At 40.3% G+C, this 121,825-nt stretch overlaps 8 protein-coding genes and 3 long non-coding RNA genes across 27 annotated transcripts; 7 read left to right on the top strand and 4 right to left on the bottom strand.

The window, feature by feature from the left end:
- Positions 1 to 5,481: 5,481 nt before the first annotated feature.
- On the bottom strand, positions 5,482 to 11,851 carry LOC124073689 (somatostatin receptor type 5-like). 2 transcript variants are annotated; one of them, XM_046416096.1, is made up of 4 exons: positions 11,509 to 11,851; positions 9,256 to 9,976; positions 8,729 to 9,133; positions 5,482 to 8,331 (listed from the first exon to the last, which is right to left on the bottom strand). In XM_046416096.1, the coding sequence occupies exons 2-4, from the start codon at positions 9,937 to 9,939 to the stop codon at positions 8,245 to 8,247; spliced, it is 1,176 nt and encodes a 391-aa protein (XP_046272052.1). In that variant the 5' UTR covers positions 9,940 to 9,976; positions 11,509 to 11,851; the 3' UTR covers positions 5,482 to 8,244. The 2 variants fall into 2 exon arrangements, with proteins under 2 accessions (XP_046272052.1, XP_046272053.1); XM_046416097.1 differs by having other exon boundaries at positions 5,482 to 8,328.
- Positions 11,852 to 11,960: 109 nt separating this feature from the next.
- LOC124073690 lies at positions 11,961 to 13,832 on the top strand. Its single transcript, XR_006845709.1, has 3 exons — positions 11,961 to 12,362; positions 12,459 to 12,574; positions 13,324 to 13,832. It is a non-coding gene; the product is annotated as an uncharacterized LOC124073690 (long non-coding RNA).
- Positions 13,833 to 17,857: 4,025 nt separating this feature from the next.
- Positions 17,858 to 19,804, bottom strand: LOC124073977 (myeloid-associated differentiation marker homolog). The gene has a single exon (XM_046416571.1). The coding sequence runs from the start codon at positions 19,442 to 19,444 to the stop codon at positions 18,593 to 18,595; it is 852 nt and encodes a 283-aa protein (XP_046272527.1). The 5' UTR covers positions 19,445 to 19,804; the 3' UTR covers positions 17,858 to 18,592.
- Positions 19,805 to 20,053: 249 nt separating this feature from the next.
- On the bottom strand, positions 20,054 to 23,274 carry LOC124073976 (myeloid-associated differentiation marker homolog). The gene is made up of 2 exons (XM_046416570.1): positions 22,263 to 23,274; positions 20,054 to 21,735 (listed from the first exon to the last, which is right to left on the bottom strand). Exons 1-2 carry the CDS (start codon positions 22,527 to 22,529, stop codon positions 21,151 to 21,153), a joined length of 852 nt encoding a protein of 283 aa, XP_046272526.1. The 5' UTR covers positions 22,530 to 23,274; the 3' UTR covers positions 20,054 to 21,150.
- Positions 23,275 to 28,004: 4,730 nt separating this feature from the next.
- Positions 28,005 to 59,319, top strand: LOC124072801 (lipopolysaccharide-induced tumor necrosis factor-alpha factor homolog). Of its 5 annotated transcripts, none has more exons than XM_046414496.1 (6): positions 28,005 to 29,396; positions 31,303 to 31,474; positions 31,800 to 31,841; positions 34,087 to 34,128; positions 34,731 to 34,893; positions 59,038 to 59,319. In XM_046414496.1, exons 2-6 carry the CDS (start codon positions 31,318 to 31,320, stop codon positions 59,141 to 59,143), a joined length of 510 nt encoding a protein of 169 aa, XP_046270452.1. In that variant the 5' UTR covers positions 28,005 to 29,396; positions 31,303 to 31,317; the 3' UTR covers positions 59,144 to 59,319. The 5 variants fall into 5 exon arrangements, with proteins under 5 accessions (XP_046270452.1, XP_046270453.1, XP_046270455.1 ...); XM_046414497.1 differs by lacking the exon at positions 59,038 to 59,319 and adding an exon at positions 43,294 to 43,608; XM_046414499.1 differs by lacking the exon at positions 59,038 to 59,319 and adding an exon at positions 35,059 to 35,347 and having other exon boundaries at positions 29,132 to 29,396; positions 31,308 to 31,474.
- Positions 37,246 to 41,810, top strand: LOC124072799 (interferon-induced protein 44-like). Of its 4 annotated transcripts, none has more exons than XM_046414491.1 (9): positions 37,246 to 37,300; positions 38,212 to 38,246; positions 38,447 to 38,546; positions 38,716 to 38,749; positions 38,931 to 39,126; positions 39,862 to 40,011; positions 40,624 to 40,789; positions 40,898 to 40,998; positions 41,082 to 41,810. In XM_046414491.1, exons 3-9 carry the CDS (start codon positions 38,537 to 38,539, stop codon positions 41,247 to 41,249), a joined length of 825 nt encoding a protein of 274 aa, XP_046270447.1. In that variant the 5' UTR covers positions 37,246 to 37,300; positions 38,212 to 38,246; positions 38,447 to 38,536; the 3' UTR covers positions 41,250 to 41,810. The 4 variants fall into 4 exon arrangements, with proteins under 4 accessions (XP_046270447.1, XP_046270445.1, XP_046270446.1 ...); XM_046414490.1 differs by having other exon boundaries at positions 37,285 to 37,300; positions 38,529 to 38,546; XM_046414487.1 differs by lacking the exon at positions 37,246 to 37,300 and adding an exon at positions 37,364 to 37,387.
- LOC124072800 (interferon-induced protein 44-like) lies at positions 44,576 to 49,853 on the top strand. 3 transcript variants are annotated; one of them, XM_046414494.1, is made up of 9 exons: positions 44,576 to 44,594; positions 45,104 to 45,138; positions 46,287 to 46,304; positions 46,470 to 46,497; positions 47,284 to 47,479; positions 48,021 to 48,170; positions 48,769 to 48,940; positions 49,049 to 49,149; positions 49,290 to 49,853. In XM_046414494.1, exons 3-9 carry the CDS (start codon positions 46,295 to 46,297, stop codon positions 49,398 to 49,400), a joined length of 768 nt encoding a protein of 255 aa, XP_046270450.1. In that variant the 5' UTR covers positions 44,576 to 44,594; positions 45,104 to 45,138; positions 46,287 to 46,294; the 3' UTR covers positions 49,401 to 49,853. The 3 variants fall into 3 exon arrangements, with proteins under 3 accessions (XP_046270450.1, XP_046270448.1, XP_046270449.1); XM_046414492.1 differs by having other exon boundaries at positions 49,233 to 49,853; XM_046414493.1 differs by lacking the exon at positions 44,576 to 44,594 and having other exon boundaries at positions 45,126 to 45,225; positions 49,233 to 49,853.
- On the bottom strand, positions 51,818 to 58,306 carry LOC124072802. The gene is made up of 2 exons (XR_006845600.1): positions 57,985 to 58,306; positions 51,818 to 52,052 (listed from the first exon to the last, which is right to left on the bottom strand). It is a non-coding gene; the product is annotated as an uncharacterized LOC124072802 (long non-coding RNA).
- Positions 59,320 to 61,573: 2,254 nt separating the features above from the next.
- On the top strand, positions 61,574 to 65,920 carry LOC124073105 (interferon-induced protein 44-like). Its single transcript, XM_046415076.1, has 7 exons — positions 61,574 to 62,066; positions 62,232 to 62,262; positions 63,346 to 63,541; positions 64,087 to 64,236; positions 64,835 to 65,006; positions 65,115 to 65,215; positions 65,299 to 65,920. Exons 1-7 carry the CDS (start codon positions 62,057 to 62,059, stop codon positions 65,464 to 65,466), a joined length of 828 nt encoding a protein of 275 aa, XP_046271032.1. The 5' UTR covers positions 61,574 to 62,056; the 3' UTR covers positions 65,467 to 65,920.
- Positions 65,921 to 66,332: 412 nt separating this feature from the next.
- Positions 66,333 to 91,464, top strand: spag9a (sperm associated antigen 9a). Of its 7 annotated transcripts, none has more exons than XM_046415070.1 (31): positions 66,333 to 67,803; positions 70,583 to 70,703; positions 73,062 to 73,132; positions 73,252 to 73,340; positions 73,542 to 73,692; positions 76,194 to 76,280; positions 77,295 to 77,430; positions 77,632 to 77,725; positions 77,814 to 77,935; positions 78,874 to 78,885; positions 79,634 to 79,691; positions 79,813 to 79,965; positions 80,047 to 80,098; positions 80,252 to 80,382; positions 80,937 to 80,993; positions 82,099 to 82,263; positions 82,571 to 82,700; positions 83,462 to 83,551; positions 83,640 to 83,756; positions 83,910 to 84,096; positions 84,216 to 84,431; positions 84,992 to 85,202; positions 85,761 to 85,877; positions 86,111 to 86,191; positions 86,605 to 86,672; positions 86,808 to 86,959; positions 87,133 to 87,304; positions 87,538 to 87,651; positions 88,270 to 88,446; positions 88,838 to 88,975; positions 89,145 to 91,464. In XM_046415070.1, the coding sequence occupies exons 1-31, from the start codon at positions 67,504 to 67,506 to the stop codon at positions 89,261 to 89,263; spliced, it is 3,888 nt and encodes a 1,295-aa protein (XP_046271026.1). In that variant the 5' UTR covers positions 66,333 to 67,503; the 3' UTR covers positions 89,264 to 91,464. The 7 variants fall into 7 exon arrangements, with proteins under 7 accessions (XP_046271026.1, XP_046271025.1, XP_046271024.1 ...); XM_046415069.1 differs by having other exon boundaries at positions 76,191 to 76,280; positions 86,811 to 86,959; XM_046415068.1 differs by having other exon boundaries at positions 76,191 to 76,280.
- Positions 91,465 to 110,548: 19,084 nt separating this feature from the next.
- LOC124073515 lies at positions 110,549 to 113,336 on the top strand. The gene is made up of 3 exons (XR_006845687.1): positions 110,549 to 110,587; positions 112,498 to 112,639; positions 112,808 to 113,336. It is a non-coding gene; the product is annotated as an uncharacterized LOC124073515 (long non-coding RNA).
- Positions 113,337 to 121,825: the final 8,489 nt, after the last annotated feature.

Raw genomic sequence — 121,825 nt, 5'->3', positions numbered from 1 at the left:
TCTGATGTGTCATTCACAAAACAGTCTTTAAGTGTTTGGGCTGGGCCTGTTTCATTCGTCTATCATTTGGTTAAACTGTGGAAAAAGCTACAGACATGCTCTCTGCCACATGCTTTCAAACAGGTTTAATTGCTACTGACGCACTGATGCACTTCCTACTGCGCCTCTCCTCTACTCGCCTCTCCTTTTACACAGAGTCACCAAAAATATCAGATGGGCGTAGCTGAGGAGGAAACCTGTGTGAGGAAAAGGCCACTTTGTCTCCTCAAAGCTCTGATGTGAACAAACATTGAGAATGACAGTTTATAGTCCTGAAACCGTCATCACCATCGTCACTGGATTAATCTGGTGAATAGAAAAAAGGTTGACATTGCTGTGACAGTATTGTATTTCTGCTATTATCTCAGGCTTATCAGCGCTGCATGTAATTTTATTGTGATGGTATATTTAAAACAACTTTAACTTCTGTCTTATTCCTTCAAAAACCAAAACAGAGAATGATAAAGTGGCACTGAATGACAAAGAAGGCACCGAGCGGCAGAATTAAATTATCCGGGGTTTGGTTTTCTGAAGCAATTTTGTCTCATGCATTATTGAAACAGACAGGCAGAGGGAGGAGAAGACACTGTGGGGTGGAGAAGGGCACAGCCCTCAGCTTTAATTAGCCACAGAGGGCAACCTGCTCCTCTGTCTCTTCCTTCTGATCCCCTCAATGCTTCCTGCTCCTCTACATGCACACAACTGCAGCTAAAATATACGGCAAACTGTAAAAAAAAAAAACTTCTTGACTTTTGTTTGAACTTAAAAAAATTATACACAATCTGCTGTGTCTCTGTTGAATTTACTTGAGAATTTGTTTGCCACATTCACTATCTTAGTTTGCACCGAGCACAAAGTACAGCTGAGACTGATGGGAAAGCCTTTTATTTTTCATTAATGTGGTCGCATAAACCAAAGCTTCGGTCAGACTCACGGTAACACGAGTCAAAAAGACAGATTGTCACCCAAGTTATTAGTAACCATGAGGGGACATGAATGTCTACATTAAATTCCCTGGCAATTCATCTGACAGTTGTTTCGATATTACACTACAAATGAGAAATGTTAACCTCGTGGTGTCGCTGGAGGAAAAGTCAGAGGATCACCAAAGTCATCCAGTGGGGATGCTGGCACACAATTTCACAGCAGCCTGAGTAGTTGTTAAGATATTTTATTGTGGACCAGAGTGTGGAACAGACTGACAGACAGATGGACAGACACTGCGATCCACAACAAAAGGGGCTTACAGGGTCTGTAGCTGCAGTACTGCTCACTGTGACACTTCCACTTTACGGAGAGTCATTGAACTGCAGCCATCGGCTTCTCTGCCCTCCCACATTCTCCTCGCTCTGCTGTATCATTCATGTCAGCTGGGTTTTGGTCTCAATTAAAACAATGAAAATGGTGGTGTTGATGGTCTTGCTTTCTTTAAAGTACACATTCCTTAGCGGGCAGTGCTAATGAAGAGCTGAGGGCTCAGTAACAAACTCTTTTCATTATTAATGTTCATAACGTTAATGTTGTAAAGTCGTTATAAAGTTTGTATAGAACGTATTTAAATGTAAATGTATATATTTAGCACAGCACACACACACAGGCAGTTCATTACAAATAGATTCTTGGAAGAAGCCAAAGCTGCTGTGCCTCCATTACGACTATTAAAGACCTAAGACACATTTCTTGGAAGGTTAGAGTGTGTGAGAAAGAGATGTGAGCATCGCCCCAGGCAGGGGGGTGGTGAGGAGAAACAGTATTAACTTTTCATCACTTGACACAAGTAAATGTTTAATGAATATGATGTGTTGCACCTGTAAATGAATAGGGGCTGCAAAACATCTACAAACTGTTTACAGGATTTTGTTTTTCTCGTCAAGTGACAGTGTCAGCGGGTAATGCCTTGTTTATTTTCATAGACATCTTAGGATGTCTTCGAAGGTTTCACGTGTGAGGACTTTGACAGCACAACATGAGCTTTTGCATCACTGCAAACAGTGGCATCAAACACCCGATGCTCACCAGACTCACTGCGCTCAGCACCAGCTTTGAGTTGAAAAGTTAAACATTAAAGATTGCAGCTTTGTGTGGATTTCAGGCTGTTCATTAGATTTTAAGCAAACATCATGAACGTCTCCCTTCATGGTTCTGGGTGGCTCAGAGACAAGTTGTCAGCTGTGGTATCAGTCCTGGCTCATCGTGGCTCTTATGGCACTAACAGCTGCAATGCAATTTCATTGTGTAAATGAGACACGAATAAAATATTTAACGGCCCCGTAATGGTACTTAAAACTAGGTAGCGTGGAAGAAAACTAGACTGTGGGGAACAAGGAAGTAATATACTGGAGATTCTAAGAAAACAAAACTATAATAAAAGTTTACAAAGTATTTTTGTAAATACAGGGTAACCATGGAGTATACGGTGAAGTCTGAAGAAAACTGTGTCGGCAACACAGTCATTTTGTGGAACCTATGAAGTAAATATGCTAAAACATATTTCACAGTTATAGCATGCCACAAATACAGTATGAAATTCAGACATAGGGGTTAATGAAGACATAAGATATAATATGGGATACATTCAAGAAGCAAGAATCTTGGAACAATGCAGAACTGTCAATCATTTATGTAGTACAGCAACATAATAAGAGTGGACTTTACAGGTTAAATACTGACCCACTTCACGGGTGATTTAGTCTACCAAGCTCGACTCATTACGTACTATGTGTTGTTCCTTATAGTAATGGAGGTGTATAATAAAAAGACTTTTGTCCTTTTTTCATGACAATATTAATCAGTTTTTCATCTGACAAACACTGCCATAGCCTCAAATGCTTAATGTTGTGTAGAACCCTGATCAGATTTAATGTCAGGCCACAAAGCAACAATAACAATTTGTGCTTAAACTTAACCAAGCCTTAACTAAACCTCATGTAATGTGTCAGAGGCTTCCCCCAAACTTCAGTTGTCTTTCCCAGTGCGGTACCCAGTTCTTACAAGAAGCCTTTCTGTGCTCTTTTGATTAACATAATCAGCTTTCACAATTCACTTTTTGGTGTTTTTCCAGATGCCAGCGTCTTGTTCACCTCCACTGCATAAATGCTTAAATTCCTGTCTTAGGTGCCACTACACAGACTGACGTACAGTTCGTTTAGTGAGGCAAAATCCTCACCCTCCTCCTCTTCCTCTCAATGTGTCAATAAACATCTTGTGTGCCCATAAAGCGGTGGTCACTTTTCTGCTGTCTGATTTATGTCTTCCCAGCAGCACTAGTACATTGCTGATAGGGTGTGTTGTACTTAAAATGAATCTGATTAATTTCCTGGAAGTGATACTGTGCCCAGAGAATGAACTGGCCAATGCATGATGATGAAAATGTCATAGAAGATGCATTCACGAATGTGATTTATCTAAAGTGACATAAGTGAGGTGTTGGGAATAAATGGTGTCCTCATGCTGCCTTTTTTTCAATCCCTCTTTGACTGGTTTGTTTATTTACTGCCACCACTCTTTAAAGATTTATGTACTGCTTTCCCAGTACAGAAGAATAAAAAGATAAACTCTTAGCAAAACCAAACACCCCTCACTGAGTTAACTACAAGAACATAGACTGTCGCTTTCATGAGCACTGTACCATTATTCACTATATGTTTAGAGATTTAGTTTTAAATCTTATGGTGTTAAATGAAAGCGACCAAAAATCAGGGTGTGTGTGTGTCTGTGTGTTCTAACTGATCAGAGTAAGCTGATAGGGCAGAACATGATGGACCACATGTGGCTTGTGCTGTGATTAACTCACAGTGTTCAGTTTGCCTCACAAAGTTAATTACGGGTGCATTATGAGTTAAAATTAACTGCATCACAAAAAATGGAGAGGAAATTTTAGAAGTCAGGTCACGCAGGACCAGGATGACACTTGCATGTTTTTTGATGCTGCAGTGATAAATACGTTTGTGATCCTCAGTGCTGAAGACACTGACTTGCTGATTAGATGAAAAACAAATCATGAAGGCAGAGAATCTGTAGAGCACTTTGATTATTCTGTTGCCTTGTCCTGCAGATGTGATGGTCTTTGGAGAGTCTCCCTCAGAGCCATGCTGCTGATATGGATACAGAGGACTGGAGTCGCTCATTCTTTGGGGATTATGTGAGATGAAATATGCCCATTGTGTTTTCTTTAAACTGCATGAGCTTCAGACCTTCTAAAACCAAAGTCAGAAACTGCCCAGGGCGTTAGCAGGCATGTACAGTACCTAGAACTTACAAACTAATGGGAGGAATAAATCAGTGCCATTTCTGCCCAGATATAAAAAACACCTCTGAGGGTTATTTGTTAATTAAGCCAATTTCTTACATAGTCAGAACTGGAGTCAACAAAGGAACTGTAGAACACATGTGTGTGCATGTACCACATCCATTATTTTGAGAGTAAAGCGAAGCGTCCTTTCCTCAGAAAATCCTTAGCTTTTCTTGAATTTTTTTTCTTAGAATCACCCTCGAGTCAAAAACTCTTCTATGGTAATGCGTTCTTTTCTTTGTTTGATAATAACACTGGTTATCTTGCTTGACATTGAGGCTGATGGAACAAAAGCAGTGTGACCACAAACACCAAGGTAAGCAATAGCTACAGAAAGCAAAGTGTGTGTTTCTGTACCCACATGCAGCTGCAAAAACAGGTTTCCAGTAAACACTCGTGCAATAAGGGCAAAGAAAAAAAGTATGTCAAGAAATTAGGGAAGGCATAAAGGCAGGTTTGAGAAGCAGTGGCAAAGAGAGAAAGTCGTAAAAAAGGAAAATGTTCAGGGGGAGTCACTGATTTGTGGAATTCTGGACCTCATTTTAGAAATAAATTGCACAATATGCCTCAGAAATGTGTAGCTGGCCAAAGGCACATAGAGCATTTACTACAGCTGCTTACAAGGCAGACAAAATACATTTTCTTCCAACCCCTCCTGAGTATTACATGTCATTCTAGAGATATGCTATTTTGGAGAAGATGGAAGGTGGAATGGAGCAACACAGAGCTTGCATGGATCAGTCTTCTTGTTGTTTTTCTTCTTCTTCATCTTCTCCAGACAGCTGTATGAATGTTTTACCAGCAGCTTTTTGTCTCTTTTTGTCTAATTACTTGTAGTTTTCAGCTTGATGATTTTTGTAGCTTGTTTACTGTGTCTACTCAGTCTGAGAGCACAGCTACATTAAAGTTTAGCACTCAAAGCAGCTCATGTGCATTACGTATTCAAAGCAGTTATTGCCAGATTACAGTATTATGTTGTTTTTTTTAAAAATTTTACTTCATGTATCCTCATTGAAAGAGCCACTGGTTGTTGTAATCCTGCACTCTATGCTCACAACCAGTATGGTGATATTGAATGTGAAAATGACACTGGCCAGAAACTATTTCAATGTGCATATGACAAAGTATCAAGACAAAACTGCACTCCAAACTGTCCTTTGATATAGTTGCATTTATTAAGGTAACAGTGGAACGGCTGCAAGATCATAAAACTAAGAAAAAAACCAACAAACCCCCACCACCATTAACAACACTTAGAAAGTCAGCTCACGGGGGCAACTTTGAGCTGCCTCCCTTCATTTTGCTGACAGCTTTTCATATTTATATGTAAATGGTTGTTTATGCCGCAAGCCATTGTTCTAAAATCGTACTGCATAATGCAGCCAAATCTGTGTGAATGGCCTGCCCTGAGGAAAACAAAACACCTGTTGTTGTTTTCTCTGCTTTTGCAATAAAACCACTCTAACTTTCTGTAAAGAAAAATCTCAATTGGTTTATGTGGAGAGGCATTAAGATTCGAACGTAAAGCTGCCACTATTCTTCTTCGACTGGAAATACAAACGCAGTGCTTCAGTCTGAAACACAAACCTGCCTTAATATTGAGAAATCACAGTGACAACAAATAGCAGCTGTCAGTTAGTGGGACAGATGTAACATAACAGCATAGGTTCATGCAGCCACATATCAGCTCCGTGGGATTAATACAGGATGAACATGTAAAACAGACTTGATCGTTTATTAATATTTATGATGGCTTCTTTAATAGAGCAACTAAGATAGCGTTTTTCTTATATATACTCACTCCATATTTAAAATGATGCAAGTTCACAGTGTTTCTAACACAAATAAATCCATCGTCTCCTGTAAGATGTCCATGTATTTTACTGGGCAGTATTTCAAAGAAGCTCACCATAAACATTATTAACAGCTCGGGTTACAACTATGGAGATGCTCCAGCGTCGTGCAGCAACCTCCAAATGATGCTGGCATCAAATGTCAAAGTTCATAGTCCAGCAGCTGAACGATGAGTGAGGATATGATCTGGTGTAGCTGAGGTTTTGACAGTGATATGCTCCTTCAGTTCATCATGGCGTCCATTCCAACAGAGAGAAAAGAGATAAATCCAGTGGAGCACAAGACCTGGCCGGGCTAATTCAAAGCATCTTTCACAGCTTTGTAACATTGAAGTGAAAAAAAAAAAAAAAAGTCACAAAAACCACATTAACAGTAACATGGGCAAAAGAAAAGTGTTTGTCATGACCATCAAAAATATTTCAACTAGCTCTACTCTAGCCTTGGGGATATGAATTATAGCTGTAGGAAAGAACAATAGCTGAGTGTTAAATAAATCTTGGGTCACAGGTAGAGTAGTCTAAATGTAAGCCTGGTGCCCAATGAATGCCTGTTAAAACAAATCACTGACAGAGTGAAATTACCTGTACTATAATGGCTCACACGATGAATTCAGCAAATGCACATTTTCACAGCACTAAGTCCGTCACTCTGTTGCTCCAAATTTCTCTTCATGAAGAAAGAGTTTCACTTTTTGGGAAATACACGTATTTGCTTTCTGGTTGAGTATTAGAATAGAAAATCAATAGCTAGAGCTTTGGTAATGTGATGTATGTGATTAGTTAAATTTATGTTAGCTGCCCCTGAGTTCAACGTGAGTTCGGAATTTCGCAGCATCTCAAAAACTCTCTGACTTGAATTAAACAGTAGTAAACAATTTGTCACGTAGCGAGCCGCGTGCAATCTCTGCAGGTGTGTGCACACCGTCCACAATAATTGATGTGTACATATATAACATTGCTGCCTGAGGAAAAGCTGAATGATCCTTTGGTAAAACTATTCTGAGAGCTGTATACGTCACCACCGTGCTGCATGTTCCTGCCCTCTCCGTGCTCTCTCGTCCCTCTGGTCTTTATAAATATGTTGGTTATCTGATCACCGGTGTGTTTTGGAAAGGTGGTGGAAAATAATTTGCATTGGGGTTACTGCAGTCCAACAAACCATGAACAAGGAAGTGGATGCCGTCGTCGTCAGATTCACACATCTGTGGCATGGGCAGAAGGCTTTTTACACTTTGACTTTTGTATGGATTAAACAAACAAAATGTGTGCTAATTAGTGAGCTTTAGATGTGCTGGTGGGTAGCTTTGTTATCTTTGATCAGAACCAGGGAAGCAGTTTCCCCCTCTTTCCAGTCTTTATGCTATTCCTGTAGCCTTACAGCCTATTCAGGACAGATATGAGATTGGTATCAATCCTCTAATGCAATTTTCTGACAGAGTGTTTTAAACATAATTCCAAAAATCTCAAACCATTAGTTTAATGGAAATATTGTTGCAACCTTTGATTAATTCCAGTTATTTGAAGAGAAGCTAGTTTATACTGTCAACTCAACTCTTCACGCACAGATGCCTCTTACTGCTGTGAAATGTGCACGATCCTGAATTTATCAAAATAACAGGTAAACATAGAGGAAGCATTAAGTGTGTAATGGGCAAGGGCATCAGCAGCAAATTAAACAAAACAGATTGGAAAGCAAGGAGTCTTACAAAAATATGATCACGTATAAAACTGAAATGCATGTTTCTGGTATAGGCCTGTTTCAAAATAAAAGTCTAAATAAAGTTAGTTGAGAATTTACAGCATTTCACATCTCACGACTGCATTCAGCACTGAATTGAGACATCACATCATCTCTCAGACTGTGTAAATGTTTAAATAAAAGCTCAGTGACAAATGCTGTGTGTAGTATTTTCTCAATACTTTACCCCTCTGGTCCTCTCCACAAAAGTCCCAGTCAGAAAGGGAGGATCAGCAATAAAGACAAGAAATATCAATCAAAACAAAGTCCATGACCAAAAGTCCCATGTTTTAACACGCTGTATGGTGGGTCAGCTTGAGAACTCATAGTACTGACTGGCCATTCACCACCCCTTTTGAAGTTAAGGGCTCACTGTCAAGGTCCCCAATAACCTCCACCTGGACAGCCTGCTGAAACAATACAGCAGACACAGAGATTAAGGATACAAGAAAGACACGATGGCAAGCAGTATCACTTATGAGCTTATCATCAAAAAACTTTGTTGTTAAAGATGACGGTTGTACTGTGGGGCTAAAATCTTTGTTGGCTTAAACTCTACAATGACACACTTATTTAAAACATGTGCCCCCCTGTTTCCATTCTTGTTTCAAATTTTAACATAAAAACATGAAAGACCGTCTTGGGTTGAAACAGCTTCTTCCGTGTCAGATTCAATTCAAAATTTTGAAATACAAACTATTGAAAACACGAGAAGCTGGAATTTGAACAGACTGATACAAACTAAAACTGTATGTACATCTTTATTCAGAAATTACATGGATAGCATGAATACTGTTTGTGCAATACCTGAATGGTCTGCATTTTTCCATTCTCTGTGTGATTTCCAGGTGTGAAAATAGGATTCTGGTTTTCCTTGGGTGCGCTCTGTCTGCCTCCCATATGGTCTGTGGTGCCAATGCCATTTGGTTTGTGGAGGCAGAGAACCTTCTGGAAGCTTTGCTTGAAATTGTCGGAGAGGAAGCCATAGAGGAATGGGTTGGCACAGGAGTTGACATAAGTGAGGATGACCAAGGAAAAGTAGAGGGTGGTATTGTCCTCTGGGATGATATGAATCAGGTTGACAATGTTGGTAGTGAAGAAGGGCAGCCAACAAAGTACAAACACCAACACGATGATCACCACCATGCGTGTCACCTTACGCTCCGACTTACGTCGCTTCTTCAGGCCTGCACGTACACCTGCTGACCTCACCTGAAAGTGAGATGGTTGATTGAAAAGATTTTTTGAGATAATGAGAAGAGAATCTCACGTGAAATTTTAGTAAGTCAGACACCAATGAAAAGTCAGACGCCATGTTTTATCTGTCTAATTACCTTGATGACAATGAGCAGGTAGCAGAGGGAGATGACAAACAGAGGACCAAAGAAGCCTAGGATGCATGTGTACAGAATGAAGACAATGGACCACAGATCTTGCGGCTCAGGCCAAGATATATTGCAGGTGTTGAACTCCTCCTGTACATGTGAGTAGATTGTGACCGGTGGCACAATCAGAAAGGCCACAATCCATACCACAGCATTGAAAATCTTGGCCACCTGTGGCTTCCTCCATTTGGCACTGCGAATAGGATGAACCACAGCCAGGTAGCGGTCGATGCTCATCAACGTCAGGCAAAAGGTGGAGGCAAACTGACTTACGGAATCAGCAGTCATGCACACCTTGCAAAAGAAATCCCCATATGGCCAGTAGGAAAGCACGCTGTTAGTGCCCAAGAAGGGGATTCCTAGGATGTAGAGTTCATCAGCCAAAGCTAAATTGAGGATATACATGTTGGTTACTGTCTTCATCTTGACGTAACGGACCACCACGTAGATGACCAGTGTGTTGCCCAGAAGACCCACAATGAAGACGATGGTGTAGATGACTGCGGTGACTACATTGAAGGGCATTGGCGCAGCCATGTCTGAGAAATTGTTGGAGGTGGGGTGACTGGGGTTGTCCTGGAAGGAAGGCATGCTGATGTTCTCAGACACTGACGTCCAATTGTAGCCATCCATGTTGACGGAGGGAGTACTGGATTGCAATGGGAAATAGCTCCAGAGAGAAAAAAATGACACAAACTTACAATTATTTTATGGGGAATAAATATATTATGTCTGCCTTTTGTACCATATACACTCACAACAATAAATGATCACTCTTTGAGCAAGTTGCCCACATTCACCAGGAGAGAATTGGACCTTTCCACTGAATTATCTGGGCATAGAGCCAACGTGCCATTTCTCCTAATGGGAAGTGCACTTTAGAAGAAGATCACATTAGTTAAGCAGGTTTCAATGCTATCACTACTGTTAGATTAGATGTCCATAAGGGAGGGGAGGGGGCATGGAAACAAAGACCTGCAGCCAAGTGGAAAGTAGCCTGCCCCACACCCTTAATAACTGTGTTACAGTGAAGTATAAGTGAGTTTTTGGACCACATAAATATAGTGAACGATGATATTCTGCTGGACTACATCTCACAACAGAAAAGCATGACATGAACTGAAAAAATGAACAACAAGAAGGTTAACTGAGGGTCATCAAGAGGTGAAGACTGATAGACTGAAAGGATGACTTTACTGATTGACAGTCTGGCATTTATGCAATCATGCAGCTTTTGATAACAGCAGGTTTTAGCAGAAGGAGAAAAAAAAGGTTAATTTCCAGTTGGTGCCCCTCTGTCTAAACTGCCTCTGGATTCTGCATCTTTACATTTGCAACATTTTTGCATTGTTTTCATTGCATTCAAATAATTTGTCACTTTGCCTCATATTACAATGCAACAAAACAGTCAGCATTTGCTTTGGTGGACTCAAATCAAAAAGTCTGGAGAATGCTGGTAAATTTAACTTAAACCGCCATGTAAAAAATGCATTTTATGACTGAATAATGAATTGTATACAAATCACTCTAGAGCAAACGAAAATAATAACGATATCATGAGATGATCCTGTATCATGTCATATATGGAATGTAAAGGTTGCGAATGTTTTCCTAAATGTATGATACAATGCATCCATAGAACCACGCGAATAATTTGGTGAGAGCGGCCGGTAGCTACCTGCATGTCCTTACCTGGTGCCTCATGGGTGACTTACAATAATAATCATCTTTTAACTGTCAGCCGTCAGACGTTGCAACCCGAGGCTGTGAAAATGTGTTGCACAAATAAATGGACTGACGTGGAGATTCACTGAACCGCGCTTCAAAACACGGGAGTGACGCGCAGCCCGCAGCATGTTGGGGAGAACACAAACATTTGCAGCCCACGTCCCCTTCAGGCTGCACGGGGCTTGACATTTTTGTTTATCAGACTTATAATAAGGTATAGCCCACAGTCATGTGAGTTCACACGCATGGCTCATTAAATCTGAGCGCAATAAATTAAACTTTAAAATTCATCACGTTTTTTTTTTTTCGAAAACAACCTAAAATAAACTTCATCTGCTGGGAGTCAAATGACCAGTACAAGACATGATTTTTTTTTCTAGAAAGAGATGTATAGTCTATTCATATCTTAATAACAGCAAGAAGGTGATTTTCATTTCATTTAACAGTGACATTAGTAGATGGGATTCATCCTACCTGTGCGCTCCCGTGCGCGCCTTCCTCTCCACTATCCGGTGGCGTGGTGCGCCTCTCCTGCGGTATTTACGTGGTTTGGGAAACAAGGGCTTTCTCTGAGGTCAAAATCAACTCTCCCTCTTTTCACTGGTCGCTTGAAAGAGAAACCCCCTCACACCTGACTTTTCATCTAGAGTCATTTTCTTGATGTCAGCACGTTCAGGTTTCCAGAATCAGACGCTCAAAAACATTGTGTTTCATTTTCCAGGATTTTCTGTTCTGGACGAAACCCTTTGCATCGAGAATTACGTTCCTCGGATGAAGAGGAGTCACTTCTTAGGGTCGCATGTGTATAGTGCCTCGACGCACTGCCACTATTTATGTGGAAAGCGTCACCCCGCCTTTTAATGTGAAAGTCCCACCCATGGGTGGTTGTAATCCCTTCACAGCCGATTGAAGGTGTAAAAGCTCACATTGCATCGGGCTAACTTTTCCTTTCTTTTCGTTTTCTATACAGGGCAGGCTTTCTCGTAGCTGGACTTTCAGTCAGTTATAAAGTGATACAAACTTGTGAGACAGAGAGAGACGCAGAGAGGAATGGAGCAATGGCCACATGTCCCCTGGAGAATAAATCACCTTGATGTGGGCCAGGGGCACCTGAGAGGGAGGGAGGGAGAGAAACTTGGCTGAAATGGAAAAGCTTTGATGGTTATTGTCTGGGAAAGCTGCCTACTTTTAAGTCATTAACTTCATGTTGTAGTCATCCAGGTCAGTGCAGCATTACCAACAAGCTGCCACACGAACAAAAGAAACACCATGTCCGCTTTTGACCAGTCCAAAGCAGACCAGCATTGACCAGGGACGATGTGACATGAGTGCGTATGTGTGTGTGTGTGTGTGATCCATGCACCAACATGTGAGAGTGCGTGCATGTTTACAGTATGTACTCCTTTCCTGCTTTTTCCATACAGCATCAAAGACGGTTAAGAAAGGACAGTAGGAAGTTGCTGACATTTCAGTCTTTATGGGTCCCGTTTGACTGGTCCTCAGCAAACCAGACGGGAAGATTTATGAGACTTGCGACTACGTAAGTAAACACTGTCTCACATCAGTGTGTAAAGGGGTGGGACAGTGGTGTGCACTGGCACTCAGGGTGCCATGCCAGGATAATGATATGGCTCATTTACTCCTAGTGCCAGCTCTTATTTTCAAGGTTACAGTGGCTGTTAGGAATCCATGATATACATCAGGCTGATAAAAGATCTGGTAATGGGAAATGGGAAAATTATGAGTAATGGGAAGTTTAAACTAGCAGATACAAAGAAATGTGCATGGACTACAGATTATGAACTTCTTTTTCGAAAAAACAAAATGTGGAGTTACCGGTTATCTTATTGGTGTTAAACAAAAACCCACATTGTGCATCCTATCTATCAACATAAATGTTATGTTGTGTTATAATAACTTATGCACAAGAATACTCGTTTAAGCCCACTTGGCTACAGCTGATACAGTCTACAGTCTGCAGCGCTGCCATGAATGCTATTTTCAGTCACTGATATAAGCTCATTGATATAAATGGGGCACACACCCACAATGCTGTGTTGCACTATTGTGCCAGCAGTGCATCCCCAGTACTTTCTTCACAGTTTTAATTGTAAAATTTGGAAAAAAGAAACATGTTTGCATATTGCATTTATTTTACACTGACATGATTTTGTTATTGTTTTAATTTTAGTTGTCGGACCCTATAGGATTACACTTTAAATAAGAGATTAACTTTTTTTCCCTAAAATTCTCCTCTTTCGCCTCCATCTGTGTCTTCCTCTTGTTTAGATGAGTCACTCTGGCTTCAAACAGTTTGCATGCACCTCCTGTCTCCCTATATCAGTCTTCCTCTCTGTGGGGATGTGTGCCGAGATCGTATCAGAGGGACGTCAGTCACCGACTTCGTCTGGCTGACTACGAGGGCAGGGATCGATGGGAGAACTCTCTCAAGGTAGCAGGAGGGTGACTTATGTGTGTGGTGTTTTTGGCCAAAAGGAACTTCTGAACCAAGCTAAATCAATTTTCCATTTTTGATCATCAAGAGGAGACAGAGAGGTGTGTGTGTGTGTGTGTGTGTGGAGAGAGGAGGGCTAACTGCAGCAGAAAGAAAGATGTTGGGCTCAGAAGATAAAATAATCATCTCTGTGTCTGTGTGTTCCACTCAAACCCCCCCTTCACAGTCACCTGCACACATCACTTCTGTCTATCTGATTGGGCGAATCAGCATTGAAAGCCTTCCTGAGTTTGTATGATGATACGTCCAAAAATGTATGCACAACACTGGAGCATCTTATAAAGCACAAATATTTCAGAATGTGAAAACAAAAGAGTGATCAACAAAAGACTGTGGAATGAATGTAACACGAGTAATACCTGAAAACATTGCTCTGTCTGAGAACATTTCTGTCAGGTCATGTAAATAGACTTTCAAAGGTGGCAAAGACGGCTGTCTAAGACTCAACAACTGCCACGATCACCAAGACCACAAGCCACTAATGATTTTTGTTTTGTTTTGATTGAGAGACCCCTGGTGGCAGGATTTATGTACATTTAAAGAAATGCAGTGATTGAAGTAAGTGTTTGAACGGAGGAATAATACATTAATTTTGAATCCGCAAAGTTTTATTAACTGTCAACATCGCAATACTTAATGGCTCAGGGTGTGTTGACTGAACACTGACTTGTTTTTTGTTCCAGCTAATGGTTCTTTCCTGTAAATCAGGCCAATAATTAAATGTATTTTGTTTCTGCTTTCAGTCATTAAATCCGACAGGATAAATTGAATCGACAGAGCAGTTTGAACAACTATTTCAAACCTTCAAGACAATAGGGAAAAAAATTAAAAAATTCTCCCTGAAACGCATTCCCTAATTTGGAGATGGATGGAACAACACCAAAACCTCAAAGCTGTATTTTTACTGGCTTTAAAAATCTTAACTGATTTTCACAGTTTGAAAGCATTTGAGTTCACATTGATGGTCCTTTGTACTTTTCCCCGAGGGGAAAATCAAAAGATTTAATTAGGAAAGGCCGAAAAGGATATATTTTGGTACCAAAGCAAGCCAATTTGACAGTTACAATTACAACTTGTCAGCACAGTAGTTTTTAAAATAGTTCTTGGGTGGAAAGGAATTTCTAAATAAATTATTAAATAAAGTCAGACTGTACGCAGAAGGGAGGAAGAAGGGAGTTGAAAATCAACAAAATAAACTCAAGACAGCTAAGTGCATGTGAGAAAAAAAATGTTAAAAAAGTGAGTGTAATGGAAGTTGTGTATCAATATGCAGCAGTCCTTGACTCCAAAGGTGAGCAAACATTTTAGCTGGAGGAAAATAAAAAATCAAAAAACCCTGACTGTCCCCAAACACTAAACCAGGGGGATACAAGAATAAGCTGCCTAACATCACAACCGCTGTTATGTCACATCTAATTGGTGACATGGTCTTTACAGTCGTCATGAAGAAACACCCCCCTCTCCACACACACACACACACACATACACACACACACACACACACAAACTATTAGCATCATTAGATCCACCAGCTGAGCCATGGTCTTTGTACATGGATAACTGGGTTAGCTTGATTTGATTGTCGATGGTTTGACATGACATGGGGCTGGATTTTCAGCTCTGCGCATCTGGCTTGAAATTTATGTGAGGCTGCTGAAGAATACGCTTAAACTCCAGCCTGCAAAAGTATAAAGTTATTCACTCTTAGCTGGAATATGATCATGTTCATGATCTAGTTTTCACATAAACAGTATATAGCTGCTTCTCTCCTACAGTTGTTTTAAGTTTTTTTTTTTAAATAAAGATGGCAAACAGTTGTTCACCATAGGAGAGATGTAGCCAATCTCCAATAGAGTAGTCAAGAAAAACAACACCACATTCACATGTGAGCACACCTTAAGGCAGCAGTTTAGAAAACTTGAACTCATTATTTGGAAATGAAACTATAATAATACTTCATCTGAACTTGCACATTGCACAGTCAAATCAAGTTTTATTTTACATAACCCAATTTCACAAATCACAAAGTTGACACTCTTTGTCCTAAACGCATACACTTTTAAAATATAAGATAGCTGGTATTCTTATTTCCCCCCCCCCGGACACCCTTGAAGTAGTGCCAACTAATTTGCGATGATTCATTTTCACAGCTCCTTCTTCTGATTGCTGCACGGTCGAATCAAAGGCCACTAATCAGATGGGAAGTACAATAGAAGGTAATGATCACAAAAAAGGAAACAGAGTAGGTGGGAGCCCGAGTGACTCATATGTCATTACGCTTATAACTATGGTCATTTGTGCTCATCCCAGTGAAACACAGCCTGTGGTCTGACAAGAATGTAGAAAGGCTCCTCAGATTTCAGAGCCATGTGTGTCATTAAACTGTGGTGTTCCTGTGCCAGTTTGTGATATTATGTACAGGAGGGTTTCCCACATACTAATTACATGCAGTGTACATGTAGATCTGTATCCACCAAATTATTACAACACTTGCTTCTAGCTACTTTTACAATTTCTCTGACACAGCCAACGTTGACAAAAATAGATTTGCATTTATGATTTGTGTACTAATCTCTGGTTTGCCTGATTAGCCTGATGCGTTGCTATAACCAAAGGTCACATGTTGTAACTTTAAAAGACCGTAAATACCTCACCCCATGGTCAACTTTGCCATAACTTGAGAGTTGATGCATCTTGTCAGTGATTATCCCAAAGGGCGTCTGCTTTATTTTTAGAAGGTGAGGATGAAATGCTTGTTTTTTTTAATAATGAAACCTGGGGTAACTTCTAATATGTGTCAAAAGCTCTCTGGAGAATTAAAACAACATTATGTAAATATTTTACCTTAAAATAACATCTAATCTAATTACTCAATCTAATTATTGTGATGGTACACTGGGTTGTGATAAGGTGAATGGTCCCTCTTTCATTTTCTCTACGTAAACCCCTGTTTCTTGCACCATGTAGCTTGGGTTGCTGAGTACGGTCTCCTGTTAGAAGTGCGTAGTGCTTTACGGTAACAGATCACAAACCACCGTCATTATGTCACATGAATTTGCATTCATTGATAATCCAGTTGCTCTGCCTATTTGCCACAGTGGTGTGTAAGTGAACTGCAATCTGAAACTGTAAGGAATGTCAAATCACATACACACACACAAAAACAATTCTTGAATAATGTTGCTTTAAATTTCTGTTTGTTACTGATAACATGTTAAATTATTTATTCAGATTTCTTTCTTGCATGCAAATTGATTATAAATAGAAAAATGGACCAAATGAACTGAGGACAGACGATTATTTTATTGTTTATTTTATTTCCATTGTGTTGGAAAAGGCTATATCTATCAATGCTTTCATCGCAGTAAGCACACCTAATTGCAGAACTAAGGATGCTAAAATATATGGTATTTTAGAAACCTTTGACAGACAGAGTATTTTTAGGCAGCAATGGGTCAAACAAGAACAATGTAGGGTGATGACAGCGCTTTAACATTTATAAGCAGTCTATAAACATTTAATAAATGTTTTACAACACCTCATAATGTGGTAATAAGCAAGTGTAAGAGTTTATTTAAGTAGCCTACTTGTCAATAGCTCCTCCTGCTGGCATCAATAAGTGAAAGTTGCTGTATAGAAACAGGTAATGAATGACCTGAATCACTTGAAGAGGATGATAATGTGAAATACATCTACTGTTTCACGCATTTGTGTCCCTTGTGTCCCTGCTGTCTGTAATTTGCTGGCCTGTCTGATAGACTATGTCTTTATGACAGACTGACATGGGAAGAAAAACTTAATTTCCTAGCTTCAGTCGCTCCATTTGACCCAGGTTCACTCACACAGATTGGTGTGCCAGGTAGCACAATAGCTGTGGGATTACAAGTGAGATTTGGTTGACGCTTCCAATTGGTTGAAAAAGAAAATAATTAATTGACGTCATACTTTCGAGCTTTCCACCACTGCCCACCACATTGCTGAGGAAGAAAAGAAACTAAATTAGAAAATAGAAACGTAACACCTCGAACAAATCTGACTCCAGATGCTGCAGCTGCCTGCTGATTAAAGGATTTTCTTTTTTCACTTTTCCCACACATAGGCCAGACAGTCAAGCAATATCTCACTGTCTCTCTCCTCCCTCTCTTGTTCCTTCTCTTACCATATTTTTCTGTTTGCCTGTCAGTGTCCTGCATCCAGTTTACATTTATCTGTAGTCTTACGTGCAATTTATCACTACAGCATTGGCAGTTTTTATGCCACTAACATTGAATAGTTTTTGGAAATTTTACTTTGTATCATTTGCTTTTCTGCGGAGATTTAGATGTTAAGATGGATAGCACTTTTATGTCTATACGATAAACACAAAGTGACTACCAGTAGCTGGTTATCTTAGCTTAACTTAGCATAAAGACTGTAAAAAGGGTGAAACAGTTAGCCTGGATCTGTATGAAGATACAATCCATTAAAAAGTCTAAAAACAACATGTGATTTTACCGGGCTGCACAACTTCTTAGCCAGGTGCAGTAACTTCCTGACATATTCACTGTACAAATACTGCATGAGCCTGGTATCAATCTTCTCATCTAGCCTAATTCTCTGCAAGAAACTGAGTAAGCATATTACCCCAAATGTCATACGTTTCCTTTAATCAGCAAGCTGCAGGACCCACAGATAAACAGATGATAGACATCAGCATGAAAACAAAGACAGATTCACATGTGGAATAATTAATCTCTAACCCACTCTTATAAAGTCAGAAGTCAGGATCATTACCTGTACTGGTTTATAACTCTTTATATCAGTATCCAAAGTTTTACCATGCTATTTTTCATCTTTATGACAGTGATACAACAGATTTAATCTGTTAAACAAAATTAACTTTACCTTTTCACAATATACCAGACACTCAACATTTCATTACTATATTCAGTCATCTTTGAGTGGAATATATTACAAAGCGTGGTCTCTCTATTCAAATCATTTCACATTAGTTCAAATTCAGACCTTGTTGTGTTCTCAGTTTGTTTTCGTTAAGCAGCAGCTTCACTGGTTCCTGACAAAAAACACAAGGTGTATAGAGTAGACAGCGTCCAGGGTGTAAACAATGAAATTGATGATTGTCATGAAGGTGACTACCACCAGTTTGTCCCAGGGACAAAGGGCACCACAGTTACTCGGTCTGGAATTGTTGCGGAAACTGTACAATGGCCAGATCACCATAGCTGTTATATACATCACTGCTGCCAAAATATTGTAGACGATCACTAACTTGTCAAAGGAGAACGGAAAAAAAGAGATCAGCTGGCCAAGGGTGACCAGGATTATGATGATGGCAAAGATGAAGCACAATGAGTACACAGCCACACACCACTTCAGTCCTGGGGAGTTGAACTGGCCTTTCTCCAGGGACGTGAAGATGAGACAGGCGAGGAAGGTCTCCAGCATCTTCATTATACCAGGCAATGTGGAGAGGAACCCAATGGTCTGCCCACTCGGACGTAGGCGAGTTAAGGCCACTTCACCTGCATACACTCCGAAACAAACCCATGACACCACAGAAGCACCAATCTGCCGATGACAGGTCTTGCAGGTGAAAAAGGTGGGGTAGATGATGCAGGCAGCAAGGCACATGAGGCTCGCCAGCATAGCAAAGGCAGCTGTGAAGTCATCCCAGGCGAAGGGTAATTTGGTGTTAACAGTGGTGAACTCCAGGATGAGAATGAGAAAGGTGAAGAAGAAGCAGAAGCACCAGGTAAACATGCACCATATCCAGTAAGACGATGAGATATGTCCCACTGTTGCCACCAGGATAAAACACATACAGGTGAGGATGGCAGCAAATGTTCGCATGATGCCCACAGGCTGGGTGACTGCCTGCAAATTCACACTAATCATGTCTAGACGGGATGAGTACGATAGACCAAAAAAAAAAAGAAAAAAAAAGAAAAAGAAAGTGCTCTTTTGTTTCCAACTCCAAACAACTCCTTTGTTTCGACTCCAAAGTCAGTTCTACTTCGTACATCCCTCAGCAAAAATCCTGTTGGAGAAATCCATGTGGACTCAAGCCCGAGCAGGTCTGTTCTTTGAAAATGAAACGAAGTGTGGTAATGTGTGTTAAGTCAGTGCATCCTGGGCTTATCTGTGCAGTTTATGGCCCCTGTGTCATATCTGATTGGATACTGGCCGGGTGTTACCATGTCCGCCTCACAACAAACACATTGGACTCTGGTCCTCAGCACAAGCCTTGTGCACCAAACACCAAACAGTGATGGGGTGTAGGTCACATCCTGAAGCAAATTGCCTTCATCTTGTGCTTGACCTAACTTGACTTATTGCTCCTGAGAAGAACAAATGAGAGTTTGAAGGAGGGATTGCTGTTTTTGGATCTTGTGGAATAAAGATTATTATTTTGAGGAGCTGCAAAAGCTGAATGTTGTGCTTATAGATTGTTGATAGAGCTCCCTGTAAAATCTGCCTTCACCCAAACTACACTGCAATGTTTACTGTAAATCATATTTTTATTTCAGGCAAGCAAAAGGAAAATTTATGTATCATGAAAACACCCTTTTTGTACATCTCATTTTAAAAGATCATGATAAAAGACAAAAATATTCGTTCCAGACTTCTTTGTTCTTTCCATTTTGACTTTGTGGAGAGCAGTAAGGCCTGGACTGGTCAAAGGTTATGTAACTCACTGATATCACTGAGATAAGTAAACCACGCTTTGATTCCAGACCAATAACGTATTTGCTTTTAAAGCTAAACATAAAATATGGCTAAACATACACAAATGCAAACCATCGTTACTCTGATTTTTTTTTTTACTTTCATCATTAAATTCAACAACACATAAATAAGGTTTGCTGAAACATTAAACTTTTTAAAATAGTACTGGGTAGTTGTGGAATCTATAAAATATACAAAAATGGAAGAAGTCCAAGGAAATGTCTTCAGATGTCTTGTTTCGTTTGACCAAAGTTCACTCAATTGAAAGTGCTAAAGAAGTGGAGTAGTGAAAACTATAGCTGCTGTATCATTCACAGTATGCACACAATGACACACCTTTACAAACAGGATGGGCTCCACTGTACCTCTTAAACAATTTAACACATTTTTTTAATCATTAACCCTATTAAGCTTCTACTATTCATTCAGTCATTCGTGACTGTAATTTGTGGTGCAAGAGTAACCAAAAAATAGTGAGACCATGTTATTGTAAGCACTTGCAATAACTCCACACTTTTGTCACATTTTATTCATAATTTACATGCTGAGGTCAAACAAGATTATGCGCTACATAAGCTTACAACTGAAACATGAAAACACATATCAATGTCATATCAAAATAAAGAAGGGGAAGTACATCGGAAAAGATTGGGATTACATCTGCCTGAAGTTAAAACTTAGGCTGTTGTTTCATGTCCTCAGGGAATCTATCATCATCTTGACAGATAAAAGTTCAAAGAAAAAAAGACCCCACAACAAATCAGAGTGCTTAACAATGCCTTACCAATGTTGTACAAAGGACACATTACAGTACATAGCATTATTCCAGTTCAAGTGAGGTCAAGATTTCCTGGAATTTGAGACACATTCACAAGCTACGTTCTGCTGACAAAGAAGACCAGCCTAAAGGAATAAACAGTGTCCACAATGTAAGCAACAAGATTGAAACAGGTCATGAAAGAGATCACCACTAAGTTGTCCCATACACACCCTTGGGGGCAGTTACTGGGCCTCGGGTTGTTCTGGAAGCTGTAAAACGGCCAGATGACCACAGCTGTGATGTACATCAACACTGCCAACACATTGCAGACCGTCAGGACTTTATCAAACGGTGTGGGGAAGAGAGCTAGAAGCCGACAGATGGTAAAAATGATGACAATGAGAGCAAAAATGAAGCAAATGGAGTAGACAGCGACACACCACTGGAGCCCTGGAAAGTTATGGTAGTGGATGCCTTCCAAGCAGATGAAGATGATGCAGGCCACGAAGGCCTCCAGAACTTTGAGGAGGCCTGGGACTGTGGACAGAAAACCGCTGATCTCGCCAGGTTTAGCCCGGGTCAGCACAACCTCAGCGGCATACGAGGCGAAGGCCAGAATGGAAATAACAGTGGCAATAATCTCTTTGCTGCAGGTACGGCAACTGTAGAAGATGGGATAGATGACGAATGTTGCCAGCACCTGTAAGAGAAAAATACCGTCTTCTTCAAGATACTTTTTCACATTTACTTTTACCATTTTCTCATTCAGTACAATGTGGATTTTGAGAACATGTGAGATCCATACTGTACTGATCTTTTATCACCAGCAAATAGTAGGCTAAACATGCATATTGTGCAGATTAAACATGTGATTACCATCACCAACATGCATAATTAAAGCTCCAGTATGGGGATGTCTAAGATTATGAATTTCAGATGCTATTTAAGTCTTTACTGAAGAAAGCATTGCTTTTGTTTCTCTGATTGTATGGAGACTAAAAGCAGCATGAATATAATGAAACTTCTTACAGTTTCAACAATATAGACATACAACATGTGATTTTTTTTTTAACAATTACATCTATATATTTTTGAGCAAAGTTCATTAAACTGCCTTTGGTAAGCCCCTGTTTAGATTTGCATTATTGATCAGGACTAAAATGATATTATGTAATGTGAATGTAGGACAAATAATAAAAAAAAGGTGGCAGTGAAGATAGTACCCACCATTAAAGTAGCTAACATGGCAAAAGCAGTAGTGAAGTCATTCCAGGAGATGGGCAGCTTAGCGCTGAGGCTGATGAATTCCAGGAGGAGAATGAGTATTGTGACGCAGAAGCAAAAACACCATGTGAACATACACCATGTCCAGAAGGATTCACTTCTGTGGCCTGCAGCTGCCCCTAGGCTGAAGGAGACACAAGTGAAGATCACCTCCAGTATCCGGACAATGCCCACGGGCGTCGTCAGCGTCCTGAAGTCCAGTGTAACCATGATGGTCGTGATCCTGCAGTCAGTTCTCTGTGGGTGTGGGTAGACATTTACTTCTTCACCAGCACTTCATGCTGTTAGTGCTGCCCCAGTGTCTTTGGCAAACAGAAAGTCAGTTGAATGTAGAACCTCTAGCCACTTCCTTGTTGCTGCCACCACACCTTTTTCCTCAAATGACCAATAGTCAAATCTTTAATATGCAGCTATGTGACTTATATGGACTTAGGGCATGGGGGGCAGGCAGCTGTCTATTGTTCACTTCCATGTGCTTATCAGGTGTGTGCCTAAGGCTTGGTCAATAAAGAACAGTTATATATCTCGACTTTATGAGACAGGATTCAAAGTTCTCAAACACACACACCCTCTTGCTCATCCGCTATATTTAACTTCCTCGCATTGGTAGGTCAAATCAGTAAATGTGTTACAAATGGACTACAGTACTACTGTAGAGAACATAGGTGTGAAATAAGGTAACAAATTTTTTTTTATTTTTGTTTTTTTTTTTTAATCTTCATGTTCCTTAAAATGTCTGACCTGGACTATGATGATTTGCATCTATCCAGAGTTTGTAATTAGAGAAGTGTTTTTACATCCTCCCCTGAAGGGGAAGATGACTATGCAAAAATGTACACCAAACAAACTAGATTTATACGCCACAAATTCAAAAACCAATCACACAGGAACACACAGCGAAACTTGGTTCACGATGTGAACACACTGACATTGTAACAGATAATATGTATGTTTCACAACCACTGATGCTGTGTCAGCCACTGCCAGTCACAAGCTAAAAAACTAACAACATAAATAAAAGATACTATTAAGAGACTCACCATTAGCTTTATCAGATAAGATGCTTACTGCTCTGATAGCTGCTGGGTCCCTGCCGGGTCTTACTGAGGCTCAAACATTCAAGGTTATGACTTGAATGTCAACTATCTTGATTTTTGCTCTTTTACAGATCAAATTAGTACAGGCAGCAGTGGTGGGATCCATGGATCCATGGATCTGAACAGATCTGAAAAGATGATGAAAAAAAGAACAGATGTTCTTTCAGCCTCTTTTCACAGTTTCTTTTTCTTTTTAACTTTCTAGTGGGAAACCATACCAAATAAAATACTGGTCAAGGCAGAGTATTTTTCCATACTTGAAAACATGTTCAAAGGGAAACTTTTAGTATTGGTTTTGAAGAGCTACTAGATGCTAGATAGAAGAAATAGCACCTACTAAGGGCTATAAATATATATGACTATAGGTCACCATTCCATCTTAAAACCTGTCTATTGGTTTAAAATGCAGGCCGCTAAAGCACGCACACACACAGAAATGGACTTTTAACAATTTGAGCTTTCCTCTTGTTAAAATTAGACTTAGCTTTTTTTTTTTTTAATATATAAACTACTTTTAAATGTGCAATAAATCCAATAAGGGAAGTCTGAATCAGGTTCTTATTTCAGGTAGAGTAACTGCCTTGGTCTGTGAATGTATACAATGAAGACATGCAAAATTAAACAAAGTCTCATTTACAAAACCAATTTAACTGCTGACAAAATACTGAGAGACAAAAACCTGGAAGAAGGAGAGCATGACGTAACTAACTGACTTGAATTACTGTGTTCTGTATGTACGTGGGACAATTATGACCGGAGTATGACTGATGCTTTCTCCAATTTTTATTTCTCCAAAAGTTTTAGCAGTTTCAGCTGATGGGGTTAACTTAAAATGGCAGATCATCTCAGTTTGATTCATGTAAACCTCATGAGGGCACTTGAGGAGAAGTCAAGGAATCAGAGTGGGATTCATCCTCTGGGAAATGTGAATGTTTGTACAAAGTTTGTGTGTTAAGTTTAGCATTGGACCAACACTGACTCAGTCTGTAACACGTATGCATTTGGCCTACACAGAACAAGCCATGATCACCCATCCATCCATTTTCTGTACCGCTTATCCATCAGGGTCGTGGGCCATGATTACCCATCAGCACAAATAACCACAAATAGGTCAATGCTCCTATATGGTCAGTTACAATAGCACCACAGAAATCAGCTCCAGACATTATAACAGCACGACAATAAATCATATTTTAAACTCAACTATTTTCTGACTGTGGGCAGATGATTACTGAGGGTAACCTCAAAACCTCTTCCCCAGCTTAGTTTAGAGATCATTATGAAGGACAGATCTGCATGAACAAGAGTTATCACTGGTCATTTAAGTTCACAATATTCCCACAGTGAAGAAGCCGTGCCTAAATCATTGGGGAACTCCAAATACAGAACATCTGTCCCAGCTGACACTTACAAATAGATCAAAATGTTTTTTTAATTTGGGATTTTGAGAAGTAACCCTATAGCAAGTTTTTATTTCTAAGTTACTGAATAGCAGCTAGTCATTACATAGACTACGCTCAACAAAACTTCAGGCTTGGGTCAGGAGAAATAAGTGTACACTCTATACACTTACTGGATCATTAGAGGGCAGCAGAGCTTTCATGGTTAAAGTGTGTTCATCGTGTTTAGGTCCATTAGATTGTTTTTGCAGGCCATGTTTCATGTCTATTTGCTTAATACCAGCTGGTGATGTTGGTGTACACCTATGCAGTAATCTGTCCACATTTCCCATAAAGGTTGATAACAGCTGTTGGCCTTTCAATTTTTTTATTGGGAGCAGATGTGAAATTGTGAAAACAGCAAAACAGATTCAGCAATGGTGATTACAAATCGGAAAACAATGAGATTACATAACAAGTGTAATCTTGATCAAAAGTTATTACAAAAAATCAATCAATACTGTAACAAAGGAACTAGATACACAAAGTAGGCTGTAGATAAGCTGTCACACCACTTACATCCATTAATAAAAATCAACATTAACTTCTCGTAGGAAGTTAAACAGTAATTTGTCTTGTAAACATACAAGTTGAGTCCACAAGTCCACAAGAGTTCAGAATGGTCCTCTGAAACCTGAAACTGGAAGGGTCTTTCTTCCTCCCACAACCAGTTTACATTCATATTACTTTCACACACATGGTAACACTGCCAAAAAGGACATGACATCACAGTTTCCACTGATAGCAAGTTCTCATGGCCTTAAAACCACTAATGCATGCAGCTCCCAATAATTGTTGCACTTGAGTCACACTGCTATTGACTGTTGTGTTTGAGATCGCATAACTGAGGAGCCATGCAGCAACTTTTGCTCAGAATAATAGAATGATGCTTCTCACACACACTGAAACACTCAGCCTATTATGTTGCCTCTTGTCCATGTTTGGCTATGCACATAGTTAAGTGAACTTTTTGTGTCTTAAATGAGAGTTACAGCAGCTTGTAGTAGTAGTTTGAGTTTGGTACTATTTTCTCTGATCTCGAGCTCCCCCTGCAGATCACAGCGTAGAACCTCAGCAGTGTGGAGGGCAATGATGATAAAACCTCAGGGTGTTACTCTGTCAACCATCATTTAGATTGATAGATTCTATTGGTTTTTGGAAGAAAATGCTGAAAAAGTCAGTGATTTTATGTGAACCAGTTTCTTTACAAACATCATGTGATTTGTATGGCCTATTAAAAAGAAGTCTTTCAAATTGAAAAAATACCCTCACATTTTTGTCATTTGTGTTTGATGGATGATCCTGCTTTTCAGCCATCACCCCCACCTCTGCACCTCCTTCATGTTTACTTCATAGTCAAACCCTTCTTCACACTCAGGACAGCATTTATTTAACCAACGCTCCTTTTGAAGGTACACTGTGAAAAGAAACTGGAGTGAAAGACTGAAGGCACAAAGTTACAAATAATAAGGTGGGGAAAGGCAGAGCGGCCACCAGGGTGTGTGGAGAGCAGAAGAAGACAGGAGGTGATGATGGTGCAAAGAGATTATTTATGTGGTTTGCAAAAGAAAGCTCACTAGAGAGACTGACAGAAGGGATCTAAGACAATCTCTGTTTTTGGGTGTGACTGTCTTGAAGACACATTTCACATAAAAAAAAAGCACTGAGATATGCAAGGGTGTCTGTAGCGTCCAGCTCTTTCTGAAAAGTCATTCTAAACCTCAGTGTCATGACCACTGTCGCCATCTTGACAGCACATGCCGAATTCCTGGCAAAGAGGTGAAGCACAGATTTCTCAGAAACTCTGATAGTACAGTTAACCACACTGCAAGCCACATAGTTTTTGTCTGATACTTGCATGAAAACAATGAAAACAGTAGTCACCAATGGGGAAATTAGCTATAGAGATCAAAACCATCGTCTTTAATAATATTTATTTGTGTTGTAAAGTTTGGCATTTCAGTATGAGGATCTGTGAGGAGTTTGTTGGAACTTTGTTTTGGGTTCATTTTTCTGCCCCTGAGGTTGATGCTTGGTCCTCGTGACACTGACAAAAGATTTCCAGGTAAAGGAGTGCTGTGTTTTCTAACTTTTTCTTGTGAACTGATTATGCATTTTCTGTTTTTTTTAATGGGTTCTTGTGTAAAATTTAAAGTATTGGCAGATGTTTTCTCTCATGTTGATTTATTTTGAAAGTCTGTCTGAACTGAAGTCTAAAAGCACATTGTGTAATCATTTGCCTTTGGTTGTTTAGTCAAATGTTTCTTGCTTCTGCCTGTTCAAGAAGGCCACTTCTTTCCAGGAAGGGTTTGAAGAGTTAAGATGCATCAAGAAACCATTCCTATTGGTCAAACAGGCTTGTCTCCTTCAGGATTTAAATACTGTGTATATTTCTCTCTCTATATATATGTCCTCTCCATGCACTTGGCTCACATCCTAATAAGCATCCAGAAACAAGGACTGCCACAGCATCGCTGGCTACACTGGGGATTAGGCTGTGGATCACTGGAACAAATGACACACCCTCTGGCATGTTCTTACAATCCTTGAGTTTATCCCACGCTGTAGTGCTGCATGGAGCTTACTACTGATTGGTGCAGGTACATATGATATCCAGGCTGTTGTTTTATGATATTCATACATGTCACACGAACAACATTATTGAAAGATATTTTCTGTCTAGGTCCACTCAGTATACATCTGTTATTCTCCTCTAGTATTATGTTTTTGATCACTTATGATGAGTGTTTTTATTTTTGATGTTTTTTTCCCCTTCCATGGCCTCAAATAAACCTTAGTTTAATATAGGCTGTGTCTCTTCTGTCTTCCTGTGACAGATCATTTCCTGTTTTACTGCATCCAATCATAAAGCAAGAGTCTTATCAATGACATTTATTGTCTTTCTGGTCCAATGTATGAGTATGAAATCCCCAGTATAATTAAGAGCTTTCTTTGCTGCTGCATGATAACTGTGAGTCAAATCACTATTTTATAGCAGCTGAAAGAATTTAGAAAGACATCTGCTTCTAACACTTCTGAAACTAGGCATTCTTCTCAGGCTGTTCTTCTAAGACATTCAGAAAAATAAATGAAAATGATCCAGAAGAAAATATTGCATCTGCATGTCTGGATGCTTGGCTGCACAAGCTCTGTGTGTGCTCTGGTATTATTCATGCTGAAGTGTCCTGAAAGTGAACCCACATCCTGCTCTCCCCGCCCTGGAAGAAAGAGCCACCAGTGTGAGAAATTATAATGTTGGAATTATGCTGACCTCTGGTGGCCATATATGGACAAAAGAAAAGAATCTGGAGACAGAGCAACGCCTTCCCATGTCCGCACGCTTCAGTCATGTGTTTAGAACTGGATCATTCACACTCAGTGTGTGGGAGAAAATGGATAAGCGTGATTGTAGCCTACGCACCCTGCCAAATGTTTAGTTTGCGAAAGAGTGCGATGCGCTTCCTTGAAACACGTCAGTCCTGTTTGTTTTTTAGGTTTCGTTTTGAGGAGTTCCTCTACTTCCTATTTCGACTTCCCTCGTGGCGGAGCGTGATGCGATGTCCAAACATCGTGGCTCTCATTTTTCAGAAGCGCAGCGTTTTGCCATTTTGCTGCTGTTTTGTTTATATGATCATGGAGGGTCTTTTCCCCTGAGACGCCGCTGAGGGGCCATCAGAAGCGCCTTGTCATCCAGTGGCATGCGGAATCAAGAAGCGATACACTACTAAATTATTATACGATTATACGTCAATATTTGGCTGTTTCACGATTGATTAGATTAGATGTCTTCCTAAGCAAGGATTCTCCATCTTCATAAAGGTTAAACTGTTGTTTGTAACGGTTAAAAACAAAGTTGTGGAAAGGGTTTTTTTGTTTTTAAACCACAGATGCTTCTCATTAAATGAGTCAGACTGAGTAAACTTCAGACCACAAAAACGTAGAGGAGCATGCTGACGTAAATAAAAATGTGAATATTGATGTTGTGACAGGTCGATTTAAGTATTGAGTGGTCAGTCACGTTGTTTATTAATACCGAAGCAGATAAACTTTAAGAAAATGCGCATCCTTAAACGGGATCTTTGCCGGCGTGCTGAGTGCGTTTTGTTAGGGCGACAAACAACACTTTGTCATCTGCAAACACGCGTCACTGTCCCTTTTCTCTGTATTAACCTCCATATTAGTGACTCTCATTTCCATACTGCTCAGTATTTGAACAACACTGTAATGGTATTGTGTTTATTATTCTCCAGACCCAACCCATCACATGAAAATGGGAGGAGAAAAGGAGGGGAGGGGGGGCATAAGAAGTTGAGTAGTTACAGACAATCCAGCACACAGCGCTCAGGGCAATAACAGAAAAACTTTCGTTTTCAACTTTACATTCTTCTCTGGTGGTCTTTTTTTGTCACTTGTGACCCGTGTCGTGTTGTTTGCTGTCTGCGTTTCTTTTGTTTTACGGTGTTTCATCCGACATCGCACAGGACCATTTCCAGGAAATAGAGAGCCCACCCCCCCTCCTTTTCTCTGAGGGAAAGACGCAAGTAGGTGAACATTATTTTACGTATTTGTGGCCATCTGATGATAAGCTGCTGCCACTGAGCTCTAATCATCAGTTTTGTGTTTGTGTAAGATGTGACTCTCGATAAACATCGTTTGGCTGATATTATTATTCGACCACAGAGAAGAACAGAGTAAATATGAACTCCGTGATTTTTTTTTTGTCCGGAATTTGTATACAAATGTCTCATTACAAATATCGATTAAATATGACACAACTACGCCAATGCATGCTGCTTCTTAAAGACTTTAGTACCCCCCCACGCTCCCTTTAAAAAAAATGTTTGTCAGAGGAAATAGCTGCTTCCGGGTGGTAGTAATATTGCAGGTGTAACTTTCTAAAAAGTTGCACTCAGTTTTTCCCAGTTTAGTAATTTTCCGGTGATGTGCTTGGGTATTTCTATTTAATGCTCCTTTACATTTCTACTAAACTACATTTCTGTTGCAAACAGTGTACATTTTTACTGTACTATATTTATTTTACAACTTTATTAAGTTATTTTTCACATCAAAAGTTTGTTGTAGATCTACTGTTGTCTTTAAACTACTACTAACAGTAAATACAACTGAACTGGCTACCTCATGACCAACAAAGCAATAAAATAAGTCATAATAATATCATAATAGCTCAAAGGCCTTACATGAGCAGGACTTTTAGTATTTTTACAGTATGTTATTGTTACTTTACCTACAGTGGTTGAAATCTTTGCTTTTCTTTTAACAATGTGAAATCAGTTTCACAGTTAGAAAGGCTTCACGCATGGTGATGAACCTCCAGAGAATTAAAACCTGAATCTGTAGCACCCCTCAGGGCATTAGAGTGACTTTCAGCTCTGTTTGATCAGTGACTTTTGGTAATGTTTTAAATGAAAATGCTTTAAAAGCCCAATGCACACTACCGGCTCAGATGGGATGGCAAATAGACGCAGTTTGTGACTAGTTGGTCAACATAGAGGAGCAGATACAGAAACATATTCTCCTCAGGAGATGCTAGTGACCAAAAACAAAGCTAAAAAGAGTGAATAGCGGACTTACATTTGCCAGGTGGCCAGAAACATAACTCCAAGTGAATGTGAATCTTGCTTTGTGAACGCCTTAGCATATAAATGAGCAATTTAAAGATCAAGTTGAAAGAGTTTACCTTGTCAGTTGTCTTTATTGTGGGCTTAAAGAATCTGACTAGCTCTTGTATTACTAGTTTTCTCACAGACTGTTTAGGCCTATCTAAGAAAATTCTGACTGACATAGTAAAACAAATACGTTCTGACATGGTTGCACTCACAGAAATCTTGCCTTTTCACATGGGCTGCTTAATTTAGGGTCCATAATACTGTGTCACTGTCATGGCTGTCATTGTCAGATTGAGAGAGGATATTAAAAGTGGTTAAGTTGAAAAGTGAAGTTTGTTACATTGCAGCGGTCAAGTTATATAATTCTTCACTTCTGCCTGCTGCTGCTTCTGAGTTCAGTCATTAAATCTGAGCTGAGCTCAATAAACCAGTCTAATCTGATAACTGATTTCTTAAAATATTTTGTAGATGTTACTTGCTTTCTGCATTTCTTAGGTAATCCAGCCTATGAAAATATGCATCAACATGGTTACAGAACTAATTGTCGCTTCAGTTTGTCTTTTATAAAGCACATATTTTCACTAGCTTTTCCAAATAGCTTTCACTAATGTGAAACTAATGAAATAGCAGAAGTGTTTTCTTTCTTAAAAATGAGGAACCGATCTGTGCCGCTAACAAAATCAGTGTTAATCAAGTTCATGCAATATATTGCTTTCACAATCTGTCCAACATTGTTAATGATCTCAAAACAATGCTTTTTCCCCCGTGCTCAACTTTAACAACAACAGTAATAATAATGACAACACATTCTCATGTTTAGTAAAGATTTTTGAAGATGGATAAAGGATATCCACCACAGGAATCCGCTCCACCATACCCTGGGCCACCTATAAACTATGTGAGTGCACCTCCTCCTCCTCCGGGCATGTATCCTCAGCCTGGGATGTATCCTCAACCGGGCCCCTCAGCACCTCCACCTGCTGTATACCAAGGTTTGTGTCTGCCTGGGTTAGAAGATGATTGTGTTACTTCCTGTGAGGTCTGACAACACTATTTCACACTTTTTTCTGTAAAAACAAAAAAAAGTCATGCTTTGCAAAGGTGTGTAATCATGTACACATGACAACCCAATTAGACAAAGGATATTGAAAAGCAATAATAAATCAAACTCCACAAATTAAAAATAAATTAGATTACTACTACTTCTCTCATATGTATTTTGTATGAAGACATTGGTGTTATGGAGGGTGATTTATGTATACATCTGCTTTGAGCTGTCCTTTCCTGCTTTGGTTAACTGTGTGTTTCATCTTCCAGGTGCCCCTTATGCTCCAGTCCCGGCTGCACCTATCATGACAGGTAAGGGAATTCACCTGACCACAGACAGTGTGGTCCTTTGTATAACACAATAAAGATACGTGCAACGTTGTGCCATTTTGCAGAACACGCGCATGCGCACACATTTACAACACACAGTTGTGAAACGGATGGTAAATCTGTATCCATCGTAGTCTGTGAAATGAGAGGAAGTGCATCTGCACAGTGTCACAAAGTCAGTGGGTGAAGTGCTCTGTCTCCTACCAAAGTGATGTGAAGAATAGCCCATTTGTAGCCTCTGTGCATAACAAAAAGCTGTTGTTCATTGCTTGTTCTTGTAGTATACAGGCACATTGAGGATTGCTTGTAACAGGGTTGCTTTCACAGGTGTATCACTTTTTCATGTGGACTCCACACAGAGTACACCAAACTTATACAGCTCCTATAGGCTTCTCACATGAAGGTGTCTTATGATTCTCGCAGAAAACAGAAACACGGGACTCTGTCCTTATTAGATTACAGCTGTTGTACTGCTGGCAGCCTCTGCTGGTCTCGTTGAGTCACTGCAGTTGGTACATTTCAACTTTAGATCTGGCAACGGCAGCCCATAGTCAACAGTTCCAACAGTTCCATATATTATTAAAATATGTGTTTTCATGCATAGTTTCCAGTGCATGGTCAGAAATGAGAATACCTTAATACTGTCCACATTATGCATACACTAATCAGGTGAACCCTGAACATGTCTGTATCTGCATTTATTGTAACTTGTCTCATGTGTCTCCCAGAATTTAGCATTTATGTTTATCATGAAATTTGATGGTGCACAACTGTGTGACCATCTACAATGTGTCTCATCCCTCCAGTTACACTAGTTACAGGTAAATAACACGTTTAAAAAAGTGTTTAACTTCCAGTTATCAGTGTTAAATGCTGAGCAGATCAGCAACATGCTGCTGCATGGAGCTTTCTTCTGATTGGTGCAGGTACATATGATATCCAGGCTTTTGTGTTATGATATTCATGCATGTCATATGAACAACATTAGTGAAAGGTATTTGTCTAGGGCCACTCAGTATGCTCTCAAATAAACCTTAGTTTAATATAGGCTGTGTCTCCTCTGTCTTCCTGTGACAGATCATTTCCTGTTTTACTGCATCCAATCATAAAGCAAGAGTCTTATCAATGACATTTATTGTCTTTCTGGTCCAATGTATGAGTATGAAATCCCCAGTATAATTAAGAGCTTTCTTTGCTGCTGCATGATAACTGTGAGTCAAATCACTATTTTATAGTTGCAGCTGAAAGAATTTAGAAAGACATCTGCTTCTAACACTTCTGAAACTAGACATTCTTCTCAGGCTGTTCTTCTAAGACATTCACAAAAATAAATGAAAATGATCCAGAAGAAAATATTGCATCTGCATGTCTGAATGCTTGGCTGCACAAGCTCTGTGTGTGCTCTGGTATTATTCATGCTGAAGTGTCCTGAAAGTGAACCCACATCCTGCTCTCCCCGCCCTGGAAGAAAGAGCCACCAGTGTGAGAAATTATAATGTTGGAATTATGCTGACCTCTGGTGGCCATATATGGACAAAAGAAAAGATTCTGGAGACAGAGCAACGCCTTCCCATGTCCGCACGCATCAGTCATGTGTTTAGAACTGGATCATTCACACTCAGTGTGTGGGAGAAAATGGATAAGCGTGATTGTAGCCTACGCACCCTGCCAAATTTTTAGTTTGCGAAAGAGTGCGATGCGCTTCCTTGAAACACGTCAGTCCTGTTTGTTTTTTAGGTTTTGTTTTGAGGAGTTCCTCTACTTCCTACTTGTACTCCCCTTGTGGCGTGGCTTGATGCGATGTCAAGACGTCGTGGTTCTTTTAAAAAGTAAAGCAAAGAGCCAAACACTGACATCCTATTGACAGCCACTCCCAGGTGCGGCATGTCGTCGTCGTTTGTTCTGTCCTCCACATGCTTCATACCTTATTATTGGGAGCGTTTCAGAAGTGTAGCATTTTGCCAATTTGCTGCTGTATTGTTTATATGATCATGGAGGGTTTTTTTCCCCTGAGACGCCGTTGAGGGGGCGCGCCTGGTGCCGTGGCATGCCATCCAGCTGTAGCATGCGGAATCAAGAAGTGATACACTACTAAATAAACGTGATACTTGCTCAATTATACGTCAGTATTTGGTTAAGACGTTGATGTTATGGAGGGTGATTTATGTATGTATCTGCTTTGATCTGTCCTTTCCTGCTTTGGTTAACTGTGTGTTTCATCTTCAAGGTGTCTCTTATGCTCCGCCCCTGGCTGTACCTACCACAACAGGTAAGATAATTCACCTGACCACAGACAATGCGGTCCTTTGTATAACACAATGAAAATACGTGCAATGTTGTGCCAACTCGTGCATGCGCACACATTTACACACACACACAGACACATACACATACAATATACACGAACACACAGTTGTGAAACGGATGGTAAATCTGGCATAGCTCATTTGTAGCCTCTGTGCATAACAAAAAGCTGTTGTTCAGTGCTTGTTCTTGTAGTATACAGGCACATTGAGGATTGCTTGTAACAGGGTTCCTTTCACAGGTGTATTACTTTTTCATGCGGACTCCACACAGAGTACACCAAACTAATACAGCTCTTCTAGGCTTCTCACATGAAGGATGTCTTGTTAGATTACAGCCGTTGTACTGCTGGCAGCCTCTGCTGGTCTCGTTGAGTCACTGCAGTTGGTACATTTCAACTTAAGATCTGGTAACAGGGTGGCATGGTGGTGCAGTGGTTAGCACTGTTGCCTTGTTGTTTGTATCTGCATTTATTGTAACTTTGATGTATCTACATGTGTCTCCCAGAGTGTAGCATTTATGTTTATCATGAAATCTGATGGTGCACAAATGTGTGACCCTCTTCAGTGTGTCTTATCCCTCCAGTGACTCGCGTGGTGGTAACACCTGTACTACGTGACGTCCCAGGACAAACTGTGTGTCCCCACTGCCACCAGTCAGTGATCACCAAGACAGAGCACACAGCAGGTCTGTTGGCCTGGGGCATCTGTGCTGGACTCGCCTTCTTTGGGTAAGCACAAGGTTTTGGGCAGAACTTACAGCACATCTAGTGTCTAGTAGTTTCTATGTTGTGCTTTTTCCACAAGATACAGTTTTTTTTGAAATGTTAAAAATAAATCTTACCACTTTAGAACCAAAACTGGAAAGTTCTAAATCACCCTGTTTCCTCTTGCAGTTTTTTTCTTTGCTGTTGTATCCCATTCTGCATTGATTCCTGTCAGGACGTAGAGCATCGCTGTCCGTGCTGCCACAGACTCATCTACGTCTACAAGCGATTGTGAAACCGTCCTCACTGTGACTGGGGAAGAATAATGCTCATTTGTAGTCTATTAATAGCCTTACTTGCTTTATAACAATCTTTTGATACTGAACAATATAACGCAAATTGTGCTTATTCAAATGAGGCATTACACTATGGGCAGTTTTATTAAGCATCAGTGTAATATTTTTATTTGATTAAAGGGATATAAGCCAACAAACACACCAATAAAAAAAACCAAAACAATTATCATCTGTCTGTCATTTTTTCCCTTGTTTTTTTTCTCCTCCTTGTGTTTCATTGTTGGTCATTTTTGGATTATTTGACTGACAGAATTTATATCATTTCTTCTTTCATTTCATTGAAATGAGAGAACAGTTTTACTCTTCATTCTCCCTCAGCAGAAGACAAACAAGTGCAGCTGTTTGGTCATGAAATAAAACATAGCAACATTTGACCTGATGATGGCGCTAAATGAAAGCTCAAATGGATCAAAGTTATGGTTTATGATCTGTAGCCCTGAAATTGCAGAGATTTGCATTTATGGCTTAAACTTCATGGTGGTGCTGCAAGAAATGTGAAAAATTATTATGCACGTCTCTCAAGACATTTCACTGAATACAATAACTAAAATATGTCATAAACTCATCTTAAGGTAACCTTGCATACCTTCAGCAGATTTTGTGGCAGCCCATCAAATTGTCAATATTTTTCACTCTTCACCACCAATGTCCTCCTCATGGTGCTGGAGTAAAAGGTAGGAGGTTCATTTTCTGGGGACATTTGGACTCTACGTGTGATATTTAACTGCTCTGTATTATTTCACGGGGTGTAACCCAGTATGTTGTGATAAAAACTGGTTCTGTGGGTTTGTTTGCAGATGTGCTCACCCATGATAATGTGAGCACATAAAGGGAGAGCCTGCCCACAGTCAGTCTGCAGCAGGGACTAAATGCTAAAAAATGCTCACAGAGAAGCTGGAGAGCCTCTAAAGGTTTCTACAACAGAAAATAAGACAACTAAAATGAAAGTGCATGGATGATTCACCCCAGACAAACCCCATTTTACCTCACAACATGCGGGTCATGTGGTGTGAGCCTACAAGCTGTGAGTGACCTGTGGCTGGATTTGCCCTCTGTGTGAAAAGTTTCCTTTAATAAATTAAATTGACCCGAATGGTTTATTTCTGCATCTCGCCAAATTTCCATCAGTCTTTACGATTCACTGTTAGCAAATCTACTGTTTGTTTTTACATCTTCATCTTTTTCATCTCAGGTTTTGGCATATTTTAGTGAGTGCACATTCAAGTTGGCTGTAAACTGAAAGTGAAAAAATAAATATCACACTATCGCTCTGATCAGAACCATTTCAGTAATTTTAGATACTTTCCTTATCATTTATCTGTCCTTGGATATTACTGTAAAATATGCCAGCGTGTGTGAAGACAAAATGCAAAATTTATTGTGGGTATTGTTTCACTCACTGTATTTATTTTGTTTTATTTAAAGTCTGTCTTATTACAATATATACACAATACAAAAACATACTTTTGCAGTGTTTAGGTTTGGAGATGACGATGATCTCTTTGTATCTCCCAGAAGTTAGCCTTTGTGCTGATCATGGAATGCAGTTTAGTCTTAGATGTTTGTGATTACATTGGTTACAGGTTCAAAACAGGTTTAATCCTGCATATTGAATGACTACATGTTCTAGTTTGTTGTAAAATGAATTTGAAAAAGAGAGTGACTGAGAATACTGCTTTAACAGCAGTTCCACCACAGAGACATTTCCCCATCTAACATGGTTTGATATAATCAGTCTTGCAGAAAGGAAAGAAAACAGATTGTTGTGGCTGACTTGCAGCACCAAGTCAGCCACAGATGCATTTGCCAAAGTGAGTGTTGTGAGTGCAACAACATGCAACAACAACAACATGAATATTGTGTATTCATTAATAAAAGCAGTAATTTATGATGATCATTATGATATCTTTCTTCAAAAAACAGGAACAATGAAAACCTCCATTTTGTGAGCTCTTACCAACCTCAAAACAATGAAGTTGGTAAGAGTTTTAATAAAGAAAGTGAAAGTATGAGCTTTTAAATTGCCTCCCCTCCTCTCAGGTCTCCAGTGTCACTCTCTTCAAAGCCACCCAGAGGTAAGGACTTTCTACTGTGTCGACCCTCAGATATGGTTCTAACATATGCTGTGTGATTACGAAGCCAACATGACACTAGTTTCTTTGGTAATGGTTTACTTGTTTTATTTATTTGATTTGCCATCTATTTATGATGCTTACATTATTCAACATACTTTCAAGGAAGACATTTTTTGTCACTCACTGTATTTATTTTGTTTTATTTAAAGTCTGTCTTATTACAATATGTACACAATACAAAAACATACTTTTGCAGTGTTTAGGTTTGGAGATGACGATGATCTCTTTGTATCTCCCAGAAGTTAGTATTTGTGCTGATCATGGAATCTGAGGGTGCAGTTTAGTCTTGGATGTTTGTGATTACATTGGTTACAGGTTCAAAACAGGTTTAATCCTGCATATTGAATGACTACATGTTCTAGTTTGTTGTAAAATGAATTTGAAAAAGAGAACAGATGAAGAAGCCACAAAAACAAGGTTAGACCCTTTCTCTTATGTCTCTGCTCAAATATGACTTTAAAACGTACCATTGTGATTGTGAAGACAAGATACTGTGTAATTTTCGTGCTCTGTTGTCATAACTTAATACAATACATTTGCAGTACACTTTCTTGATTTTGTCCTGAGAAGTAATCTTGCTATATTTCAAGAATTTCAAGAATTTCCCTCCAGGGATTAATAAAGGAATTCTGATTCTGATTCTGATTTCTGATTTCACAACACTTTTTAACACACACTTTTGAGGAAAGTGTAACTGCCAATAAGATAAAGTCTTCAAGTGTTACTTGAGGACAAATCATCAGTGGAGGGAAAGTACCAGATACAGGAAAATGGCCTCAGGTCAGGATGTTTGTGAATTTTAATAAAGAAAGTGAAAGTATGACATATTAAAATGCCTCCCCTCCTCTCAGGTCTCCAGTGTCACTCTCTCCAAAGCCACCCAGAGGTAAGGACTTTCTACTGTGTTTTACTTGGTATATTAATTTGATTTGCCGTCTATTTGTGATTCTTACATTATTCAACATACTTTCAAGGAAGACATTTTTTGTCTATGTGGAAATAACTTTGTGGTATTTCACAATACTGCTTTAACAGCAGTTCCACCACAGAGACATTTCCCCATCTAACATGGTTTTATATAATCAGTCTTGCAGAAAGGAAAGAAAACAGATTGTTCTTTGTTTGTCTGAAGACGCCCCAAATTTATCTGGTGACTCATTCTTTGTAGCTGCAGCTATGGGAGGAGGTGAGTACTGACTTTCACTGTCACCTTCAGGTGTTCTGGGTATTACAAAAAATAAGTTCAATATCAAAAATGATAACTACAATAGAAAATAGTGCATAATGTTGGTGAAGTTGTTTTGAAACACAGCTTTTTTTTTATTGTAAATCATCTTATGTTATTTGACTTGCAGCACTTTTCAGTCAGCCGTGGAGGCCTTTGCCAAAGTGAGTATAGTGAGTGTGCTTGATATGTGGTCCTGCTCCTTAACACATTACTCTAATGGGGTGTTGTTGCTCTGGATGGTTGGTGTGTGACAACAGAACAATAACAACATGAATATTGTGTATTCATTAATAAAAGCAGTCATTTATGATGATCATTATGATATTTTTCTTCAATAAACAGGAACAATGAAAACCTCAATTTTGTGAACTCTTACCAACCTCAAAACAATGAAATCAGTTCTCTCAGAATTCTGCTTCATGGACCAGCCGGTGCTGGGAAGTCCAGTTTCATCAGCTCTGTTGACTCTGTCTTACAAGGCAGAATCAGTGGTCGAGCTTTGTCAGACACAATCGGTGGGAAGAGCTTTACCCAAATAGTAAGTAACAGCTGTTGATTGTAGTGATTCATGACTTCTAATAAGTAACAACATTACTAACATATGTAATATGTTAGTAGACATATGTACATAGTAATCCTAGATTACTAACCATATGAGTGTATGTCCTATGATGATTATCAATTATTGATTCAATTTTGTTGCACTTTGTTCCCAAACATGTTTTGAGTGAGAAAAATAATCGCTGGAATGAGGTGATGCAAATTGGAGAGAGAAATTATATTCAACACAACGCCAATTTAAAATCAATCATTAAATCCTAGTAAATGCATCTATTGAGCCTCTTGTGATTGAGTGATTTAGTCATGATTTATCTACTTTACCAATTTTGTCATCCAGTAAAAAATTTAGGTTAATGTGTGTACAGGAAGAATCTACAAAATTTATAATGCAATGATTAATAATTGACTTTGTGTACAGTCTTGGATGTGCTGTCATTCATCAATTAAACCTTAGTAATATGGACATGCACAAAGAAACAAACTAAGCACATCTGAAATTATGAAATTCCTATCAACTGTGTATTGTTTGAAACTGAAAGGAAGGAAGACTTTGGGAGGAAACAGTCTTGGAGTTGGAGTTTCTATCGTTTGGTTTTGGGGCCGGGATGAGCTTTGATTTTCTTAGTATTGGTATTGCTCATGTATGTAGGACTCATGTATTTATTGAGTAATTGATGAAATGTTTCAAATAATTTCACACTCTGTTTTGCAGTATAAAACCTTCCGTTTCCGCAAAAATGCAAACCACTTTCATCCTTTCATTATGACTGACATCATGGGCTTAGAGAAAAATGAGAGAAACGGAGTTCCTCTGGAGGACCTGAAATTGGCCCTGAAGGGACACGTGAAAGAAGGTTACAAGGTACAGTGTTATGAACTTTGACTTTACTCAAAGGAGCCTTGTGGAGTTTTATTGTAAATAAACAAAATTTACTTTTACATTCACTGTCATATCATTCAAGCCATGAATGTTGTAGTGGGTGAACAGGATCCAAAAGCATAACACAGAACCAGGACTTCTCACTTACTCAGAGCCTTTAATCTATCAAAAGCAGTTTGGTACACTTGTTTGCCAGTCCACACAGGTAAACAAATCAGCCAGGTGAGGCAAAGGCAAAAACCACAAAACGAGCAAGAACCCAAATAACTGAGTAGTTTAAACACACAAGAGGTGTGTGCTGGTAACGATCTGGAAATCAGGCACTCGGGGAGCGTAAATCAAAGCAATCCATCAGATCACAATATAACAATAACAAAGGATGCACAGTATTGTTAGACAGTCCTACTAATGTGTTTTGTGTCACACAAGGGAGGGACTCATTCATAGTAACACTTGTTCATAGCAGTAGTGAAGGTTGAAATCTGACCATTACGTTATCTGTTGGATTAAATCTGTTGGATTAAACAGATTATCAATTAAAATGACTGCACTGTTCATTAAAAACACCACGACTGTGTTTTATAATTATTCCAGTTCATTCCTGGGCAGCAGATCTCAGATCCCAGTTACAACTCGTCTCCCACTCTGGATGATCGCGTTCACGTCCTGGTTTGTGTCTTTCCTGCTGGTTCTGCGTCTTTGATAAGTGATGAAGTTGTGAAGAAGATGAGAGAAGTCAGACTAGCAGCCAGTGAGATGGGTAAGAACAGAGCCCACAGTTGGACTAATGGTGCCTTATGCTGTTTTATTAAATAAAATGCCAGTAAAACAAATGCTTAAAATACTGATTACATTTTTCAATCGTCAGGGATTCCTCAACTGGCGATTCTCACCAAGGTTGATGAAGCCTGTCCTAATGTTAAACAAAGTCTAAAGAATATCTACAAGAGCAAGTACCTGAAGGAACAGGTAAGTTTCTGTTTCTGAGTCTCTTAAACAATTGTTCAATATGTGCTGCTGATAAACTAAAATTCTGTAATTTTTAAACTTAGGCTGAAAAATTCAGCATGTTGCTGGGCCTTCCATTGAACTGCATCTTTCTTGTGAAGAACTATGAATCAGAACTCACCACGACTGAGGATGTTAATGCTCCAATACTGTATGCACTGAGACAGATGATCACGTTTGGAGAAGACTTCCTCAACGACCTGAACAGCTAAATACTGCTGAGGAAAATCTTTGACCTTTAAACAATATCAAGTTCTTTCTGCATCATGATTTTTGCTTTTGTGTAATTCACATACGCAAGTATACATAAAGTGGTGTGGTGGTTATGGTAGCAATAGTAGTAACAATAATAATGGCTGTAGCTGTAGAGAGTAGTAATAGAATTAAAACAGATTATGATTAAACAGTAGTAGTCGCAGTAGGTTTCAAGCAGGACCGCAGCAGGAGGTCCAACCACGATCCATGGGAACCGGCGGGACGAAAAACTGATATATTTCCTGGTTTCTCTGGTGTTGGTGATGTCACGCTGACATCACTGGGTTAAACCCAGCTGAGGGGTTTTCTCTTGAGTAGCAATGTTTTGTTTGGTTCATTTTAAGCGTTGCCTTAAGGATGTCTTGAGATTACTAATCTATACAAATTCATTGAATCAATTCTTTGATAAAATCATTTCTCATCTGAATGCATTTGCAAGTCAGAAAAAAGCTTCAGTGTGGTTAAAAATACCAAATGTAGTGTGATTTGTATTTAATAAAACATATATTTTCACGATATTCCCAGAGGGCCCGACTGAGGGCGCATGTCAATGATGGTGGATCGCTCAATATAAAGCTGTTTCAACTTTCAGAGTTAAGATGTCCCGTATGAGTCCGGGATGGTAAAATCAACCATTTCAACCATGGATCGAGTCGTTGATGTCTCTTGTTACTTCAGCTGCAAATTGCAGTACAACGCGCTCACGTTGTTAGCGTGGTATGACGTCATCACGCGATCCTGTCGACAACTCAGCTGTTGTGATGGTGCTTTCACGTTCCACAGGAAACATTGTGAGTACAAGGCAACCTGGAAAAAAAAGACCAAGAGGACCAAAAGCTCGTTCCTCGTTATCATCTCCCAGATGAGGGGATGTCATTCTGTGTAAAAGCATCAACATTCTCCTAAATATAGCAAAGCACATAACTGGTATTCCGTATTTCTGGAATAGCTTTTTTATTATGGAGGAGTAGGTGACAAAATCTATTTGGAGCGGGGAATTGCTCTTGATAGCTACTACACGCATTTTTGAAAACGAGACAAATAGCACAGAAAACTGTAAAGCACTCCCCAATGGATGATTTATGTGTTTAAAATGTGGATACTTGAATTTCACAAGACAATAATATGTTTGGGCACTTCGGGGTTTTCGGTCCTTCAGCTGGAGCTGCTGAAGGAGGACAACGAGCAGCTCATCACCCAGTATGAGCGGGAGAAAGCGCTGAGGAAACACGCAGAGGAGGTGAGTTGAATGGAGCCGGGAAAATAACACTGGGAGGGTCGCCTGCCTCCTTTTATGGAGGAACGGAGGCTGCCTCAGGTGTTTTGTCCTCCCAGCATCCCTGTGCGGAAGATAATAAATGTCAGAAAACATCCAGTCACAGCTTTACTTAGACTGTTCATTATGATGGAGTACTTTGTATATATGTTCCATGTGTACCTTCTGTCCCAGCTTGCTTGTTTGACTCAGGGCATTGAGACAGCAGGGACACTGGCCCAGTGCTATGTGGACATGTAGCTCCCTCAGTACATGCAGTGACACTGAAGCAGTGTGACAGCCAGGCACATCAACACTCATTCATGTGTACGCTGCCATTATGTGTATCCCTTATATTTAAAAGTTGTTTAAAAGCACATTGTGTATTCATTCATTGCGTGGTCTCCTTTGGTTGTTTAGTCAAATGTTTTTATTGCACTACAGGTTCGGTGTGTTTTTTGTTTTTCATCTTCAGTGACTGACGTGGTGGTAACACCTGTACTACGTGACGTCCCAGGACAAACTGTGTGTCCCCACTGCCACCAGACAGTGATCACCAGGACACAGCACATAGCAGGTCTGTTGGCCTGGGGCATCTGTGCTGGACTCGCCTTCTTTCTCTAGTTGGTAGTTTCTATGTTGTGCTTTTTCCACAAGATACATTTTTTTTTGAAATATTAAAAATGAATCTTATTACTTCAGAACCAAAACTGAAAAGTTCTAAATCACCTTGTTTCCTCTTGCAGGTTTTTTCTTTGTTGTTGTATCCCATTCTGCATTGATTCCTGTCAGGACGTAGAGCATCGCTGTCCGTGCTGCCGCAGACTCATCTACGTCTACAAGCGATTGTGAAACCGTCCTCACTGTGACTGGGGAAGAATAATGCTCATTTGTAGTCTATTAATAGCCTTACTTGCTCTACAACAATCTTTTGATACTGAACAATATAACGCAAATTGTGCTTATTCAAACGAGGCATTACACTCTGGGCAGTTTTATTAAGCATCAGTGTAACATTTTTATTTGATTAAAGGGATATAAGCCAACAAACACACCAATAAAAAAACCCCAAAACAATTATCATCTGTCTGTCATTTTTCCCTTGTTTTTTTTCTCCTCCTTGTGTTTCATTGTTGGTCATTTTTGGATTATTTGACTGACAAAATTTATATCATTTCTTCTTTCATTTCATTGAAATGAGAGAACAGTTTTACTCTTCATTCTCCCTCAGCAGAAGACAAACAAGTGCAGCTGTTTGGTCATGAAATAAAACATAGCAACATTTGACCTGTTGATGGCGCTAAATGAAAGCTCAAATGGATCAAAGTTATCATGGTTTATGTTGTGTAGCCCCGAAACTGCAGAGATTTGCATTTATGGCTTCGTGGTGCTGCAAGAAATGTGAAAAATTATTATGCACGTCTCTCAAGACATTTCACTGAATACAATAAGTAAAATATGTCATAAACTCATCTTAAGGTAACCTTGCATTTGTGGCATCTCATCAAATCAAATTTATTTCTACATCTTGCCAAATTTCCATCAGTCTTTATGATTCACTGTTAGAAAATCTACTGTTTGTTTTTACGTCTTCAGCTTTTTCATCTCAGGTTTTGGCATATTTTAGTGACTGCACATTCAAGTTGGCTGTAAACTGAAAGTGAAAAAATGATCATTGCACTATCGCTCTGATCAGAACCATTTCAGTAATTGTAGATACTTTCCTTATCCTTTATCTGTCCTTGGATATTACTGTAAAATATGCCAGCATGTGTGAAGACAAAATGTCGTTAATTTATTGTGGGTATTGTTTCACTCACTGTATTTATTTTGTTTTATTTAAAGTCTGTCTTGTTACAGTATATACACAATACAAAAACATACTTTTGCAGTGTTTAGGTTTGGAGATGGGTGAGAGGAAATGAAAAGAAGGCTGGACTGAAGCAAGATAAGGGAGTGAGTGGGAGTTTTGAACAGTAACTTGATGTACCTGTTTGTATCTCCTAGAAGTTAGCATTTGTGCTGATCATGGAATCTGAGGGTGCAGGTTAGTTTTGGATGTTTGTGATTACATTGGTTACAGGTTCAAAACAGGTTTAATCCTGCATATTGAATGACTACATGTTCTAGTTGTAAGTGTTGTAAAATGAATTTGAAAAAAGAGAGTGAAAGCAGATGAAGAAGCCACAAAAATAAGTCAGACATTTTCTCTCATGTCTCTGCTCAGATATGACTTTAAAACATACCATTGTGATTGTGAAGACAAAATGTTGTGTAATTTTCATGCTCTGTTATAACTTAATACAATACATTTGCAATATACTTTCTTGATCTTTCTTTTCTTGTCCTGAGAAGTAATCTTGTTATATTTCACAACACTTTTGAGGAAAAGTACAACTGCCAATAAGATAAAAGTCTTCAAGTGTTACTTGATGGTAAATCAGTGGTGGGGGGAAAGTACCAAAATGGCCTCTGGTCAGGATGACTGGCCAGAAATCAGAATCATTATAATGAAAGTGAAAGTATGAGCTTTTAAATTGCCTCCCCTCCTCTCAGGTCTCCAGTGTCACTCTCTTCAAAGCCACCCAGAGGTAAGGACTTTCTACTGTGTCGACGCTCAGATGTGGTTCTAACATATGCTGTGTGATTACAAAGCCAACATGACGCTAGTTTCTTTGGTAATGTTTTACTTGTTTTATTTATTTGATTTGCCATTTATTTATGATGCTTACATTATTCAACATACTTTCAGGGAAGACATTTTTTGTATATACTGCAGAGCCGAGACTTTTCTTTATATTTTTCTAGCTATTTACTGAACTTGAAACATTTATTTAAATGCAGTTATGTTTTGACATATTTCACCAATAATTTTTGTGTTTTGGTAAAACCTGGGATTAGTCTGATATATGTTGAAATACTAAAGCTTTTCTTTCAATCTTGTTGTGGTTTTGAAGAAATACGGAAAGGAAAAAAATAACTTTTAATTGTTGCATCATCAGTAATCACTGATAATACAGTAAAATATGTCGTTGCAATGGTTGGTTTATAATATAATATAATATAATTTAGTACAGCAAAATTGCAATTGTCCATGGAAATAACTTCATTGTAAGAATTTGAGGATGGGTTAGTTAGAATGACAATAAGATCACAGCCACAACAGAGCAACTGGACTGAAACAAGAAAACAGAGCAATAGGGCATGGCAGGCTGGAGAGAAAGCAGGTAGGAAACCAGATGGGATCGTATTGATCATCAGGCACAGGGAAAAAATAGTGAGTGTCATCACAAAATACAGAAACAACACATTTTCAAAAATCACAGGAGTTAAGTGGCCCAGGAATGTGAGTCTAACTGCTAGCTGAAACAGCAATGAAGGATGAGTGAAGACCTGTGGTGCAGTTATACTGCAGGCTGATGAGCTCAGCAGGGGTGCAGCAGGTGATCAGGGAGCCAGGAGCTGGGAAGGTGAGCAGGAGAAAGCCAAAGCCAAACTAACGCACAGACATAGACAGGGACAGACAGACAGACAGACAGAGGAGCACTGAGAGGGAGACTCAGGACACTCTAGGCAATATGCTGGGGGACACCCATGACGGTTAGCAGTTCCACCACAGAGACGTTTCCCCATCTAACATGGTTTTATATAATCAGTCTTGCAGAAAGGAAAGAAAACAGATTTGTCTGTTTGTTTGTCTGAAGACGCCCCAAATTAACTTGTGACTCATTCTTTATAGCTGCAACTATGGGAGGAGGTGAGTACTGACTTTCACTTTCACCTCCAGGTGTTCCGGGTATTACAAAATAATAAGTAGTTCAATATCAAAAATGATAACAATAATAGTGCATAATGTTGGTGAAGTTGTTTTGAAACACAGCTTTGTCTTACTGTAAATCACCTTATGTTATTTGCCCTGCAGCACCAAGTCAGTGGAGGCCTTTGCCAAAGTGAGTATAGTGAGTGCTCTTGATATGTGGTCCTGCTCCTTAACACATTACTCTAATGAGGTGTTGGTACTTTGGATGGTGTGGTATAATTACTAATTAAGTTGTGATGAGCTAAAGTTGTAGTATGCAATGCCATATGATAGCATGAAGTAGTCATGTTATGTTCTGATTTTGATTGAAAGAAAAGCAAGATACAGCTGTATTAAAAAGGTACAACTGTTTAAGGGCCTGTATGGAAGCTATGGAAGGTAAAAACTGTGTGCAAGATAAATAAAATAATGGCCTGGGGAAAGTACCCAGCTAACCCAGGGCGAGCTAACCTAATGGTGTAAAATGTCCCTAACTGACCCAGGACTGACCCAGGGCGAAAAGATGACTTAATGGTGTAAAAATAAAGATGGTAAAGGGATGGACAATAGGCGTGGAAAGGTCCAGACCTTAAGGTATATAAGGTGAAGCCTCAAGCCATTTTATTCAGAGCCCTTCATGTATACTCGGCGTGCATTGTGAACAAGCTCTCCTTTTTGTCGACATTAAAGTCTTTGCTGCTCAGAATCCTGTCTCCTGTTGATGATTCTACCGGACTTCGAGAGAAGATTTTTCCTAAACAATTAGACACGGCTAAAACTTAGTATTTAATGATTTGCGGCTTTGAGCCTCGGCTCTGAGTCCAGACTACAATGGTTGGTGTGTGACAACAGAACAACAACAACATGAATATTGTGTATTCATTAATTAAAGCAGTCATTTATGATGATCATTATGATATTTTTCTTCAATAAACAGGAGCAATGAAAACCTCAATTTTGTGAACTCTTACCAACCTCAAAACAAAGAAGCCCGTTCTCTCAGAATTCTGCTTCATGGACCAGTCGGTGCTGGGAAGTCCAGTTTCATCAGCTCTGTTGACTCTGTCTTACAAGACAGAATCAGTGTTCGAGCTTTGTCAGACACAATCGGTGGGAAGAGCTTTACCCAAACAGTAAGTAACAGCTGTTGATTGTAGTGATTCATGACTTCTAATAAGTAACAACATTACTAACATGAGTTAGTAATGTTGAATGTTGAATATGAGTGTATGTCCTATGATGATTATCAATCATTGATCAAATTTTGTTGCACTTTTTTCCCAAACATGTTTTGAGTGAGAAAAATAATCGCTGGAATGAGGTGATACAAATTGGAGAGAGAAATTATATTCAACACAAAGCTAATGTTAAGTCAATCATTAAATCCTAGTAGATGCATCTATTGAGCCTCTTAAACCTTAGTAATATGGACATGCACAAAGAAACAAACTAAGCACATCTGAAATGATGAAATTCCTATCAACTGTGTATTGTTTGAAATTGAAAGGAGGGAAGACTTTGGGAGGAAACAGTCTTGGAGTTTCTATCGTTTGGTTTTGGGGCCGAGATGAGCTTTGATTTTCTTAGTATTAGTATTGCTCATGTATGTAGGACTCATGTATTTAATGAGTATTTGATGAAATGATTCAAATAATTTCACATTCTGTTTTGCAGTATAAAACCTTCCATTTCCACAAAGATGCAAACCACTTTTATCCTTTCGTTATGACTGACATCATGGGCTTAGAGAAAAATGCGAGCAACGGAGTTTGTCTGGAGGACCTGAAATTGGCCCTGAAGGGACACGTGAAAGAAGGTTACAAGGTACAGTACTATGAACTTTGACTTTACTCAAAGGAGCCTTGTGGAGTTTTATTGTAAATAAACAAAATTTACTTTTGCATTCACTGTCATATCATTCAAACCATGAATGTTGTAGTGGGTGAACAGGATCCAAAAGCATAACACAGAACCAGGACTTCTCACATACTCAGAGCCTTTAATCTATCCAAAGCAGTTTGGTACATTTGTTCTCCAGTCCACACAGGTAAACAAATCAGCCAGGTGAGGCAAAGGCAAAAACCACAAAACGAGCAAGAACCCAAATAACTGAGTAGTTTAAACACACAAGAGGTGTGTGCTGGTAATGATCTGGAAATCAGGCACTCGGGGAGCGTAAATCAAAGCAATCCATCAGATCACAATATAACAATAACAAAGGATGCACAGTATTGTTAGACAGTCCTACTAATGTGTTTTGTGTCATCTTTGCGAGTTTGCACCCTTATGTGCATGAGACACACAAGGCAGGGACTCACTCATTGTAAAACTTTAAACAGATTAAAGGATTAAACAGATTATCAATTAAAATGACTGCATTGTTCATTAAAAACACCATGACTGTGTTTTATAATTGTTCCAGTTCATTCCTGGGCAGCAGATCTCAGAGGGTGATCCCAGTTACAACTCGTCTCCCACTCTGAATGATCGTGTTCATGTCCTGGTTTCTGTCTTTCCTGCTGGTTCTGCGTCTTTGATAAGTGATGAAGTTGTGAAGAAGATGAGAGAAGTCAGACTAGCAGCCAGTGAGATGGGTAAGAACAGAGCCCACAGTTGGACTAATGGTGCCTTTTGCTGTTTGATGAATTAAAATACCAGTAACACAAATACTTAAAGTACTGATTACAATTTTCAATCATCAGGGATTCCTCAACTGGTGATTCTCACCAAGGTTGATGAAGCCTGTCCTGAGGTTAAAAAATATCTAAAGAATATCTACAAGAGCAAGTACCTGAAGGAACAGGTAAGTTTCTGTTTCTGAGTCTCTTAAACAATTGTTCAATATGTGCTGCTGATAAACTAAAATTCTGTAATTTTTAAACTTAGGCTGAACAATTCAGCACATTGCTGGGCCTTCCATTGAACTGCATCTTTCTTGTGAAGAACTATGAATCAGAACTCACCACGACTGAGGATGTTGATGCTCCAATACTGTGTGCACTGAGACAGATGATCACGTTTGGAGAAGACTTCCTCAACGACCTGAACAGCTAAATACTGCTGAGGAAAATCTTTGACCTTTAAACAATATCAAGTTCTTTCTGCATCATGATTTACATAACATATACACAAGTATACAGAAGATACTGTGGTGACTATGATAACAATAGTAGTAACAATAATGGTAGTAGCTGTACAGAGTAGCCGTGGCCTAGAGGTTGAAGAAGTCAGTTCGATTCCCCCTGGACTGGCAGGAAAAAATTTGGGTGTTGTGGAGTGATTCATCAATCCTCTCCCCACTTCCATTAGTTGGCTGATGTGCCCTTGAGGAAGGCACTTAACCTCCAACTGCTCCCTGGGCACCTGACAGCAGCCTCCCACTCCTCCTGTGTGTTTCACTGCATGTTGCATGTGTGTTCAATCAGTGATGGATTAAATGCAGAAAAGAATTTCGGTGCATGCAAAAATATACAGACAAATAAAGTTTTAAGTTTAAGTTTAGTAATCTATTAAAATAGATTATGATTAAACAGTAGTTATCGCAGTAGGTTTCAAGCAGGAATGCAGCAGGAGGTCCAACCACGATCCATGGGAACCTGCGGGACGAGAAAGCACAAGGACTCCAGAGTAGAAGTTGAATTAGTAACAGGCATTAATGGGACATAAATGTGTGCAGAAGGAGAGGGAGAGGAAGAGAGAGCTCAGTGCATTGTGGGAGATCCCCTGGCAGTCTAAGCCTGGAGCAGCATGACTAGCCAGTCTAGACCAGCCTTTGAATTGTTGAAAATTGAAACATGTCCTGATCAAAAATAACTCACTCACTAAGAGTTTGGTCTAAACCTGCTGTAGTTGGAAAGTGACGTGTGATAACTTTTGATGTGAATTGATGGTATATAAATAAACTGAATTGAAACTGAACTGAAATATTTCCTGGTTTCTCTGGTGTTGGTGATGTCACGGTGACATCACTGGGTTAAACCCAGCTGAGGGGTTTTCTCTTGAGTTCCAATGTTTAGTTTGGTTTATTTTAAGCGTTGCCTTAAGGATGTCTTGAGATTACTAATCTATACAAATTCATTGAATCAATTCTTTGATAAAATCATTTCTCATCTGAATGCATTTGCAAGTCAGAAAAAAGCTTCAGTGTGGTTAAAAATACCAAATGTAGTGTGGTTTGTATTTAATAAACCATATATTTTCACGATATTCCCAGAGGGCCCGACTGAGGGCGCCTGTCAATGATGGTGGATCGCTCAATATAAAGCTGTTTCAACTTTCAGAGTTAAGATGTCCCGTATGAGTCCGGGATGGTAAAATCAACCATTTCAACCATGGATCGAGTCGTTGATGTCTCTTGTCATTTCAGCTGCAAATTGCAGTACAACGCGCTCACGTTGTTAGCGTGGTATGACGTCATCACGTGATCCTGTCGACAACTCAGCTGTTGTGATGGTGCTTTCACGTTCCACAGGAAACATTGTGAGTACAAGGCAACCTGGGAAAAAAAGACCAAGAGGACCAAAAGCTCGTTCCTCGTTATCATCTCCCAGATGAGGGGATGTCATTCTGTGTAAAAGCATCAACATTCTCCTAAATATAGCAAAGCACATAACTGGTATTCCGTATTTCTGGAATAGCTTTTTTATTATGGAGGAGTAGGTGACAAAATCTATTTGGAGCGGGGAATTGCTTTTGATAGCTACTACACGCATTTTTGAAAACGAGACAAATAGCACAGAAAACTGTAAAGCACTCCCCAATGGATGATTTATGTGTTTAAAATGTGGATACTTGAATTTCACAAGACAATAATATGTTTGGGCACTTCGGGGTTTTCGGTCCTTCAGTGAACAGAGAAGTACAAGCTTTGGAGGAGTATTTGAAAGCAGCACGGGACAAGTGAAGGTAAAAGAGGAAGAAATCCACGTAGCCTATCTTGCATCGTAACAGCCCAGCCGTGTAATGTCCTCAATGTGTACGTTTATTTAGGGAAACGCTGCTTTCAGCTGAGCGGATAACGGTGTTCATAGTGGCGGGGTAACGACAACCACAACCCACAGTGCTCCTGTTTGCTGAAAGGGAGAGGACTAAAATGGAGCTGGAAGACGGGGTTGTGTACCAGGACGACCCGGGGACATCAGCGATGATGTCTGAGCGGGTATCGGGCCTGGCCAACTCCATCTACCGCGAGTTCGAGAGGCTCATCGGCAAATACGACGAAGACGTGGTGAAGGAGCTGATGCCGCTGGTCGTGGCCGTCCTGGAAAACCTGGACTCGGTGTTCGCGGAGAACCAGGAGCACGAAGTGGAGCTGGAGCTGCTGAAGGAGGACAACGAGCAGCTCATCACCCAGTATGAGCGGGAGAAAGCGCTGAGGAAACACGCAGAGGAGGTGAGTTGAATGGAGCTGGGAAAATAACACTGGGAGGGTCGCTGTAGCATACCCTCCGAAAGATGGTGAGAGACTCGACTGATGGTTTTAAGGTTTATTGCCGATCCATAAACCAGCTCTATGAACCAACGTGAGAACTGACAAACAAACAAAAAACAAACAAAACGATCACATCTCCGTTTCCACCTCTGTCCACAATAAACGGTTAACATTCACAATACGTTTCAATCAAAGAGTTTACATATAAAGTGTATATACATGTATAACAAATAATTAGTTAATTCAGAAATAATTAAAAATCAACACACACCAACCTTGTGCCTCCTCGGGGGGTATCCCAACAGTTTTTTGGTTTCCCCGGCAACGCCACACAAGGAGTCAGTGCGATGTAGTGATTTTCAAAATAAAATCTCCCTATTTACAAAACAACCGTTAACTCAATAACGGGCGTAACATATAATTACATTTTTTACATACATACATACATTACACACACAAAACAAGAAACAACAAATACAGAACAAGAGAAATGGGTTTGCTACACTCCCACCAAAATTATGAATGTTCCATATTAAGTGAACTATGAATAATTTTCTCAATAAGAACAACATAGCTCTTCTGTAGCCAAAAGCTTAAGAAGCCTCAAACAACAGAACTAACTTCTGCACTGGGCGCTCTAATATGGAAAGTTTTGCAAGACGCTCACATTTCTTGTTCAGACTTTTATCTCCTACTGAGATTTTTACTCTTCTTACAAGTCCATCCTTACTACTAATAGTTTCTATGACTCTTGCGAGTCTCCATTCACTTCTGGGTGACAGTTCATCTTTGTCAATCACTATATCACCCACCTTTAGATTTCTCCTCGGTGTGTGCCACCGCTGTCTTGTAGTGATGTTGTGCAGATATTCTCGCTTCCACCTACTCCAGAACTGTTCCACTAGAAACTGTACACGACGCCATCTTTTTACTCCATACAAGTCCTCTCTAGAAAATGTGCCTGGAGGAGGGAGTGCTGTACTGGCTTTCATGTTGATCAGATGATTGGGAGTGAGTGGTTCAAGGCTGTCAGGGCAGTTTAAGTTATCCACAGTAAGGGGTCGACTGTTGACTATGGCCATAGCTTCGTAGAGGAGAGTCCGTAATGAAGCATCGCTGAGTCTGCCTTTGCTCAATATTTTGATGTCCTCTTCATATGCTTGCTTTTGCAGATCATGAATTATGACACGCTCAGCACTTTCTCTTTCGCTCACTGTAGAAAGAGCATGTGATGTGACTTTTTTAGCTCGCCGAAGCAGATGGGCTATGGCTCTGGTAGCTCGGGACCATGATGAGAACTTGGACAGAAGGTCACCAAGAGTCATTATTTCTGTGGTTTTCGTTTGTAGGGCTTGTGCCTTTTTGACTTCTGGATCCCCTATAGATAGGTCTGGCACTGCATCATTTACTATGGGTATTTCTTTTTCCCAGAGAAACATGGGGCCAGTGAACCAGTTGGAGGTAAGTAGTTCATTTACAGTTTTACCTCTGGATGCGCTATCTGCTGGATTCTCATCTGTGGAAACATAGCGCCATTGCTGGGGATCTGTGCAATGGCGGATCTTCTGGATCCGGTTGGCGACAAAGGTGTGAAATCGTCGCGCATCGTTATTTATGTAGCCCAACACTACCTTTGAGTCAGTCCAAAAGTATTCTTTCAAATCAACAATTCTCATTTCTTCTCTAAGCATATTGCTGATAGAGACTGAAACCACCGCTGCTGTTAATTCGAGTCGTGGTATTGTAGTCACCTTTGTGGGAGAAACACGGGCCTTTCCTATCATGAGGGAACAGTGAATCTCTCCTTTCTTGTTCTTGACTCTCAGATAAGAGCACTGCCCATATCCACTGGTGCTCGCATCTGAGAAATGGTGTAATTCAGTCTCCACAACTTCTCCGAAGTTAACAGGTAAGTAACAGCGAGGTATGTTTATCTTCTGTAAGTTGACGAAGTCATGTTGCCAACTCTCCCACCGTGGTTTTAGCCTTTCTGGCAGGACTTCATCCCAGCCAGTGCCTTGGTTGCACATTTCCTGGAGGATTCTCTTCCCATTGAGGACATATGGTGCTAGAAAACCAAGAGGGTCATAAATGGATGCGACAGTGGATAATATGCCTCTGCGTGTGGCTGGTTGGTTCTTTAAGATGCTGTTGAATCTGAAGCTGTCCTCCTTTATACTCCATTGAATTCCTAAGGCTCTCTCTAGTGAGTCATTAAAGGTTAGGTCCTTTGTCTTTGCTTCTGCTGCGCACTCTGAAGAAGGTAGGCTTTGTAATACAGCATGGTTGTTAGACACAAATTTGTGGAGACGGAGACCACCTTTGGCACAGATTTCTCTTCCTTCCTGTGCCAACTGAATGGCCTTTTCCACATTGTCAACACTTGTGACTCCGTCATCTACATAAAAGTCTTTTGCAACAAATTGGGCTCCTACTGGATGGGAGTGGCTGTGTTCCTTAGCTAGATATTTTAGTCCATAGTTCGCACACCCAGGGGATGACACTGCACCAAAAAGGTGTACTTTCATACGATATTCCTGAGGTTGTGTGGTTGTGTCTCCATCCTTCCACCAGAGGAACCGGAGGTAGTTGCGGTCTTCCTCCTGGACGTGAAATTGGTGAAACATTTTCTCTATATCACATAGAAGAGCAATGGGATGTTGTCTGAACCTTATTAGGATGCCTGTTAGGTTGTTAATCATATCTGGTCCTGGGAGCAGGTGTTCATTTAGGCTTGTGCCACAGTATTTTGCAGAGCAGTCAAACACAATGCGCAGTTTATCGGGCTTCTGAGGGTGATAAATGCCATGATGTGGAATATACCATCGCTCACCTTGAGCTGCATCTGCAGGTACCTCTTCCACATCACCCCTCTCTATGATTTCCTTCATATATATTGTGTAGTCTCTTTTGTATTTCTCATCCCTGCTGAACTTCCGCCGTAAATGACTAAGCCTGATTTCAGCAAGCCTTTTATTATCAGGTAAGGATGGCCGTTTTCTAAATGGTAGAGGCATCTCATAATGTCCCTGAGCATTTTTCTTTATTCCATCTTTGAGTTTGCTCAAGAACATGAGATCCTCTTGTGAGACAATTTTGTCATCTCCTTTGGTGTCCTTAAAGTCTGACTCCAGGACGTTTATCACATCTAGTGGTGTTACTGGAGGGAGTTCCTTTACTGTGACTCTGTGACAAAGGCTGGAGTGTCCTTCGTTAAGGCCAGGTGTAGAGCAGCCCACAATGCTCCACCCTAAGTCTGTAAGTACACCGTAGGGTTCACTGTCTTTTCCACTAATCATTTGTCTGGGTTTTATAGCTCTGGGACAGTTATACCCAATGAGAAGTCCTACCTCACAGCTTAGGAGAGGTGGCATCTGATCTGCGATTGCTGCTAGGTGGGGCCATTGTTTCGCTGTTTGATGGGTAGGTATGTGATCTCGGTTCATGGGGATGCAATCTTTTGTATATGAAGAAGGAAGGTCAATGTAAACACCTGAATTATAGCCTCTTACACGGAGTCCATCTACTCTTTCACTTTTCATTATCATGCTGTCTCCCATCATAGTAGTGAGTTTCAGTTGCACAGGGGAAGAGTTTGGTTGTAATTCATCACTTATCTCTCTCTCAATGAAGGTGCTGTCACTCTGGGTGTCTAACAATGCGTAGATGAGCTTCTCTTTGAATGGTTGTGTGTCAGAGGAGACCCACACAGGAACAATCATGGATGTGCTGCATGACCCACCCTCTTTAGTGACGCAGAGTGGGCTAGCTGTAACGATTTCATTTGCACATTTGTTTGAAGCTGCGTCTACATCACCTGTAGAATTTTCTCTCTCCATGACTACAGGTTTGTTTTTCACCTCATGCCTTTTATAATTTTCATCATGCAGACAGGTGGGATGCCTTCCTTTACATAGCTCACAAGTGTGACGGTGACGACATTCCTTGGCGCAGTGACCTGGTTTGACACATCCATAACACAGTTTATTGTCTTTTATGAATATTCGTCGTTCATCAAGGGATTTTTCTTTGAACTTTGTGCACTTGGACAGTTGACGCTTGTCGTCTTTGCACCACATGCAGACAGGCTTTTCTTTTCCATTGTTTGATCTGAAGTTTTCAATGTTTGCATTGGTTTGAGTGCTGAAGACGCTTACTTTACTTCCCTTTGTATCATTTGTGCTTCTTCTGTCATAGGATGAGCTCAATGAGTGCAGAGCATGCAGGGAAGTGATTGGGTTACATGCTATCTCAGCTTCTACTGACACAAATGTGGCAAAGTCTTCAAAGGTGGGGAAATCTAAACCTTCCATGAGGACCATTGAAACCCGACGGTTCCAACGGACTGCTAGCCAATCAGGAATTTTCAGTGTTAGCTTTTGGTTTTCTTCACAATCATTCAGTATTTCTAAACCTTTCACATGAGGCATGGCTTGGTGACAAGCATTTAGGAAATCAGAAAAGGCCCTTAATCCTTCAGCATCTTTAGCATGTACCTTTGGCCATTTTGATAGCTTGTCCCTGATGGCCCTTTGGATAACAAATGGCTGTCCGTAGCGTTGATTGAGCTTATTCCATGCATCTCTGTATGCTTCATCATCATTTCTATAAAAGGTGCCTTCAATACATTTGTGAGCAGGACCACTGACATGTTTCTTTAAATAATAAAGTTTGTCAGCTGATGAGATACCTTTTTTATCCATCAGTGACATGAATGAAGCTCTCCATTCAATGTAGTGGATAGGGTCTCCACTAAACACTGTGGGCATTGGCATGGGGAGTCTGTTGATGGTTATGCTGTCTTGTATCGCTTGGGCTAGAGAGGAGATATCAGTGGAGGGATTTGGTGGAACAATGGAAGGGTCTTGGGAATACACAAAGTGAGTGGCAGGGTTATGTCTGTTGTATATACTGTTTATTTGCTGTAAGGGCTGATTGTCAGTTTCCTGTCTGATTTCTCTGTCATAGCTTTCCAATCTGACACGTGCAACCACTATGTCCCTTTCTGCTTGTAAACGTTCTAATTCAGACTCCATCATTCTTATTTTTTCCTTTTGTTTTCTTTCTTCCTCCATTAGTTTACATTGAGCCTCCTTTGCAGCGAGCTCTGCGGCTGCTTCAGCCCTCTTTGCAGTCAGGATTGATGTTTCAGATAAGTGACTGCTAGCAGACTGAGAAGCAGTCCCATATACGGAGTGGGCATAGTCATGCTCGTGTAGTTTGCGCCTTTCACGTTCTGCATCAAAGTAATCATCTATTCCAGATATGCGTTCATTGATTATTTTCATAATGTCTCTGGTGACAGCCTCACAAGCATCTATTCTGCGTCTCAGATCAGTGGTTGGTATGACACCATGTCTTATTTCATTGTAAGCTTTCAGAATGTCATCTTTTCCATTTTCAATGGTGTCTGCCATGTTAGCCAGTTCCATATCTGAAGCGTTTTTCTTTAAGTCTTCTTTGGCAGATCTGATTTGAATTTTCCATTGTTCATAAAGACTAAGCAATCTCCTTTCCTTTTTACTCTGTTCCTCCTTTTGATAGCCAAGAAATTTCTCAGTGGGCACACTTTTGCGTTCTGAATGTCGTAATGACCTTAATTCTTCGGTGTAATCTATTTTGTGTTGAAGCTCAACTAGTTGTATTTTTTCCATTTCAGTTAGTTCCTTTAATTCCTGCTTTGACGAGCCTTCTTCATCCTTTTGATTTAGCAAGCCTTTACTTTCATCAATTTCTGTTTGTAATTTATTTATCTGTTCATTTAAAGCATCCATTCTGACTATAGTTGTGTTCCTCACCGTCCCTTAACCGTCACTTCACTACGCGTTGCTGCAGCGCTGCTCTGTGCCTTGCCTTGCCGTTAATCGTTGAGTTCACAGACGAATGCCGCAAGCGACAATGATGCCAACGGTCGATTGCTGGGTGAAGTTCTCACTGTAGCATACCCTCCGAAAGATGGTGAGAGACTCGACTGATGGTTTTAAGGTTTATTGCCGATCCATAAACCAGCTCTATGAACCAACGTGAGAACTGACAAACAAACAAAAAACAAACAAAACGATCACATCTCCGTTTCCACCTCTGTCCACAATAAACGGTTAACATTCACAATACGTTTCAATCAAAGAGTTTACATATAAAGTGTATATACATGTATAACAAATAATTAGTTAATTCAAAAATAATTAAAAATCAACACACACCAACCTTGTGCCTCCTCGGGGGGTTGCAATAATCAATTTAGATGTTGTGTCGTTTCTGTTTTGCTGTCTTAAAAAATTTTCTCCTGTAACTTACTTTTCTCGTTTGCCGTTAATTCCTTTCTATCCCAACAGTTTTTTGGTTTCCCCGGCAACGCCACACAAGGAGTCAGTGCGATGTAGTGATTTTCAAAATAAAATCTCCCTATTTACAAAACAACCGTTAACTCAATAACGGGCGTAACATATAATTACATTTTTTACATACATACATACATTACACACACAAAACAAGAAACAACAAATACAGAACAAGAGAAATGGGTTTGCTACAGTCGCCTGCCTCCTTTTATGGAGGAACGGAGGCTGCCTCAGGTGTTTTGTCCTCCCAGCATCCCTGTGCGGAAGATAATAAATTTCAGAAAACATCCAGTCACAGCTTTACTTAGACTGTTCATTATGATGGAGTACTTTGTATATATGTTCCATGTGTACCTTCTGTCCCAGCTTGCTTCTTTGACTCAGGGCATCGAGACAGCAGGGACACTGGCCCAGTGCTATGTGGACATGTAGCTCCCTCAGTACATGCAGTGACACTGAAGCAGTGTGACAGCCAGGCACATCAACACTCATTCATGTGCATGCTGCCATTATGTTTATCCCTTATATTTAAAAGTTGTTTAAAAGCACATTGTGTATTCATTCATTGCGTGGTCTCCTTTGGTTGTTTAGTCAAATGTTTTTATTGCACTACAGGTTCGGTGTGTTTTTTTTGTTTTTCATCTTCAGTGACTGACGTGGTGGTAACACCTGTACTACGTGACGTCCCAGGACAAACTGTGTGTCCCCACTGCCACCAGACAGTGATCACCAGGACACAGCACGCAGCAGGTCTGTTGACCTGGGCCATCTGTGCTGGACTCGCCTTCTTTCTCTAGTTGATAGTTTCTGTGTTGTGCTTTTTCCACAAGATACAATTTTTTTTGAAATATTAAAAATGAATCTTATTACTTTAGAACCAAAACTGAAAAGTTCTAAATCACCTTGTTTCCTCTTGCAGGTTTTTTCTTTGCTGTTGTATCCCATTCTGCATTGATTCCTGTCAGGACGTAGAGCATCGCTGTCCGTGCTGCCGCAGACTCATCTACGTCTACAAGCGATTGTGAAACCGTCCTCACTGTGACTGGGGAAGAATAATGCTTATTTGTAGTCTATTATTAGCCTTACTTGCTCTACAACAATCTTTTGATACTGAACAATATAACGCAAATTGTGCTTATTCAAATGAGGCATTACACTATGGACAGTTTTATTAAGCATCAGTGTAACATTTTTATTTAATTGAGGGGATATAAGCCAACAACCACACCAATAAATAAATAAATAAAAAAAACAATTATCATCTGTCTGTCATTTTTTTTCTTGTTTTTTATTCCTCCTTGTGTTTCATTGTTGGTCATTTTTGGATTATTTGTATGACAGAATTTATATAATTTCTTCTGTCATTTCATTGAGAGAACAGTTTTACTGTTCATTCTCCCTGCAGCTGTTTGGTCATGAAATAAAACATAGCAACATTTGAGCTGATGATGGCTCAAATGGATGCTCAAATGAAAGCTCAAATGGATCAAAGTTATCACGGTTTATGTTCTGTAGCCCCGAAATTGCAGAAATTTGTATTTATGGCTTAAACTTCATGGTGGTGCTGCAAGAAATGTGAAAAATTATTATGCACGTCTCTCAAGATATTTGTATATATGTCATCAATTCATCTTAAAGTGACCTTGCATTTGTGGCAGCTCATCAAATCAAATTTATTTCTACATCTTGCCAAATTTCCATCAGTCTTTATGATTCACTCTTAGCAAATCTACTGTTTTTTTTTATGTCTTCAGCTTTTTCATCTCAGGTTTTGGCATATTTTAATGACTGCACATTCAAGTTGGCTGTAAACTGAAAGTGAAAAAATGATCATTGCACTATCACTCTGAACAGAACCATTTTAGTAATTTTAGATACTTTCCTTATCCTTTATCTGTCCTTGGATATTACTGTAAAATATGCCAATGTGTGTGAAGACAAAATGTAGTTAATTTATTGTGGGTATTGTTTCACTCACTGTATTTATTTTGTTTTATTTGTTTATAAAGTCTGTCTTGTTACAGTATATACACAATACAAAAACATACTTTTGCAGTGTTTAGGTTTGGAGATGGGTGAGAGGAAATGAAAAGAAGGCTGGACTGAAGCAAGATAAGGGAGTGAGTGGGAGTTTTGAACAGTAACTTGATGTATCTGTTTGTATCTCCCAGAAGTTAGCATTTGTGCTGATCATGGAATCTGAGGGTGCAGGTTAGTTTTGGATGTTTGTGATTACATTGGTTACAGGTTCAAAACAGGTTTAATCCTGCATATTGAATGACTACATGTTCTAGTTTGCTGTAAAATGAATTTGAAAAAAGAGAGTGAAAGCAGATGAAGAAGCCACAAAAATAAGTCAGACATTTTCTCTCATGTCTCTGCTCAGATATGACTTTAAAACATACCATTGTGATTGTGAAGACAAAATGTTGTGTAATTTTCATGCTCTGTTATAACTTAATACAATACATTTGCAATATACTTTCTTGATCTTTCTTTTCTTGTCCTGAGAAGTAATCTTGTTATATTTCACATTACATATACATTTCAACACTTTTGAGGAAAAGTACAACTGCCAATAAGATAAAAGTCTTCAAGTGTTACTTGATGGTAAATCAGTGGTGGAGGGAAAGTACCAAAATGGCCTCTGGTCAGGATGACTGGCCAGAAATCAGAATCATTGTAATGAAAGTGAAAGTATGAGATCTTAAAATGCCTCCCCTCCTCTCAGGTCTCCAGTGTCACTCTCTCCAAAGCAACCCAGAGGTAAGGACTTTCTGCTGTGTCGATGCTCAGATATGGTTCTAACATATGCTGTGTGATTACGAAGCCAACATGACGCTAGTTTCTTTGGTCATGTTTTACTTGTTTTATTTATTTGATTTGCCATCTATTTATGATGCTTACATTATTCAACATACTTTCAGGGAAGACATTTTTTGTATATACTGCAGAGCCGAGACTTTTCTTTATATTTTTCTAGCTATTTACTGAACTTGAAATATTTATTTAAATGCAGTTATGTTTTGACATATTTCACCAATAATTTTTGTGTTTTGGTAAAACCTGGGATTAGTCTGATATATGTTGAAATACTAAAGCTTTTCTTTCAATCTTGTTGTGGTATTGAAGAAATACGGAAAGGAAAAAAAATAACTTTTAATTGTTGCATCATCAGTAATCACTGATAATACAGTAAAATATGTTGTTGCAATGGTTGGTTTATAATATGATATAATATAATATCATTTAATACAGCAAAATTGCAATTGTCCATGGAAATAACTTCATTGTAAAAATTTGAGGATGGGTTAGTTAGAATGATGATAAGATCACAGCCACAACAGAGCGACTGGACTGAAACAAGAAAACAGAGCAATAGGGCGTGGCAGGCTGGAAAGCAGGTAGGAAACCAGATGGGATCGTATTGATCATCAGGCACAGGGAAAAAATGAGTGAGTGTCATCACAAAATGCAGAAACAACACATTTTCAAAAATCACAGGAGTTAAGTGGCCCAGGAATGTGAGTCTAACTGGTAGCTGAAACAGCAATGAAGGAAGCAATGAAGGATGAGTGAAGACCTGTGGTGCAGTTATACTGCAGGCTGATGAGCTCAGCAGGGGTGCAGCAGGTGATCAGGGAGCCAGGAGCTGGGAAGGTTAGCAGGAGAAAGCCACAGCCACACTAACGCACAGACATAGACAGGGACAGACAGACAGACAGACAGAGGAGCACTGAGAGGGAGACTCAGGACACTCTAGGCAATATGCTGGGGGACACCCATGACGGTTAGCAGTTCCACCACAGAGACGTTTCCCCATCTAACATGGTTTTATATAATCAGTCTTGCAGAAAGGAAAGAAAACAGATTTGTTTGTTTGTTTGTCTGAAGACGCCCCAAATTTATCTTGTGACTCATTCTTTCTAGCTGCAGCTATGGGAGGAGGTGAGTACTGACTTTCACTGTCACCTTCAGGTGTTCTGGGTATTACAAAATAATAAGTAGTTCAATATCAAAAATGATAACAATAATAGTGCATAATGTTGGTGAAGTTGTTTTGAAACACAGTTTTGTCTTACTGTAAATCACCTTATGTTATTTGCCTTGCAGCACCAAGTCAGCCGTGGAGGCCTTTGCCAAAGTGAGTATAGTGAGTGCTCTTGATATGTGGTCCTGCTCTTTAACACATTACTCTAATGGGGTGTTGGTACTTTGGATGGTGTGATATAATTCCTAATTAAGTTGTGATGAGCTAAAGTTGTAGTATGCAATGCCATATGATAGCATGAAGTAGTCATGTTATGTTCTGATTTTGATTGAAAGAAAAGCAAGATACAGCTGTATTAAAAAGGTACAACTGTTTAAGGGCCTGTATGGAAGCTATGGAAGGTAAAAACTGTGTAGTTGTGAACTGTTTATGATAGTGAAATGCTGTCTATGGTAGTAAAACACTGTCTAAGTAACCCCATTCTAATCATCGTAAGCCTTAAAAGAACATCTTATTGTAATCTTGCATAAAACAATTCTTTTTAAAAAAATCTTATACAAAGAGTGTCTTAGGCCAGCTGTGACTTAGGCTAAAACTGGAAGCTGGCCAAGGGAAGAGAAACATTGGTGTAAACTGTGCTTCAGAAGTAATTAAAAAATAAAGAAATCAGTGGATGGACCCTGAAATAAGACAAGGTGGTGGATAGGTGCAAGATAAATAAAAAATAATGGCCTGGGGAAAGTACCCAGCTAACCCAGGGCAAGCTAACCTAATGGTGTAAAAATGTCCCCAACTGACCCAGGGCTGACCCAGGGCAAAAAGATGACTTAATGGTGTAAAAATAAAGATGGTAAACGGATGGACAATAGGCGTGGAAAGGTCCAGACCTTAAGGTAGATAAGGTGAAGCCTCAAGCCGTTTTATTCAGAGCCCTTCATGTATACTCGGCGTGCATTGTGAACAAGCTTTCCTTTTTGTCGACATTAAAGTCTTTGCTGCTCAGAATCCTGTCTCCTGTTGATGATTCTACCGGACTTTGAGAGAAGATTTTTCCTGAACAATTAGACACAGCTAAAACTTAGTATTTAATGATTTGCGGCTTTGAGCCTCGGCTCTGAGTCCAGACTACAATGGTTGGTGTGTGACAACAGAACAATAACAACATGAATATTGTGTATTCATTAATAAAAGCAGTCATTTATGATGATCATTATGATATTTTTCTTCAATAAACAGGAACAATGAAAACCTTAATTTTGTGAACTCTTACCAACCTCAAAACAAAGAAGTCCGTTCTCTCAGAATTCTGCTTCATGGACCAGTCGGTGCTAGGAAGTCCAGTTTCATCAACTCTGTTGACTCTGTCTTACAAGGAAGAATCAGTGGTCAAGCTTTGTCAGACACAATCAGTGGGAAGAGCTTTACCCAAATAGTAAGTAACAGCTGTTGATTGTAGTGATTCATGACTTGTAATAAGTAACAACATTACTAACATATGATTAGTAATCTAGGATTACTAACCATATGAGTGTATGTCCTATGATGATTATCAATCATTGATCCAATTTTGTTGCACTTTTTTCCCAAACATGTTTTGAGTGAGAAAAATAATCGCTGGAATGAGGTGATACAAATTGGAGAGAGAAATTATATTCAACACAGAGCTAATGTTAAGTCAATCATTAAATCCTAGTAAATGCATCTATTGAGCCTCTTAAACCTTAGTAATATGGACATGCACAAAGAAACAAACCAAGCACATCTGAAATGATGAAATTCCTATCAACTGTGTATTGTTTGAAATTGAAAGGAAGGAAGACTTTGGGAGGAAACAGTCTTGGAGTTTCTATCGTTTGGTTTTGGGGCCGAGATGAGCTTTGATTTTCTTAGTATTAGTATTTCTCGTGTATGTAGGACTCATGTATTTATTGAGTATTTGATGAAATGATTCAAATAATTTCACATTCTGTTTTGCAGTATAAAACCTTCCATTTCCACAAAGATGCAAACCACTTTTATCCTTTCGTTATGACTGACATCATGGGCTTAGAGAAAAATGAGAGCAACGGAGTTTGTCTGGAGGACCTGAAATTGGCCCTGAAGGGACACGTGAAAGAAGGTTACAAGGTACAGTACTATGAACTTTGACTTTACTCAAAGGAGCCTTGTGGAGTTTTATTGTAAATAAACAAAATTTACTTTTGCATTCACTGTCATATCATTCAAACCATGAATGTTGTAGTGGGTGAACAGGATCCAAAAGCATAACACAGAACCAGGACTTCTCACATACTCAGAGCCTTTAATCTATCCAAAGCAGTTTGGTACATTTGTTCTCCAGTCCACACAGGTAAACAAATCAGCCAGGTGAGGCAAAGGCAAAAACCACAAAACGAGCAAGAACCCAAATAACTGAGTAGTTTAAACACACAAGAGGTGTGTGCTGGTGACGAACTGGCAATCAGGTACTTGGAGAGTGTAAATCAAAGCAATCCATCAGATCACAATATAACAATAACAAAGGATGCACAGTATTGTTAGACGGTCCTACTAATGTGTTTTGTGTCATCTTTGCGCGTTTGCACCCTTATGTGCATGAGACACACAAGGCAGGGACTCACTCATTGTAAAACTTTAAACAGATTAAAGGATTAAACAGATTATCAATTAAAATGACTGCATTGTTCATTAAAAACACCACGACTGTGTTTTATAATTGTTCCAGTTCATTCCTGGGCAGCAGATCTCAGAGGGTGATCCCAGTTACAACTCGTCTCCCACTCTGAATGATCGTGTTCACGTCCTGGTTTCTGTCCTTCCTGCTGGTTTTGCATCTTTGATAAGTGATGAAGTTGTGAAGAAGATGAGAGAAGTCAGACTAGCAGCCAGTGAGATGGGTAAGAACAGAGCCCACAGTTGGACTAATGGCGCCTTATGCTGTTTTATGAATTAAAATACCAGTAACACAAATACTTAAAGTACTGATTACAATTTTCAATCGTCAGGGATTCCTCAACTGGTGATTCTCACCAAGGTTGATGAAGCCTGTCCTGAGGTTAAACAAGATCTAAAGAATATCTACAAGAGCAAGTACCTGAAGGAACAGGTAAGTTTCTGTTTCTGAGTCTCTTAAACAATTGTTCAATATGTGCTGCTGATAAACTAAAATGCTGTAATTTTTAAACTTAGGCTGAACAATTCAGCACGTTGCTGGGCCTTCCATTGAACTGCATCTTTCTTGTGAAGAACTATGAATCAGAAAGCACCACGACTGAGGATGTTGATGCTCCAATACTGTGTGCACTGAGACAGATGATCACGTTTGGAGAAGACTTCCTCAACGACCTGGACAGCTAAATACTGCTGAGGAAAATCTTTGACCTTTAAACAATATCAAGTTCTTTCTGCTTCATGATTTACGTTACATATACACAAGTATACAGAAGATACTGTGGTGACTATGATAACAATAGTAGTAACAATAATGGTAGTAGCTGTACAGAGTAGCCGTGGCCTAGAGGTTGAAGAAGTCAGTTCGATTCCCCCTGGACTGGCAGGAAAAAATTTGGGTGTTGTGGAGTGATTCATCAATCCTCTCCCCACTTCCATTAGTTGGCTGATGTGCCCTTGAGGAAGGCACTTAACCTCCAACTGCTCCCTGGGCACCTGACAGCAGCCACCCACTCCTCCTGTGTGTTTCACTGCATGTTGCATGTGTGTTCAATCAGTGATGGATTAAATGCAGAAAAGAATTTCGGTGCATGCAAAAATATACAGACAAATAAAGTTTTAAGTTTAAGTTTAGTAATCTATTAAAATAGATTATGATTAAACAGTAGTTATCGCAGTAGGTTTCAAGCAGGAATGCAGCAGGAGGTCCAACCACGATCCATGGGAACCTGCGGGACGAGAAAGCACAAGGACTCCAGAGTAGAAGTTGAATTAGTAACAGGCATTAATGGGACATAAATGTGTGCAGAAGGAGAGGGAGAGGAAGAGAGAGCTCAGTGCATTGTGGGAGATCCCCTGGCAGTCTTAGCCTGGAGCAGCATGACTAGCCAGTCTAGACCAGCCTTTGAATTGTTGAAAATTGAAACATGTCCTGATCAAAAATAACTCACTCACTAAGAGTTTGGTCTAAACCTGCTGTAGTTGGAAAGTGTTTTGCGATAACTTTTGATGTGAATTGATGCTATATAAATAAACTGAATTGAAACTGAACTGAAATATTTCCTGGTTTCTCTGGTGTTGGTGATGTCACGGTGACATCACTGGGTTAAACCCAGCTGAGGGGTTTTCTCTTGAGTTCCAATGTTTAGTTTGGTTTATTTTAAGCATTACCTTAAGGATGTCTTGAGATTACTAATCTATACAAATTCATTGAATCAATTCTTTGATAAAATCATTTCTCATCTGAATGCATTTGCAAGTCAGAAAAAAGCTTCAGTGTGGTTAAAAATACCAAATGTACTGTGATTTGTATTTAATAAAACATATATTTTCACGATATTCCCAGAGGGCCCGACTGAGGGCGCCTGTCAATGATGGTGGATCGCTCAATATAAAGCTGTTTCAACTTTCAGAGTTAAGATGTCCCGTATGAGTCTGGGATGGTAAAATCAACCATTTCAACCATGGATCGAGTCGTTGATGTCTCTTGTTATTTCAGCTGCAAATTGCAGTACAACGCGCTCACGTTGTTAGCGTGGTATGACGTCATCACGTGATCCTGTCGACAACTCAGCTGTTGTGATGGTGCTTTCACGTTCCACAGGAAACATTGTGAGTACAAGGCAACCTGGAAAAAAAGACCAAGAGGACCAAAAGCTCGTTCCTCGTTATCATGTCCCAGATGAGGGGATGTCATTCTGTGTAAAAGCATCAACATTCTCCTAAATATAGCAAAGCACATAACTGGTATTCCGTATTTCTGGAATAGCTTTTTTATTATGGAGGAGTAGGTGACAAAATCTATTTGGAGCGGGGAATTGCTTTTGATAGCTACTACACGCATTTTTGAAAACGAGACAAATAGCACAGAAAACTGTAAAGCACTCCCCAATGGATGATTTATGTGTTTAAAATGTGGATACTTGAATTTCACAAGATAATAATATGTTTGGGCACTTCGGGGTTTTCGGTCCTTCAATGAACAGAGAAGTACAAGCTTTGGAGGAGTATTTGAAAGCAGCACGGGACAAGTGAAGGAAAAAGAGGAAGAAATCCACGTAGCCTATCTTGCATCGTAACAGCCCAGCCGTGTAATGTCCTCAATGTGTACGTTTATTTAGGGAAACGCTGCTTTCAGCTGAGCGGATAACGGTGTTCATAGTGGCGGGGTAACGACAACCACAACCCACAGTGCTCCTGTTTGCTGAAAGGGAGAGGACTAAAATGGAGCTGGAAGACGGGGTTGTGTACCAGGACGACCCGGGGACATCAGCGATGATGTCTGAGCGGGTATCGGGCCTGGCCAACTCCATCTACCGCGAGTTCGAGAGGCTCATCGGCAAATACGACGAAGACGTGGTGAAAGAGCTGATGCCGCTGGTCGTGGCCGTCCTGGAAAACCTGGACTCGGTGTTCGCGGAGAACCAGGAGCACGAAGTGGAGCTGGAGCTGCTGAAGGAGGACAACGAGCAGCTCATCACCCAGTATGAGCGGGAGAAAGCGCTGAGGAAACACGCAGAGGAGGTGAGTTGAATGGAGCCGGAAAATAACACTGGGAGGGTCGCCTGCCTCCTTTTATGGAGGAACGGAGGCTGCCTCAGGTGTTTTGTCCTCCCAGCATCCCTGTGCGGTGAATTAGCCTACACACGTGGCCGGACAGCATCCCGCACGTCCTGCCACGGTGCTCGGGATGTAAACAAGGCAGTCTCAGGGCTAACGTCAGGCTGAGATGGCTCTCTCTTTGTATTAGCTGTGTGTCAGGTCAGTACAACACTGTATCGCTGATCCCAGGCTGTGAGTCCTTAGTCGGTGCCTCAACAACGGCATTTTTCTTCCAAGCAAAACACAACTCTTTATCAAACACACCTATAAGCCATTATCTCGCCTATTGCATCAGAAAGTGAAGTCCCGTCTGAGTCCCCGTGAGACCCTGACTGAAGAAACAGCAGGTGACGTGACTCAGCATTTTGGGACATCACTGTACCATAAAAAAACAAACACAGGGGAAGAAAGACGGGAGGCAGGCGTCAGAAGGATGGCACAGAAGATAATAAATGTCAGAAAACATCCAGTCACAGCTTTACTTAGACTATTCATTATGATGGAGTCCTTTGTACTGTACATATGTTCCACCACTAGTACCAGCAACACCCTGCACTGCCAGCACATCATCATTTTTACCCTTCAGCCAAGTTAAAAGCACTTGAAGCCATGTCATCACCCACCTAATCACTTCCATCTTTCAAACTCCATGCCTTCATTTCCTGTTATAAGACTGGGATTTATAAACCCAAACTCAGATAATTATAGGTTCAGACTTGACAAAATGCCTCTACAGATACCGAGGACAGAATGCCACTGTTTTAACAGGCTGGGTAAGTGCTGGTCCATATGACAAGTAAACTGACTTTGACTTGTGAAATAGTTGCAGTACCCCTTTAAAGACCTGTACTGTTGTCAAGTAAAACACTTCCTGTTACACAGTGTAGAAAGCAGAAAACAAATGAGTGCATTTACTAGAAGATACTCTCACTCGCTTGATCACTTGGTCTAACTTTTCTACCAAAAGTGAAATACCGACGTGTGTGTATGTGTGTGTGTAGGGGATATTGTGTTTTGGTTCGATGTGTAAATCTGCTGCCTCCCGGCATTGAGCTCTATCTATGAAGAGCATGTGATGTGACTCACACCTTCTGTCCCAGCTTGCTTCTTTGACTCAGGGAATTGAGACAGCAGGGACACTGGCCCAGTGCTATGTGGACATGTAGCTCCCTCAGTACATGCAGTGACACTGAAGCAGTGTGACAGCCAGGCACATCAACACTCATTCATGTGCACGCTGCCATTATGTTTATCCCATGTTTGTTACAATGACATATCGTGTCAAATATAACAACACACATGTTCACATTAAACTAGTGTTGACGGGGTCGTCCTGGGAAAGAGTCTTTGTCCACGCCCCTGAGGACGAGTAAGCAGGGGTACGCTGAGCTCGCTGGAGAGGCAAAATGTTACTTCCAGGTCATGTGATCCTTTGTCAGAAATGAGCAGAAAGGGAACGTCCCCAGCTGCCACTTTTTCTTTTTTTTTGGGTTTTAAGTGTCAATTCCTGGCATCACAGACGGTCCCCCTGCCTTTCCAGAGAAGTAAAGGGTGTCACATGTCTTTGTAGAAGAAGCTGCTTCTCCATGAGATGAACAGCTTGAGCTTGTATTGACGTTTTTTGTAGACCTTTTACTTGGCTGGATTCATCTCTCATTGCTTTTTAAGTCGTGATAGATTGCTCACAGTTATGAAACAGTTATGATAGTATCATCATCTTTCCTGCTCGGTCGTGATTGTAAGGGCAACCTTCCTTCTAATCTTTAATGCAATTTGACATTGACAAAAAAAAATTAAGCAAATTGCTTATGATATTGATGGCTGTGTGAAAATCATTGATTTAGAAGCATCTAATCAGCTGTTCAGATCATCAGAACTATGTCACAGCCCTTCTCCGGTTTCAAAGACCACTATGACCTCCCACAACACGTGTTTGGCCATAAATCAAGAATTCATATGCTGACTGTTTCAATTTCTTCTACCATTTCACACAAATGTCTAATAATAATGAACTAATGAATAAATAGTGAACCGCACGTTGTGACGCGTCTTTGTACATTGAAGTACAGCATGACTTGTGTGCCCAGAGGAAGAAAGGCAGCCAGACTATGGCCTTGGCTTGCTCATCTGGACAGGATGTGGACACACACACACACACACAGTCGCACAGACTTGCACTCAACGGTCCGCCCAGAAGGAAACAAGGAGGAACTTGGTATACCGGATGAACCATGAAGTCAAGATATCCTGTCCCTCTAATCCCAATTCAAAGACATTTTTCCACCCATCATCACAGAACAAATCTTGTTTAAAGTTTTGCTGTCAGAGTGGCACATGTGGTCTGTTGTTATGTAATACACCATGTATACAGGGCTGCAAATAATGATTCTTTTGAGTTTAGATTAATCTGAAAATAATTTAGGGGAAAACATCCATCCTGTCATCTGAGAAGCTGCAGCCAGAGACTGTTTTGCTGTTTTTCCAACTATTTTGAATTACTGGTAATTACTAATTAAAGATACTATTAATTGACTGGTTTATCTATATCATATATATTATACTACCACAGCTTGTGTTTTGCATACCAGTATAGAAAAAAATTCATTAATAGCTTCATGACCTTAGTAACATCAGTAGCACACTCATGTTTAGCTACAGCATCTTTGTAACATGGTGTGTGTGTATGTGTGTTCCTGAGCAGAAGTTCATTGAGTTTGAGGACACTCACGAGCAGGATAAGAAGGACCTGCAGAACCATGTGGACAGAATGGAGTCCCACTCCCGGCAACTCGAACTCAAGATCAAGAACTATGCAGACCAGAGTAAGCAGTCACACACATGCAAACATGCGTTGTTCATTTCATTCTCACATTCACTTTACTCTGTTGTGTTATGAAGAAACATTCATTCATTGAAATAAAAATTCAATTGAGTCCCAGTATGTACAAGGATTTTCTATTCTCCCTTCCAATTTTGCCATTTTTTTAAACTCTCCTCATATAATCTTCCCCACTTTGCTGTCACTCTCTTGGCTTGTTATGCCTGCTTTCTCTCACTGCACATACACACACACACACTCTGTTACACAACCATACACACTTTCTTTCTCCCTCTTTGCGGGTGTAACAGTAATGGGATTATAGGATTTCTGTTATTCGCATTCTCGTAATGCGGCAGTGCATTACCGCCCATCTTATTGGTGGATTAAGGAATGGAAAGTGATTGGCTGTTACACTCAGTCTTGTCGGAAATAGTGGATTCACGCAATCGCTGGGCCAGTGTCTACAACACAGCTGGTTAAAGTGATTCAATGTTTCACACAAAGCTGTGAGGGGGGAAGAAAACAGCAACAACATGAAATTTTTGTGCATATCTTACTTTCAGCAGAAGCGTTAACAAGGCAAACAGTATGAGTTTGGTAGATTCTGGAGAATTAAGATCATCTTGTAATTTTCTTCCATTATCGGTCATAATTAACTTTATCACCTGACTGGCAAAATTGATACATGTATGCAGCTAGTCAGTGGGCTTTAGTCAGCCCTCTGCCACGCCCAGTGAGCAGTAAATCATTCATTCATGACTGTATTTTGCCGAGCCTGAGCAGAGTCCACAGCTGCTGGAGAGTTAACAAGGCCACGATTAGTAGCAGGTGATGGGCAATGACAGTTTATGTGTTTGTGGTGTTGCGGTTTTATTTTCAGATTGATATTTCTTTATGGGAGTGATTTTGAGATGTGTAACAATCTTGTAAAAGAGAGATTATATCTCAGTGAGACCCTCTCCTGGTTAAAAGAGGTTACATATTATTGCGTAATATTTTTTATAGAGGGCCTGAAATGCAGGGACAGCACTGGTCAAGCAAAAGAAAAGGCATGCAACAATCTGGGGAAGAGTTATATGCAGACACACATTTCACCCTCTAAGCTCCCCAGCAGCTTTACACTTGGTATTAAACAGACTTTAACAGATGATTACGCAGCTCCCACACAGATCAGGGAAATGACTCTGTTGGCATTTTTATGGTCTTGTTTTGTGTTACATGTCCTGTTAGCTGAAGATATTAAAGAAAGCTAGCTATTGTTTTGCCAGTGATTGGTTAAACGTTCTCATCACTAATACGAACACAGACAGGAGGGATTACTTCAGGCTGAACCGTCCCCTCTGTATGAATCCTTTTCATTACATTTCATATCTCCACAACGTTGATGACACGTGATACTCGTAGATGAATGAAATCCTTCTGCAGTGTCACAACGCACACACAGACCAGACACTATCACACAACATGCAGAAGCTTTAGCTGCTGTAATTGATAGTATCCAGTCTTTATACTCTGTGTCTCTTTGTTGCAATAGCTCTCTGCATGGCTTAGGCTCGACCTGACACACTAATAGGGGATTAGATGTTTTTGTCACTTCATAAGTCGGCCCAGCATTGAAACCCATTTGAGTGAGATTACCCCCTCTCTTTGGTCCCAGTGCCTGCCTGGTTATGCAAGTGGGATATGCACACACATTTATGTACAGTCGAGCATTAAACTGAGGTACAATAAATGTCTAAAGGTTGTTCAGGAACAGTTTGATGTGTGGAAAGTCATTATTTGCTTTCTGGTGGAGAGTTTAGAGGATTGACACCATTCACATGTCTGTACGACAACAGCTGAAGTTAGAAACGGGGGAAACCAGCAACTATAAAGCTTATTGACATATAAATGTCTCATTTTTTTCAACCTCCACAAAAATCAAAGTGAAAATGATATTTTGCCATTTTATGGGACGTTTGTGCCAGGTTGTTTCTTTCCTTCTGAGCAGTTGCAGCTAGTGGACAGTCGAGGACGTGACTGATCTCAGGCGGGAAATAGTCTGGAACATAACGTCTAAAAAACAGCACATGTTGTCTTTGCATATTCTCACTTGTTTTTTGTACAGACATATATAATATAATGTATTAATTAAAGGGCATCAGATATGCTGGTGGATAGATCTTATTACCTTTGGGCAGAGTCAGACTAGCTGTTCAAATATAAGAATGATATAAATCTTCTCATCCGGCTCTTGGCAAGAAAGCAAAAAGGCGTATTTTACAGAATATCAAAGTAGTAGTAGTAGTAGTTTTAAACTATTTTTGTTTTGTAGTATGATTGACTGCCTTAAACTGAGGAGTGTTGTATTCTGTTTCAGTTGGCAGGTTAGAAGAACGCGAATTGGAGCTCAAGAAGGAGTACAACTCCCTCCATCAGCGACACACAGAGGTAAGGGGGAGAGGAAGGAGGGAGCAGCGCAGGAGGAGAAGGAGGAAATGCTTTTGGGTTGTAATAATGAACAAAATTCATGACTGCTGTCCTCTGTTTCTTTGGTTTGGCTTGTGCAGATGATCCATAATTATATGGAGCACGTAGAGAGGATCAAAATGCAGCAGATCAGTGAGACTTCTGAGTCAAGCGCGGTCGGCCGAGTCAGGTAAGACCCCGACTGATACGTTTGTGTTAAAGCAGCGTTCATGTCACATGGGGTGGATGATTGAGACAGGAAAGATTCCCGTATTAAAGACTTGGCAGCGTTCATGGTGGCAGGATGGCTGTGCGGCAGAACCCTGAAGAAGGACTCAGTCTAAGCCAAGACAGATTTATGAGTTGTTCTGTTATTCTCTCGTCCATTCAGGAGAGAGCGACCTCTTTCTTTGGGGATCTTCCCGTCATCTGGTGGGATGTCTCTGCTGACGCCAGACCCTCAGACCAGGGCAGAGACACTGAACACAGAGAGCTGGAGGTTCACAGACCCAGCACAACCACGGTCCAACGCTAGCCTCAAGGTACGTGTGTGGATGGCACAGTTGGTGAGACTAATGGCTAATTCCAGTGTTATTTCTCTTCAGAGAATAAACTCCTCTCTGGTTCAGACTACATAACATCAGCCTGATAACCGACGTGAGAAATTTAGGCTGAAAGCAAGAGTCACAAAGACATAAAGTGTAGAATAGCGAAAGTCCTGACTCAAAAACCTGACAAGACAGAATCTTTTTGGCTTTTTTTTAATTGTGTCAACCTTTCCTCATTATCATCCGTCCAGGGTGTCAGATAAGTTCTTATCAACTGTTCTGAATTATGATCTAAAATGATTTAAGAATATTTGGTTCAAATCATTTATTACCTGCATATGATTTACTGCCTGAATGCACTCATGGCTTTAGCTGCTTGATCAAAGTGAATGTTAACATTATTCAAATGTGAAAAAAAACAAACAAACATAAAATATGGAGAACGATGTTATCACTTTAATCCCACTTCCTGGCTGACTCTTTCCATCCCTCCTGCCAGTGCTAGAAGACTGAAGAGTTTTGGCTTTGGATCCATTTAAAAATAGAGAGCCTTTGATAAGTCTCAGGCGTGTAGGCAAATTTTAGTAGGCATCTGACAAGGCTGTCTCTGTTTTCAGACATCCTCCTCTTTAGCCACTGATGAATATGCAAACTTGTCTGTTCTCCTGGTGCAGCAGTCAGAGGAGATCATTAAATGTATCACATGAATATTCATAGTAGCAACAATTTTCTATTTGTTGCAGGCACAGATTATAATATTGAGATTTGTCATGTGACGTGTGTTTTCAATGATTTCAATTCACGTTAAGCTGCTTTAAATACTGCTGGGGACACAAGCCTGTCTTATACACTGACACAACTGGTTATGCTCTCTCAGCTAATATTAAGCTGTTTTATATGCAAATCAGTGACTGGTCCTCTTCAGAACGTTGTTGGTGTGTGGGTTTATGTTCGTATCAGTGGCAGTTAGGACCTGGAGGGTGACAGTGTTAACTCATCCCACTGCTGCTTTTTTGTTAAAACTGGGACATCAGCTCTGTGGCGCGACGCATCATGGGAGTGATGCCGCTGTATGGCTCGCAGCCAGTCACTGAGGGAGAAATAGGCTAGCTGGAATGTGATTGGTTCTTATGTAATCAGTGCTACAGGATGGTTATTGTTGAGCCGTGGCCTTTTGAACACGGTCGGCTTTGATATGCAGACAGGCTCTTGGATTTTAACAGCGATGTCATTTATTTATGGAAGCGAGTGGCGTTTCAAGTGAAAAAGAGCAGCGGGTTAATATACTGCATATGCCCGCATGCCGACCATGATCTAATCTCCATCCACAGTATGAGTCACGTAAAACATGCCATCCTATTGCCCTTAAAACTGGCAATCTTATACTTATCATTGCTTTTTTTTCATTCAAAAGTAATCTTTACAGTAAGTGTCAGCTAAACAGGAACTCCACCAATTTAACATCAAAGTGTTTACAGGTCAGGGAGCAGAACAATACTGTGTTTCCAAAAATGGCTTTACAAAGCCTGTGGTGACTCCACAGGGAGCAGCGCAAAATCTGATTAACATTGGCTGGAGCTGAAGACTACAAGTTTGGAAATTTAGAAAGAAGTGAGCTTACCAGGCCTCTGTAGCTTGCTCCTCATCTCCGCTTGCAGCTAATGGTTCAAGTATACCTTATCCACTACTACTACTTTTGGGGACTTTTGCTTGAAAATGACTGAAACTAGTAACTCCTTATCAAAATAGCTGCAGATTATTTGGCATTAGTCTAGACCAGTCTACAACCCTGAATTTATAGTAGTTGAGACACCGTAAATCATAAATAAAACAGAATGTGATAATTTGCTAATTCTTTTTGACATACACCTCAATGTAAAACAATACAAATACAATACATTTAATGCTTTACCTCATCAGCTTCATTGATTTTTCTAAACATTCGTTTATTCTGAATTTGATATCAACAACACAATTCAAACAGGTTGGAACAGAGGCAACCAAAAACTGGGAAAGTTTTTTTTAATGCTTGGAACACACCTGTTTGGAACATTCCTCAGGTGAACAGGTTCATTGATGAGAGGTGATACTATCATGACTGGGTATGAAATGGGCATCCTGGGAAGTCTCAGTCACTCACAAACAAGGATGGGCTGAGGTTCACCACTTTGTGGAACATGTGGTGTGTAAAGGATGTTACCGCATGGGCCCGGTAAAACAATGTTAGAAAACATTTGCAAGGGATTGCACTCTCTTTCTACTTCTGTTTTACTCAGCATCTCAACTGTTTTTGAATCAAGGTTGTATATTATGAACCTCGTGCACACACACACACACACAGAAACACACACACCCCTTTAGTTATACATTTTGTCATGCAAAACAGTACTTTTCCATTCACTGCACTGACATGCACACTTTGGGGTGTATGCATTTCTGCTGAACTGCTTCTGCACATGTGAGCTTCATTCTTGCTCTTCCCCCCTCCAAAGCAGTTGGACTTTGTCGACCCCCCGAAGGAAAGGGAGGGTAAGAGTGTGCAGGACTCTACATGGGGGAATTCACTGGCAGACGACTGCAAGGTAGTTGGATGAGTGGTGGCTGGTGTCTGCGTGTGTGCCAGCAGCAGCAGCAGCAGCAGCACGCCTGCATTGGACAGCACAGTGTTTGTGTTTGCGTGTGTGTGGGCTTCAGTAGTCTCCTCCGCTATGCTGTTTCATCTTTCAAAAGCATCAGCTCTCACTTTGTACATTCGTAAAGCCTCATATCACCAGACCACCTGCGCTACACCGTGCTACATGCAACCATGACCTGTGTGAGGGCTACACTGGGGTCTTTCGAAATTTAAGTGCGCACATCGACTAGCGTCATCTTTATGGAATTAATTATTAAACTTTATGAAACAGCTTGGTTGCATCTGGCCTCTAATTTATTTTTCTCTTTAGTTAAAAGGCATGCCTTTTATATTCCATTGTTTTTTTGTATTTCTGCTTCTTTCATGCATATATTCAACATAACCATAACATTTCCGGTCATTCATTGAACAGTAACACACATTTAATAGTATTCTGTTGTTTTATGCTGTGTGACATTAGATATAATATCCAGTGTATTTATAATTTCAGTCTCTGTTTAGTTTCTAAACCGTTTTCAGTTCTTTGAATCTTATGTGGGTTTGTGTTGTGTTGGGCAATAGCGGTAGAATGACATTGATTAGAATGGCCTTCCGTTTCAGTTGTGTGTGTGAAGCCCCCACCCCTATCTATGTAGCTGTGTGTAGACCTTGTTGTTTGTGTTTGTGTGCTAGCTTTGTGTGGCTCATGTACTATTTAGAGGTAGATATATACTTCATGTGTAGTGTATGTTAAAAAAAAACAGCAAAACTCAGCACTTTCAACCTGTACGACCATACTAGTCTGTTAGATTGTGTTGCTATGCTGCTGTTTTCTATGTGGTTCCCGTGTGTTCTGTATGTTTTCCTTTTTTCATTCTGGCAGCACTTCATTTGAGCACTACCTGTCATTCTGACCCCTAACTTTGAATGGCCATCTGGAAATACAGTAAATAAGCAGTAAATAAGCCCCTTTTCATTACAGGATGAACTATCGGATTTCACCGGCTCCAAATCGGCCACACCAATGTCCACCACAGCCTCAGATATGGAGAGGGAAGATGGGAACAGTAAGAGCACGGAGGTGCAGGCTGCACCGGGGACCAGATCCATATCAGTGGGTAGGGTCTAACATCATGCAATTATTATATGATGTTATATATATTATTATATGCAGTGTGTGACACAAATGTTGGGTGTCCTAGAAGAAACTGTTTTTTCTTCCTTCAATCGAAAAACCTGATTAATGCTAAAGCTTGTAGATTTACTCATGTGCAGTATCCTTCCATCTCTCTGGTATTCATGTGCTGTATCCTGCGCAGGCTTGCCTGAAAATGAAGACAGCTCAGATGTGCAGGACATCATTGAGTCCACCCCTGAGCTGGACATGGATCTCATTGGATTCAAGCCTTGCAGGTAGTACAGAGAGCATGCTGGGAGACCAGTTTTAACAGCTTTTCATCAGGTAGCATTACATCACCTAATGTTGTTATTATTCTTCTAGTACTCCTACTAAAGGCATTGAGAACATGGCATTTGACCGCAATACAGACTCTCTGTTTGAAGAGCTGTCATCTGCGGGCACTGGGCTCATAGGGGATGTGGACGAAGGGGCTGACCTTCTGGGTGAGTAGAAACTGCATTGTGTGGGAATAGTCTAAATGAAATGTCTTGATGCAGATATAAATTGACTGAATAATTGCTGAAGTGAAAAAAGAAAAATGCATGTTCTTCTTTGATACTTACGTATTTACAGTACATGATGGATTCTGCAGAAGCTTAGTTTCCAATGTTTTGCCGGTTGTGTGAATCATATAAATGTTGGTTGTGACAACTATACCATGGCCTTGGAAAATATTTGGCTGGCATCATAAATGTAGCGTTTATCAGGAGATTCCCTTCTATTCAGATTTATTGCACATGGTATATAAAAGTCAGAGATGAACTTTGATCAATGGACTTCATATCCTAAAAAAAAAATTAAGTAGTAATCCACCAAAAATAAAATCAAAAAAATCAAAAAATGCACCTGATGACTACCAACAATATCCACTCTATCCTCTGTTGTAGAAGCTGTTGTTAGCGTCTCCCTGGAGGGACCACAGATCACATTGTAAATAACTATAGCAATGTTATTTAAGATAATTAAACATTTAAAAGTAGATCACAGTATTTACGTAGCCTGTCTTTTGTATTTTGTAAATGGTCATGACATAATTTAAGGTAACCTGATAGAGAAAACATTAGACTCTGTGGACCAAATGTGACCATACTTCATGTTTTGGTGTTCTTTGCTAATGTCTGTTGAAATGTGATTGTTTATCTTGTTATATTCCATACAGATGAGTTCTCTTCTCTCATATTTTTAATCACTGCTTTTCTGGGTTTCTCCAAAGCTGTACTACTGTATTAATTCAGTGTTACTCGTAACACCTGCTGTTTGCTGCAGCGCTACACCACTTGCTTTGGTCCAGCTGTTAAATGCCGTATTAGCCATTTACCCATGTTAACATCACCTCTCTCTCTCCTGTGTCTCATCCTCTGGCTTTTGTCCATAATCCCAGTGGAGTACTCTGGTGTGTATGACCTCAAACCTTTCCTTAGTTAAACATCCTTCCATAATGTCCCTTTGACCTCTACTCATTGGTCACTTTCTGCCATACCCGCCATTGTTGCAGCTCACAGCTTCTTCATTATGTGTCATAACAGCTGACTTTGGACAAAGTTTGGTGCATGAATGATGGTGGTCAATGCTTCCTTTATTGACCTAACAGTTCTTTTTACTGCTTTTTTTTCTCCCCTTGTATTTTCCTGTCTTCCTTCTCAAAACTGCCTCGATTGTCAATATCTAAATAGCTTTAAAAATTGAAAACTTCTTTTGCTTGTGGAGCCAACAGCTACTTGTTTTGCTCTGGCTCTGTCATCATTCTGGTCATTTCACTGTTTCAAACTGTATCCGCATTTCTTTCTCTCTCTCTCTCTTTCTTCCTTATTCTTTTCGCCTGACTTGGATTGCATGGTTTTCTCAGACCTTAGTTTGATTGGTAAGACCCCGCCCACTCTATCCATCCTTCTCCTGTCAGTCATGTGACATGTGCTGTGGGTTTGTGTGTTGTGGTAGTTTCTCGTGATGTGAAACAAACTGTAACAAATATTTCTCTAGGAGATATTTTCCATCCTATTTAGTTCCTTGTTGTATTGTACATTAGTAAGAATAAGCTACAGTGATGCATCTTAATCCTAATGTAGGCACTGCTGCAGCTTGTTGTCAAATTATTTATTACGGAAAAAAAAAATATAATTTCTATCATCAATTCTTTTCAGGTATGGGCCGAGAGGTTGAAAATCTCATTCAGGAGAATTCACAGCTGCTTGAGACAAAGTAAGTGATAAGTTAATGCTTTTTTCCGTCATGACTTTGATATTTGATTACTTGACACTTCAAATGTGCCAGTACAATAGTTTAGAAGTTCATCAAAAAGTCTTTGTTTCCACCTCGCCAGGAATGCCCTGAACGTGGTGAACAAAGACTTGATATTGAAGGTGGACGAGCTGACCTGTGAGAAGGAGATGTTGCAGGGCGAGCTGGAGGCTGTGCTGCAGGCCAAAAGCAAGATGGAGGACAGAAACCGAGACCTGGAGGAGGAACTCAAAAAGTAAATGAGCAGCCATAGCAGGCAGCAAATTGTTGAATGCCAACAGAACAAAGCAACATGATAATAAACGGTCTTTTCCAGACTGCGACTTGAGGTGGAGGAAGTGAAGAACAAGAATAAAGATGAAGAAGATGTGAGTCACAACAATTTCTGCATACATATACCGTACATTATATACGTAAACAGCATATGTTTGTCCAGATTCTTTTGAGATGAAGATCATTCCCATCAATAATAAATGTGCTTCTGTGTGGTCATGTGTGGGTTCAATGGCGTGCTACCGCAGAGTGATGTACCTACAGCCCAGAGGAAGCGCTTCACCAGGGTGGAAATGGCCAGAGTGCTGATGGAAAGGAACCAGTACAAAGAAAGACTGATGGAGCTCCAGGAAGCTGTGCGGTGGACAGAGATGATCAGGTACAGAACAAACGGCTGCAGATTTACACGAGTGCATAGTATGCTTCTGTTTAGGTTAAGGTAATTACTGAATTATCATATTGGCTGTCACTAATTTTTTTTTTTAAATGTCTTACAAATTCATACTTAATATTCAGCACACATAAATGTAATCCCAGTGTTTAATAAGGCTCAACAATAATGATTTCCTGCTTGCCCACCTCGGGTCAGTCAGTCTAGTAATTTGTAAACAATTTGTACAGGGGCAAGTGGCAATTGACTTTTGAAAAGTAGTTTTCTTATTGTATAGCTCAAATCCTTAACTCTCTGATGTCAGAGAGTTCAGTGTTACAGTGCATGCAAAATACAATGAGCGTGTAACATGTATGTGATATTGTCTGAACTGATAAAGCCACATGCTATTGCAACTGTTAAACACTCAGGAACCACATGAGCATGAAGACCACCTCCATCTACATTAACTTCTTAGTGTTAGCACCAGCCAAACAGATTAGTAAAATAATGAGCTAACGAACTTTAAAACTAACATGGTATCATGTTGTGTTCTTCTTTAGGGCCTCAAGAGAAAATCCAACGCTCACAGAAAAAAAGAGATCCAGCATCTGGCAGTTGTAAGTCCTTTTAAAATGTACAGTTTCTATTTATATTTTTTAAAAGTGGGCTTTATTTTTGACGACCTGTTGAGGTCAATACTCATATTAACTTCTGTGACGTGTTCTTTCAAACATTCAAACTACATTTTTTTTCATCTTTTCTGGGATGTGCTATTTGAATTGGCAGCATTAGGTAAAGATGGTTTAATAAATATTCTCCCAAGCCAAACCTGTCTTTCCCTCCTTTGACACTTAACTGCTCCTCCATTACAAATGGATCCAACTTTGATGTGTCTTTATCCATGAGATTTCCTCTCTATGTGCAGTGCATCGCTTGTTGTTATCACAAATTTCTCTTACATGACTCTCCTTGTGCCCCCGGGCTTTTCCTGTCTCCCGCCTGCTATGTGCCTTTTTGATGTTTTCCCCCTCTGTCTGCTCATAGGGAGCTACACAGGGATGGAGCTTTAAATACATGTACATGATCTGTCAAAGTCAGGTTGTACTTGCAAATCAGTGTGCTTTTTTGTATTATAAGAAATCATTAACAAATTTAGTAGATGTGTTGTCTTTGTTTTTTCAGTCTTATTTGAGCAGATAAGAAATATTGATGAAAAAAGCAGTAAGCTATACTGAAGTTTTGGCACAAATAGTCTGTGGTGGGAAATGATAACACAAAAATCATCAGAGACATGTAGTTTTTTTACCATTTCTTTCAAGTTCTATCAGTCGTTATGGAAAGTACAAGTTGTACAGATTTGTATGAGTCATACTTTAGAAATAATGGTTTAGACATTAGACTTTTTCTTCATCTGTTTTTGTGATGTCTTTATTCAAAGTTTTATTTGCACATGCTAAATGATTTAATTTATAGAGATATATGCTTCATTTTAGATGAACTTTGCCTGAGACTTTGAAAGTATTAATGATGAGTCCCAGTTAAATATGACAGGAAGTCTCAGCTATTCCATGACTCCCAGCATGCTTTCTGTCACTGTACAGTAAATGTTGGTGTTGGTTCTTTGATTGTCCAGTTGGTTGGTGACCCCATGCCTTGCTTTTTCCCCCTGCACTCCTGTCTGCTCTGTTTCCCCTTGGCTTTCTGTAACTTCTCCACCTGCAGCTTCAGCAGACTATTTAGCTCCTCCTCCAGTACCGTCGCTGTGAAGAAGGTGGAGCCCCAGTCCAGTGCGAAATACAACCCCCCGGGTAGCCTGGTGAAGAGGAGTAGCACCTTCTCACAGTTTCCAACAGAGAAGTCCAAGACTTTTGACTTCCTCAATGAAGAGTGAGTGACATAGTTCGGTCGCTGTGAGTTTCGTGTATTTAATGAAGAGGAGCGTGTTGAGGGAAATTGTAAAAAGGACTGATGAGAATGAAAACGGATACAAATCCAGAAACCTTTAAAATAAATGAAAAATTTAAACATTGCATTTTGATAATGTCCTTTTTATTTATTTTTCTAAAATAAACATTGCAGTTTTGGGTTTGATGTCCTTTATGACATATTTCACCTAATGGCTAACAGTAATGTACACACATGTATAATGTATCTGTAAGCTGATCACATCTCTCTCTCTTTGCTCTTCCTGTAGAAAGGACCAGTGCAGTTCCCCGTCGCGTAAGGAGCAGAAGAGAGCCCAGTACAGACAGGTCAAGGCCCACATGCAGAAGGAGGATGGGCGAGTCACTGCACACGGCTGGAGTCTGCCCAGCAAATACAAGGTAGGGAATGAAGGTTTGAATAGGATTCAAGTAAGAGGAAATGTGGCCAGCGATAGATCAGCGATAATGTTCAAGACTGTCAAGTTCCATTAACTCTGCTGCACTCTTTTGAAGAAAACTGAAATTGTACAAAAGATGGAGTTCAGCCTCATGAGATTAGACATGCTGTATATCAAGGTAGCAGCACTGCCTCGGTGAACCCATGTTCACACAAGAAAATGTCACTCATTCACTACTGCATCCTCAGGTAAAATAGAGAAAATTGCAGCCCCTCCTCATATAAACACCTGTACATAACTCTTAGATGTAGAAATACAGCTCCATTGATGTTTCTTGGAATATAAGCAAGAAGTAAAGTGTTGCATGGATTCAGGGAGTTCCGCTGTGGGCTACAAATTGGGCCCTGCATATTTGTTTACATTTTGGTAAAGTAGTTCCTTTAGAAGTAGGCTGAATTAGCTCTTAGCAGTCCCTGTTTGCAGTGTGCCCATTCATATACTGCTTTTATATTGAAGAAACAAGAATTTATAAGTATCTATGCATTCCATGATGTTGAAGCAGATGGTATTTGGTATGATTTACATTTTTAAATTTACATTTTTATTCATTTACATGTGTATCAAGCCTGTGTTTACGGATTTGTCTGATTTACTACTTCAAGGAGTACAAATATTGACCAAGCGGAAGCTCAGGCTCTATTCTTGTTCTAGTCTATATTTGGTTTTTGAAAGCCAGCTTTTGTGCTGTTTATGCTTCGACAGGTGGCAAATGGTGGACAGGCGGAGAACAAAATTAACTTGCCTGTACCGGTATACCTGAGACCTCTGGATCAGACAGATGCTTCTATGAAGGTACAATAGTCATCAGCTCGATGAGACTTAGATAAAAGCAGCATACTATGTGCCTTTTTGTACATTTCTAATGTGTTCTCTTTCCCAGCTGTGGTGTGCTGCAGGGGTCAACCTGTCTGGGGGAAGGACGGTACCCACATCAGAGCTCATTAAGCACGCAAAGGGTTCTCGGAATAGCTTGGACCAGTTAGAGCAGGACGCTAAGGTAGGGGTAAACAATTTAAGACGTGGTTATTCTGTCACATTTTTTGTATTATTATAATGTTTAAGCTGTTATTGCGCTCTGTAGTTCAGAGCTCCTTCAAACTTTAGTTTAAATTCTCTGAATACTGTTGTCTGATACTGTGTGGTTTGTAAGGATCAGGAGAAAGGAGAGCAGGAGAAGGAGCTGGTCCTTCAGGACGAGATGTCCAGTAGGGTGTGGGTGTGCACCAGCACTCACTCCTCCACCAAAGTTATGGTGCTGGATGCCAGTCAGCCCTCTGACCTTCTTGACAGCTTCTACGCCTGCAACACGCACGTGGTGTGCATTGCCAGTGTGCCAGGTAGGTCACATGGTTTGTTGTCATGGGTTTGGGTTTCTCTGCCTTTGCCTTTCGTGACTGCATAATTTATTTTCTGTTTCTGCTGAATCTTGACTGTCTAGTTTGTGATGTTTTTCCAGGTGTGTTGGAGAGTGATTACCCGGCAGGTGAGGAGGTACCCCAAGACCTGGAGGCTAACCAAGGTGATGGCGTGTCACTGGCCGGCAGTGTCGCCAGTGTGGGCTCAACAGGCAGTGACGGTGCCATGGCAGCAGAGGGGACCACCGCCATCCCCCAGACGGCCAGCTCAGGTGTGACTGACCAGCCGGCTGAGCACAGTGGCATCTCTGGCTCAGGTAGTTGTCTACAGTGAAAATACTCCAATATAGTATGTCCCTCTTTGTATTACAGCCATATGGCCAGTATCAAACAAAAAGGGTTCCACAAGCCACGAGTGATCAGGTTTCCTCCACACTGAGTTTCAAACAGTGACTTCATAGCAGACCAAACTGACAGCCTGCATAATGGGGACTATAGCTGCGTTTTAAGTCCAACATTACTTTATTCCGGATAGGAATAAAAGAAGGTGACAAAAGAACACCAAATCTCACTATGGAGAATAAATATAGCCTTACTGTTAATATTTGGATGTTATTCATTCTGTTTCTGCAGCTGTTGTCCCTGGCTGTAAATCATGTTTTGCAGCTGTCCAAATATTATTTCCCTACAGATATCACAGTGTCATCTATCCCACAGTAATTACTTCACTCTTGGTTCTGAAGATGTTGCATGTTTTTTCTGCAATTAGGAACATTTTTCATGTGAACATGCTGTAGTTGGATTGAAAAAAAAAAACAGCTTTTTGATATCATTTATATAATTTGCACCCTTATCCCTTGACCCATGATGCACACAGTTGAGCTATCCAGGGAGACCAGTCCAGCAGAAGATGGTGTTCCTACTGCAGAAGAAGCTATGGAAGCGACAGAGGCTAACGCTGGTGTGGGCGAAGAAGGAGAGGAGGACCAGGGAGCAGATCAAAACCAGCCAGGAATCTACACAGAGCATGTGTTCACCGACCCACTGGGGGTGGGACCCACTGACTCCTCTCCTGCTGACGCACAGAGGTGCGTAAGATAAAATAATGCTTTACTGAAGATTGATTGATGAAGTTGAGGTGAGCCACAGTGTTTTGGATTATCACTTCAATATTGTTTGTTTTAGTAATTGGTAAAATGTAGGTTCCTTTTTTCTGACAAGGTTTTTAAAGTGCAAATTGCAGTGACTGTTTTTATAGGAGAAAATAAAAAGTAATGTAAAAGCCCAGCTAACATTCTGTGGCACAAACACACCCTCAAATACCAAAATTAGCTACAGTAGCTAAAATTTGAAAGTTGAAAGATCAGCTGGGCTTCAGTTCAGGCCTTTACAAGAATCACATTGTCTCTATCTTGTCAAAGCAAGTGTTTCAGAATTTTATTCTTTAAGTATTATTATCCAAAGTATTTCTTCCCCTGATAGATAACAAACAAAATAAAAAATTCTGGATATTTATGTTACAAAGCAATGTTTTATAAAAGCAACCCTAATAACATTGATAAATAAATGATATTCATGCATTCACCAAAACTGTTAACAATTTTTTTTTTTATGAAAAAGTGGTGAATCTTCTGTCTGTGATTCAGGGGCTCCGGGCAGGATGGTGTGACTTCTATGCCAGAAGACTCAGGCCCGTCTGAGGGGGAGGTCTTTAGGATGAGCAGCGCCCTCCCCACCATGTGGCTGGGGGCTCAGAATGGCTGGTGAGTAGGACAACAGCCACTAGGGGGAGCCATCAGTGCAGCAGCAAAATAGCAGTGGTGGCTCACACAACAAATAAATTAATGAAACAATAGATCATGGGAGCATTTTCTGTACTTTTTAATATGTAACTTATTATTATGTAACTTTATTTTTCTAATTTAATTTGAAATGCACTCCTCATAAGCCAGTATTGCACTCTGACCTGTCTTCATCTCTGTCTCTCCCTTTCAAGTCTGTATGTCCACTCGTCTGTGGCTCGATGGAGGAAGTGTCTCCATGCCATCAAGCTGAAAGACTCCATCCTCAGCATAGTGTGAGTAGAAATTCAGAATCAGGTTTATTCCCTAGTACATTTTCACATTTTGGTTCATTACAATAAGCACATTAAAAGAAAACAATAAAATAGAAAGCAAGTACTGCAAAAGTAAATAACAACAACAACAAAAAAATCACAGAAAAGTGTATGAAAAAATATCATAAAACATATACAGTGTGTCAGTTTATAAAATGATTGTTTGTGCAGGAATACACAAAAGTTCCCATTTATGAAGTAGAAAGAATATGTAGCATGCACAGAAATAGTCAATAGGGGAGGGCGAGAGTCTGTGTCAGGAAGAAGAGATGCTCTTATGGGCGTGAGGTTTTGGTTCTGATGGACACACACACACACACAAACACACACCCCGAAAAAACAAAACAAAATAAATAGTGTCTTATCTCTTGCAGGCATGTTAAAGGGAGAGTCCTTGTAGCATTGGCTGATGGGACAATAGCAATTTTCCACAGAGGCATTGGTAAGTGTGTGGGTTAGCACTTATCGATGAAGGAAGCTAAGAAATGATTTAGCATTTTTTGTAATATTTACAGTGCTGGAGATATTTTGTCATATTCTCTGATTCTGGTTCTCAAGTCTCTTTGTTTCTCCCAAGCAGACGGTCAGTGGGATTTAACCAACTACCATCTGTTGGATCTGGGCCGGCCCCACCACTCTATCCGCTGCATGACGGTAGTCCATGACAAAGTGTGGTGCGGCTACAGGAACAGGATCTACGTTATCCAGCCTAAGGCCATGAGGATAGAGGTACAGCTGTCACTGTATTCAATAACTGTTGTGTTTCTTTCTCAGTCAACCACGACTTATTAAACCACACTGTATTATCATACAACCTCACCTTTTAGCTTGACCATTTGAAAACCCTACAGTTAACATTCCCATCGCTTTCATCATGTCATTTCTATCTGTCATGTGAGCAGAAATCGTTTGACGCTCATCCTCGCAAGGAGAGTCAGGTGCGACAGCTGGCCTGGGTTGGAGACGGGATCTGGGTGTCCATCCGACTGGATTCAACTCTCCGCTTGTTTCACGCACACACCTACCAGCACCTCCAAGACGTGGACATCGAGCCCTATGTTAGCAAGATGTTGGGTAGGTATACTTTGTTTTTAATCTTTATTCTTTCTCTATCTTTTATCTGAACAGATTTTTTTTAACCAATCACTAGCTAGAGTTTTTTGTGAAAGCAGATTAAAAGATGTCTATGTTGATATAAAAAGTACATGTGCAATAATGTACAGCAGCAGCTGTATATCGAACTTTTTTCTTCAGCGCTTTCCCACATGGATCAAAACGGCAAGTGTGTGTTCTGTGTGTGTGTGCAGGTACGGGTAAACTGGGATTCTCGTTTGTTAGAATCACTGCTCTGACGGTGTCCTGCAGCCGACTATGGGTGGGGACAGGAAACGGCGTCATCATCTCTATTCCGCTGTCTGAAGGTATCACACACCTGAAACTCTTTGTTTTTCTGACAGCGTGTGTCTCAAAGAAATGTTTCAACATTTTGGGAAATACACTTATTTTCTTTCTTACACACCTACATGAGAAGATTGATACCATTCCCGTATGCTAGATATGAAACTTCCACTGTGCTAGTAATATTCATCATGTAACACTCTGCAACACCATAGTGTTTTGTATATTGGTTAACTAAAAAGTTAAAATATGTTAAAGGCTCAAATACACAAATTTTGTTATCTTTGGACACAGCTCAGTTTGCTGTTTCCCTTTTTTTCAGTTTTTCCAGTCTTTGTGCAAACAGAGTCCTCTGTTGTCAGACTGACATGAACCCACACACAGTTTTCTGGATGGGACAATCAGTTTCACACTCTGCTGTACATTTTGTGCTATCAGTCTGTTGTCAGAGAGTGAGATTTGAGTCTCACTCATGACCTTACCTTGTGTCCCCTTCCTGCACAGACTTGTCCTGAAGTCTCTGTCTTCCCTGCTTTATTATTGCAACATGGTAAAATGGACAAAGGAAACGAGACACTAAGATATAATGCACATCGTGATAAAAATAGCTTTTATTAATTTCTCTCTCTCTTACTTTGCAGCCAATAAGACTACGGGATCAGTGCTAAATCGGCCAGGAAGTGCCGTCCGAGTTTACGGTGATGACAGTTCAGACTGTGCCATGTCAGGCAATATCGTGCCATACTGCTCCATGGCCCACGCCCAGCTGTGTTTCCATGGACATCGTGATGCTGTCAAGTTTTTTGTGACCGTGCCAGGTAAGCCACAAGTGAGAACAAACTTGGCATCGAGTGCACCAACTGTGACATGTGCTGCAAAATAAACAACTATCAACTAATGAAAATTGCTAGCCACATGTACATGACATTTAAAGAAGGATTACCTTGGGTTCTGAAAAACTAGGATGGACATTTCTACTACTTTTTGACATTTGACAAAATAATTGAAAGAAAATAAACAGAAATTTGCTTGATAATGAAAATAATCTTTAGCTGCAGCCCAACATTAATACATCTTTATTATGGTTTTTCGAATGTCAATCATTTGAATAATAACTGACAGAGTAATTTCCTCTCTTACTCTCTCTTTCTCATTCCTATAAATAAAAAACATTTTTTTGACGCTTTGTGCTTTGACTTTATGTCACAGGTCAGGCGATGCCCCCTCCTGGCACTGCAGATTCAGGCTCAGATGACCCTGCATCTGAATCCTCCGACACAGTGACCACAGAGCCCAAAACATACCTGGTCATGAGTGGAGGCGAAGGCTACATCGACTTCAGAATGGGTGAGTCTGTCGCGGCATCGGCACTACTGAAGAAACACAGGGGCAGTGCAGAATGTATTCCCTCAGGTGGATGCAATCTAAGTAACAAACTGGTTAAACCTTAAACCTTATGTCTCTGCTGTGACCCACTTGATTAGCCCTTGGTTTCACTCGTCATCTTCCTCCTCAGGTGATGAAGGCAGCGAGTTGGACGGTTTATCAGAGCCAACAGCCAGCCAGCAGTCAGTACCTACCAAGGCCGAGCGGAGCCACCTCATCGTCTGGCAGGTCACAATGGCTCATGATTAAAAAAAAAAAAAACACCCAAAAAACAAAAATAAATGACTAAATCACAGACTGTTGTGTCAACGTCAGGGCCGCCCACCAACCCCTGCATGCCCTTCTTTAAGGTTTTAATTTGATATTACTGATTGTTCTTAATGCCTGAGTAGTTGACTACTTTGTAAAAGAAAAAAAAATATTCTTTTTAGTCCATGTTTTGTACAGTTTATTCTTTGTGAATTTTAAATGGGTAAGGTGAGGTTTATGTTAACTTAAAAGGATATGTCCAAGTGTCCCGCTCTGCTGAGTTGCATGTTGTAGCTGGTGCACACAGGAAAAAGGCCAAGTCGATGTGACTAAAGGTTGATCAGGTAACGTGTGGACGTTGTTTGTCTCCCGGATGTCAAAGAAGTGTTTAGATGTGAAAGATAAAAGGGAAAAAAATGTGTCAAGCAGTGAAAAGGGAGTTTTTGAGTTGAATTTTATATTATACACATTTACATGTTTAAAACACATGTCTGGACACGTGTGAGTTTCAGGTGTGTGTAGGCATTCACTAAGTTTAGTCTCTTCCTGCGTTAAGCATTTTCATCTTCTTTACCTTTAAGACCAGGTGTCAAAATATGATGCCCACAATTTCACATGTATTCGAAATTTCAAAAGGTTCAGTTTTTCGAATGTTTTTTCTGAGGCTGATTACTCAGCTGCAATATCTGATTATTAGAAAAGCAGCTTGCACGTAGCAGTGGTAAATTAAATGTGCTTTTACTCAGCAAAAGGCTGTAGGATGAAGAAGGTCATATTTATATTGAAGGACACCAAGCCCTGTTCGCAACAGGTTAATGTTTTTGTGATATAAATAATGACTGAGCAATTTGGGTTCCTAAAGGTTTCCTGTGACTAGAAGAACCACTTTACTGTACTGTAGGTTAGCATTAGCCTGCATGGGGAAATCCTGTATCCACGTCCAAGTGTGCTTGTGTGTGTGTGTGTGTGTGTGTGTGTGTATTCAGAAGTTTCAGACGCTCAGATGTTTTAAAGCTAAAGCGTCATCTGTTGCGTGGGGAAAATCTGCCCGTGCCATCAGCGTGGTACTTCCTGTTTGCTTCAGCTCATTGGCACTTTAAAATGTTTCATGTTAGTTGCTCGAGGTTTGGAAGAATACTCCTCTGTAATGTACACTACGATACTGTGCGCTAATTATGTGAAGGAAATAAAATGTACAAATTCCTAGCGAGATGTCACCTCAGTAACCAAAGCACGAAAGAAGAAGCACCATGAAACTGATTATTTCCAACTTTCAGCATCTTGTGTTTTATTAATTTGAGTCTTTTCAGGGTGTCATGTGGGAAATGAGCTTGAATATGGGAATTTGACTAAAAATAACATTATTTTATGTGGTACCTTTTAATGGATATGCACACAGCACTAAAGAGAGTTTCTTCTGAATGCTTCATCATTCCTTGTTTTGTTTTTACAAGTACATCTTATGTTGTCATTTTGGGCGTCATACACGTTTTGTATTCATGTGTGAGACACTTATATTAAGTAATGAGTATTTTGATGATGACTGTAAACCACAATAGCAGGATACCAATATTAAGCAGCTGTTTTAATTTGTTTTTATATCAGATTGGTCTTCAGTCCATTTCAAAAGAGTAACTTTATATTGTGTTTTTGCCATTCCAGTATTTATTTCCTTTGTAATTGAGCCTATATTGGTTCAGAATGTAACTTTCTACATGAACAAAATATAATGGAAGGCCATTATAGTCCAGTAAGTTTACATGATTGTTAATAATGGTTAAATAAAAGAAAGTAATGTAATCATGTCGGAAAATGTGCAAACAATAACTCGGTTTTTGAACAACACATTCATGTACTAAGCTATGCATGTTTTTTTAAGAGAACACACACGGCTATGTTGTCAGCTAAATCTCTGTTTATTGCCACCGTTTTGGGTGGGGTGGATGTCTAGGTGTGTGTGTGTTTGTGTGTACAGTACTTGTGTTTGAATGCAAGACACATTTGTCAGTGTGTGTTTGATTTTGCAAACATGCGATGTGCGTGTGCTCACTTGTGCGTCCATCTGTAATACCACAAACCACATTTTACCTGTTGTACCGGGTGTATCTGGATGCCATAACGGTGGTTCCTCCTGGTCGATGTTTGCTAAAACAGCATCATAGCCTTATTTTTAACAATCTATTAAACTCAGTTTCATGGAGTTATTGTGTCTCTTTTTTTCTTAAATATCTTCATGCAGGTTTTGTCTCAAAGATGTGACATTAAAAGTCCTGAAAACACATTTTCTCCATCAGCTTCTTGCTCTTAGTCTTGGGGTCCTACATGAATGCAATATGTTCTGTTAAGACCAACTTGGTTATTTCACGTGAGAGATTTTTGTATTTCTTTTTTTTTTCTGAGCTGTTCTCATTGGTTTGAAGTGAGCGGAGCTCCACTGACAGATGTGATGTCATATAAATATAAAGAAATACTTGATAACTTGAAACAAAAGTCCTGCAGTACACTGATAACCTCACGATTTTAAAAATACTGCATAAGAAACTAATTTTCAGCCAGTGTGCTTTTTCTTCTGTAACTGCATGCATAGGTATTTAACTGGATGTTCCACATGCTTGTCTGCAGAAATGTTTCCATGATTCAGTACCTTATAATCCATCCCATTACTGCTTATATCTTTTAACGAAGGTCAAATGACAAATACTCCTTTCGCAACCCAGGACATTCAAATTTATTATGCAGAGGCCACATTCAAAGCAATTGAGCCATTTTAGCACAAGATGGCACTGCGGGTTTGTTTTTTGTTTTTTTTAAATAGTCTGTGCATCCTCTCGGTTCCACAGCAGTCATATTCAAACATAGTTTTCATTTCTGTCATCTTTGTCTCTCAAAAGGCAAGACGCCTCTTGATTAATATTAGAAGCTTCATTGAAGATGAAGCTTTTATTAATCTCCATTCCGTCATCCTGCTCAGAAGTCACGTAACCTCTGAATGTGGTTTTTAGCTTGTAGAACTTCAAGGATTCAAAGATTCAAGGATTTTTATTTTTTGTTACAGCTATGTAATATAAAAATACAAAAATAAAACTACATAATAAAAAAATTATATATAAAAAGAAAAAAGATACACACAAGTATATAAACAGTTAAATGTATTCAAATTACTCAGGCTTCAGTGAGGCTTATATCAGTGTGGATGTCTGCATTTATTCAAAGAACAAAACATTGTTGATGCTGAAAATGAACTAACTGCTAGCTGCTAAATCGACTTCCCCAGTTAGATACACTCATTTCTATCATGTGGTCTTTTCCTCAGCCAGTAGGAGGCTGTGCTGTCCAGTGCTTCTGTAGCGTGCAGCATCACTCAAAACAGTTTCCATGAAATTACATCACAGCATAAAGCCCACCTCCTCCTCCTCTTGTCCCTCTGTCTCACCTCATACCCCCCCCCCAAGCAGTGCGGGGGCTAACAGCGACGTCTTCGCATACATACACACATGCATACTCAAAGAGCTTTCTGACGTCACAGAGTGTGTTGTTGCCCAAAGGGATCCTTGAGACGGTAACATGCCGAGCTTGTGCTGCAATAATAATCATAAACCTGTCAAAGATTTAAATATGGATGTATGGCATATTTTCTTTTTCTGAGTTAACATGACTATTTGAAGATTTAGTGGATGTGAATAGCTGCATTCAAGATTTACGCCTAGAATAAAATGTAACAAAGTACATTTTATCTGAAGTATGATGTCAAATATGCAAACTCATTACAGGACAGTAACACAACTGGTCAGTGTAGTTCATGAGGTTTTTTGTGAAACTGACATGAAATATAGCTCAAAAAAAAAAAAAAAATCTCAAAACCAACAGATAAAAGTGATGAAGTAAAACAAGAAAGATTTACTGTCACTGTAAACCCAACAAGGCCTTGACATGTGGAGGTAAGATGCAGCTCTGTCCTTTTCTGCTTCATGAAAGTCAATCTGCGGTTAAAGGTCAAATCTTTTGATGCATTTGTTCTTTAAGTTAGTGGTGCTCACAGAAAATCTTGACTCAAAGCTATGAGGTCCCATTGTATGTTCTTCCTTAGTTTGGTCGCGCTCGGTATCCTGAATCCAAAGAAACACTTCAGACAACATTTTCTGTAGAAAAGCAGAGAACAAGGACAATGTCACTGCTTTTGTCATACATTTTCTTATTTTTTCTCTTCTCTATAAGAGTGTCATTACACATTGTATCCTAACAAAGTGCATCCACAAGGTACAGTTCAAATATGTGGTTGGCTGTAATACCTTCAAGGATGTCTGTGATACACAATATAGACAAAAGTACTGGGACATACAGACTTCAGGTGCTGTTTTTCAGGGGTTGGGCTGTGACCCTTACTTCCAGTGAAGGGAAATCTTAATGCTTCAGCATACCAAGACATTTTGGACAAAGCTATGCTTCCAACTTTGTTGCAACGGTTTGTTGAAGGCCCTTTTCTATTCCACCATGACTGTGCCTCAGTACACAAAGCAAAGTCCATAAAGACATGGTTGGATGAGTTTGGTGTGGAAGAACTGGACTGTCCTGGACACACAGTCCTGACCTCAACCCCATCCAACACCTTTGGGATGAACTGGAACGGAGATGGGAAGCCAGACCTTTTTGTCAAACATCAGTGCCTGATCTCACAAATGCTGCATGAATGGGCAAAAATTCACACAGAAACAATGCAAAATCTTGTGCAAAGCCATCCTAGAAGAGTGGAAGCTGTTATAGCTACAAAGGGGGGCCCAACTCCATATTAATGTCTGTGTATTTAGAATGCGATGTCATTAAAGTCCCTGTTGGTGTAATGGTCCAGTGTCCCAATACTTTGGTCCATGTGGAGTATGTCAACATTGCGGCGGAGCAGTGTGTTGATTTATTCAGCAGACATTTTAAAATTAGAGTCTTTCTTGGCCAGTGTTGAAGGGGTACTGGATGAAAGCAAGAAGTGAGGAAGGTGAGAAAGCCAAGAAGTCTAGAAAAGCAGGGGAGGGAGGAGAGGGAAAGGGGGAGAGGAGGGAGGAAGTCAACAGAGAGAGAGAGAGAGAGGAAAGAGGAGAAGCTCACCAGATGACACAGGAGTGAAAAATATGGTGAGAGGGGAAGAGATGAATCTGCAACACATTATCAGGACTCTCCAGTGCAAGCAGTGCAGCTGAAAGGCTTGGTAAACAAGTGTACTGTGTGTCAGCACACTTCTTGTCTATATATATATACATATATATATACATTTCCATGGATCATTCCTAATTTCAACTACAGAATCTTCTTTCTTTCCAAATGATACCTGATGCTGCTGCCAGAATTGTGAAATCAATCACCTGCTCTTTGCCAGAGAATTTCTTCCCAACCAAAAAAAAAAAAAAAAAAACAAACAAAAAAACAACAACCAGATGGACCTGTTCTTGCAAAATTTAATGAGATGAGTGAAGGATTAAAAAACCACTAGATGCTACAACTAAGTACACAGACAGTTGCTTGTTGTATGAGAACACACACACACACACACAGTCAATCCAGCACAGTGTATGTCATGGTAATGGGGGCATTTTCTCCTGTGTGTGCATTCACAGGCAGCCTGCTGTTTGTTGTTGATACAGCAGGTTAAGTGTCACACTCTCCCTTCACTCTTCCACCGACTGTGTGAAGCTTTTTAATTAAGCACATGATTAATGTGTTGAAAGAAAAGCAGGGACAGTTTAAAATGACGAAGCCTGAAAGAAATGAACCTTCCTTATAAATATGTCTTAAGATGGCTCCTAACTCTTCATACATGTGTCCCTGAACTATGGTAGATTAGGTATCTTGTATTTTAGAAAATATGTGTTTCCTTATTTGCACAGCATTGTAACACAGAATGTTGGTCTGTCTTTTGCCTGTACCTGCACTGTCTCTTTGTGTGTGTGTATGTGCATGATCACACGTGATTTAAAAGCCTCCCTCGGTCCTGGTGAGAGTGCCTTTGGCCTCCTGTGGAGTTGTGCAGTATTTCATTGTGATGAGCTGGGCTAAGCATTTGCTGAGCCAATATAACAAAGTAACACTGCATTCTTACAGCACGCTGTGCATACCATAAGCATGACACAGGCCTGAAGGTTAGGCCTCATCACAGTTCAAATCTCTTAAAGCTAAAAAATGAGAATAGACACATTAAATGGGCTGTAGTGTACGTGTGTCTGTATATTTATAGCAGATGACTAAAGTGCTGTGGGGACAGAACTAGGGTTGAGAGCGGGGACACAGTTTAGCGTGACACCATGTGCTGGCTAGCAATGAGGTGGATGTTACATATGGGTGCAAGCCAGTCTGATCCTCGTCCTTTCTCTCCTACTTTCCTATATTTAGTGAGAGCTTTTGAAAGTGTGCCGTTTAACCTTGTTTTTGGAATATGAGGAAACCTGAAAAATGTACCCTGCTGCTTTGCTCTCTTTCTCTTTCTGTACGTGCTTGACTCCAAATGCTAGAAAAGCACTTGCCGGCTGCCATTGCATTGCCAGCGTGCTATGAATAATTGACTGGCTTGATATCAACAAGGAATCATGTGCGTTTGTGTGTGTATAAATATATGTGGTGTGTTTAATAATTCAGTATCTGCAGGATGTGTGTGTGTGTGTGCATTTCTGCACATACTCTTTGTGTGTTTGTGCATGTTGGGGTAGGACGAATGAGCGTCTCTGCTTTCTGAGTGACATCACTGCCCAGCAGAGCATGACAGGCGGCAGGGCCACAAGCAAAGGAGACAAGTGGGCAATATTACCCACACACCTCTCCTTTATTTCTCTCCTCCACCCCGAGGGTCCAGTTACTCTTTTATCGATGACGTAGACATACCGCTGTTATCACCCTCCTTCTCCCTCTTTCCCACTGTCATTTTCTTTTGCACTATTGTATTTTTGCATGGAGGCAGCAACTGGATGATTTCAGTCTTATGAGTCACTCTCTTTTTCCCTTTTGAATTTTGTGATTCATGGGCCTGGCAGTGGTTTTCTCTCTGAAGAGGCACTTAAAGCTTTCAGACACTGTGCACTCTTTCTGTCATTCTACTTCTGGCATTCAGCTTCATATCTTATGCACACATGTAAACAAGAGAGCCGAGCCTACTAGTAGTGAGAAAATCTTGGTTGATAAGGCTCCGTCTGCCTCATGAATCACAATTTAGAAAAGATTGCCTCATCATTTAGTAAATGTGAGTGAAACTTAGAAATTCACTTTGATTTGCTTGGGCATGGGATTTGGTTGGTTACCCTGGCCTTATTAAGAGTTTAGCAATGTACCACTGATGTACTGAGTTAGTGCAGCTAAGTGGGAGTAGATTCACTATCACACATGTCTGAGTTTTTGATAAAATACTTCTTTTAACAAATTACTTCTTGTGGCCGTTAGAAGAGCCTCAGTGAAGGTGTATCAGTGTTGTTAGTGTATGCAGTTTGCACTTGTCAACTCTGACTAAAATAATCAACACATGCTCTCAAATGGAAACAGCAGGTTATGATTTAACTTCACCGTATGTCAAAGGCAATTTCCCTTCAGAGGAGGTACTTGAAGGTTGTTACTTAGGAAACTAGGCCAGAATAATGAAGGTTTTGACTTACAGGTGACTCAGAGTGTGCCTACCGGTGTGAGGCTGCTGCTTCCTGCTCACGTCTATCGCATCTGCCCTCCCTCACATACCCATATCCTCCCCTTCTCTTTCAAAGTCCTCCTCCCGCTTTCCTCTTCTCCTTGTCATTTCTCCTCATCCTCCATCTTCTCCACCTCACCAGGATCTGTCCTCCTGAGTGCCCCACTGTGAGGTCTCAAGGGTGGGCTACATCCTCACTTATAATCCTTCAGTGTTGCATCTGATATCCCCACACTGGGACTCTGAGCTATGCTGACCTTTCTCAGGGGCCCTCCCATGTCACAGTCATCTGCAGACCCCTGGGGAGAGGCTCAGGAGAATATTGACATCTTCTATCATCAAAAAGCAGGTGACATCTTTCTGTGTGCAGCATGTGTGTGTGAATTTGATTGATGCATATTCATGCTTTCCCTCTTGTTTTGTAGCATTGTAAAGTGTTGTTTACATCTTTATTTATATACCTCCATTTTTTTTACTACTACCACAACTACATAAGAAAGTGCCATGGATGAAACAATAAGCAAGTTTATATCATGTTAATGTTAATGTAAATTAGATCAGTTGTAAGAATAACTAACACAATGTCTGTCCTTGAATGTGACCTCTATCATGAATCCTTCTTTGGCCATCACTTTCATGGTTTTACTTTAAAAATGTGCATAAGTAAAAAAAAAAAAAAGTAGTTTTAGAAGTAATAATTATAATGATGATGATAACAAAAACGTCCTCTGCCTAGTGCAGCCCACTAGGATATTTATTCAATCAAAAACTTAATGTTTATGTTTACGTAACAGGAGACAATGTACAATCATTTTGTGTTCAGACCTTGAAGTCTGCCCTGCAGGGAATTTGAGGGCTGATGTTACAAGGTTAGTTATTCCTATGCAGTCAGGGTAACTGAAGACATAATGAAGACAACCAAGTGCTTATAAAATGTGAAGAGAGTAGTTCCTGATATGCTTTATGTGACCTGTTTTCATAATAAAAGGTCTGTTGTCATTTTATTGTGATCGTGAAATTTCCAGGGCTCATCCTGTGCAGCCTAAAGGTTTTATTTTTGTAAGCATTTGTTTTGTTGCATTTTAGATTTACTACTATGAACTGATTTTTTTTTTTTATCAGAGTTTTTGTCTAAAGATACAACAGACCTTTATTAATTTATTGTTTCGCACATGCTTGTATAATGAGCTGAGTATAATGAGTTGGTCGGCAGCTAACCTAGCTTAGCATAAAGACTGAAAAAAAAGAGAGGAAACAGCTAGTCTAGCTTTTCTTCAAAACTAATAAAAATCTCTCTTTACTAGCACACACTTTATCTTGTTTGCTTAATTTATCTAAGAAATGACAATTTGCTTCATCATTTAGTATAAATTGTTTATATTTACCCCCCCATATATTCATATCACAGCTATAAGCACATGTAGCTACATCTGCTAGTGTGCATGAACTCAAGAAAACTTGATAATGTAGTTTGTCTTTAAGACGCCTTTTGATCAATGGAATAGAAAATGAGAACGAGAATGAAAATGAGAGAAACTCACACTTCAGTATAGTGAGAGAAACAATATCCTGTATAAAAATACTGTCTGAAATGCAGAACAATGCTGACATGGAAATGGACCAATGGGAAAAAGAAAGACAGAATCATATATCATCGAAAAAGCAATTCAGTATACTGTATGCACATAAAAAGGCGTTAAAAAAAAAAAAAGGTGATGAAGTGAGACTAGAAAAATAACTTGTCAAAGGTAGCTCCATTATACCTACTCCTGGTTTCTCAGGGAATTGAAAATGAAGGTGTACTTATCTTGTTGCATATTTAGATGTAGATGGAAATGCATATTTACATTGTTCACACACACACACATTAACACTAGACACATGCATAAGCAAATGTTCTGCAGTTGTGCACCGTGATGTGATTACAGAGCATTTTCGTGTGCACGGAAGGCTTGTGGTGAGACTGTCATAAATCTCTGACATGGACAGACAGAGACATAGACGACCCAACAGATGGGAGCAGAGTAGACTGAGTCTGCAATTCATTTACTGTAAGAGCACCACATGTCTTGGGCGCTGGGGCGATTTGTCATTTTCATTTAGCAGTGCAGTGCTGTTAGACAGGAGCTCTTTAAGTACTAACAACCTAGATACAAAAGATTTTTTTCAGCAAACAAATGAAACTATACAATTTCAGTTTGAACTTTTTGAGTCATTCTTAAGATTGAAATTTGGGAAATACGCTTATTTGCTTTGAGCTAGATGGGAAGATGGACTTCATGTCTGTATGGTAGTCAGCAGTTGGTTAGCTTAGCTTAGCACAAAGACTGGAAACAGGTTATGTCTGAAGTTAACAAAATTCATCTACCAGAATCTCGAAAGCTTATTAATTAACACATTACAGTATATCTTGTTTGTTCATAAAAATGGAAGACTAAAAACCACAATTTGTTGTTTTCTAAGGGGTTGAGTGCTGAGCCACAACTTGGCCAGCACCGGCAGGTCTCCAACTTCTCCCAGTTAAGAAACCTTTGGACAGAGCCAGGCCAGCTGTTTCCATAAGTGTCCACTCTTTGTGTTCATTTAATTCAGCCAGCTGCTGACTCCAGCTATTTATCCTACAGACATGAGAGTGGCATTTGAAGAGTGCGTATTAAAATGAAAATGAAATCTAGGTTGTTTTAATTAATGCAGATGTGAGGATCTGTTAAATCAGGTAAATGAAAATGCATTCAGCTGTCCATCACTCCTCCTGGTTCTGGTTGCCCCGTGTTGATTTGTGTTGCCTTTTTCCCGCTTCTAACGTCTGCACCTCCTCTGCCTCCTGAGTGAGTTTCTGTGGTTTTTTTTTCCTTTTTTTCTTTTTTTGCTACAAGCTACGAGTGAGCGAGAAAACTGTCAAAGATGTGTTCCCATGACAACCTCCATCCAGCATTAGAAACATGAAGTGTCAGGGAATATCCGTGTGTGTATGTGTGTGTGTGTGAAAGGGAGAGAGAGAAATAGACAGCTGATGTGGGTGGAAGCGATTTCAAATGAAGCATAGAAAAATTTAACGTAAATGTGAAGTACATGTGTGGGTAAAAGATGAGTGTTGGTATGTGTAGGGTTTTCTCAGCCAGTAGCAAACAGAATATACTTGCATACAAATAAGTACACCTTCATATTTAACTTTTTTCAGATCTTTCCTAGCACCATAGCAGGGTGTTTTTATTCATTCCACTCACGTGAATGGGAAATATCACAGGTGCATTTATATTTATGGAAACATGAAATGCAAACACACACTTGGCCTTACACACGTGCAACTCATCTGGGATAACCTGATGAATTTGTAGCTGGCTGAGACCTCAGCAAACAGACTGTGCAGGATTTGTTCATGTTGTTATTTGCATCACGTCCAACTCAGTGGTGAAGGACAAATGTTGTTATGCCAGAAGAATATCCTCTCTGAAAGCATTACAGTTTTTTTTTTTTTAAGTTTTCATAACCGTTCCTTAAGATTGTTAACTTAAAAATTAGGTCATAGTTAGTCATGTTGGCTCTTCTTGTGAAATAAATCATCTGTGATATGTTTCTGGCACCAGTCTGATCACAGCCTGGAGTTGTTACTCAACGTATACTCCTGCACCTCATGTCTATCCTCTCCCCTCCCTCTTTCTTTTACCTCTGATCCAACCTTCTCTCCCTGTTCCTGCTCATCTTCATATCTCAGATCCATATCTGATATTTAAATTCTTTGACATTTGGATTCCTCAAACAGTCGACAAAACACTTCAAAAGCATTCAAAGTTTTCGCACACAACTCTTGCAAGCCCAAACACATCCTCCCAGTAGCAATGTTGAGATACAATCTAACAGAAACTCCCAATTTATAAACCTTCCCTTCAGGGACGTGAACCTGTATTTCATACATGTCAAACTAAATTAATCTCTGCTCGCTCTTCCCTCTTTCCCTCTCTGACAGCTATGAAATAGAGCAGGAGGAACAACAGCTTCTCTGCTTTTTCTGGATGCTACACACAGGCACACAACTAGGAAGAGCAGAGGGGAATTAAATCTACTAATGTATCTGCCAAGGTTGGACTGTGGTGGTGCAACATGGCTGGTTGACCTCTGGGACACTTCGCAAGCCCATCAGTCTCTTTCATGACAGGTTGAGGTGAAGAACTGGTACATCTTAGCTGAAGGGGAGAAAAGCTTATCTGAGTGCACTGGGATCTATTTTTTTATATGACATAGTACCTTGGCCTTTACGAGGGTTACACATAATAGGATTGCAAGGAATAGACTGATGATGTATATGAAATCAGTGCATATGCTGTCAGATCTGGTGCTATGATGCTGTCTGAAACTTAGATAGATAGACAGATAGATGGATAGATAGATAGATAGATAGATAGATAGATAGATAGATATACTTTATTGATCCCAGGCTGCAAGCAGTACACACATAAGCTATACAAAAGTTAAAAATAACAATATAAAAGTGGCAATATGCAATATATATACAAGGAAATATAAAAAGTGTATATACAACAAATAAAAAGTGTATATATAACTTAAAGGGACAGTTCACCCCAAAATCAAAAATGCATATTTTTTCCCTCTTGCCTCTGGTACTATTTATCCATCTAGATATCTGAAATTGGAGGTTATCTCAGATTATATTTCTAGCATCTGTTGTGTCAGCTCAAGCCTGATTTTTCTAACCGTGATTGCACACCCAGCCCTGCGATTAACTGATGACCAGTCCAGGTTGTACCCCGCCTCTTGCACGTAGTCAGCTGGGATAGGCTCCAGCCCCACCACAACCCTGATGGATGGATGGAAAATGGATGCATGGATGGATAATTGCATACCAATAAACATGGTGGCCATCACATTCTCCTTGTTTTGTCTTGCGCTGGGAACATCCCAGTGGTTTGTCCGTCCTGTTTCTCTGTAGGAGTTTGGGCATTTGCCTGATCCTTCAGAGTCCTGCTTGCACCTTACGCAATGCCCTTAGTGAAGGAGAGCTGTTTAGGTGTGAAAATGACAGTGTTTGTGAAACTTCTTGCGCACTGAGGTGTTGGGAACACTTCCAACCCCGAGGGACATTGTGCTTTTATAGAACCATTCATTTACACATTTCTAACCTTGTTTGGGGGGAATGGTGAGCATCCAGTGTGACTGCTCCTCACAGTGCTCCACAGTGCTTCTAACACCTACCTTTCTACTGTATTTCACAAGAATGACTTCAGTTTAGTACTTGTCACAATGAATACCACCTTGATCATGCACCAGTGTGATGATATCAAGTCCAATATCACATTATTGATCAAAGGCTGGGGTGTGACCTTTATGTAGGCCACTGATGTGGTGTGACTTGACTATGTGTTTGTGTTTGCTTGTATGTCTCCAGGCAATCACAACAGGCTCATTGTGTCACTACGCTTGTCCACTCATTGCTGTAAGCCTTATCACTATCATCTGGTTATGTAAACTTGTTTTGTTATGGAGCAAAGCCTTCCCATGAACTCAGATAAAAAACAAACTGTGTGGCTACGAAGAATTTTACGCCCCGTTCCAAATGGTGGACAACTCTTTTCTCAAGCTCCCACAGTGGTGGAAAAAGTACTCAGATTCCCCACATGAGTAAAACTGCCTATTTAAGTCCCGCAATTCAAAATTCTACTTAAACAAAAGTACTGCCACCAAAATGTAACTGAAATATGAAAAGTCAAAGTACTTGCTCTGAAACTCTCCCCGTAATATATTATTATATACAACTTTATTAATATTAATGCAACAATGTGTAAACATTTTCACTGTAATAGCTGGTTGAGGTGTTTCTGGTTTACACTGTTAAGTTATTTAATATGTGGTTCTTGACCGAGAGGTTGCATCCCTTCAAAAAGCCACAAGATAAACATGAAGTGCCATGAGATCAATGGAGGAAGAGGAAAGAAAAAGCAGAGTTTTGCCGCAAAAATTTCTATTGATTTTTCAGACTTCTTGAAACATTTTTTTGTCAAAATGTTCACCACTTCATGCACTGAATGATTATTTAAATGAAGCACTTTGAAACACTTTTACTGGGGAAATCTCTCTTTAACATTTCACTCACTCAAAAATGGGCCAACACTGTTTTTACTGTAACAGGTCACAAGTCAAAAAGTTAGCAATCACTGCTTTCATCTTTGAGCATGTGTTGTATTCTAAATGCTTATCATATGGTTTTTAATGTAAATATGTTGTCTGTCAGAAAAATGTAGAAGGGTCTGAAATGTACCGGAGAAGAATTATAAAATAGTATCCCAAAGCCGTACTTAATTATTTATGCTTATACTTTCCACTGCTGGTCCCCATATTCAACATTGCCAAGTCTGCCTGTATACATAACAGAAAACATGCTGTGAACAGTTTGTCAAGGTGTCTTTTTCTGGATCTTTTACTGCGTGCTGATGATCAAGATGTTTAATTGGGCTAAATAATAGTAAAACATTAGATAAAAGTACCACAAAAATATTTCTTTTTGAACACCTGAAGAAATTTCTATTCTCTTCTACTGTTTTTGTCCCCTCTCCTTTTTTCTGTCTGACCCAATGTCCTTGCGTCTTTGTGCATCCTCACACTCTTGTCATCATCAATGCCTCTTTGCCGGTTTTTGTATGTATTCCGCGTTGTATGTTTTAAAGGACTCTAGATTTAGACAGTTTTAATTAATTCCCATGGTAAAAGATTGTTTTCAGCCGCTCAAACTCAGACATAGTTGCTGTAAAGTATAAGAGAGGAAGGTTCAACTATCTGAATTTTAAATGCCGGATCTGTGGGTGGCAGAAGCTGGAGTGGTTGTTGGAGAGATGGGGAGGAACACCTCACTCACATACACACACACACACACACACTCAGTCACACACAAACACTAACAGACTAGCAGACCCGTGCTAATCAGCTGCTTAACCAAGGTAGATTTGCTGTCCAGAGTCTCTGACCAGTCACATCCTTGAGGAGAGAGACTGAGGAGACAGAGAGCTCGAGAGAGTAGCTTTGTCGGGTATGAATAGCAAGTCTAATCGCCTCAGGCAATGAGAACCAGCTAGCTGCAGGGCTGAGAATATGCCGGATTGGTGGCTTCATGTGACAGCCAGAGAGCTGCTCTGCCGGGCAAGACGGTGACCCACACTGAGAGGGGATTGAGGTCAGCTTGACGCTTTCTGCCACCAAAGCTTGCGCAAGCTTATACAAGGGGAATGAGAAGCGCTGAGAGTTATTTTAGTGTATGTACAAGGAAGATATGGGTGAGAGAACGAGAGAGAGAATTGTTCAATTAGCCTATTGTGAGCTTATGGAGAGTGTAAAAGAGGACTTAGTACAGTGGCTTATTGCCTAAAGATACACTATAGGCTAGGAACAACACTGACCCACCATTTGTATGAACAAGATTGCTCTGTTGTAATTGTTTCCTGCAGTATGCCTCTGCAAACAGAAACACACAACAGTACGATCTACTAGTAATGTATATGCAGCGATGAGATATGCTAATTCTGCTCAGTGGGGTCACATTGTCTTTAACACCTTGTTTGTCGGAATTTGCAGACATGCATTTCTCCCACTTAAACAGAGCCACATCTGTCTTTTAACTCATTTAGTACAAATAGCTTTGCATTAGTGCTGACTATTTCCTGAAGGATATCGTGCTAAGCCATGTGAGCATCTACTTGCAGAAATTTTGCTTCATAATCCATCACAGTGAACATCATGCCCAGTTTTATCTTTCGCCAAGGTCAACAAGGATAATATGAATTCGGTTTTCTTTTTATTAAGTAGTTCAGTGCATTGAGTCTGCATTGAATATGATCCTTGAACATCTCCAAACTGAATAGTCTCTCACTTGATGAACTGGTACTGAATATCAATACCCACAGTAAGAAAATCATTACCCTGTGGTGCTCAGTTCGTTCAGGATCGAAGAAATCCTAACAGCATCTGACCTTCAATAATCACCTCTCAACTTGAGAAACATGTCAGTTCTAATTGAATCCTGTCATTCTGCACCTGATATGAGGGTATTGCATCTAAACCCTTCAACACAGTCGCCGTCCATGAATTTTTCAGTCAGTATTGACTCACCCCGTCAATATTTCTGATACGTAAAGGGGCTATTAAAATTCATGAAGGGTATGGATGTGTAGGTCATAGAGCAAGTGAAACGAGCGCCAGTCTCATTGACCCTGCAGAAATTCTTTGAAATCAGAAGTGCATACAATTTCTAGAGCAAAACAAACCAATCTCGCAATGTCAGGTGTCTTGAGCCTTATCATTTTATGTCCAGCAAGTTTTGTGAAATTTGAAAATGCTGTAAAGGTGTCAAGAGGCACCTTTGGCAGTACTCTTGTGAGGCTGTACATGGAGATACAGTAGATAATGGAAAAGGATAAAACTGGGAAAAGCCAAAAACCAAATTTACAGTCGTGGCAAGTTGATATCTCGCTATCTTTGCTCAGCTCTGGCTCTATCTCATTCACTGTTCACAGAAATTTGATCCAGTGCATATCGAGCAAAAAAAAAAGTAGAGTAAGTAAATAAATGAAAGAAAATAAAAATTTGATGCACCAAATTACAGGTCAGGCTTGTTTGCAGAACACTGAAATATCATTGCTCAACTAATAAGACCTCCCTGGTTAATTTGTAAAGACAGCGATGCTGTTTTGGACTGGTTGTCGGCCGACAGTTTGACCTGTGAATGTGCCGGTCACTACACACTGAGAGGCGTCAGCAGAGCTATTAACAACTGAGCTGAATCCGTCCTCAGATTAACAGTGTGCCAGGGTGCTTGAGAAATAATTAACAGCAGAGAGAGTGGTTGTTTTCTCTCTGACAGTTAAATCATCCTTATTTCTCTACCATTTCTACCTTTTTTTTTTTTTGGCTTCTTTCTTTCTACCTTCTGCCTAATCATTCCTGACTCGTTATTTTCTCTCTTCCATGTATGCATTTCTCTATTGCCCTCAGCCGTTCTCAATCCCCTTCCCTCTTTGTGACTTCTCATTTCCTTTATGGACTGTATAAACCTTTTAACAGCAATCTTCAGGCTGTATTGCTTTTCAGAAAAAAGCCAGTAGTCACACCATGGATGTAAACTTGAGGAATCCAGCCCGTCTTCAGGAGAATGATCATACAGGTAGTCCGTGCAAGCAGCTCAGGCATGTTTACATTTATGCAAAGGAAGAAGTCAGATGACATTGTATAAAAAGAAACAAACTCTGCCTCGGGACATGGATGGGATAGAAGGGTGTGTCACGCAAACAGAGGACTGTCACCCAGGAGGCTTCTGTTCATGTCCCACGTGAAACCAGATGTCAGCTGTGAATTATTTTAACTTCCTTAACATAATTAACTTACATCAAGTAAATAACATAACTAACATGCTTTTAATCCAAGCCACAATTTTTTTTTTACTAAGCCTAACTAAGTTGTTTTGGTGCCTAAACCTAACCAAACTGTGACTGTTTTACCATGTAATGACAAAGGGTTGGTATGATGAAGATCCATATGAGGATGTGTTGAGAGGGGATACTCTGTGACAGGAAGTCAAAGAGTGCCTGTCACTCCCTTACAGGAAAATAAGTAGGGATGTTCAGATCATTTTAACAGCAATGAACACGTGTAAAACACCGTAAATGTATAAGACAAATGCTGCAAATCTAATGGTGGAAAGTCATAATCTTCCATCCGAAAAAATACTGTACACATTTGACATTTTCAGTGAAATCACTGTTGATTAATGACCATAAAGACCATTTGCCTCTGCAGGCCCACTTATTTATTTTCTTTTTAGCAGACAGTCTGCAGTTGTGTGCTGTGTGTTGACAAGGCAAATACGAGGGGCAGGTTGGCCACCACATCAGTCAATGCCGTGACCAGGTTGAACTGTTATTTCTGTTCATAGTGGTTGTAATTATGCCTGTTTTTGGTGCTCAAGAAACGCAGCATTGATCCAAAATAAGCCGTAACCTTTCTGCTTGTGAGTAACTTCATGCCCTAAATAGCCAAGAGGAAATATCATGATGAAGGTGACAAACATACAGGAGATTTTGTCATAATCATAAGTCACATTCATAATCACATTACTCCATGGGGAAATTAAATGGCTTACACTGTATCAGGCCTGTAACTAAGATATGTTACTAATCTGGGAAAACACTGTAAAAAAACACTATGCATTATTCATACTGAGTAAAAGCTGGCGAAAGACCTTCTTTTTTCTTTTAATGGGCTTCCAAAATTTAAGGATTTCATTGTGCTGAGGCTGCTACTGAACATGTTAGCAATCTAATAGTGTACAGTGTGATGCTATTATTATTTGCTATATTTAAAGAGCGTATTTGATAGCAGGTTTTACCACTTTGCTCACACTGTCCTTCCTATCCAAACATCGATTGTTATGTGCCGTCAAACTGACGCTGAGCACATTGCAAACTCGAGCAAGCCTGATTAAAATTTGACTGACTTTGCAGGGTAAACATTTACTTGATATCTTGACAGAGATAGCAGGTCCTATTTTACTCTCCCTCAAACATATTTGACTTAAGAAATGACTTGTCAGCTGGCCAGACTTGGGAATACACAGGAAAAGGTTTGTTTAAGTCCATTAAGCAGATTATATCCTGTCATACAATATGGCAAAATTAAATAAATAAATTGTGCTAAGATATGAAAATAATGAAAGCAAAGGGCCTGGGTCCATTTTGTCTCATAAGTGAGCAGAGCAGAGCAAGAGAGAAGGAACCCTTTTGTATATGGGCATTTAGTATAAAATTCAGCCCACACGGATGTGACAACACCAGCAGCTCAAGAGCACAGGGCACAAGAGGGTGAAGCGTGCATGAAACAGAACATAAACATAACCACTCTGCTCAGCGCACAGGCAGTCATGTTTAGATCTTCTTCTCATTTTTTTTTTTTCATTTACAGCGCATCATAACTCTCACCCCCACACCTCACACCCTGAGGTGTCAGAGCAGTGTGTGCTTTATGACGCTCCCAGGGGAGGCTGAAAGATTGGATGGACACGCCTTAATACAGTGAAGGTCACCATGTTGGCTTTGTGTCATTGTGTAACGGGCACTCTAGACCTGCTGCATATATTTTATTTCTAACACACTGAATTGTGCCTGAAATGCTGGCCACTGCGTGAAACAACCAAAACAACAAAAAAAATTAGCCTGTTATGAGGAAGGTGTTTAGAAATGGATTTTGTTTGAGTGAGCAGCATTTTTTTTTCATTAACTCTGTACTCTGGGATTTATGCCACCCCTGTCTAAAAGTGCCCTCACCCTGTGCTTTATGGCACTAATATGAATCAGAGTTGGAGTGCAGGAAGAAGAGTGAGTGTAATATGTCCACTAGCTCACCTCTAGCAGGCCCATCACTCTGCTTTTACTGCAGATTCCTGTTGGGGTTTAGTGTGCATTATAGACAACAAAAATGTAAGGACTAAACATATAGAGCCTAATGATTTTATAGTGCATGGAATTAAACTTTCATCTACACATGTGTAACCTCATCAATGAGAAATCCTATTTGAACATAGATTAGATTTGTAGACGTTGAGCCCTTCATGCCAGTGTTTGCCTTTGACATGAGGCACAGGAATGTAGCAAATAGCCCAAAAGAAGATGCTTAGTCAGATTTAGAAGAAATGTTACAGCAATATGTTTACACCACAGACATACAGACAGCTGACAGATTTAAAAAGATGAAAAGAAGATGGTTCGTTTTCCACATCGCCTTTACTAAACTAATGTTGCAAGCTTTCACAATACCAAAAACCCAACCAAACAAACAAACAAAAAAACCCCATAGTATTATAGTGTATTTATTTAATGATTAATAACCCCCCTGGTTTAATTATGGATTTATACAAATAAACATGTGCCTGGTGCGTATCTTCATTATATGTACCTCTCCATTTAATGATGATCATGTATCATGTCAAAGTGACAATCACTTTAATACTACAGGAAGGAAGTGGTGAATTATAAATCACCAGGGTCACCACCTGGATGAGTCACTCGAGGAAAGAGAGGAAACAGTCCAAAGCCACTTGTCCAGCATCCAAATAGACTGCCTCTGTGAAATAAACTAGAACAGGCACGAGCATGTGTTTCATTTGATTGATGATGAAAGCTCTTATTGATCTTGCAATAGCTTCCCAGTTTTTGGAAGCTTTTTATGATCCTGTCTGCTTCATTCTGTTCGAGTATATTCATCGCTTCTGTTCTTCTAGTCTGCTATGGAGCAGTCAAGCTGCGCACCAGCAGTGCCCAACCTTTATTGTCCGCCCTTGTTCTTCTGAATGGATTAAAAAATTCGAATGGTGGATCAAAACTAATCCTTCAAAACACCAAAGTTACACAATAACAAAAACAAAGTAACCGTCTGAGGCAGGGGAAGAGGTTTGTCAAAGAAGTCTGGTGGCTTTGAAGAGAAATAGATGCGATTAAACGACTTCAGTTACCCGCTGGAAGGGGATGTCTGATGGCAAGGTAAAGCAGTGAAAATATTCCATATATATTGCGCACTTAAACTGAAGTTTATTTTTTGGGTAGACTGCATCCCCATCCATCCATATGCTCCTGCGGCTGCCCCACATTGGAGGTGCATTGACGGCTGTCTAATGTTGCTAATGTATTGATAAATAAGCAGCTCATACAACCCCACTTCACTGAACTCGAAGTTTAACAGTAGCATCACACAGTATGTCAACAGGTGCCCCCCCTCCCAAATTCCCTTTTACTTTTATCTGAGTGCATTTTCACACAAGTATAAGCTACTTTTATTTTTTCTTGAGTAAAATGTCTTTAAGAAACAGAACCTTCACTTAGTGTATTGAGTATTATAATCTTTCTATCTCTACACATATTGGCCTCAAGACACAGCTGATAAGAATGTCATCACAAGAATGTCATTTATACGAGTGCATGAAACACTAAATCATATTCTTTATATACATGACATGAGCAACATTTCAGAAATAACTCAGTCATAACTCAGTACAATATCTGCTCATAATCCGAGTCTCTGAAAAACAAAAAAGATATAACAATTTGAGGACAAAATAACAGCATGGACTGGAAAAGGATGGTGAAAACAGTTGAAAAGCAGCACAAAGCTCATAGTTTTTAAATCAGCCTTGTCCTTCACTATTAAAGGCAATTCATGCTCTGTGTGTGTTAGTGAGTGTGACATGTGTGAGCTTGATGAAGTAAGAGTTGATTTCGTAACAGATAAGTAGCAATAATGTTGCTTGGCAGAAATATATTGTGGCATCATAAGTAAAACAATACATGCTGTTTGTTTGGAGTTTGGGGAGCATGCTCTCCATTCATTGAATCAAAACAACACTGTGGTAACACCGTTGCCCAGCGATCAGTGGCAAACGCTGGCCCGAACACCACAGCGATGACCGCATATCACCAAAGATGTTACAAAACTCGAGCAAACAAAACGAAACAAACAAAAGACGACACATTCGCATGTGTTAAACCACTTCAGAGGCGAGAGAGGAAGGAGCACAGAGCAGTCACTTCTGCCTTTATAAACTGCTGGAGCATCTCACTGTCATCCAGAGAAGTGAGGGGGGGGGGGGGGGGGGGGGGCGGTTAGCTGCAATGAGTCCCGCTCAGGTGAGGTTGTGGGTTTTAAGCCAATTTATAACAGAAAGCCTTGGGGATGGCTAAGAGGTGTTAACATGCAAATTTGTGCGACTTGGATAGAAAAATTGGAGCCTCATCTCAACTGTAGCCAATGTGCATGTGTGTGTGTGTGTGTCCGTCCTCAGCAGTAAGCTTATGTTTTATTTGCAGTGGCCCGACCTGGCCTCTCCCCTCCGCACTCAATTAGAGTGTTATATGCTACCACTGGTAACTGCCAGACAGGCTGCACTAAATTAATTCGTTATGCAACAACAAACTTTGAAAGCGTCTTTTTTCTCCACGGATCTTGTTATCTTTTGATGACCCTACAAACGTGGCAAACTGAACCTCTGACAATCCATTCAAAGAAGAGGATTTTAAATCCCTTGATGAGAGGCCTGTATATCTATTTTCACCTGAACTGATTTACATTTCTATGGCTGCTGGGAAATATGAAAGTGAGGGGCAAGAAACCACCATTGTGCAGTGTTCCTGCTCAGATCGCTTGAACTGCATTTATTAATTGAGACATTAAACTGCCAGGTTGTGTCTCTGACATCAGAGACAGGCAGCAACCCTCTAATTCTCATTCAGTCTCACACACACACGCACACACATACACAAGGTCGGTGTTGACATCCACTGAATGATTATGGTAAACAATTGTCAGTACATGTTGTGGCTTTCAAAATGTCGTTACTTCAGCCTCATGTACTGCGCCACCCAACATTCACCAAACCAATTTTGTTCCATACGCCTGACAACATTATTGCATGTATTCATTTACAGCAATGCCGTCCCATCCACATGCTCTATCAGGGCCTCGCGGCACAAACATGCTGGTCAGGACCTTGACATATTAAAATGAAAAGCCACTTTCTTAGATTGAATCATAAAAAAAAATGACACATTGCCGTCACATAGAAAAGGTGCTTTGATCTGAATCAATACACAAAGCCATAGCCAGTCAATATGTTGGCGTGCTGCAACTGCACGCTTCAGTGTGTTCCTTGACTTTTCTCATGCAGAGGATAAGACTTCTCTAATATTATTGATTAAATGGCATTCAGGTCAGTTCCTTTCGGACATGAAGAGAAATGCTGTTGCAATACAGAAGACTTGGACCTCACACGATAGTTTTGCAATTATTAACAGGAGTTAATAATTGTTGATTTTTATCATGTGTGCTATTGTGTAGTGCTCAGCTTGGCTTTCTGTTAATCTAAAGCTGATAAAAGATACTCAGCAGCGTTCATTGCTGACCTGAATGTTTACTTTTCCTTCTCCTTTTTTTCAACCCCTTCATCCATCCATCTGTCCTTCAGTGTTCCCTCAGTTTGAGAATACAAGCAGATGGAAGGGGAACGTGCTGCCTGATGCCAGGTGGCCAAGCGATAGAGGGAGTACGGGAAAGACAAATGGAGGGAGGGAGGGAGGGGAAGCCAAAGTGTACTCCTGCGGTCATGGCACAGCGGTGCAGTCTGCTCTGACCTGTGATAATACAGCAGTGACCCTTCCCTGAGCTGCTCTTGGAAAACTGTGGATTTTTCCAGATCTTTGACCTTGCTTACAGTGGATGATGATGAGAAATCACCTGATGTTTTTCTATGCTCTATGCTCTCCTCCTCATTACACAATCTTAAAGGGCTACCATTAAAAGAAAGGGCAGCCGTTTTCTCATGGTGCTCAACTGATTTAAGAGTTACTTTTACCAAAACCTCCCTTTTTCAGCTTTACAGCAACAGCATGGACTGTGATGAATTAAACATGAGGGATGTCTAAGCTTATTCGGACTGCTGGCTTTATCTCCCTGTCGTTCACAGATCAAAAGCTTTCCCGTACATCACGTTGCTCAGTGTAATGCATTGGGTTTACATTAAACATGGCACTGTTTTGTCTAGACTCCTACCTCCGCCTTTACTGATGATAGTAGAGGAGAAAATTTCCACTGCCCTCCTGCTCCTCCCTCTCGTGTGGGATCGACTGCAATCACTGGAAGGACATCACATTGCCATGCCGACAGCTCATAAAGACACGCATGCAGTATGTTGAAACCAATTTCTGTTTGCACCATTAAACCTTTCTTGCTCAAGATCTCCTCCAGGTTGCAGTGGTTGCTTTAGTCAGATTCATATAATGGGTTAAAGCGCACACTTTGTGGTTGTAAAAAGGTCATCCTCCTGGGGATTTATTCACCTTGTTCTCCTGCAGGGAGGTGTGCAAGGCCGGTGGATCACTTGGCTCTCCCTGCTGCCAAATGCGAACAACTTTGTTGTTGCTGCTCCTCCCTCTTTCTTACTGTCAACCCTCGCTTCAGGACTTTGGCAGCCTCTTTCTGTGTGTGTGTGTGTGTGTGTCTCTTTGTGCAAACACAGGTATGTCTGTGTGTGTATGTAAGACCATGCCAGTGCCAGGCCAAGTGATGCAGTGCTCATTGGAAGCAGGCCCATTAGGGAGGGAGACAGAACATGTAGCAGCAGGGAACAACTTCCACTTACATGGATTTGATTAGCCAACTAGGGCACTTGCTGTTATTTACCTAATGATAAAACCAAGAGTTATCTATATGAAAAAGGTTAAAGTAAGCATGGCAAAACATGACCTTAAATTTGATATTTGTTTACTGTAAGAGAGTGTTATAGCTAAGTCATTAATAAAGCTCTACAATTATGTGTACATGACAAGCTAATTCCTGTTTTCCTTTGCACAATCAAGTCTTCGGAAGAAACTGAGCACTGTCAGTTCCTCATTTTGTAGACCTGACAACATATGCACTGTGCAAAATATGAGTGAGGTGTTTTGTCTTTTTTTTTTAAATGAATCCTCTCTGACACTGTTTGTTCTGAACAGCTTCTCCCTGAATGTTTAACAGATTAGACTTCCCTCCTGGCATGTTTCTTCCAAATGTCTGATTTTCTCATTCAGTACTTGCAGAGCTGTTGCACTGTTACAACTGATGAGGTGGATGCACATTATTACTGTTTATTTTTTTTTAAGCTGACAAATACATCTAACAAGTATATGAGAATTTAAACCATACATGTTGAAAAGGACAATGTTGAATGGTATGCAGGTATTACTTTCTGTCTGCTTGAGGACAAACGAATATAGCACTGTCACTTCTCATTCAGTGTTTCCTTTTGCTCTCAGACATGTAGTTAAAAGTCATGTTCTCTGCTGACCTAAACCAGCATGTTTTAAACATGGCCAGTAAACAACAGTGCAACCAAACTACTTATTTCCTGGAGGATAACAAGAGAGAGAGAAAGAGAGAGAGAGAGAGAGAGAGAAGAAAAGAAAACATTATGAGGTTATCCAACTAATAAACATTTGATACGGAAATGATTTGATTGCATTTCTATTTGTGGGAACAGGTTTACGTGGAAGTGAAAAGATGAGGCACATCCATTTACTGCATGATGTAACACGATTATCAGTCGTTTGAATCAACACTGTCCTGATTTTGAGAGATTAGAATTCAGGACAACATCAAAATACAGCCTTCATTTTTGTTTGTGATACATCACAGATTGCCGGGATACCCAGGCCAACTAATTAGAGAGAGAGAACAAGGGATTAGGATGAAAGAGCATTTGAGGTGAGATGGCTGGTTGTATATCGTGATGAAGGGGCAGATGGCATAAGCTCAGATGAGGACAGAGCCAGCATATACAAGACTTACAGCAGAAAAATCTACTTTTTCAGAGAAATTAGTCCCTCTAGAAGCCCCATATGCAAAGGAGGACTATGTGCAGTTTGAGGGAGGATTACATTATGCAATCTCACACCTTTTGCACCCTGATTTAAGATGGTGACCATTGGAGCAGTAGGGTTGGGCACTGAGCAGTTAGCCTGCTTTCAGGGCTCTGAGTCGACTGAATGGTGAGTCCAGGCAGAGCTGGCACACACAGATTTATTCTTGTGAATTCCATTTCCTCTCAGTTTGTTATAATGTCAAAGTAACAAAAACAAAACAAAAATAAAACAAAACAAAAAAACCCCAAAAAACACATTTAGGACCTGAATAATTTATCTCCACTAATGTGGAGTCATTAGAGAATAAATTACACTGTCCTTGTTTAGCTGTTTTTAAAGTCCTGTGAAAGAAATGCTAGCAGATATGGAAGAACATTAGCAATCAGTCATCTTATAAGTTAAAATGTTCACTCTCTTTTAGCTCTGTTTATGGTCTCCACCAGCTCCAAGGAGAAATGTCTGACTCTGCTGCTGAATACACCACTATGTTCACTAGCCAAGATGCTATGAAATTCCATAGAACTGAGGAAAAAAAAACATTGTCTGCACTGACATGTCATATCTGTACCAAATGAGTTACCCAAACTTACTTTGTGGCAGCTGATATATTTCTTTATTTGTCCTCTAATCACCATTAGTGGAAAGCAAGAGAAGCAAGTGATCTAATTTATTCTCCACACAGTACGGATGTCAGACTTTCACTTTCATTAGAGTGTGTGCGTGCGACTACATCATTTATCATCATTGTATTTATTTTGTCAGTCTTTTCCATCTGATCCGTATCGAGCTGGGGAGAAGAGGCTAGATGACGTAGAAAGTCTAAATTAACCATCCAACCACACTACCCCTGTCGCCCCCACCCCACCCTTTCGAGAGCCCCTAAGAGGGGGGAAAAAAACATATAGAAAGATGTTTAAATGGCCATGGATAATTTACTCCACTAACAGCTCCATATCCACTCCTGCACTGTCAAATCCCTTTTATTGTGAGGGTCACATTGTTTCATGGTTCATGTCTGTCCTCAGAAGAGAAAGTAGTTAAATGGTTGCTCAACTTTCACTGATAAGGAGCAGGAGGAAAAAATTGCTTGCATATTGCTTACAAAGTTAACTTTTTAAAGCTTTGGGTCCGTCTGAAATTCAGTCATATGAACTTTTATACTGACAGATGTTGGATCAGATCACTTAACTGTGTGTTCTGCATTTTTAGAAGCAAACAGATCACAAATACCTGTCCACAGAGCAGTTGTTAGGGTTTGTGACAGACGAAGACACCAGCGTTCCAAGAGGTGGGGCCACAAAGACTGTATTGACCAATCACAGCAAGGGGTGGAGATGTGCTTCTACCCAGCAACAGACCCAGAGGGTCTCCCATTGCTCTGCTGGACTCAGGTGGGCTGGCAGAACAGCCTTAGGCCTGAGAGGAACTCAGTTTGGCCCTGTCTCACCATGTAAGTCACCGTGCATCTTGAATGCATTTAGACCCAAGGAGGGAAAACAAACGCTCCCTGGAACTATATTAAAAAAATAATGCCTTTAAGGTTTGACTGGAGCATTAAAATATGAGAGAAGTCACTGAATTAGGCCTTAAAACATCAAGCAGAAGTGTGTTTAGCATTTGCTGTGTTGACACAGCAAAGAGGGGAAAGAGAAAATGAGGCAGCAAAAGTACATATTCCCTTACATGAGGGACTGTTATCGAAAATGTCAGGAAGGAGAGAGAGAGAGAGAGAGAGAGAGAGAGAGAGAGAGAAAGACAGAGAGAGACAAGTTGTGTTAGTACAAGCAGTTTTTCTCTCCAGGAGGCCCTGCAGAGCATTTTTTAGGAACTTCGCAGATGGAGGGGCAGAGTGAGTGAAAGATTAACATTTCTCAACCTTCGTTACTGCCAGAGGTACTACAGCTGGAATCAAGACAAGAAGAAATCTCAATAGTCAGTCCCTCGGTATGTGTGTGTGTGTGTGTGCGTGCATATTTAACTGCAAATAAATTGTGGGTGTGTGTTTGTTTGTGTCTCTGCTTGCCGTACATGCATGCACAAAGGAAGGTGTTGAAACCTAGAAATAATATGATCGTCTTTCTGCATGCTTTCACCACCAGTGAGACATGAAGAGACGTCTTGCCTCACGTCCCTTATCAAAAGCCACAGCAACCCAAAGCACCCTTTGATTATAATCTTGTCACTGCTTCAGGGTTTCAATTATATGTCTGAACTTTTCCACTGCAGAAAGAGAGAGAGAGAGAGAGAGAGTGAGAGAGAGAGAGAATTTCACTTTAAAAATGGTTTTAATGCATGGAGAACACTTTGCCCTTGAAAGTAAGGCTCATATGTTGTGCATGCCAGCATATTAACTCTAGGACCATTTGTTTTTGGTGTTGACACCTCTCTTAATGCTGAAACTGTAAATCACTGACAGAGGGTGACAGCAGTGACATTACCAATTCATGCATTAACGGAGATTGCTGAGCGCACACTGAGAATATGCAATCTACACATTATACATTTTGCAAATTATGTTTTTTTTCTACCTTTAGCGCTATTGCATAACTCTAAGTAATCATCAACACGTTTTTTTTAAGGGAGCATCATTAGTCTAAATAGAAACTGCACATTTGTGGCAAGGTTGTGCTCAGATTGGTTTTAGTGCGTCTACAAAGTTAACGCTTTCCACTTTGTTGTCTCAGCAAAAGTGTCACAACCCTCACTGAGTAACACATCAATCAATGATACTTAGATATAAACAGGAATATAAGGATGAGAGAGCAGGAGCTCCTTTACTCTGTTGTGTAGATAAAGAGCTCAAAGGAAGTAAGTGGAGAACAGAAACTTTAGAGGATGATAGATGTGTCTGTGGTCTGAGGAGAAACAAGGACAAACCATTTCCGGCATTGGTCATGCTTACGTTGAATTTCACAGTCTGGTCCCAAGTGCACTGCCTTGTAATTCTGAAAACAAATCTTTCTGCTGTTCTAAGCCAGATGTGGAGAACTTGCACTGTGAGTGGAATTTGGTGCAGCATGGATGCAGTCATAGTCTGCTGCACATGTAATTTATATGCAATTTAAGATTTATATTGATTTATTTTTTTCATAGATTTGGTCAGAGATGCTCTGGTGCAATACATGTGTCAATGTCCTTCTTACTGCAGGAGCAACCGTGGCCATCTATCCACCCAGAAATCCTGGACTTTGTCACCTGACTTCTTCCTTAATTTGCTTCTGTCATCCTGTCTACAGCTGCTAGAGTGCTTTTTACTTGAATGTAAACATTTGACATTTTTGGCCACTCACTGAGAGAACTGATGCTGCCATTCTTCCTGAGAAGATAGCCTCCACCCATTTGGCAAAGCTCATTATTGCCTGATGACTCCCTGTTCTTTTGGATGAAGCATGACTTCACCCATCTTCATGCCAACACTGGAGCTAGAAGTGATATGGACAGGGTAATTGGACATTCCCAACTGAAAGGGAAAAGTAGGGGAGAAATGTATCCAGAGGACTCAAATTATCACCAGCATTTTTAGGCAGCATGAAATGTGTTGCTGTAGCCTTTGATTATTCAGTCAAATGTCAGGATACAAGCAATACAGGAACTCATCAACTGAAAATGTAGAAGAGCCGAGCAGCTGCGGGCTGCAGTCTGGCTGGTCAAAGAGAAGCACGGTCAGATAGAGCGTACATGGGAAATAAGAGAAGATATCGCACAGATTGCCACCTCAGGGATCAAAGTTTCCAGCGGCAGCACTGTGTGCTACCCAACATTAATTGGACTTCAACTTCAAAATGCTCAAACGCTGACTTAGTCTTCCAGAGCTCCACGCTTTAATTTGTGGAAATGAGACCACTTGTGTCAGCCATCATTTACTGAGCACGAAAAAGTAAGTTTGACTCTCTCAAATGCTGGCCAAATATAAACAGCGCTGCCCTGGAGTTCATAGTTCTCCTAATCAGGTTGTGAGGATGGAAATTGAAGCTACATAACTTCAGTAATAAAAACAGCTCCCACCCTGTCTAAGGTGTTGCACAAATTCAAAGGCTCTATTGTGTGAATGTGGAGGCCAGCGGCTATTTCCTTCTTATCCAAACACAGCATAGGCCTGAGCTTTAGCTCCGTCCTGCACACAGAGAATATTTCAGTTGACAGTGTGTGGCACAGAGGCACTTCCTAAAATGCCTCGCAGTACAGACACAGTGGTGTCCTTGATTTCTGCATCAGTTCAGAGTTATAAATGTGCAGAAGACCACAGGGATAACTGACATTAAGAATAATTTTCCTTAACATGTGTCATCTTCTTTGTTATCTCTCAAAACTGACCACTGAAATATCGCAAGAATAAGATATTAGATTCCACAGGGGGGTTCATATGACAGCTGCACTGAAAGCAGCTCTCTGCTGGATAACACCCAGAGGAGCTGAGGCAAAGTCTGGGCATGCTCACTCACTTGTTATTAGCATAGGATATAGTCAGACCAGCACTTTCTGATGCCCTCTAGCAAGAGTGTATACAGTTGACATTTTAGGTCAGAAATGACTGAAGGCAGTCTGGAGGAGGTGAACAAAATAAGCTCATCCATGTGATGTTCTTTTAGAAGTGAATTCAGTGAGGACACCTCAGGGTTTTAGTAAAATGTAATTTGTATGTTGTGTATCTATTTGGTTTGACACATCTGTTTCTACTGCTTTCACTGTGACAACAGCGTCTCCCCATGACATTGAATGTGCACAGTCCTTGCTGACTCGAGTAGGCGTCTCTTTCCAATCCATTTGTCTCCGAGTACTGTAGGAGCATGGAGACATGACAAGAATTTTACTGAAAGAACCACTGTCATTGAAGATTGTGAAAGCCTGTCTTCATTACTGGGAAAGAAGAAAAGATTTTTTTTGGCTTCTTATGAAAACACAACCCCATTTACTATTCAGTGGTTTTCCACTACATATCTGTGGTTTATATAACGAGATGTGCTGATGCAATCTTCCTTTGAATGTGAAACAAATGGCACCTAGTCATGGGACACAACAGTTAAATATACTAGGTGAGTTTTTCAGAATAGCCCCTCAACCACAGGAAAAAAAAGCCATTTTTCCACATTAGACAGAATATGCTAATGAAAAATGAATCATTACCCAGGTTTACATCTTGGTTACATGGTTTGTTCAAAAAAATCTGATTAAATGGATCTGCCACAACAATGAATACTAAGCATGGGTGTTTTTTGTTTCTTTTTGTTTTTTCTGGCTCTTTCCTCTTTCACATCAACCAAAACAAAAAGTACATTGCAGTGGCTGCAGGAGAAACGCAGGCCTGGCAGGGTCAGAAATGAGGCCACCCCTCGTTGGCACTTCAACAAAGCAAGAAAATGGCTTCCAATTGCAGCATGCTGCCTGATGCCTCAAGTGCCCTGAGGTATTGTGTTCGGAATTCCTGGAGGACAACAATGACTCAGCCTTTTCCTCATATCCACTGGCCATATTGGACCATCTCACTTAATACATGACTGTGCCCTCCTGTTACATAACCTTTATACAGCACGTGGGGGAAAATACATGACAAGAATAAATAACAAATAACTGCTGATTTACAGCCTTGTCAGTTGGAGGACTGCCATTCTGTTGACTTGTGAGACCACTGAACACACACTGTCATAGACTTACTGACTTACGTTTTGTAATTTGCAGTAGTGATGACGCAGACCATTGTACCACAACAGGGGATCATTATCGCTCATTGCAAAGGCTGTGGGTGCTTCTGCTGCTCACTGTGGGAACAAAGCAAACAGAAGATACGTCTTCTAGTGAGTGGATGATAGAAAAGTGTAATAATGTCTGTAAAGGCTTAAGCGTTGGTGAGGTGCTATGCTGTATTTCTTGTGGCTCGTACAAACAGTTGTGATTGCGCACATGTACACATGGAGTAATGAAACATGCTTGGGAGCCAGCAGCCTTACGTCGCAGGAGTTCTCATCCTTATTTAATGGGGTCGTTAGTTTGTCCTTGGAGACAAGGTGGACTGTGATGTAATAAGTGATCTGGTGGGGCTGAGGCGGTAAATGAAATAATCTCCAGGATGAATGACATTGTGGGTCCCTGATGCTACACCACAGGGCAGATTATGTGGACCCCAAGTATGCTCCCTGCCAGGCCACTGAGGTGTTGGTACTTGTGAGGGGCCAGAGTGGTCTCCCCGAATAACGGGATCTCGGCAAGACCGGATTCAGGTGGAAGAGGTTGAAAACAGGAGGCAGCAAAGCGTCAGGTGCCAGGAAAAATCCTTTTAATCTCCCAGAACACAAGGTTTTCACAGGCAGACAAAATGCAGGAATAATGCAGGAACTGAACACCGATAACCAACTCTCACAACAGCACATACTAGTTCTCCCAAGGAACAACAAGTGCAAAATGAGGCTCCTTTAAATAGGGCTGCTTGTAGAGCCCAAATGGTCCAAACCATTATTGAGGGGATTACCAATAAACATAATGGTCCATACAATACTATAATCATAATAAATGGATACAAACAAATAAATAATGCACAAGTTAATTTACCCACACACCAAATATGTACACACCACACAATAATTTTATACAAACACCACATAGCCAATACCATAGAAAAATAAAAACCCCCTGAGTGCAATGGGCCGTGCCCCCTTGCCCTGGGCCCAATAAAGTCCGCCCCTGCAGCGGCGCGCGCTTCCGCAGAGGAGCAGTGGAGTCGGACCGGGAGTGCAGGTGACTGTGTGAATGTATGGCAAACCAGAGTCTTTACAAACTGAACTGAAGAGGTGGACGAGTAGTGGGTACCTCACCACACGCCTGGATGCTAAACCGGGGAGAAAACTGACACGGGTGAGTTGTGGTTGTGGAAGGTGAGCGACGCAACGGGCTGACCTTTCAGCGCCGAAGCGTCCATGGCGTACGCCACGCCAAACATGTCACCAAGCATTTGCATATACATAAACTGACGATAGAGTCCATTTCTCCGTGTGCTTGGGAGTGTGTGTGTGTGTGTGTGCGTGTGCGCACACACGCGTCAGCGCGTATATGCGCTACAAAGTCCGAAACGTCTTTTTAATTTTAAGTGTTCGACGCTGCCTCACAGGCCATCAAAACGCGTCCCTCGTGGGAGACCGTGAGAAGGAGGGTGCTCACCTTCTCACATTTCCCTACCCCTCTGGAGTCTCGCCAACTGGGTGGCGAGACAAGAAGTCTGCCACGGTATTCTCCTTTCCCGCCCGGTACCGCACCGTAAAACGATACGGCTGCAATGCCAAGAACCAGCGGGTGACACGAGCATTGGAGTCCTTCATGCGGCCCAACCACTGCAAGGCGCGGTGGTCAGTCTCCAAAGAAAAGTCTCTACCTAGGAGGTAATATTTTAAAGTGTCCAGAGCCCACTTCACAGCCAAACACTCAAGTTCAACGGTTGCATACCTGGTCTCGCGAGGAAACAGTTTGCGACTGATGTATGCCACA

The sequence above is a fragment of the Scatophagus argus genome, chromosome 16, assembly GCF_020382885.2.
Source record: "Scatophagus argus isolate fScaArg1 chromosome 16, fScaArg1.pri, whole genome shotgun sequence".
In the NCBI taxonomy this organism is placed as follows: Eukaryota; Metazoa; Chordata; class Actinopteri; family Scatophagidae; genus Scatophagus; species Scatophagus argus.
The sequence above is the reverse complement of the archived record's forward strand: the minus strand, read 5'-3'. Positions and strand labels throughout refer to the sequence as shown.

What these genes read in the sequence shown, in the direction of transcription:
- LOC124072800 (XM_046414492.1), top strand. An exon ending in GGAAGAGCTTTACCCAAACA is followed by an intron (nt 47,480 to 48,020) that starts GTAAGTAACAGC and finishes TCTGTTTTGCAG; the next exon opens with TATAAAACCTTCCATTTCCA. An exon ending in ACGTGAAAGAAGGTTACAAG is followed by an intron (nt 48,171 to 48,768) that starts GTACAGTACTAT and finishes TAATTGTTCCAG; the next exon opens with TTCATTCCTGGGCAGCAGAT.
- LOC124073689 (XM_046416096.1), bottom strand. Translation starts at nt 9,939, where the DNA reads ATGGATGGCTACAATTGGACGTCAGTGTCTGAGAACATCAGCATGCCT. An exon ending in ACCTGCTCATTGTCATCAAG is followed by an intron (nt 9,134 to 9,255) that starts GTAATTAGACAG and finishes TCTCACTTTCAG; the next exon opens with GTGAGGTCAGCAGGTGTACG. An exon ending in GAAAAATGCAGACCATTCAG is followed by an intron (nt 8,332 to 8,728) that starts GTATTGCACAAA and finishes GTATTGTTTCAG; the next exon opens with CAGGCTGTCCAGGTGGAGGT.
- LOC124073977 (XM_046416571.1), bottom strand. Translation starts at nt 19,444, where the DNA reads ATGATTAGTGTGAATTTGCAGGCAGTCACCCAGCCTGTGGGCATCATG.
- spag9a (XM_046415068.1), top strand. Translation starts at nt 67,504, where the DNA reads ATGGAGCTGGAAGACGGGGTTGTGTACCAGGACGACCCGGGGACATCA. An exon ending in CAAGAACTATGCAGACCAGA is followed by an intron (nt 70,704 to 73,061) that starts GTAAGCAGTCAC and finishes ATTCTGTTTCAG; the next exon opens with TTGGCAGGTTAGAAGAACGC. An exon ending in ATTGGATTCAAGCCTTGCAG is followed by an intron (nt 77,726 to 77,813) that starts GTAGTACAGAGA and finishes TTATTCTTCTAG; the next exon opens with TACTCCTACTAAAGGCATTG.
- LOC124072801 (XM_046414496.1), top strand. Translation starts at nt 31,318, where the DNA reads ATGGATAAAGGATATCCACCACAGGAATCCGCTCCACCATACCCTGGG. An exon ending in TCCACCTGCTGTATACCAAG is followed by an intron (nt 31,475 to 31,799) that starts GTTTGTGTCTGC and finishes TTCATCTTCCAG; the next exon opens with GTGCCCCTTATGCTCCAGTC. An exon ending in GGCTGCACCTATCATGACAG is followed by an intron (nt 31,842 to 34,086) that starts GTAAGGGAATTC and finishes TTCATCTTCAAG; the next exon opens with GTGTCTCTTATGCTCCGCCC.
- LOC124073105 (XM_046415076.1), top strand. An exon ending in GGAAGAGCTTTACCCAAATA is followed by an intron (nt 63,542 to 64,086) that starts GTAAGTAACAGC and finishes TCTGTTTTGCAG; the next exon opens with TATAAAACCTTCCATTTCCA. An exon ending in ACGTGAAAGAAGGTTACAAG is followed by an intron (nt 64,237 to 64,834) that starts GTACAGTACTAT and finishes TAATTGTTCCAG; the next exon opens with TTCATTCCTGGGCAGCAGAT.
- LOC124073976 (XM_046416570.1), bottom strand. Translation starts at nt 22,529, where the DNA reads ATGGTTACACTGGACTTCAGGACGCTGACGACGCCCGTGGGCATTGTC. An exon ending in CCATGTTAGCTACTTTAATG is followed by an intron (nt 21,736 to 22,262) that starts GTGGGTACTATC and finishes TTTCTCTTACAG; the next exon opens with GTGCTGGCAACATTCGTCAT.
- LOC124072799 (XM_046414491.1), top strand. An exon ending in ACTAGCAGCCAGTGAGATGG is followed by an intron (nt 40,790 to 40,897) that starts GTAAGAACAGAG and finishes TTCAATCGTCAG; the next exon opens with GGATTCCTCAACTGGCGATT. An exon ending in GCAAGTACCTGAAGGAACAG is followed by an intron (nt 40,999 to 41,081) that starts GTAAGTTTCTGT and finishes TTTTAAACTTAG; the next exon opens with GCTGAAAAATTCAGCATGTT.